Raw genomic sequence first — 144179 nt, forward strand, 5'->3', positions numbered from 1 at the left:
CAAATGGCTATGGAAGCTTAAACAGGACAAATGTAGCTCGATAGCAGGCGACATTTGGCCTTTGTACTTTCTGTAGCATGCAGAGATCAGCGAGCGGATGCTTTTCTTTTTCCTCTTGGAAATGTTGGTGGTGCAGCAGCGGTGGGGGCGGTGGAGGCTGTGCTAGAGGATGGGGCTCACAGGGAGCTCAGCCCTGCTTTATCGGATCCTGAGCAAAAGCTTTTTACTGCTGCTCACAGCCAGTGTGGTATCTTTACCTGAGGCCACAAGAGCAACCTTGGAGAAGGGCTTTGGGGGCATTCCAGGGAGCAGGGAGGGGAAGGGGCCAGCACCACCAAACATACTTCAACACGCTGAGCCTAAATAGCCAAAATTACCTGTCTAAGTGCTTGCAAAGCAAGAGGAAGGCAGAGGTGACCTTTGCCTCTGCATTTTATTTATTTATTTATTTATTAAAACATTTCTATGCCGCCCCTTGCCAAGGCCTCGGGGCGGCTTACAACATCGAATACAAAATACGTTAAAACAATGACAATTAAATTTCTCTTGTCCTTTATAGGAAGACCGTCATCCTCAGAGTATCCACATAGGATTGTGCCCATAAAAGTATAAAATGCAATCCAAACATTTACTAGAATAAAATATAATATGATGCAAAATAATGAAAGCTCCTTTTTCCCTGCATGATCTTCAAACCCACTCATGGGTTGAATGTATGTATGTATGTATGTATGTATTTATTTATTTATGTGTTTGTTTATTTTAATGCCACCCAATAGCCAAAGCTCCCTGGGCTGCTATTAAACATTAACAATAACAACAACAAAAACAACAACAACAACAGACATAAAACAATAAGACCACAGCCATTGCAACAGAATCAGCCCAGAGGTAGAGCAGCAGTGCAGGATAAAATACATTATTAAAAACTAAAGTTAAAAAGTTAACTATTAAAATACTGGGCAAATAAAAAAGTTTTCACCTGGCACCAGAAAGAATGGAGAAAAGCTGAAAAGCTTGCCAGAAAGATGATAATTGATTCTGAACTGAGCTGTGTGCAGTTTGTCCATCATTAGTCTTTCACTGAACATTCTCTATAGATTTGAGATTAAATAAAGATAACATGGGTTTTTTGAGGGAGGCTGGTGTAGTTGAGCAGGATTCACAGTGATGCAGCCGCAGGACCACTACTATAACCTGGCAGAGAACACTGCCTTCGAAAGCAGGCCAAGGTTGCACCACGCTGGAGGGGAAATTAGCCAGGTGGCTTGATGAAGGGGACTGTTCAGCCTCTCCGCCACCTTCCTCACATTCCCCTGGACACTCCGGGCTTAGCTGCAGCCCTTGCAGGAGCTGGCAGAGGGGTGGATTTTCTCAGCAACCATGTTTCATGGCCTGTTTTACTGTAAAGTATTTTGGGGTGGCTTGGTCACAACTGGGCAGTTAAGGCCCCAGAGCTTTCATCTGGTGAGGATGGAAACTCTGGTATACAGCCCCACAGCTACCTGCCTTTTTGGACTCTCCTTGGAGCTATAGGAATTATTCTGATGAGACTGCCCTTCCAAATGTACCACTATGTCACTGGACTTGGATCAGTTTTCTTTGTCAAATTTTATTGGAGAAATCCAGGTCTACGCTGCCTCATTTGAGTGCATTGTTACAGAGCAATCTGCCATGTGGTGATACGGCCATTGAAACTGCCCCAGCCATTTTCTCTCTGTGCCAGGAAAACTGCACCTGCCCAGTGCATGTGGGAGAGAGGCTGGTGTTAAAAGATGGTTAAAAAAAAGAAAAGACAAAAAGGCAACCGTGTTCAATGTCTGGAGCATGGTAACGGGAACACACTGGCTGCCCTTCAGGGCCAGCTGTAGAAATGGTTTCACCTAAACAAATAGAGAGCTGGAGGCAGAAAAGGAATTTGCTGCCAAAAGCAGCTGCTTCACCTTATGATGCGGTAGCAGCAGCCATGCCAGCTCTGACCAAGAGTCTCTCCCCTCTCAGGGTGGTTGTTCCGTTGACAAGTCGATGACTAACTGCCCCAGTCGAGCCACCCTATGCCAAGCGTGCCCACCTCCCTTCCTGGGACACAAAGCAGTGTTCCTGGCCTTGCCCGGAAAAGAAACGGAGGGCTTGCTCATTTGATGGTGTAACCTGACGCTAATTGTTAGCAGTTCCAAAGAGGATTATTGTGACTTAGAACAACAGACCTGAGCTACTGTCCTCAGCCATGATTGCTTGACTGAAAGAATCGTCAGCAAAGCATTTCTTTAATCATTTGAGCAGTATCCTGAGTTTGGAGTTAAAGAATTTCGATTGTTCATTCAAGAAAATGTATTTAAATGCTGCCAATGAGTTGCACATCACCCTCTTAGCCATTTCAACATTCATATTTAACAAAATGAATCTTGAAAGGGATGCAAAATAGGAATCTGAAATGAAATGGAAATGTTCATGATCGCTTCCACAAGAATAGGAGAAAGAAGCCTTTTGAACATGGCTGTTTCTGTTAGAACAGTCCCTCATTTCATCTTACTTTGTTCTTACTTACTCGGCTGAGAGCACCGCAGCATGATATGCTGTCTGGAGCATGCTGGGAGTTGTAGGACATTTTTCTATCCAGACTTTAAGAAGTGGATAAACTATGTGAATTTGTTGAGTTTAGTTCCCACCGAAATCATTACTAACTTGCCCCACTGATTTCAGTCAGACCCAAATTTAACTAGGAGAGCAATCCTATGCATGTTCCGTGACATTTATTCACTGGTAAGTAATCAGAATCTAACCCCATGTTAACCATCACTTTAAAATCTAATGTGTTTGGACCATTTTCTACCCTATGAATAGGGCAGGAATATCCTTCACTCTTGCTTTCTTTTTGTTGCCTCTGTGTAGCTCTTCCTGCTTGGTGATTTATTTTAAGAGCATAAAAAAGAAGAAAATGGCATCTTATCTCCTAAATTTTCCAACATGCTTTGCAAAGTCTATTTTATGCATCTGATGAATATGCACAGAAAATAGACATTGTCCCAGCTGCCTCAGCTCCAGACGGCCATGCAGCCTTCTGCTGGGTAGATATTACCCATGCGTCTATTTTATGCATGCAGACATTCCTTGTGCAAACAGAAAAATCCTGCAAAATATAGGCAGAAATGCTTTTCCATATTTTGGTTGACTGTATACAGTTCTGGAGGAGGAACAAGTCTTTGCAGTTTCCCACAAACACACTCACTGAAGGAGGTAAGAGTTTCAGTTGTCTTATAATGCAGAAATATGAACTAGAAACTGAGTTTCTTCCAAACCATCTCACTTCCCAGGTTTCTTGGTAGTCCTGTGGAATTTTAGATGTAAAGAGGTTCAAAGCTCTAAACATGGGAACGTGATTCCACTTGTTTTCCCTTGGTTAATGCTGGACTAAAACAGCGGATGCAAGCCGGTCCAAAGTTCTCTACAGCCATTTTGCATCATTCCTTCCTTTAGAAATGAGACAAACATCTTTCTGCCTGTCAACATGCATTGGCTGGGTTCACACAACACAATAAGTCAAAGTTATTAGTTGAGTATGGATTGAGTGAAAAGTTGTCATTGAATTGGGGGTGGGGGAACATTGAATTGGGGGCGGGGGAATATTGAATTGGGGGCTGCTCTAATATATGACCTTGTCACACTAACCAAGCAAAGGCGCTTTTTTTTTTATTTTGTTTTGTTTTTTTTAAGCGGGAGTTGTTTTGTTGTTTAACCATGAACAACCCGCAAAGATAATACACAACAATCCACACTCAACCCTATTTTTTGTGCTATGTTAACCAGGCCATACATTGCCAAAAAATGTGGGGAGGGGGAATGAGAATGAAAAGAATCTCCGTTTGCATTCTTCCAGGCTAGGGAGCCCTGCTGGGCTTGCTATGCCCAGGTCCCCCACCTCAGATTCTAGAACCTACAGTGGCTGAATGAACCCAAAGACTGCATTCCCAACCACCACACATGGGCCTGGAGCCGCTCAAATCAAGCATTGCCAACAGATTGTCCGTAAACCTCCAGACAGCGTGTGGCATGCAGAGCAGAGGGAAGGAGGGCTGTTCCAAGCCTGAGATGCTTGCAGGACAAGGAATGCCTTATGATCAATCCCATCCAAAGTGAAGCAGAGGTAGAGTTGCCAGGACTCCTTCCATGATTTCAACAGCTGCATGACCAGCAGAAAAGATGTCAGGAAAGCTGCAACTGCTGCTTTTTCCTCTGGTCATGCAACTGTTAGTGGTGCAGAACCATGCCTAAATAGTTGTTGCCATCCCTAGGAAGCCCTCGTTGAGGGTTTGTGTTCACTCAGCTAAATTATCCCAGAAATGTCCAAAGGAAATGCCATGCATAAAGGTATCTATCAATAGCACACCATCTGAGGAGGGTTGCTTTCCTCCAGCACCACAGTCCTGCCAAACCCACAGCCTTCCACAAGTTGCTGTTGGACCTGCCTGACCCGGGACAGGACATGCTGTGACCAGAGACAAAGGAAAAGGTGGTGCTGCATCCCCATCACATGGGAAAATGCTGTTGGGCCTGGCAGTGGAATCTTGCCTCACCAGTGATGCCGGGCTGGCATCTTCCTCTGCACCTGAAGGCAATGGACTGGGTGAGGGGACACAGGGCAGGATGCCTGGCACCAAGCCCTCTCCTCTGACAGCTTGCTGCCATCTGCGGGCATCTGGGAGCTACAGTGGCCAAGGCAAGAACAGGAGCAACAAGAGGATTTACATCCCATTTAGTAGAATGGCTACAGAACAAGCCTCTTGAAATTTGCTAACTAAATTCCTCTGAATCAAGATGGTGCTGGTGACAGGATCAGCATTTGGATGGCCAAAATTAGAAAAATGTTCTCATAGATTGCTTCAGACTTATGATAAGCATTCAGACAGTGGTACCAGATACTGCAATGCAATCCTACACCTGCTTGCTTGGGAGTGAGTCTCACTGAACACAGTTTTGAGTAGGTATGCATAAGATTGTGCTATCTGGGAGCATTTCAGTGGAGAAAGGAGTCCAAATTCTTCTTTGGATGCCAGAATTTTCCATTGCCCCGGGTTACTGGTTACATTCAATCCATGCTTAAAGAGTTATACATTAACACCTGCATACAAGAGTGAATGCCCCCTTAATGAAGCTTAAGGAAATATCATATTTCTGGGAAAACATCTTGATGGCAATGTTAGAAAGTAATAGAGCAGGAACTGAATATCACACAAGCATATGGCAGGCCAGAAGGACTGTGGCATCCTATACAAAAAAATAGCTGACTACATGTAGTAGAACAAAGAGCACCCCAACAGCTCTAATCCCAAAGGTAAATCCCAAGAGAGGGGAAATGAAGGCCTTGCAGCAATATCTGTGCTTGAGTTGTGGAAAATGGGTATGAGAGGTACCTAACCACAGCCGAAGACACATTTTTAATTGTCCTCTGATGTATATCATGAATTTACTCTGACAGGACTGGACTTCATGGGCAACTCTAGTTGCACACACATTCAGTTCAATGAGGTTTCCAAGGAGTAGACCCTGCTAAAATTTATAGGGTTTTATTTTGTGTGGACATGCATCAGATGGAGCTGCAAGACTGGAATCCTAAAAACATTTATTAGGAATACACTTATTAGGATTGGGATGTACTTCTCTGTAATTGTGCACAGAAGGCTAGTTCAAGCGTTCCTTCTCCTCCCCAAAAGGCTCAGAAAAGATAGCCTTTCTAAGCTATAGCATATATTGCAATTATATTTTCAAGCTTAAAACTAGAATTTTTTAAAAAAGAAAACTCATAATTATAAGCAAAACCTTGTATACCCAGCAGCTCTTTCCATAAACAATCACAATTCATATTACTTTAGTGGCTGTTACAAACCAGATGCACCAAATATTGCATTGATGGCAACTGTAAGGAAAGACTAATGGTTAGATTGTTGTGTGCTGAGCACCATCTTAATGAGATGCTCTCATATATGCATGATGGACAGCTTCTTATGGGCATTAGTTTCATTGCTTCTAAACAAGTTTATGTAAAGTGGGAGAGTGCAAAGAGAAGGGGTCTCCCCAACTCTAACCTAAGCTTTATAGCTCTGTAGAAGAGGGTCTACAAAGCTACACCTGCTAAAATTCTCCTAGCTACACAACTGTTAAAGGTGCAGAAGCCCTGCCTAATTCTGTATCAGTTCATCTTAGGTTTAGAATATACAGTCATAAAGGTGTAATTATTCATTCAGCTTTAAAACCCTCACTGCTCTTCATGTCTCACAGCAACACAGAATTGGCACCCTTGGAAATTTGGAAACCAGCACGTACTCCTAGGACTCATCCAAGGAGGAATAACGCACCAATGCAGAGACTGGCCCTTGCCCACACTTGACTGGCCCTGTGCCCAATCAAAAACAAATGAACCATTGTGCCCTGGGAAGATTGAAACCACAGGGTTTTGTATAATCATAGGGTTTTGCTGCTAATCCAGAGTAAATATCTCCAGGGAGGGTGGAGAGACATTTGAGGAATGCTCTTGAACAGCTGACAATTGGGCCATGCTGACCCTACTGGAGTCAAGAGCAGGGAACCCCCAAACGTTTTCTGGAATGCCTCTCCTCCTCTTTTATAACAAGGCAACTTCTCGAGGAGAGAAAAATAACTTTTTGTACCTCTCTTTTAGCAAAGCTGGAAAGAACATGCCTGGCCTTGCCAGCTTATGAGAGTGTTTGGCTTAGAAATGTTTGAACCTTGAACGGAGAGCTATGCTTCCCCAAAGATCATTAACATGACCTTTTTCTTCTGGCAGGATCTTTATTAGGCTATTCAGGCTCCTGCAAGCCTGCCTCTTTCCCACCACCACTAGCACCCCTTAGCAGAAGACTGAGCAGGTCACACTCTACCTGCAGGTAACCCAAAAGGTAAATCTTTATTGCACATGGAACAAAATGCTCCTGCCTGCAACTGGAGGTGTTGGTCTCCGACTTCTGTAATCTGTAGCCAACACAGGCACAGAAGGCACCAGGCCAAAGAAGGCTCTGCTTTACAAAGCCAGCCCTAACCCTCGTGCATTGAGGAGCTGCACGACACGATGAAATGCGGTTGTGGGGTTCCAATAATTGCATAGGAAAAGTTTCACCTCTGCAGTTTCCTCCAGGATATGGGAGAGCTTCTGGGGAAGAGAAAACCGGCCACCTGATTTGATCCCTTTTTCATCTTTTAGAGAAAGTGGCATGAAAGCCTGCTAGAAAATCACAACAGCATTGGAATGTGCTGTGTGGAGCATGCATTTCACGTTGCTTCGTGGTTAGGCCAGCCCTGGGTCACAGCACTGAAAAAGGCAGCTCTTAAATGCTAACTGCACCAGAGGTACAAAGAAGACTGTGGCTGCAGCTTCTCCTGCTTCGGCGCTTGTGGGGCTGTTGCAAAGCCAGGATGCTGCGTTCCTGGGCCTTCATAGAGCAGTCCTAATGTTACAGCTCTGTTGCAATTATCCAGAAAGCATTAGAACTGCTCTTCCTCTTCCTCTCTTCTCTCTCCGTCTTCCATCGAAGGGCTTCTATGGCACTAGCAACCACTGAACACTGAGAAACTCAGGAGACAAGACTTCCCCTTAGTTCCATCTCCATATTCCATTGGCCATGTTGGCTGGAGAGGATGGAAATTTCAGGCCAACACATCTGACCGGTGCCAGGTCAGGAAGGCTGGCTTAAAGGCATTGGTTGCTCCCTGTGCCCTCCGACCCCCTTTTTCCTCTGCCTGCAGCATTTGCTCTTCTACTAGGCAGAGAACACAATAGGACCAGTGGAAAACAAGGCAGAGAGCAACTGCACTGACTTGTTTTCCATTTGATTAAGAAACACCTAGGTGGTTATTCATCCGAACAGTATTTAGGAGGCTGAGATGACCAGGCCAGAAGGGCTGGTTATGACAGTGTTTCCAGCCAGCCAGAACTGTGCCCTGCCTAGTCAACATGAAGAAAGGGCCTTGCCAGGGCTAGCAGGGGTGGCACATTTCTGCCCAGCACTAGCTGGCGGAGGTGTTGTGGAGCAACTCTCTGGTTCAGTGAAACCGCCAGCATTTCAAGTCTTTTTGCGAAATCCCACAGCCAGCAGCCAGCAACTGGAGCTATAAGACTCTGGCAGCTTCTGACCACATGATTTCTACCTTGCCGCTTAACTCTTATCTAGCAGCATCAGTCTCATTTGCAACCCCATCGTTACAGCTCTAGGCTTGCTTTGATGATACTGTACCAGAGCTTCCAGGCTCCCAGATTGCTCAGCCATGAGGCAGAAGGGGCTGCTTGTAGCTGCTCATCCACAGAACACTGAGACAGCACCTTTCTTATTTTTTGGAACTCAAGAAGCACCTATTTGATACTCAGAACAGCGGGCCTCATCCAGGCATTGAACAGACCCAAGCCTGTATAGCTTCAGCAGTTGGCCACGTCATGTGGCCTCAGACCAAGTCCCAGGACTGTCTGTCCCTGCATCCTGTCCTTGGGTCACATCAGAGGAGGCATCTACTCTCTTGGAGTTTGGCAGACAGAGGCATCTTGGCCCACACTTGCCTGGGAGGGTTTTTCCAGTTGAGCAGAGCAAGGCTGTCAGAATTCAGTGGAAGAGAACTTTGCCCTGCACACGTTCTGTTTTCCCCACTTGTGCAGGTGAAGAGAAATCATGAAAAGGGCACAAACAAGCCAGGGAGAACGTGTAAATTGTGGCAGGGGGCAAGAGAGATGAGAAGAGGTGAATACAAGGGGTCTTCAAAATGTTTCCGCACTTTTATGTTATAAATTTTATAAATATATTTCATTTATTTTTTTCCTGATGGCATTAAAAAGCTGGTATGACGCTGGGGGAAATGCATCACAAAGGAAGGTGACTGTAGGAAAGTGAGGTGATTTGTTTTTGAAATTGTTAATAAATAGAGTTTTTACAAATGCAGAAACTTTTTAAAGATCCCTTGTATTAGTGAAAAAATATTGAATGGGAAGACGAAACACAATCCTCTGCAAATTAGACAGAATAAAAGGCATATAGCACTGCCTGGGAAGTGCTGGGTGTTGAAAGCCTTTGTTCTGTCCAAACGTGCATAAGCTTGTGTCTTTAAAAAGTATCATCATTATGCTATTCAATGGTGCCTCCACTAAGTCAGAAGGCACTGGGGTGCGATTCCATCTGTTCTTTCTTAACAGATTTTATGGATTAAAGAAAAAATGCAAGAGGGGTGGAAAAACACAGGAGTAATGAGCAACAATAGCTGGACCAGTGCAAACCTACCCCTCTTCTCCAGAAAGTCCCACGAATGAGTTAAGGCGAGGCCACAAGAAAAGCCTTGTCTGGAAGTACTCTGCTATCATCCTTGCTAGCTAGTTTTAGTTACGTGAAGTCATCATTTTAGATTTCATTTTTAAAAAATCAAACAACTGTAGGACATAAACCAGGAACACGGTGCTTATGTATAGACTGTATAAGAAAATTATACAGTAAAAAGTAAAAGAACAGTAAAACAAATCAAGTAAAAATCAGCTGGTGTAGATATCCCACTTGAAGGTTAATCAACAATTGGCTCAAGTAGTCAAATAAAATGCATTACCTTGGCAGCTCACCGGTTCCAAAGCAACCGCCAGGCACAGGGTAAGAGCAAGAAATGCTTTCATACTAGTGGTTGGAGGATGTGGCTCTTCAGATCCCCTCCCTGGATTCTTTGCTGTGAGCAGAAGGGCTCCTTCTCCAAAGAATGCAGGAAGGCCAAATGTGAAATCTGAAGACACAAGGTGCATTTGAGCACGCCTCCCTCCTAGGTAAGAAGCCTGGCAGAGTATAAAACATATTAATTGGAGGGTTGCCACTCAGAGTAGCTATGCAAATCAAGCAGTTCCTGCACAAGCTAAGTAGAGACAGAATTATTTTACCTGCTTCCTCTTTGCCCAGGCACTAGATGGTTATGCAGTTTGCACAACTGCAGTTTGACTTTTTGGCATTTTGTTAATGGTTTGGGGGAAATCCAGAAGGAAAGATGGTTATTTATGTTGCATGGACAAGCTGAGGAACTGAAACTAAATACTTCCTTGATGCTTTCAGCAAACAATGCAGAATTAGGAAGAAAATCCCAATAAATCTCTAAAGAAGACAATGGGCAGATTTGCACATCACATTGAGTGATGACCCCGGTTATAGGCGTATTGTGTGAACAGCCCATGGTGCACCCAACAGACAATAGAGTGCCCTGCGAGTTGGTCTTCTCCCCGCTCAGTTCTCCATCCCATATCCCAGGGGATCTGACAGCTCAAGCTGCCTTGTCTGCCCAGCTGCCATGACGGTGGGACTTGCTCCTTTGCATTCTCCTCTGGAATTATTCCATTTGCTTCCTTAAGCCTTACTCTAACTCCTATTTTGGGTGCTTCTGAATTACACTAATAGGTCTCTCCTTTCTCTTAGTATTATTTCTCCCTCACTCCTTCACAACTGAGCACAGCTTAGCCTATGCACAGTTTTGCCTGGTCAATGACTTTATATGTTATCTATAGGTAAAAATGTACTCCATGTGCACTTCTACAAAATGAAAAAAAGTTGGGGAGATTAAGTAATAATGCCAAATAATAACAGATGGATGCATTTCTGTATTCTCAGCTACTGGGAGCCAAGAGAGGTGGCAAACAGACAGGAGTAGCAATCAGAATGGGGAGGGTTTGGGGCAAGGAGACAGATGGATTCTGCTAGAAAGGCACTTGGAGATGTGACAGTGAGGTGGAAGGAGGGTTAGAACAAGCCACAGCAAGTCCAGTTGTCTCTCTGACATCCCTTGTGTATTCAGGGGAAAATCAACCTACTGTGCCCTCTTTGCAGGAGGGCTTACTATGGCATGCATACCCACCCAATGAAAGTTTTCACAATTGAAACTTGAAACTCAGAAGCTTGAACTGCTCTCCAACAGGTATTTTTCAGGTACATGTCTTGCTAAGGACAAACAGAACATGCAGAAAGTCTTCTCTAAAAGGCTGGCTGGGCAGAGGAAATCCCCTTGAATGTCAAGAGTGTGCTCCTCAGTGACACGGAGGGAAATGCCAAGGACCAACCCTGTTCAGGGTGTTTTCATTCCTTTGGCATGAGTATAGTGAATGCAGACTGACATCTGAAGATGAAACAAAAGGATTGCATGAGTGCCTTCAGACTAGAACTGGATATGCAGCACTTCAAAAAGCAGCAGCTCTGAGAGCTGGACTATAATTCATTAAACATCCAGGAAATGCAGATACAAAATATTAGGTATTTCCAAGAAGGGAAGGGTGATTGATTGATTGATTGATTGATTGATTGCACATATAACCACCTTTCCTCCAAGGAGTTCAAGGCAGGACACACAGTTGTCCTCCATTTTCTTTTCACAACAACCCCATGAAGCAGGTTAGTCCGAGAGCAAAGGAATGGGCCAAGGCATCCATGGCCTAGTGGAGATTTGAAACCCAATTCCACTCCATTATAAAACATCCTTCTGTGGTTCCTGTAAGTCAGACCTCCATCCCTGGATTGATGAAGACTCCTTTCCCACTGCATGATGCCACAGCTGGATGGCCAGGAAAAGGGAGTTCTGGTAGTGAGGCTGCCTTTGAGGCATGAGAACACGGGCAGCACTTTGCTTGTGACTGTTTGTCCCTCTAGCAGAGTTTGAGTCTTGCCCCATTTGCCAGTCTGACCTAGTTGCAGCAAGACAAATCCCACCAGGGACAGAGAAACTTTTCCTGAATAAATCTTCTTGTTATCATTATTATTTATTTTATTTCTATACCACCCAATAGCTGAAGCTTTGTGGTTGAAATACAACACACATAAGTTGGTATCATAAAGACTGTCCATTCCAGTTTATTCCATCACTCCAAACTGAAGCAGCTTCCACACACACACACACACACACACACACTATGGCCAAGAAAATAACTTTTTCTTTCCTACCCCAGTTTTTTGTGGGGGTGGGGGGACCTAAGGGTTAAGAGCTAAGCTGCATGAGAATTCTGGAAAACTAGAACCCCTCTTTCCAATTTTGTGGCCTTTTAGTCAGTCCTGATAAAGGTGTAGGCATTCAATTGCTTTCAAATCTTTTTATTTATTTATTTAAATTTTGGTATGTCATTTTGTGGCTCCAGTGTGATGATAACACCTTTTATTGATCAATGAGGAAAGGTGAAAAAAGATAGCTGGTTACATGTGTACTGTGGAGAAAAGATAAAGACAGAGAGTTGATAAGTGTCTTCAAAGGCTGCCAGAAAGAGTGTGTGTGTGTGGGGGGGGGGGGTTCTCTGCTTGGAACAGGAAATGATTAGCTCGAAAAACTTAGGGAAGGTAGATTTAAATTACACATTAGGAAAACATCTCTAATCACAAGAGCTGCTGGCCAACAATGCCTAACATTGCCATGGAACCATACTTACAGGGAACCCTTGAAAAGCCTACTCTGAAGTCAACCCTGGGAGGCAACGGTGCCACTGCTAGATATAGTGTTAAAGTTTGCTGTGTGTCCCAAAGGCACTAAAGGCAACTCTTCTGTGCCTCTCTGTTTCAGGCCATGCAAGATTATTTCTCCAGAATGGCTAACAGAGCAGTCCAATGCATGCCTCTCTACAGGTGAGACCCACTGAGGTCAACAGAGTTCCAGTCATGGTGGACCAAGGCGGTACAAGTGAAGCAACCGTCATGATATTTTCTTTCCCTGCAGCCTCCTGAAAGGTGCTCTGGGAAATGCTCTAAAGTGGCACAAGGAAGAGGGAACTGATCCTCGGGCCATTCCTGCTTCTAGGGGAGGCTCTCCATCAGATCCTAGTGGGTTCAGTGGACAGAAGGACCCTGTCTTTTCACACTAGCCAGCCGGAATCCAACCCATTGCTTCCACACCGTTAGTGGCTATTGCAGACAATTAAATGTGTCTGTGTAGTGGGCATATATGGCAACAGGACCATTGCCTTTGCTTAACACAAAATACAAAAGGCCATCTGACCTGTGCTGATGTCAAAGAGTTGCACGTTTTTCTTACCCAACCATTCTTTCGGTGAGGACGGGCTCTTGGGCTTCTCTCTGCTTCAGATGATGGGCTAAGCACATGGCTGCCCGGGATTCCTCCAGTGCTCGAGGCCCGGTGAGACTCTCCACACTGCCTGGTGGAGGCTTGTCCTTCTGATGCCAAGAAACCATGTTTGCATAATACTGTCCAAACCAGGTCCTTGCTTTCCTTCTCCAGGCTCTGCAAACACAGCACAATCCTTCCACATCATTAACAACTGTTAGCATAATCAGAAAGAGTGTGCTCAATAAATGGTCTGGTTAGGCTGTATATTGTTGCTATTACTCTTGTCTTACCGGGGATATTTTCATCCCCTGAAATGGTGCCTCTGCATTTGGGAGCCGTGCCAATCAATTATAAAATAAATGATCAGACATCACTACTTTGTTTGGTGCAATCCAGTTATCTCTCCCAAGGTTGCTGAGGTGTCATTTTTTTCCTGCCTCTCAAATGACAGTCTTCTGCAGGCAGGAAAAGTGAGCTGATCAGCAGTACTTGAGCTAGGAAATGTAACACTTAATAGTCTTATGAAAGGAGGCTGCTTTAGACAACGTTGCTTCAAAATGCAACAAGCCAGCCCAGCTGTGCTCAGAGCTCTTCCTGTTAGGCAGGCGCTTAACATCTGCACTAACATCCTGTCCTGTCACCAAACTGTCTGTGATGGCTAAAACACACAGGACACCAGAGATTCGTGACTGGGTTCCCTGATGAACCAGATGCGCTTTAAAGCAGCAGCAGGGGGTTCTGGTTTCTGTCAAAGTTGCGGTGGTGAAGCAGAGGTTATACTAAGCCACTCCTACAGCAGTGCTGCTCTTAGCCTCTCTGGGGAAATTGCGATGGATGATTGAGGTCATGATCCTGTACACAACTACTTGGGAGTAAGCATTACTGAATCTCAGCGGGGTTCACTTCCCAGTAGACACGCACAGGATTGTCCTGTGATGCACCTGCAAATCCTGTAGGAGTTTGAGGAGAGGGTTTTTACAGCAGAGAAACAGTTGCAGGGGGAAAGGTTGGGCCTCTTTCCCATAGTCACTGCTCTGATCAAAATCACCATCCAAGCAATACTCACTTTGGATGATGAAACACATTCAGAAGATCCAGTCATTCATTTTGGTCTGCTTGTAACTGAGGTCTTGTGGACACTGCTGCACACTCAGGTCATGGATCAGCTCATAGTGGAGTTCTTCCTCAAGTTCTCATGCTATGCCCATAGAAGGAGATATGGAAGTGGTCCCACCCCATAGGGCAAAATACACCAGTTGTTTCCCAACTAAAGAAGTGCACAGCCTGGAAGGAAAAGAGCTTTTGCCAGTTAAGTCAGTGTCACAGAGCAGAATGTGACCCTGCATATCCCTTTGGTTCTGGTCAGACCCTCTGGTAACTACTTTAGATGAATGTTAGCCCATTCATTCCTGGGCAGATGTTCTCAGAATACTACTGAATAAAAGTCTATAGCATTGCAGCCCGTGTGCCCTAGAATCATGGAGGTGGAACAGACCTTGGAAGTCATCATGGGTGTAGAACCTCAGACCCAGGGTGTAGAACCTCCAGACCTAGGGGCAATCTAGCATTCTGGCTTTCCTAGAAGTGTATGAGCTTCCCCAAGGCACCACCCCTTTTCCCCACCCACTGGGCATTTGGTGGTTTCCTGGCTTCTGTGCAGCTTCCCAGCACCTTCTGAAAAGACACAGGTTTAATTGCAGCAGTGAGAGTCTTAACCTAAATTATGCTGGTATTTTTGGCCTTATCCCTTTTTATTTGAGTCCCACCAGCATTGGAATGTGGCCCGGAGGAGTTTCTCTAAAATGGACTTCAGCCATTGGGCTGATAGAGGTTTAACATCTCTCCTCTGGTTCAGCTCCTGGCTCAGTGCAGGCTCCATAGTGCAAGATGCAGCAACGGCTGCCAAACCTCTGCTTAAATATGTCCTGAGAAAGAGATGCAGCTTCCGAGACAGTCTGCCCCACTGTGGTATGGTCCTCACAGTGTCTCCCGATATTCTCTGAAATCTGATTCCAGGTAGAGACAGAGAACAGTTCTGCTCCATCTTCTGCATGTCTGTCAGCCTTTCAGGTATTTAAAGTCAGAAATATCCTTAGCCTTCTCTTCTCTGGGTGAAATATGCCCAGCTGTGCATAGTTCAAAGAAGTTCAGATATGCAGGGGCATTTGCCATTTCAGCCTCCGCTCACCGCAAAAGACACATTTGCCATAAGAATGCGTCTGCAAAGGGCACAGCTGGGAAATTGCCAGTCCATGAACCTGTCCTCATTTGTGTGTCAAACACGGATTGTGTGTCACAGCTGAGCTTTTGCTTCTGCATGCTGCTGCCCCCTAAAGGGGAGAGAATAAACATTCAGTGGTAAGTTTGTTTGGTTTATTTAGGTGTAGGCTGTGTTGCTGTGCTGCAGAAAAGTAGGGCTTATTCCAAGGCTATTAGGCTTTGGCATGATGACTTTGGAAAGCCAAAGCTGACTGCTTTGCTCTGCTTGCTCTTGCAGCCAAACGAACAGCCCCCCTGAGCTGGGTGACCTCTCTCATCTTCACACAGGTCCGTCTAAATGCAAGGGGGTGCGGCACAGTCGCTCTCAAGAAGCCAAAACATGTTTGCAGTGGCTTCCAGGCCTCCTAAGGGCCAGAAAAAGCACGCAATGTTGTTGAAGGAGAAACATGCAGACACTGAAAGATATTTTTACATCAGGTTGATGTAACTCAGCATTATCTATGTATGGCTACATTGTCGCGGGGGGGGGGGGGAACGGGAGCTTGTGCATCAGGGGAAAAAAACCTAGAAATTCAGGAAAACCACAAGAAAGAGAGAAGAAAAAGAAAGATACAAGTTTGCTCACTTTCACATGTGCTAATATGTGTGCATTGGTGCACATTTAGAATTATTATAATTTAGGGTTAGGATGCTAACTGCTAATGTGCGACTTCAAGGTTTCCCTCTTTTGTTAGGATTTCTTACCTTTAAAACCAGACTTAGACTGGACAATTCTACAATTAGAGGAAGACTTCAAATAGGACTATGCTCTGACAGTCCTCTTTAGCAGAGGATCGATGGCCACTCTGCTCAACCATGACTGGCAACTTCCTCCAGGGTTTCAGAAATGAAGGGTCTTTTCCACCAGTGCACATCACCTCGGCCCCACCGATCAATTGAGGGGGAGATGGGTTTGAGCCTCAACCCTTCTGCCTGCACACATGGACTTGGCCTTTGGCCTGTGCCCCCAGGACGGCCAGTGAGGAGCGTGAAAGTCCTCCCTGCAGAGCAGCAGCAGCAGCGTTTGGTCCTCGTCATCTGAGCCACTTTATTACTGATCACCTTGGCAGATTCTCTGGAAGGAGAACAAGCTTGTGCAGTGGAGTCCGGAACAACATCAGAGGGAACTCCTGCAAGGCATCCCAAGGACTACTCGTAGAAGTTGCCTTCACAACCTGCAGCAGATGCCAAGGCACAGCGATTTCAACCTGCTCTGTGCTGGTCCTCACGAGCAGGATGGTCATGATTTTCGCTGCTTCTCGAATACATCTATCTATTTTGCGCTTATTCACTGCACGGGAAGTGACAAAGAGTCTCGTTTTCCAGCTGCAAAGCCCTCATTTCATTAAAGAGAGAGGCAGAGCAGAAACTGTACTTGCTATATAGGACTTCTCCACATGAGGAGTTAAACCCGTGCGGCGGGAAGGCGTCTTCTGCCTTTTTCGCGGCGTCTTTTACACCGGGCTTGGTATTTCACGGCTTTCTATATATTCTATTAACCAAACGCAAGGTGGCGCTGTGGTATAGCTACAGTACGTATAGCGGGTTTTCGTCTTTTCGCAAGGCTGTTCTGGGTTGTCATGATTTTCCTTGCTCTGAATAAATAAGTAAACAAATAAATAAAGGCCCCGAAAACACTCTTGAACTGGAGATCATGTACACACAGTCCAGAGAGGCCCTACAATGCGCAGAAATAATTTCACTTTCCCCCCTAAATTGCACTAAATGTCTCATATTTCTCAGACTTAACAATGCAATCCTACACATGTCTACTCAGAAGTAATTGAGTTCACAGCCTAGTATCTTAATTGTTTTAATGAGCAACTCAAATTAGTGAAGCTGAGCAGATAAACTTGAACTACCTGAAGCTAGTGGGGTTGATGTGGCTTAAATCCAAGAAAACTGCTACTTTCCCGGTTAAGCCTCTCATCCACTGGGCAGCTTATTTAGTATCTCTTAAAGAAGGGATGGGGAGCCTCAGGTCGAGTGTCCAACTCTGACCTTCTGGGCATCCCAGTCCAGGCTTCTGGGGCTCTTCCCCCAACCCCCCCCCCCCTTTCCTTTGTGCTTTCCCAGCACTTGGGCTGTTTCTTCCCCATTCTAGGAGGCAGAAATGCCTCTCCTGAATCTTGGTCACTGGGGGTCAGGACTTCAAACTAAAATATGGAGGGATTGTTTGATATGTTGGCTCCTCCCCTCTTGCCCTCATCACCACCAGCTACTGGAACTCAACCCTGGAGCTTCTCTAAAATCCCACCCCTGATTAAGACTCTGCTGCTATTTTGACTCCAAAGCAGCCCAGTTCTCTTGGATGTTCTGGTGCTTTTGGAATGAGGAGAAGGCTTGACCAGACAGCCGACACAGTCTCCCTTCATTCCAATAAAGCAGCTTTCTAACGAGCTGTCGCTGTTATTGTGTTTGGCTATTGTACACTTACTGGCGTGGGGGATATTAAATATTCCTTATTTTTCCATGTAATTTCATCTGGAGCTAAAAATAACTTGCAATTGCTTCTCTATTTGACAACAGATGGTGGTTTATTGCTCTGTTTCTTCCTGTTCTGTGGAAAAATAAGCTATATAGCAGCAGGATATACGGCAATTGCTGGCATACTAACTGCTCAGCTTAATTTCTGGTTAGCTATTTCATTTTAGTCTATACAGCTTGAAATTAATCTGATAGCAAGGGGTTTATCTTGGATAAAGAAATGGCACTTTGGCCTCTAAGGCAGCGATGCCAAATCTGCTGCCTCCCAAGGGCTGAATTTCATTTTGGAGACGCTTTCAGTGGTTGCCTTCCAATAGTGGGCAAGGCCAAAGGCAAAGTGGGAGGCCCAGAAATACTCCCCCAAGCCCCTCCCCAAGATTAGGAACGTCCTGGAGGCTGGCTCAGGCCAAGCAGCCACCTAGCCCATCATTTTCTTCACAACCAACTGCCCATAGGAAGCTCACAAGCAGGATGTGAGTGCAGAACACCTTGTGACACAGGCAGCTAGCGTGTGTAGCACTCTGCCTGTGATACTGGAGGAAGCATATAGCCATCCGGACTAATAGCCATGGAGAACCACCCTCTCCATGAAACGATTTCGCTTTAGCTGTTAAGCCTAAGCATATTTTAGCATGAAGCTCTTGTCGCACAGCCCTCTGGCAACCCTGGAAGGTCAGATTAAGCTTGGATCTGAGCTTCTGCTCCCCTGCTGTAACTGGCTGATCTCCTAATGCACTCGTATTTTTATCTCTCAAAAGCATCTCAGGATAAGCCCCATGTGGATATATCCATTGTTCATTTCTCCATGCAGTCACTAGAAGCCACCTTGCCTCATGTTCATTCCTCTTGTTTGTCAGCAGGTCTCCACTGTCAGTTTTGGCGGGAATAAGCTGCAGGGCCCCTTAGTCGGTGCACTAGGGCTTAATGGTGCAGTATGGCTGTGGGATGGAGGCAGGAAGAGGACCAAGGCTTCCTCAGGCAAGGCATATCAAGACCAGACAGGAAAGCAGAGGGAGGAGCAGGTAAGGGCCAAATACTGGCAAAGGTGTGCCAGGAGCAGAGGTGAATAAGAATCAGAAACTGGCAATGGGCGGATACCAACAAGGCATGGAAGGACCAGAGACAAAAGCAGAGACAGGAGCGTGCAAGAGTCAAGACATGAGTGGAGACTTTGCAGAAGCCACGTCTGAATGCAAAGCAACCACCACAAAGACTTGTGCAGTGCCAGAGCTGAACAGGACTGTGAAGTCTCCTGTAACTCCCGGATGGGTTGCATGATTGGAGCAGCAAGCACCTACAGGTCCCGTGCTGATCTGGGCATGGTACCCAGGCTGCCTTCTCTATCAGGCCACCAGAGGGAGCTGCATCCCTCAGCAGATCCTCCTGAGCAACCGTGATCAGGGTGGCCAGCAGAATCTTTCCTGACTGGGTTGGATCAGTGGCAAATAGCCATACTCCATGAGTGTGGATTTCTTCAAGCAGGTGTGATGTAGGTGACAGGCAACTTATGTACAGAATTACAACTGGTCTGTAGGTGATGTAGGTGACAGGCAACTTATATACAGAATTACAACTGGTCTGTCACCATGCGAGCCAGTACTTCAGTGTGAAGCTGCCTAAATGCAAGAATTCCAATTTACCCGGCTTGTGGTTTTGGCTGCCTGAGATGGCATAGGCACCCTTACCCTCTATTGGTTGTTACTTGCTATAATTCATATGAGTAACTGTGAACATAAAGCAACCTAAAAATGCATCATTCAGGTGCTGGGAAGCATCATCTGAATTGGTCTGTCAGCCTGTTCCAATTTCATGATCTGGTCATCATTGAAGAAGCAGTACTTCAAGGAAATGTTATCTATTGACAGTGACTGTCATAAACTAGTCTACTAAAACATGTGATTATCTCATATTCCCAATTCTGGAAAGGAAGTGGTGAGCAGTTATAATACCCTGAAGTGCTATCTCTGAAGATGAAATCTCACCCTTTTTCTGATATAACCATTGTTTCCATAATAATACTATGTGGCTCTGGGCCTCTCTAACTGAGGGCTTTAACCCACTTCTTTACTGAGGCTGCTGCTGCTGCTTCTGTTTTGCTGCAAAGGAAAAATGTGTCCTTATACAGAGTTTTGTATTTCTCTGCCTCTCTATATAATCTATTAACCAACCGCAAAGTGGTGCTGCCGTGACTGTACTTTGTGTTTTGCTTTTGTTGCTTTCTCACTTTTTCACAATGCTTTGATTTCAGTTTGTTGTGATTTGAAATTTAAGTCTAGATATTTTTTTGACTCTTAAAAAAACTGTAAAGAAAAGGCTAGAAAATGAGGAAGAGGCCCTAGAGGGTACTGTCAGGAAATCTCTAAATCGCAGAACCAGGAAAATGTATGTTAGGAATCACACGGAAGATGCTACATTCAGTTTCAGCAGTTTATTGTGGGTGGGGAGCAGGAATCCCTCTGCGACAGAGAAAAAACAACAGCGCTGCCAGGTAGCCAGTATTCTGAACTAGCTATCAGCTTCCAGAGCATAGACAGAGTTTTTTTATAAGTTGTGGGTCACATACACAGTTTCAAGGCAGTGATGAGATTCTGAATGAGTGAGAAGGTGAGGACAATGGGGAATAATATAGAAACACTGAGAAATCATTATAGACATCAGGAAAAACATAATGACCCACCCAAGCCTTGAGTAACAAATAACAACTAAAACAATCAGGAGTTACAGAAATCTAACAGGTTTAAAATGTGGGTTTTGCAATCAGAGGTACAACATTCCTTAAGACAAAGCATGAGCTGGCTAGGTATTTTTACATTGCAAAGGAAGTACAGCGGCCAGCTTGCAACATTGTTTCAACACAAGTTGAAAGCAGGTGCACTGGGGCTTGGGGCATAGCTTGGGGCTGTTCCCCCCCTCCCCACAACCCAGAAAAGGAACTAGGAAGGAAAAACAAGCCCTGCAGATGGGGAGGGAGAGAGGAAAGGCTCTCCATATTTTAAAGTGTAAAACTTGTAACTTTTATGAGGGCAACTCCAACAGTAACCATCCACAAACTTCTGTAAGTGAGGGATCACAACTGTATGATAAATGTCTTGTGAACAGAAGACAATAGAAACAAATCTCTAATTACAGTAAGTAAAGGTAAAGGTTTCCCCTGGACATTAAAGTCCAGTCATATCTGACTCCAGAGGGCGGTGCTCATCTCCGTTTCTAGCTGAGGGAGCCAGTGTTCATCCACAGACAGTCTCAGTGGTCATGTGGCCGGCATGACTAAACACCGAAGTGCATGGAATGCTGTTACCTGCCCACCGAAGTGGTACCTTTTTATCTACTTGCATTTGCATGCTTTCAAACTGCAAGGTTGACAGGAACTGGGACGGAGCAACGGGAACTCACCTCATTGTGCAGACTCAAACCGGCAACCTTTTGATCAACCAGCCCAGCAGCACAGCGGATTAAACCACTGCGCCACCTGCACCCATTCTAATTACAGTACAAATATAAGATGAGAAGACCCAGATGAATAGCAGAAGAAAGAAGATCCAGCTGAATGGCATAAGGAAGAAGATATCCATAGGGGGAAATGGTGGAAAAGATCCCTTTAAAATTAGAGGTTTGTACTAAGTTAGAGATTAGAGATTTCCACCATTGAATAAATTGAATAAATAAATTGAATAAATAAACTCCAATTCTGAACAAAGAAGGACTACCAAGAGGGGTTTAATGCTGTGTTCCTGATCTAATTCTCCCTTCTGAAAACTACCCCCAAAAGGCACAGTTTTCCTGTATTTCCCCCCACCAACCAGGGCTACAAGCAGCTTTGGAAGAGTCTGTTTAAATCAGGAAAAATGACTGGGGATAGGAGGGAAGTAAACATTCCCATCTGAGCACCACTGACTGTCTCAATCAAAATCAAATAGCAGCTTTTAAGTGTAGTGGCAAGAGTGCTACTGGAAGATCTAGTCACAGATCTGCCCCGTGGCCTCTGTTTGGCATGATGTTATTCTAGCCTGATCAAATGTACCAGGAATTTAGGAGTAATGAGACTTCTAGAATGCAGAGCCTGACTTCCAGGCAGGTTTGAGCTTTGGTTCCTGCCTCTGGAAGCCTGAAGCACTAGGATCAGCTCCATGTTCCTTTCAAATTTTAAGCCCACCAATGAAGCAAATAAAAAGCAGAGAAAAGTGTTCAGCTAGGTCTGGGGAGAGTCAGGTTCAAATCCCCATTCAGTTATGAAGTTCAGTGAGTAACCTGAAACTCAGCTTAGCCTACCCTGCAGGGCTGCTGTGAGGATAAAAGTGTGAATATGTGGCAGGAGGGTGGGGAGAGAAAGAAACATGTATCATGCCTTGAGTTCCTTGAAGTATTTATGAAATGGAGTGCTGTCTGGTGCTAAGGGCAGTGCATTTAATGAACAGTATCCTGAAATGGAGCATGTTCATAGGATCAGGATCTCGGGATCGCAAGGGGTCTGAAATGGATTTGACCTGAAAAAGAGAATATGAAGGAGAGAGACGGTAGTGGCATTCAACTATCCAAGTGGTTGTCACACACAGGATGGAGCCAACTTTTCTTGCACTGTTCCAAAAAGCAGGACTAGAGCAAAGGAGCCAATTTTAGCTATACATTCGGGAAAACTTCCCAATGGGAAGAGGTGTGCAGCAGCAGAGCTGAGTGCTTGGGGAGCAGGGGCTTTGCTCTCCGGGAGCTACTGAAGCAGAGCCTGGCCGGCCAGAGGAGCTGCAGCTGCACAGAGCTGGACGAAATGACCTCAGAATCCCTTCCAATTTTGGGATGGTTCCCCTCTATGAAAATGAACTAGTCATTATGCTTCTAAAATGTAACTCCACACAAATGCTCGTAAGCACATGATCATAGCGACACTGAAGCTGTGAACCTGGGAGGATGTCAATGGGCTTTCATGTTGTATGTTTGCCCACATGCTGGGGATTGAAGTCTTTAGGCTCAGATAACTCAATAAGAATCAAATTATAGTCACTCTAGGAGGTGACCTACAGTTAAAGTGTTTCCTCAGTGAGATTGGATTTAGCTGTTCCCTGGCAAACCTGCAAATACTTGGGATGAGTAGAAATGCCACGGCTGCTAGGGGTGGGGGTGGGTGGGAAATGCTACCAAGCATCTCCTTACAATTAAAGGGAGATCACCCATTCCATCTGGGGTCACCTTAGATAGTGGAAGGAGGGCAGAAAGCGTTCCCATGGCTAGGCTCCCATGACAGATTATCACTTTCATGTGACTTCCAGTGCTATCAGCCTTGTGACTTATCAGCAAATGCAGCTTGCAGTCGGAAATATGCCCCCATCTCACTGCCAATCCGATGCAGGGGGAAGATTAGGGACAATGAAATAGTCAATTATTCATTCTGTTTGGTGTCCACTGAGCAGCAGAGGTGACCACCAGCAATTAGCCTTTCCACCTTTCAAAACCAGCATGTGGGATGTCTCCCAGACAGAGTGGAGGGAGGAAAGAACTTTAAAATGGCCTTTCCAAAGAATAGCAGCATAAGGCTTCCCAGACTGGGACGGCAAGGCCAGGTCTAATACGGTGTGATTTACTCCCCAGATGCCAGCTTCCCACTACAGGCTGCTGCATGCATGGGGCTGCTTTTAAAGCAGTGTGGTCTGAACTGAACCTTGGGGCTGGTGCCTTTTAGCTCCAGCAAAAACAAAGGTGAAAGAAGCAGTGAGGAACACGGGAGGGTTATACACGGAAGGCAATGTCATTAGAATCTCCTGCAAATTCCATGAATGTGCAGAACAGGTGCATAAGCAAAGCGTCCTCTGGAAGCACCTGTGGTTGGCATGTGGGAAAGAGAAGCACACAGCAGTATCTCCCACTGGCCAGGGGATAGAGGGCCTCTGGGAGACCATGCCCCCTGCTTCCCAGGAATGGTGTGAAGACCCTGGGTAGGCCAAAGGGGCCGGAGAAGGAGCTCTGGCAGGAAGCTCTCTTCCCACCCTGCACCAGAAAGAAGGCTCAGCTCCAGCTGACAGTTGTGGGGAGGGAGTGCTCTGGCCCATGCAACAGCCAAAGGAGCAAGGGCAGGAGCACCAGCAAAGCAAGATCAGCTTGGCCTGAAGGACACTCAGATTCTCCTCCTAGTTCACCATCACGTTCTGGAAAAACTGGCTTGCCTCTACTTTTTTTCACCCTCAGAACCCCTTCTAGTGTCTTGTCATTTTAATTAGGCAGTCCTATGACAGGAGCTATGTCTCTCTTTTAATTGCTGTGAGCAGCACTGGGAGACAATCATTATTTCTAAATCATGCTCAACAATGTTGTAAATTGCGTAAGGAAACTTGGCAAACCCATCTGCACTCTGCATCCCGTACTGCTGCCCTCGTGTTAAGTTGTGCAAAAGTCGGTTCTCATGTCCACTTCGGGGACATCTTTCCAATGTGGTCGCTGTGATCCGGGATGTCTGCCCTATTGCCCATGCTGAAATTCCGCACACCCAAACCAGCCATTTGGATTCGGCTTGTGTGCCACACAGGTCGGTATTTCAGCCAGGTCATCGGATGAGCAGAATGCCCCTTCAGCATCTGCCAGCAGAGTGACCTGGAGTGACTTTGCATTTCTTCTCCACATGGATCCTTCTGAGCTGGAAGAAAAAGGGCAGGTCTCTGGAGCTGCAGAAGATACATATATGTTTAAAAGATAATAATCTTGGACACCTTCCCAATGAACTCCCATTCATGACACCCTGGTCTCCAGAATATTTAATTTACTTAGATAGCCTTTTTTAAAAAAACAATCATCCTACAAGTTCATCTATTAGTAATCATGACCCAGTTTTCATGGCGTTGACAGCAAATGGCTTTCAAGCAAAGAGCAAGCAAGCATGCAAGCTGCTGGTCATTGGCTGGCTCCCTGCAGCTGTTTCTTGTGACATCCAAGCCTGGAACTTTGGGTTGTTGGAAGACAAGCAACCCAGACTGTGAATCTATCGTTATCCATAGGTTCCGACTCTGGGTGAGCAACTCCATAAGCACCCGCAGTTCCATGCTCAGAGAGCACAGCACAAACTTGGGGATGGGGAGTCCCTGGGTTGTTGGGCTCTTCCTGAAAACCCACTTGCTCTCACAGTTACATCCTCAGACACCCATGGCTAGCAAACCTTGGTCATGATTGGACCAATGTGAACCTGGCCAATGTTAGTCATAAAAACCCTTTGCTTTACCCTCTTTCCGAAAATCTCTCTCCTCCCATCCTTCCCTCCCTCCCTGCCTCCCTCCCTCTCACACACACTTAGCATGGATATTGTGTATGTGAATGTGATCCAGAATGATGAAGTAGAAGTCAAAAGTTTGTTAATTCGTCACACATGTTAATATGCATGTCACTGGAATTACCAGAACAGGGGGAAACAGTATTTTGTGGAAAATAATTATCCAGAGGAGGCCTGAGCAAGGAAAATTAAATGTGTAAACTATAATCAAATATTACATTGCTTTTCTTCTGCTAACTGGAATTATCTTCCTTTACCCTTAGTAGGTTCACACACAAATTCTACTCTTTTCAAATGCTAATCCTGACCAGACACCAGACTTACAATTACAAATTCATAGGCATCTTTCCCAGGAGCAGGAATTGTTTTGCCCCATAAAACCTCTAAAATGAGGTCTTAATAGAAATTCACGAACAGTCACTGGTAAAGCTTCATTAGCCAAAGAGAAAAGACAAGGGCAAGCAGCACTGGTCCCTAGCCACTCTGGGGAAAAATTAATTCAAATTACTTTGTGAAGTAACAAGACCAGATAATGTGTTTCCTTTGCAGGATTACTGTTTTTGCACATTCTAATGTGCTTGTAGATTAGGTCGCCGCATTTAATCCTGCAGTGGTCCGCAGTGACAAGGCTGGGAACTACTAGAAGCCTTGCCCTCTCAGGAAACTTACTTTAGCATGACTCCTGTGGAAGTGAGGTGGCAGGCTCTTTTCCGCCAGTCTTTTCAGGAGCCCTGGCTGACCTCTGCTGAAGAAACTAGCCAGAAAGGAAGAAGGGCCTATGAAGCTCCTGGCCGCCGCTGCTTGGCGATAAGCAAGGCAGAGTCAGCCTTTGGAGGGAGAATGCTGCCAACCAGATAAAGGGCTGGGTTGGTTGGCTGGTTGGGGTTGGCGTCCTTTAGCGTGAACGAAGCTGCCTGAGCTAAGCCTCTAGACCTTGTGGGGAAGGACCAACGTATAGGCACCAATGTATGCAGAGGAACTAAAAGCCACCTGAAGCTCCTCATTGCCTGAGGAGTCATACTGTGGCTCCTCAGGCAATGGTGTAAGTGCCATGTGTCCCATTTTACAGAGGACGATCCTCTACTTGAACGGCTCTCGACAGACAGTCCTCTTTTTTGAAAGTGTCCTTAATTTCACAGAAGAGGAGCACGTCACCCTCCAGCTCTTCAAGTCCCACTCTATCTTCCCACTGCCCAGGCTGGCTGGGACTGAAAGAGGTTGCAGCCCAACCACACCTGGAGGGCCACATCTTCCCCAGCCAGGCGTTGTCAGAATGACACTGAAGCCCACTCTGCCTGCAGCTGTAGTACTTTTTCCTAATCGAAATACAAACAGGATTGTGCCCTAAGTCTGGTTCAAGGGTAAAGCATGGAGAGCAGGGACCTGGAAGTTGTTCATCAGCAGTTGGTCCTTAGGCTGCAGCCCGGTGGGTCTCCTGGGCACGGTCTTCCCTGCCATGGTGAAATGCACGGCATTTCTATTTCATTACCATATCGGCATTTCTAACTTTGTGTCTGTACGAAAAGGGCCAGTGTGGAGCAGTGGCTGGAGTATTGCACTAGGAGGTCTGGTTCTACTTTCTGCTGGGCCATAAAGCTGCCTGGGTGACTTTGTCCATACACTAGCTCTCAGTCCAGCCAGCCTGGAAAAGGGAATTGTGTAAGATGCCTGGATTCCTGGAAAAAGAGGGGGAAATGGGATACAAATAGAATAAATAATGTAATACATAAACAATTAATTTGCTTCTGTACTTGTTATACATGTATGTTCTTTCCTTCCTTTTGAAATGCATTTCCTGCTTTTTGACAAAGAATGGCTATGGCGTTGGGAATTACGGAGGTTGTTGTATTCCAGCACATAGAAAAAGTGTCAGTCTAGGAAAGATGGGTCTATATGCCAAATATTTATCAAAGTGTCTTTTGGGATGGGGCAGTAGATCAGTGGTGGATCACCTGTCCTAGGTTTAGCCTCTGGCCTCTCTAGGTAGGACCAGGATAGAATCCTGCCTGAGTCCCTGGAGAACTGCTGTTGCCAGTCAGTGTCAACAATACTAAACTGGATGGATCAATGTCCGATTTGGTATAAGGCTATGTTTCCCATGTTCTCATCCTTCTAAACCTTTATGACATGTTCATATCTGGCCACCCCAGTCCTTTGTACCTAGAAAGTTTATTTCTCAGTACTTGCCTTCCAAGATCTATATAACTTTAAAGCTATGCCACTCTCTTATTTTTGGTATTTATCTTTTGTGCCAATAGGCATCCTTCTTAGTGATCCCAATATTGATTCTCTTGCTATTTTTTTCAGTTGCTCTGGGACGGAGACAAGGAGTGGACTTTCTGGCCTTGTTCATCTCTTTTGCATCTGCTAAATTTCCTTCTGAGTATAAGGCACCAGGTCACCCCCATTGTCCAAAACACATTAGAAAGAGAAAACACTACTTGGTCTGTAGCTTGAAGCTGATGCAATGGACAGTTTAGAACCAAGGTTATCTTGTTTCTGGCTCAACAAACTTCATTTATTATTTGATCAACCTGCTGCTGCTCTTTGCAGTGTAAGAATCAGCAGTTCTTGAAATTATGGTGATCATTTGACGAATGTCGTTTTATTTGGTAGTGGGTAGAAGTGAGACTCCAGGGTTCTAATCCCTTCTTGGCCATGAAGCTCTCTGGGTGACTTCAGGCCAGACACTCACACATTCACCCTGACCTGTCTCACAGAGTTGTGCAGATAAAATGAAGAGGAGGAGAAATGTGTTTTCTTTGGGCTTCTTCCAGGAAAATGGTGGGATATAAAAATAATAAATAAATAAATAAATAAATAAGCCAGGATTTTACCCGCTTTAGAAAGCTCTTTCCACCTGATTATTTCTTCCTCAAGCCTTTTCATTTGAAAATGCTGCCTTGATCCTTTTGCAAGTTCTTCTTTACCAGAACTGCATGTGTTTCAATCCTATTAAAATTTATCTATTCTTATTCAAATAAATAAGGACTTAGCTCTGATTTGTTTGAGTTAGAGATAGAAAATAATTATGGAGGTTTAGGAAAGCCTTGCAAAACAATGTCATCATTTCAATGGGCAGATGTTACTGCTGGAGAGGATTGATGCTGATTAACCAGGATTTGTGATTGATTGATATTCCACCTTTTTCTTCCAAGGAGCCCAAAGTGGCTTACATGACCTTGCTCTCCACTTGATCCTCATGACAACCCTGTTGAGGCTGGTCAGGCTGAGAGGCACTGGCCCCAGGTCACCCAGGAAACTTCATCACCAAGTGCAGAATAGAAGCTAGACTTTGGAGGTCCTAGTCCAGTACTCTAAGCACTAGCTTAGCATTGTCAGAGGGTGCTGATGATTAACAGCATCAAAGCATCACTGACATCCACCCATAGATCTTATTCACCCTTATTCAACGAAATTTGTTCCATGTCTGCTGCTCAATGCAATGTCCCCTAATAATTCAGTTAATTGCCAGTGATACAGCTAATAGTTCTTTTAAACATATGTTTGCTCTATTAAATCGTTTACCTGATTCCACACAAATTAACAAATGGAAAGAGAAATGTATTCTCTGCAGTCTTTTAACAGCTAAAAGTCTGATATTATAAAATTGGAAGAATAAACTCTCTTCATAATGCAGTAAATTGAGGACCTAACAATGTTTTCATCATTTGAACAGGTAGCATAGAGAAAGCAACTTCAAATGGAGCCTTAATTGGATATTTGGTCTGCTTTTATGGAAGTCTATGTAGGACAGCATGTCACACAAATCCATGTATGGTATTAAAAACAAAATCGGTTAATAAATAAATTGAATTCCCAGAGGCACCAGACTGGGGACACCATCATGGGCATTGTTGAGGGTTGGGGAGCCCGGGCTTATTGCTTTTATGTCCTTTCTTGATTGACCCACCACTGATTTGACTGTTCATGTGGGTTCCTCATCATTCTTAGGACCAGAATTCCACAACATGGTACCCTCCAGATACTTTGGACTGAAACCCTCATCCACTGCAGCCAGCATAGCCACTGGGTGGTCCTGATGGAAGTTGTGGTCCAAAGCAAGCCTTTCCTAGACTGATGACAACCCAGCTTCCATCACCGGTTTCCAAACAGCATGTCTGTCTGGGAGCTCCCTGAAGTTCCAGGGTCATACTTAACTTTTAGTGGCATGAGCACAGCCCCTAATAAAACAATATGTCAAGCAAACTCTTCCAACTGTGTCCAGCCACTGATCATGCTTCCCTATCAAAAGATCTTCCTAGGATCCTCCAAAATGCATAGAGATGCATTTTAATTATGCCAGGAAGGAGAATTACCACACTTTGAAAAATGGGTGTGAGCTTATCCCATGATTGCCTGTTCATATTAAGTGCACAACTTGTTAGACTGCACATCTTTCTTCTTTAAAGCACTCTTCACACAGAGAGACCGACAATTGTGCAGACTGAAGTGTCTGAATCTGATCAAACACTGGAGGGCAGAATCTACTTTGTTTTGATGAAAACCCTTGTTTACCAACAGAGATGAGTGCAAAGTGCAAGACACTTTGAATTAAAGGATTCAAAGCCCAGAATATGTTTGCAGTGACAGAACCGAATGGAGTTCTAAGTCCTTCCACACAAAGGACTAACCTCAAGCTTTATTCATTTCAGCAGTTCAGGGTGGGGAGGGAGTCTTTTGTTGCTGGTATCGCTAACAAATTTGGACCCAGAAATATTTGCCAGTTGACTGCAAATCATCCAAAGGAATGCCTGTCACCATTTATCTCTACCAGATCACTCAAGTCGTCAATGGAGGCCCTCCTTCGTGAACCCTCCAAATGAGGTAAAGGGAGAGGTGGCAAGGAAAAGGCCTTCTTGGTTGTCCAGCTCACCTTTGGAATTCTCTTCCAAGGGAGGTGTGACTGGCCCCCACTTTAGCTTGCTTTCAGCACCAAGTAGGACTTTTTTTATTTAGTATCTGTTTTTAGATTGGATTATTGATAGCTGCTGGTTTTTGTTTTGTTTTATTGGTTGTCAGTATTGGTTATATTGTGCTCATTTTCTTCCTGTTCCTATTTATATGGTTGTCTTTATATTGCATTTTGCTTCTGTTATGTTCTATGGCTTGCTTGTTATTGTTATTTATTTTTATTCAACCCCCCCCCCCCCCCCACACACACACAGCTCTGTGAGCTGCCCAGAGAGCCTCTGGCTATGGCGTAGCATACAAATGTGATAGATAGATAGACCGACTGACCAATCAGTCCAGGGAGCTACCTGCAGATCCAGTGCTACCTTCTGACAGAGTCAAAAACTTGGCAGTTTAATTTCTGTTGCTCCAAAGTACCACCCTGTGGTGAAGGAAAGGAATGACTGGAAAACAATCGGGATATTTCTTACTGTTGGAGAAACCATGTCAAGGAGCCAGTGTGATTTTCTTTAGATCCCAGACAAGTAAGCAGGTGGGAAAATACCCAATTAATGCCGTCCTCTAGTCCATACTTTATTTTGTCCTGCATTTGTGTTGCTGGAAGGATGGAACTGAAAAGGAATTTTCAGAAACAAAAGCAGAGCACTTCAGCTCTTAGCTGTGTTTGTTCTTTTCCAGGAGAAAAACATTAAGCCTTCTCTACAGGTTCAATAGAAAACAAGAACAGGATGGCACAAAGGGAGGTCACAGCAGCCCAATTCCATTCCAGAACCTGGCAGTACAAACATTGCAGTGTTTCTGCCTGACTTGGGTCACCAGAGAGAGTCCTCCAAGTAGGTCTGCAAGAGATACTGTTGGGCAGTAGGGTGGGTGGGATGCCAGCAAATCCCTATTCTCTCCTGAGCTGGTAGATATCCGCACCATCAAGGCCTGACACCCGAGGTCCAGGCATCTTCGTCTTCTGAAAACTTTCCAACTCACCTTTCATTATTTCACATGCATTCTACTTCCCTGTTTTTCTATAGGACTCTTTAGGTTGACAAGTATTTAACAACCGTTGGAATCCTACCCCCATATGCTCCTCCACGGCCACAGGTAAGCAGCAGCAGCAGCAGCTTGTTGTGAGCATCTGTTCCACAATCCCCATGGCATCTCTGCGGCATGAAGCTGTTTTTCCTTCCATGTTTGCATTTTGAGGAGGTGTCTTTTTTTCTTCCCCTAAAATCTTCCCCCTCCCAGATTCAATCCAAACTTCCCTCGGAGGGGATCCTGAGGGCAGCTGGTGGGCCATTGTGTGAACAAAATGCTGGACTAAATGGATGCCTGATCTAATCCAACTGGGCTCTTATATTTCTAAGCTATACCTTCCCACACAGAGATGCAAACACACAAGCATAGTCATGAGAACTAGAAACTTGCTTTTGAAAAAGAAGGGGGAGGAAACATTGCAGCCAAGGAGCTTTTGAACTCTACTCCCATCCCTATGCATTGTAATCTCCTTGTATTGAAATCTGTTCCTTCAGCTTTTGAAATCTATTCCTGCCTTCACAAAGAGCTGATGGCATTTAGGGTTAACCACCATGTATTTCCACAGCAACTGTCTAAACCAATGTTTGAAAAGCAGTCTTAGATGTCACCCTCTTCTTCTTTTTAAGGCAAGGAACTGATTGTAAGGACTACAGCCAAGTGCTTCCATAATTCAGCTGGAGGAGGAGGGGAGGAGAACTCATCAGAAACAAGTGAAATGCATCTAATCACCTCCATTTCCATTCAACAAGTTCCAGTTACATGCTGTTATTTCCTCACAAGTGCACTCAAACTCCAGCAAGTGTCTAACAAAACATTTCCTCTCCTCTTTGGTGTCTGTTAAGCAAGCTCTTTATTTACCAACCTGCATCTGCTTAGAAGTGGCATCCAGCCCCCTGCATTACCATAACAGTGCGATGGGATTTGGCCCAACAATTCAGTGAGAAAGCACCTCCACAACTGTGCTGATTAGCTCCACTGTTTTAAAACAAAGAAGAAGAAAAGGAGATCAGGCACAGACAGGAGAACTTTTTTAGTAACTCTCCTGCTGGCCAAAGCCCAAAGGAGCAGCTGCGGGACTCGCCAACGCTGTGTGCAAGGGCATGCGGCAACACTTCAGAGTCACGGCGCAGCCAGAACTCTGTGTTGGGTTTTGCACCGATTCCTATGATTAGGGCTTGTTTGTTTTTAAGGACACCACCTGTTCTACCTCCTGTGTGAAAAAAAGGCCATTGTTCATTTCGGCCTGCTGGAAAGATTCATGGTATGTACTGAGAGTAAAAGAGGCAACAGATGAAGGCAAGGGAACAATTAGATCTGTTTGTGTTTTGTCAAGTGGGCCTGGGAGTTGAAAGAAGGCAGACCTCCAGGACTGACAAGGCCAACTAATTAGAAAGCCATAAGCCACGCCCACTCCAGGCTTCCACGCTGAGAAATCGTGTGCCAGTCCCTATTTAAGGATTCCCAGGACATGTTCAGCAACCTGATAATTAAAGCTCGTTTCGCAAATGACGGGACTGCCCCTGGGGAGCTGTGGAAATGTCAGCTCCTCCAGGATCCCACCAGCCACTGACAATATACTGGCGAGGGGCAGCAATGCAATGCAACATGTGCGTCTCCTCCGAAGTCATACAGAGCAGATGCGGTTCGGGATCAGGAAAGCTACACCCAGGTTCTGTCATTTGGGTTGGGGGTTGGGGTGGGTTGGCTGATCTTTGTGGTTAAAGTCAATGGGCTGTAAGCAATTCTTTTTCTACTAAAAGCAGATCCACTGAAACGTACAGGACTTCAGTCCAGCTAACACTGAATGCAACCCATCAGATACAGCTCAGCAAGTGAAGTTTGAAATATAACAGGTGCACTGAAAGCCAAAATGGACAGAGAAAATGAGACAGGTAAAGTGGACAGCTCAGCCTACTTCCATGCTTTGCTGCAAGTGCGTTTCCCTCTTAGTTTGCCATGAGAAGGTTGGAGGATACTTAAGACCAGGTCAGTTTATTTATCTCCCTAACCCAATTCCGGGGGGGGGGGGGCGGCGCTGGGGAGTCCAATGTTGGGATTGGTTCCTTACCTATTACGACAGGATTCTCAGCTTTGTGGGAGCTCTCCAGGGCGCTGAACTGCACCATCAGATAGTTTTTCCACCCCGAAGGACCATGGAGAGCTCCTGCATAGCTCAGAATAAAGCCTGCGATTGCTAAGGAGTCCCCCGGCCATTGGCATCACCAGCATTTCCTGTTGCTTTGGCTGGCACCATCTTTCCAGGGGTCTCAAGCAGGAGGTGGTCTTTTCCACTGGAGATGCCAGGGGTTACACCTGGCACCTTCTGCAGGCAAAGAAGAGGGCCCTTCCCTTGGAAAAGGAGGACCGGTGCTGCTTTCAGATTAGATCTGCACACTCACAGAGAATCTCTACCTTCCCAACAGCATCTTGGGTGACTCCTGGACATTGGCTTCAATCCATCCTACATGCCTGATGTGCGGAAAGCCCAAGCACACACGCACACACCTATGCACAAGGTCTCCTCCTCCCCATGTTGCAAAAACTTCCCATTGAGTTGCTCCCTCAATGTGGAGCTTACATCTATTGATGACAATTGGGTCCCAGTACCATTTTGTTCTTTGACTCCTGCCAAATTGGTTCTGCTTACCCAAACCCACAGCCTGAGACCACACTGATTTTCAGTATTTCAGTCCTGTGCTTTGGATGTCTTTTCCTCTCCCCTCTTGGAAGTTTGCACTAGAATACAGAGCAGCATGTCCACTGTGTAAATAACACATAGTAAGAAATAAATTTTATTGAGTCAAAGTGTTCTGAAAATCAGATCCTTTTTTTAATACTGTATGTCAGCAAGTTTTATCATCTGTTCATTAGGTATCCAAAGCCTCAGGAACAAAAGAAGGGCTTAATGCAGATTCTTTCAATTTCTAAACTCAGGCAAGAAATCACTGATCTTTTCTCCCTGGGGCTGGGAGTTCACTGCAGCTTTTGTACTTCTGTGTGAATTATCAGATTACAGGCAGGTCTCTGTCCAACATATGGCCAGAGGGTTGTGCTAAGCAGCTTCAGAAAGCAATAAATCGAACATTCCACCCATCTATTTTGCATCACTATAAGGAGTTGCTTTTATTTTATTCATTTATTAGATTTCTAGACAAATTTATGTGATCAAGCTCATTATTAAAAGACAGAACGCTTGGAATGTTCTGTGGCAAGAGAAAACCAGGTCGCCAAAGAGCAAAGTGGTTAGACTCCATCAAAGAGGATGTGGGTCAGAGCTGAAAGAGGTGGCACGGGATCAGAAAATGTGGTGAGATTTGGGCCATAGGATCACTTATAGTTGGACTGACTGAACAGCTGAACAACAGACACATTTATTTAAAAAGACTCAAATAAAGATACTGTCTTCTTCACCTTTAAATGCTTTGATTTTCTAACTGTCAGTGTTAAACCTGCTATACCTGGTTCAAGCACGAAGGACACGCAGAGCTGGTGTCAACAGTATATTGATGGCATCTCACTTCAAATCTTTGAATGGCCTCTCCTTGGCATGTCATGGAGTTATTTATGGAGGATGGAGCACCTTCAGGGCCCCACAAGGAAGTTTCAATAAGAAGACTCAATCTTTTTCAAAATTGGGTTGGCGGGGGTGAACCTTGGAAGGTGCTGCAAAGCATTCCGTCTTTTGATCAAGATCTTTTGTGCCATTTATTTATTATAAAGATGGGAGGCAAGAGACTTTCTGGGGCTTTCCTCCTCATCCTCCTCCTTCTTTGGTGCTCTTTGCTCATCATGAAATATTCCTCAAGAAACTTCTTCAGTGCGCTTTCTAATGCATGTGTCCTCACCCAGCTCTGATTGACAGCCTGCCTTTATATCCTACTTCCTTCCACGGAGCTCCCCATTTAACCCTCATAACAGCTGTTGCAGTAGTTTAGGCTGAGAGATCATGGCTGGCGTGGGCCTTCTAGGTGTGGGACCCAGATCTTTGGATCTGCCCCAATTGTTATCAACTGCAAATACAAGCTCCTGCTTATGCATTTAGCAGGTCTGCAGTTCCTAGGAGACCTTAAGATTGACTCCCCCAGCAGTGGCTCAGAGCTCAGGCCTTTCAAAGCAGAGAGGACACTGCTACCTTTCCTTCCATGGTCTGCTTATAAACTTCTATCTGTTCAGAGTCCAGAATCCCCTAACATCACCGCTGTCACCTGTCCTTCTTGCTGCAGACACTTGCCCAGCTAATTGCTATTTCACAATTGCACGTGTGCCTTGGTTCATTGTAGGCAGCATGGCCCTGGGAATAGGAAGATTAGGCACGTTGGCTGCTCACATATTAAATGGAGGGCCAGAGGCCTTCTTTATCTGCTACTTTCTCCCACATCTGCCTAGAAAAGGTGACTAGAAAGCTCCATGTGCTTTAATGTTCAAAAGACTCAGTGCCTTGTGGCACCTTTAAGACTTACCATGTGTGGTGGCTTAATAAATGACAATGAACAGGAGTCCAGTGTACAGAAAAGAAGTTGCTTCTCATTTAACTGAAGAAAATTGGCACTTGTGCAAATAAAGGTAAAAGGATTCTATTATTTTTGTTACCTCTGATTAGTTGGCTTTTTGGCCACATGTCCATCTTCTCTTACTGTTTTCTTTGAATCTCTGAAATCAAATGCTATTCTCTCCTCTATTCATACATCCTTTTTACAGAAATGCATGCCCTTAGTAAACAAGGTCCTTTAAACAACACGCACACGCACAGAGAGAGAGAGAGAGAGAGAGAGAGAGAGAGAGAGAGAGAGAGAGAGATTGGAGCAGGTGTCTCAGACAGATGATTTGGGAGTTGTGAAAATGCAGCAAAAACCAATTAATTAATTAATTAATAATGTTTTTCCTACAGGGGAGTAGGGAGGTGCTTCTTGGATTTCCATGTCAGGGCCCAAACAACTTGTCTATCTTTGACTATTTCTGTAAATTTTGACTGGGCTTGAGCTGGAGCTTCCTATTAATGAAATGATGGAAATGAAACCTGAACACAACCACATGATTCCCTAATTCATGTTTCCCCAGCATTATACCCTCCAAATGAACTGGCCACATGTCCTGCCATCTCCAGTCAGCAGTTTAAAGTACTTCTTGTAAGGGACAATCAAAATCTCAGGCCTTTCCTTAGCGAATTGATAGGTAATACAGGAGTGTTGCTTAGCAAGTCCAATTTGTTGCATTATTTTTCTTGTGAATTTCAAAATCAAAGCCAAAACCCAAATCCAAACCAACAAGGGGAATGAAAAAAACTGCATCAGATGTAAAAAACTTATCTATTGCATACATATATATTGCATACCCTATATTTCTATATTTAGCAAGATATACCTGCTATTACTGAAGGTATTCTTGCATAGACATAAACAAAGGCAGCTCAAATATCCATATACTTATCCATTCATAGATTACATCTAAAAACCATCTGACTGAAAATTAAAAGTTTTGTCAAGTCCTCCACCCATTATGTTACAGCAGATGGCTGTTTATTCTTCTGGTGTTTCCATATTAGTCTTTTAACTGCCAAACCCACCCCATTCCTTCCCCTTGTTCTTATAATTGTACTGTTGCGCTGTTTTCAAAATGTTGTTCGCTAGTTAGGGAGCCATGTTGGGCTATGCGGTGGCCTATAAATGTCAAAACTGTCAAAAGGTCATCAGGAGGTTTGGGCTGAGGTATCAGCAGTATGCTGACAACCCTCAGCTCCACCTCTTGTTTACATTGAATCCAGGTGAGGCGATCTCCATGCTGAACCTTTGTCTGAATAATGGAGGGGATGAGGACCAATAAACTGAAACTCAGTCCAGGCAAAACAGAGCACTTTTGGTCTGTTAGATTAGATGGCCTTTGTCCTGTCTTGGATGGGGCCACAGTTCCCCTCAAGGGCAAGGTCCACAACCTGGGAGGCTTCCTAGAGCCAAAACTTTCATTGGAGTCTCACTGATAGTGGATATTTATAAACAGGGAGAGGGGAGTGGGGAGAAAGATCAGATTAAGACAAAATAATGAAAAGAAAAATTTGTAAGACACCGAACTTTTATCTAGTCAGGTTATGCAAACTATGGCCAAATGCCCAGAGCTTTCCATCTAGCCTTAAAAACAAAGTTAAATAAGAACACTGGGAGCAGCCAGATCAGAAAGTGTCTTCTAGGGAGTACTTGGACCTTCATCAAAAACAACTCCACAGCTTCTGGAGATTCTCCTTGAAAATCAGCTGCAAAGGCGGCCGGGCACTTTATGCAAAAGGGAGCTGCCAATCGTGCTTTGCGCTATTCTTTGTGCTGTCATAAATGCTTATCTCTTATCAGAGGGTTCTTTTGAGTAACGTGAATAGAGCATCACTGTATTGCTGTCTGAGCCCCATCTGCCTGGCTACATGGAAAAGATACTGTTTAGCTAAAGTGCAAAGCTGAGAGCTCTGCCACCCACAAGGATCCAGTTCGCGCCCATTTAATGAAAGAGGCCACCCAACATTCTTGGTGTGTTGTCTCCTTGTTTCTGCATGTGGACCTGGGACGTACAGAACAGGTAGTCATCATATGTCCATCAAAATGCACTGGTTCTTCTGGAATGGTTAAGCAAAATCACTGGAAGATTTTATGGATGTGCTTCAAATCAAACTACCTGCAAAAGATAGGCTTTTTCATAGAAAACTCCAAATCAACATATTTACTAATGGAGTGGTTTTCGGAGCATTTGGAGGAACTAAAGCATCTGCCCTTTGTCTTCTCGTTGCTCTCATTTCTCTGTGCTTCTAGATGGGCAATGTAGTCTAATGATTACAGCAAGTGGGTGGAGGAAGAGAGAAGGTGAATAGAGGAGAGGCCTCTCAGTGAATCCCTGGGGACAAAATACCTTCTGCAATGAAAGCACATGCATGTTTACCTGGATATCCGTGTCAACAGTTCTGCAGGCAATTCATTGGCTAGATCTAGGAAGGATGGATGGACAGACAGACAGATGGACAGACAGATGGAGCTGATATAGATATAGATATGCTTCTTGTATGGAAGAGGGTATACAAAATTATGCATACTGAGATAAATGTCTAGGGGAAATACAAATTTTCTTCTGCGGACATTAAAACAGACATTCACAAGCTGATGAAGAAGCTGGATGAAGTAAGTTGGGAAAAGTGAGAAACTGGGTGAAACCAAAATTGATAGGTTCACACTTAACCCCATCCTGGGTAGAGATTACCCATTGTCATACATTGTAGCAACAAAACCAACCAACCCACCAACTAACCCAGCTCTTAATCAAATCCTTAGAAGATCTGCATGGTTTTTATTGGTACCTTATTACACATTGTATTCTTTGTATTACTGCATATACAGTAAGTCTCTCCAGAACTATTTTTTATTAACTGACAACATCTAGTATTAAAGATATAACACTGACTTCTAAATCTATAGTTTTTACCACTGAATCCCAATAAGAGTAACAGAGAATAGGTCCTGCCAAAATGAGAACAGGAAATAACTCCTCTATTTCATTTTCTTTTGGCATCAGACCCACAGTTATGGATTGGATGTTGACACGTCCATTGAGAATGCACATTGCTTCGAGGCTGGACATTCTGGGGTGAAATCTGAAACAACAAATGAGTCAAGTTCAAGTGCCTTGTGCAAATGGAGGGCACATGCAGTGCTTTCTGAGCATTCCTAGGGATCAGAATGATCAAGCTATGGATGGTTACTATTCATTAGGGCTATATATGATGTCCAGCATCAGGGACAAAATGCCTTTGTATACCAGTGGCTGGGGAACATGAGTGCAAGCGGCTTTCGCACTCATATCCTGCCCATTGCCTTCCAAGGGTGGGAACACTGATCTAGAGAGGCCTTTGATCTTATTCAGCATGGCCTTGCAATGTCCTTTTCTTCCCAGATGGTAGAGGAATTTGTTCAGTTCATGTTTCAGTCCAAATATACCTGAACTAGATGGCCAGAACCAATGAACAACCCACACTCCAACCTTACGTTGCTCTTCACATCTTTCTCAATTTTGCAGTGCAGTTCTCTGCTATAAAAGTATACACAAAAAAGGCATAGAAAATGCAAGCATTGGCAACACATAACTGCAAAACTGCACATGTTTTTTGTGGATCGGGTAGCAAAAAATCATTCTTTGGTAGCATGCACACACACAAGTAGATCAATAAAATGGTGATTCAGCAATGTGTAGAGGAGGAGAAGCTTGGTGAAGCAGATGATAGTTTGCATGCAGTTTTTAAAAATAACTTTGCAAGCTTCCTTGGTAAAAGGCTAAAGCAGAGGACAGGCTGAAGCCACGATTAAATGAATGAAACCAAAATGCTTCGGTTTCTTCATCAGTCCCAGTCTCTCTCTTGCCTTGGCCCCTCTCCAGCCCTCCTGGCTTCATTTTGTTTGGCCTCCGAATTGAAAGGGAAATTGTTTGTGAGCATCAATTTATCTGTATTGGCCCCTCTCTGCTCAAACCACCTTGAGCACCATTTTTTTCATAGGGTGATAGATATTTTTAAAGAAAATCAACCAATACCCCCTCCCCATAAGAACACTAAAGACACAAAGAAACAGGTAGTGAAATTGAAATCAGAGATGGCCTCTCTCCAGGAGAGCTCAGCGTGCACCAAGTTTATCAACTGTCTAGCCTGGGAAGGGGCTTTCACTTCTAGCTCTTTGGATAGGTTCAAGCTGTTGTCCTTCCTGTGCAGAATTGATGGATGTTAGAAGACAAATTTGGGCATAAGCAGTTCTAGTTCTTTTGAAGTTTGTACTCCCCTTGGTTGTGTAATGCAGTCTACAAATCCAGCCAATATACAAAGTTGGCTGTCAAAATGTATTACATTTCCAAAACAAAAGCCTGTTCTGAATAGGCCATATTTTTACAGAAGAAAATCCCAAGCAAATCTGCTCCAACCAAGACTCACTGACTTACCAACAGGAGATGAGACCAAGCAGGAGAAGATAAGGGAAAAGGGAGGTTCTGTTGGCAATGTGGAAATGGTGCCTGCTTTTATACTTCCTGTATAGAAGTTTTGTGCTTTGTGTCCTGTATTGTTCAGATTTCATTGCACTCCAAATTTTGAAATCCACCTTCTTTTGGAACGTTGAAAGGAGAACTTATATTGAAGTATGGATGGAAATAGAGCTATACTCTCCATGTAGCATGCAGCACATTACTACACAGTATGCCTAAGGTATGTCTCTGCCACTCAGTGTGAGATTTTCAAGGCAGACAAAGGTGTGAAGCAGCAGGGCAAAAGCTCAGGGCTGTGGGCTATTCCTTCCACTGGACTCATCCCAACCAAGCACCCCCACCCCCAATTCTCTAATGTTGAAATACCTGGCGCTTAGCTACTGGCAGTGAGAGCTTTAAGATGAAATAATTGGTTGTTTTGGTCTTCCAGCTTTTGCCTTCATCACCCAAGAAGGTCCTCAAAACTGAATCCAGCCCTCAGGCTAGGAGAGCTTCAATACCATGGCAATCTGAGTTTGAGATCTCAGCCTCTTGAGGGGCGCCGTCTCTGCTTGCAGAACTTTTGGGGGGGGGGGGCGGATGGATTTCCTATTCCATTATTCAACAAGATATCTTTGAAGAATTTTGCACAGAGGGACAATGCAGGTGTCTCGCTCTCTGGGGAGGCCATCCTTTGCCCCTTTGGGTGCAGCTCTACTGCCCCTGTTTGTGAGATCTAGAAAGAGAGTGCAATTTAAGGAAAACTGTTTCAACTGCATGAAGGTGCAGAGGGGCAGATCTGGCCCCTCTCGGTTTAAAGCTTGAAGGCCATGCAGTGCCACAAGCAAAGGCTGGTGCGTGTGGTGGGGAAGAACGAGGATGCGAGTTGTGCCTTATTTTGCATTGGGCTCCATTCCTGGTAATGCTGTGTGAATGCTGGGAAGGCTCACCAGGGACTTGGATTCTGGGCTGTGTCAAAGCAAGTGGAGTCCAGGAAGGTGATCCCAAGAAACCTAACAGGTTCCCACCTCAACACACAGGTAGTAATCATTCATAGCCCGATCCCCCATCACATCCATGGCAACGGATCTCCCTTATGTTCGCAAGCATAATCAGCAAGCAGTGTAATTGTCCTGCTTTGTCACAGGTTTCTTAACCTTTTCCCTGATGTACTTCCGGTTTCAGATCGCATCCCAGAAGGCCCAGCTTTGGAACATCCAATGGTCTTGCAGGGAAATGCAGCTTCCAATCGACAGACAGGAGAACCAAACTGCCAATAATTAACCCACCTCCCTTTGTTGTGACATTTCCAGGACCATTTCTCTCTTCCTTTCAGGAGGAAACATACACAACTACACAACTCTTCAGTCATGCCGCATTCTAGTTAACACAATGGGGAACTGTCCCTTGAAAGTTGAAAAGTCTCTGCAACAAAATATGAATCAGTCTGTTCATCTGAGAATCCCATACAAACCCTTAAAGGATTCTGCATCCATCTCACACCTGTGCCTAAAAATTGAATTGTAGTTTTTGTTCAATAAAGAAAAAAAGCTTCCCATTTTGTCGCACTGTTTTTCCTCACAATGTCCCATGAGAAGCAGGGTTGGTGCCAACTATGCAAACATATTATGTGAAGATAATAATTATTACTCTCTGCTTCTGATATGAAGTTGATCAAAATATTAATCAGTTTTCGTTGTCTTCAATGGCAATGGAGATGATGGATTGGAATGGGAAGAAGTATGATAGTTATGAAATATTATAATAAGTATAGTATAGTATGTCACCCTCTGAGATGCACAGCTTAACAGAAGTGCTCTGACAGTGTCAGAGAAGCTGAAAGCAAGGCTTGTGGGAGGTCAGACTTTCTCATTAGTCTGATCTACTAACAGGGTCATCCAAGGCGGAATGAACAAAGCGGAAACATCAGACTAAGATGCATCCACCCTCTTTGGGAGTAATGGTCACATCAGCAAAAGAGGATTGATCGCTCTAATGGTGAAGGGGTGGAGAAACTCCTGCTATTGCTACTGGATAGCAGTGTCCCTGAAGGCAACACTGGATGAGAATCTTTCACAAGCAACAGCATTGACACTCAAGCTAACTCTGGTTAATCCTGTGCAAAAGAAGGAAATGGCAAACCACTTCTGAATCACCTAACCTCAAAAATCTCATGATGCAACATACCTGTTGTTTTTTGTAAATGAAACAAGAGATAGTCCCAGAAGACGAGACCCTCCCGGTTGGAAGGCAGGTCCAAGGAATGTTGATCTCCATGCTTGTATGATTTTATGGGTAGGACTCCAGTGAGTGAGGCATACGCCACCATGGAGGGAGACCAGAGACTAGTGGCTTTGGGGTTCGTGGTGTGGTCCTGGTGTCCTTGAACTTAAAAGCTGTCCATGGTGCTGAATCTCACCCACACTGTGGAACTCTCCTTAACATTTTGGAGTAAACTCCTATGTGGATATGCCACTAAATTGACAGTAGAGCCATCAGCTTCTGTGGCTTTTAGGAGCAATTAGTTAAGCCAGAAAAGTTGATGGGAGTTGAATAAGCATTGCCCAACTAAAAGAAAACAACTTGCATGAGTAAGCTTCCATCCTTGATCCACGTTACACCTGTAGTCCCCGATCCAGTCTACCACCCTCTGTGAACAATTCTTCAGGTGGGGAAATTTCTTCAGGTGCACTGGGGCAACATATTGCAGTGGAAGAAGCAGCCTCATTCTTCTTTGGTGTGGCATTGGCAAAAATGTAGCATTGCAATGCTGAATCTTGGATTCAGGCTGCTGAGAGGCAGGCAGAATTTCAATAAGCCAAGTGAAAAATGTTCAGGGTTACTAACATTTCTCCCTTGGATGCTTCTTATTTAAACATCCCATTTCTCTGAGTTAATACCACTTCCACAGTGGGCCAGCCACTACTCTCTTGTAGAAGAATGATCAAAGCTTCCTTGCTATTCTTATCTTGAACTCACCTGTACATTATTGAATGTGTTCCTCTATTTTTTTAGAAAACCCTGACAAGTAGAAAGCTAGCACAGCAGCAGGTAAGTTTCCTCATTGCTTTGCTACTTTTCTAACCTCGAGGAGACTGGGATTTGTGTTATATGGCAGAGCATTCAATAGCACAGGATTATAGGCTTAGAAGAGACCTTGGATTCCTTGGAGGAAAGGTAGAATATACTAATACTAATAATGGGGCTTACTCTGAGCAATAGTTATTCAAGCACTGAAATATGATGACTGTAGCTCAGGAATAGCACTTCAAGATCCAATAGGATTTAAATAAAATAAATGAAGAAATGTAGGGTGCAGTCTTATGCATATTTATGCAGGGAAAAATCCTACAACTCCCAGCATACCCCAGTCAGCTTGTAAGATTCATTTTGGTTGAAACATGCATAGGACTGCACTCATAAATGTGTAACACTTGGCTCTATGCAGCCCCACCTGGTTGTAGTTATACAGGCTGTGCAACTTGCGAGCCCCCCAGCCAGAAGGCAAGCCCCCACCCCCATCAGACACAGCATTCTGCTAGAGGCTCCATAAACACCTTTGGCAGAGGAAGACTCAGTTGATTTGTAAACCTTTATTTAGAAATATCTTCAATATAGTCATTATATTTATTTATATATACATACACATTACAACAAATGTGTTTTCTAAAGAGCACATCACCTTGTGGGCTTTACAAAGGTAAGAAGAATAAAAAGAACCCAATTCCGATTACTTAACTTCAATCTGCTGTGAAATGCAGAAAACCAAAGGTGACGAAAATGAATCCATCACACGGCACAACACTGACCAGAAGTGTTGCTTCCTCAGAACCTAAATGCTTGAAGATGTCATCTACACAAAGACACAGAGCAGGCTAATGGGGCAGCAGGAAGGGAAAGTAGAGATTTAATATCCAAATCACAATTTAAAGTACACATCAACAGATGTGATGTGCTGAGAGACTACAAACAGACTGTGGCTGAAAAGGAATACGGAATGTACAATATCTCATATGGATTAAATAGCAGAAGAGTGTGTGTTGGTGCACAAACAAGCACATGGGCATGTGGGCAGGTTTGTAAGACAGGAGAGCCATGACGAAATCCCACCTGTGCTGTTGTCCAGAGTCCTGCATCTGTCCTCCAGTCTCTACTGCCCTCAGCTCCCCAGCGACAGATGCAACCTTGTTCGCTTTATTTCCATTGGTTATGAGATGTGTCTGTCCCCATTTACATTCGCAAACAGGGAGACAATGGAAATGGGGGGGGGGGTTGTAGCAAAACTGTTTATTTTTATTTAATAAAATCTCTGTCTGGTCTGGAGTGGCTGAGAAGCGCCACAAACATGCAGGTGCTCTCAAGAGTGGGAAAGAGGAACCGAGGGACCAGTCAGGGGACCAGGACTGCAGGGGGCCGGTCAGAGGAGGCTTCTGCTGCCACTCATAGGCAAGAATTAGAAAAGGATGGCAATCCAGCTTGCAAGGATGGCCAGGCTGCATGGTGGGGCTGGGAGGACAGAGCAAGAAGCAACTTAATGGCACTTGGGTAGCCAAACAATTGTTTGAGTGGTAAATGCCACCAAAAAACCACATGCCCTGGAAACAGTGCAAGGGCACGTGAACCCAGCCTCTGTGTGTACGTAGATTTTTAATGTTCTTCACCTCCCCACATCCCAGGCTGCACCAGCCATCAAGAGATGAATGCAAGACCACCTTACATCAGCCCATAAATCCTCCTTTCATCCCATACATTGAGCCAGCACTGCACAGACTAGCATGCTTAACCAGATGAAGCGAGGCATCTAGATGGGGGATTGCATGGCAGATTTGCACTTCCTTGTGGTCCACCTAACCCAGGGGTGAAATGCAGCAAGCCTTCCCCGACCCAGCATCCTCCAGATGTGTCGGACGATAACCACCATCACTACCAGGCTGGCTGCAAATGGTCGAAGTTGCTGACCATGCTGGCTGAGAATGATGGGATTTGCAGTCCACATTTCTGGACTGCAATGGGTTGCGGAAGGCTAACCTACACCCAAATCCTCTCATATCTGCAAAGGAGAAAAGGCAAAGCATGGGCTTCACATTCAGATTTGTGTGCCCAATGAATGAAAAGGTGCTTGCAGAGTTCCTTTCACAAGATGGTATGAAGGCACAAAGCACAGCCTCCTCCTTGGTGCCACTGGGCAGGACGCTGGGACAGACTTCCAGGACCCCTTCTCAGGGTGATGCACAAAAGAGCCACCAGACGCAGCAGGACTAGTTTGCCACAGTTCAACAGGAAGAAATAGTTGTTCCTTTCTAAAGAGCCCTCCTTCTCTCTAAGATTATTATGCTCAAATCCCAAGGTGGTGTTAGGGAGAAGTTCTGAAGGCTAGAGGGCCCCACATCTTTCATTTGGGGCCTTGAATTTCTGGGAGTCCGTCTGTCCCACCGCCCTGCCAACCATGGGCAGTTACTGAACTAAAGCCACAGAAACCCTGATGATCTCAGCTTCATCTGTCCTCCCACCCCCACCCCCAGATTAGCTGACTTTTCCCCAGACTGCCTTCCCTTGCTCATGCCTCCCACATGAATGCTTCTGCCTGACCTTTTTCTGAAATCACATGGCCTCCTTCCCTGTTCAGTGCATCCCCTTTTTAGGTCATCCGGAGCCCTAATCTTTTTGGTAGCTGTGTGTATAAAATACATCCCAGCACATCCCAGTAGTTAATGTTGCCTTGCTCAGAAAAGAGAATGGTGTATCTCTGAAGAGTTCCTCTTGCTTCCCTACCCTAGTTAGATTTTCACGGGACAATTAGAGTTGCAGTCCTAGGCATACAGAGGAGAGAGGGGCAGATTCTCTATGGCCCGCCAAATGCTTTGGCTGGCCGTTCCCACCAGGCCTAGTCAGCACAGCTGTGTGCTGCGGGCTAGTGTGAGTTGTGGGCCAAAACATCTGGTAGGACACAATTTGCCCTCCGCTGCCTCAGGAGCACTCCCCACTGTACCTACTGGAACGTTATTCTGAACCAGTGTACTTGACATGCTTCTTTTAAAATGGCTTTGTCAGCTTTGGAAAACCTCATATTTGGGTGGCCATGATTAAGGCAGTCATTCAAAAAATGCCTTGTTTCTACATTTCTGAGTCATGCTTAGCAAGGAAACTGGCTAATATGCTTTAGAAGAGTGGTTGAAGTGCCCTTCTGTGAGTAAATAAAGGACAGATTGGCATGAGTGGCCTGTAGTGCATGTAGGAAGAGAACTGGAAGTTGGCGATTATTCCCAGTTGACTGGGCTGGGATGTAAATGGAAACTTAAGAAAGCATAAACTGGAAAAAAAATCCCATACTTTGTGGTATCACTAGGCTGCTAATGAATTAAAGGAAAAGTAAGACTAAGACACAAATAATTGACTTCCCAGTACCAAAGTAAATCACATGAGTGAATTCATCTTGGTGGATGGTATAGATGAAATAGCTGGTGTGAATGCAGGGCAATTCAGATTTAGCTCTCAGATAAAATCTGCATCTAATTTCCACATCGGGACACTTTGGTCAGTGCCAGGGTGTGTTCTAGATGGGGTTTGAGTCATGCTATCACCCTGTGGCTGTTGGGAGGGTCCAAGCAACATTTGCAACTGTTAACTTTCTCTTTTCTCCCACCACTTCTTCCAGCTCCTCTCCCCACATGCACACACATACACACACACGCACGCACAAGACATGGGCAGATATCAGGCTTGGTTTTTGACTAGAACACCCAGTCCACCAACCAGAGACAGCTACATAACAGGGATTGGGGAGAGCCAGTGACATTTGGTCGCCTGTCAGCCATAGAGTGAAATGACCAGAATGGAAAAGCACAACTCTGTGTCTGTTAGCACAGATCAGAGATTCCAGAGGCCTAATTTACTTTATGGGGTGCAGGAAGCCATTTTGCTGTTGCCCTGTTAAACCACTGCTAGTTTTAAAAAGAAAGAAACATTACTGACCTACTGCAAATCAAATGATGATGTGCTTGTAGATCCTGATCGACTTTCTTTTGATCTCAGTTCTAGACATGTTATTATAATCATAATCATTAAGACTAAGGTAAAGTGTCAATCACTAAATGGAAAAGAGCAGCTGAAGCACCCATTTCCTCTGCAACAGGGATAAGGATTGGGTGGGCTTCCAGATCTGGTTGGATTGGATTGTACACCCCATCATCCCCAGCCAGCATAGCCTACTGAGATGATGGGAGCTGTAGTTCAATAACATCTGGAAACCCACACCTTACCCATCCCTGATCTACCTGGTGTGTGTTTGTTATAACATTCTCAGAGAGCCATTGGCTACGTTTGGAGTTCTTAGCTGGTTCTGATACCCAAAAAAGAGCAATAGCATTATTGCAGTCATTTTGCATAAACGCATTTCTCCTTTGTTGGTATATATTGCTGGCAGAAGCCCATCTTCATTTAGAAATGGGCCATCCTACACCGCAGCTTTCATTGGCTGAGGCATTCCATTTCCCATTTCCCCATCTAGAAGTGCCTGTAAGGACAGGAAAACAAAGAAAGTCCAGCTAGGGCTGGGCAAGACATGGACGAATGCAGGTGGTCGCACAGGACCTCAACAACAGGGTCGCCTTAACAGCATTATGGGCCCCGGGAAAAGCAGTGTACTGGGGCCCCTACGACAACGACAACTACTGTTAATTTTGGAAGTTTTCCAATTCTCCAAGGGTTAACATGCACAGATTAGAATGGGGCCCACAGGCTGGTGCCCGTCAGGCCCATGCGTTAAGACGGCCCTGCTCAACAAGTGTATTCAAGCTTTCTGCTTAAAAATCAGAACTGGATGCTTTACTTTTAATTCCCATCTGGCTTTCACATTCCATTTCTAGTCTATGGGTTTCTTTTTGTCATTGCTTCCTGTTAGTACAAAATGTTTGAAGGAAAACACTTAAAAGCAATAGAAAACAAACCATTAATCTCTCCAACAAATGTTGGGTTTGTAGTTTAAAAGACTGCTGGTTGGCAGGGGCAATCTCATCCACAGTCGCTCTCTCTCACACACACACATGCACACAATCATTTATTTCTTTTTCAAATCTTGCAAAAGGAAGTAGGGTAACTTAAACCAGCCCCCCCACACACACATCAGAAATACGTCAGCACTATTATTATCACTAATATGGATATGCTCTTGTACAACCTCCAGTCCTTCCTTCCACATTGCTCCCCAACATGTACACAGGAGCAAATCCAGACAGGTCAAAGTGCATTATTGAAACACTGCGTACTGTATATACCATTTTTCTGGATAAATACACACGTTCGCTTGCACACAAATACACACACACACACACAATTTCCCAGCATACTTGTTTCAGGAAAAAAAGTAGGGGGATCCCAAGATTTATGGTTTCAAGAAAACACTGTTGCTCACCCATGCCAGAAGAAAATATCACTCTGATGCGGTGTCAGAAACTAAGAGAAACCCCCACTTGAGTACCTTCTAGTTCAGTAGATACTGCATGTTGGAATTAAAAAAAGAAATTCCACATCATAAATACAAGACCTCAAGCAATCCAAAGTTGGGCTAGGTTTATATTAGATGAAGATGATGAAGACGAAGGAGATGGGGAAGAGGAGTGAGGGAAGGAGAAACAAGCAAACCTGCAACATCAAGTCAACTATTCCTTCGCAAGGGGTATTTTCTTTCTTCCTTATTAGAAAGGCAATGAGAGAAGGCAGACAAGTTGCGTACATTTCCTCAAAGTGAACTGGAGAAAAAAACCACTGCACAGCATGAAGGATTTTTAAAGGCTTCCATTGCCACGCATGTAAACACTTTATGGAAGATACTTGGGTCTGAATAGCTGAAAGGGAGGGGCACTTTAGCAATCTGCAGAAGGACTGAGTAGCAGTCCGATCCTTTGTAAACCTTGTAAGAGCTGCCTGTACACTGCACCCCTTCAGTGCTAAAGGGCACACGGACAGCAAGGCAACACTTCACGAGTGACCTAAGCAACAAAGATGCACTTGATTAAATCCAGTTAGTCTTTCTCATCCAGCTGTTCATTCCTCTCCATTTTCAGTTTCTTCAAGTTGCAATTTTGTGAAATATGCCTTCCTTCCTTCTTTCCTTCCTTCCTTCCTTTTTTGATAAGGAGGAGAAAGGGGAGGACATGCATAAGCTCCAAATGCCAGGTATTCACAGGCTTGCCTGCACCTCTTTGTAGGTTCATCATCGCTGTGCATTGTTTTCAATGGGAAGAACAGAATGGTGGAGAGCTCTTGTATGCTTAGCATCTAATGTCTCCGGCTCTTCTGTGAAACTGTCTGGGCTTCCTGCTCCATCTAATGAGCTTCCACAGCTTGAGTTTGGGGACAACATGTCCTGCAGAAGGTCTTCTTGCACTAGGCCAGTGTCTTTGCTGACTTTACCCCTTTGGTTCCCTTCTTCCTCCTGGTCACTCAGCAGTTTGGCCAAGAAATTGATGTATTTCATAGCGAGACGTAAGATTTCGTTCTTGCTGAGCTTTTTGTCAGGTGGGTGAGTCGGAATGAGCTTGCGGAGCTCAGCGAAAGCCCCATTGACATTCTGCTGCCTCCACCTCTCACGGCTGTTTGTAAATATTCGGCGGACCACCTTTGTATGGGGACCTAAAAATGAGAATAGATGCTCAGGAAATCATCCACATGCATACAGAGACACTGAGTCAAATGGCTCATTTAAGAAACTCAAATGTGGCATACACACAGTAGCTATCTGAGCAGCACATTCAGAGATGGGGCACATACAGTAGTGCAGTAAGGTCATTGTACACACTGGATTTTAGGCACCGTTACTGTGTGGGAACCACAACACCACCATAGTTGGCCAAGCCCGTTTTCGTTTTTTAAACGATGTCCTGAGCATGTGCAGTTTGCGTTTCCTATTCAGGTAAACCATAGAACCATCCTGACCACAGGGATAAAATGGCGTCTGCGCCTGCCATCTCATGGCTCGCCATCCTCTGATCCGGCTCTCACACTCACTGCTGCCAGCCAGGTCGCAACCAGGCACCAGGATGCTAATTCAAGCCCCTGCTGCAGATTCCAGTTACATGTGAGGCTAGCAAGGAGGCGTTGCTGAGGAGACCGAAAGGATGCTTGGAACCCATGGACTGTCTTACGGTTGTCAGTGGCTCTCCACCCTCCCCAACAACTCATCTTTGATGGGTTCATACATAATGTGCACCCACAGCACAACCCTTAATGTTCTAAATGACCACCATCAGAACAAAAATCCCCACTAGGAAATTCAATCAGTTTGAATTTTGGGGACTTTGGCCGTAAGACCCAGGCTTAGATACACACATACATCTTTCAGCACCAGAATGGGGTAGAAAAATTAGACTGATGCCCAGTTTTTTTTCCCCATCATATGTGGGAAAGTCTACAATCAGACCTAGGCTGCAGGGACTTTGCACATTCTATCCCATCCTTCTGGAAGAACAGCAAAATCTCCCACAATGCAATGTGGCTGGCTAGTAATCAGAGCATCTGCAACCAAAAGGAATATCTGTCTGGTACTTGGATGAGAGAAATGTGTAGCAACCAGGAAATCCAACTTCTCTATCATTATGTTGTGGAAAGGAAAGGAAAGAAGGAAAGGAAAGGAAAGGAAAGGAAAGGAAAGGAAAGGAAAGGAAAGGTTTTGCCCAAACACCCTTTTCCTATAATTCATGTCTACGTATACACACATATACACACAAAACAGTTCACACACTGCACTTATACTTTCCTTGTTTCTCTTCAAAACAGTACAAAATGTGTATCTTTTGGGAGGTGTGCTGTCTAGCAGAAAAGGATCTCACTGTCCATGCTTCCCCTCTAGAAAACTTCCTCCCAGGCCATGTAAGAGCTGTGATGTCATTCTTTAAATTGCTGGGCTGGGTCCAAAGCTGCCAGGTGTTCAGGAACACCCTCCTACTCATGCAAATCTCCCCTCCAATTCCTCCGACTCCCCCCTGCCAGCTCACCCATTTTCATGCCCGTGCAATATGGGAATAACATTCCTGCCCTACTTTTAAGGAGCTGACAGACACTTTCCTGAGCTTTACGAGAAATGCTTAGAGCAGGGGTCCTCCAACTTTTTCAGCAGGGGGCCAGTTGAAAGGGGCCGGTGCCAGCCACGGGCGGAAAGGTGGTGGTGGTGGTGCATGTGGGCTGGTGCGTGTGGGCGCTGAGGTGGGGATGAGGCGAGGCACGATCGATCCGATCCGCAGGCGCACGTGGGGAGGGGAGGGCAGGCAGGCGCATGAGGCAGCGGCTTGCTCACCTGGAGTTCATTTTCTCTGAGGAGCAAACCACTGCCTCCCCACACATGGGGCGAGGTGGGAGGCGGCGGGCGCATGCGTGGGCGTGGGCACAGCAGGTCCAAATGGGCATGGCAGGCCAGATCTGGCCCCCAGGTCTTAGTTTGAGGACCCATGGCTTAGAGCATTTAGGGAAAGCAGAACAGGAATATGAAGTATGCCCATTACATATGTACCTTTAAGGTCTTTCCTTGTGTTAAATTAAAACTCTGAAAATAAAAATGTATGGCCTATTGTTTGGACTGTGAATTATTCCATCTTCCTATATTCACTCCACCCAGTTCGATTGTCTGATATTCATTATATTACCCATATACTACGTGTATTTGGGTCCTTGAGATGAAAATACTCTTGTATTGAGGTCTGGGGCTGGAAAAAGAACAAAAGTTCAGCCGTCTGCAGACCATGGGATATAGCGAGTCGTACCTTAGTTCTGCTACAGCTTTCCCCAACCAGATGCCTTTTGGATGTATTGGACTCCAGATTGCGTTCCCGGACAGTACGGCCACCAGGCTGAAGATGATGGGAACTATAGTCCCAAATGTATAGAGGGCACCAGATAGAGGGATGCTTTTCTACCGAAAAGCATTTCCATTCCCATAACCCTGATTTTTGCTTACCCCTTCCATCTACTGCACCACCCAGTATCATATCCTAATCAAAGGATCCTCCATCCCATAGGAGTTACTCGACAGGAGGCATAAGAGGCTGCAGTGCCTGGGAGGGAGGCAGCATTCAAAACAGGGGGGCCGACCAACAGCAAGGAGAAGTACTAGATGAGTGATGACTTGCAGCAGTGACCCATGCTATGGTAACTTCCCAACTGGATTATTGTAATGCGTTCTATGTGGGGCTGCCCTTGAAGACAGTCCAGATACTTCAGTTGGTTCAGAACAGACCAGGATACTAACAGGGACCAGCAGGTATTCACATATAATGCCGGCCCTCTATCGTTTACACTGGCTACCAATTGAAGTCTGGGCCCAATTTAAGGTGCTGGTGATGACCTATAAAGCCCTAAACGGCTTGGCTCCTGGATACGTGAAGGAGCGCCTTCTCCCCTACGTGCCCTCCCACCCCTTGAGATCTGAGCCAGAGGCTCTCCTCTGGGAGCCGTCCTTGAAAGTGATCAGGATGGTGAGTTCCCGGAGGAGCGCCTTCCCTGCAGTGGTGCCCCGACTGTGGAACATGCTCCCCACAGAGGTTCGCCTGGCGCCAATGCTTCTTTCCTTTCGGGATCAGGTGAAAACCTTTTTATTCTCCTAATATTTTAATTGTTAACCTGTTTTAATTGGTGGTTTTATATTTAACATTGGATGCTGGGCAACCACTACTTTATTTCTATTTTTATTCTATTTTATTAATCTGTTGTAAACCATCCTGAGACATCTGTGAAGGGATGGTATAGTGACGTTATACATACATACATACAAACATACATACTGCTCATGAGCACAGGACTCCCACTGAACACCACCCCATCAATATAACTATGTGGAATAGTTTATTTTATGTGGGATTTGGGATAATGTTGTAAGCCATCCAGAGATGACAGTGAGGGGTGGCCTACACATTTTCTAAATAAATAAAATAAATAAATAAAGATGACTGGCAAAGCATTTCCAGGTACGTTGAATGTCATCAGCTTTCACAGAATGAAGAGGCATGATGCAGACTGAGTGAGATGCATCCACAAGCGTGCAAAGGCCTGAGACCCACCGGCAAGCCCATCCTTAACCCCAAGCAGGATCGTGTGGGATACGCCCACCTGATCCTAACAGACGATCCTGCTCAATGCTCCGGAGGAAGGTGAAAAAGCCCCGGCGTCTGCCAGTGTGCCGTGGAGGGAATTTCCTTCCCGATGCCAACCCAGGAGGCCAGTTCAACCCTGTGCATAAGAGCAAGAATCACTTATGTTAAAGAGGAAGGCAGCCGCGAATGTCATTCCCATTTCTTTCCTGCAAGCCACCTTGTCCCCGTGTCCTGTGTGGAATGGAGCATCACACAAACTAGGGGATTTGTATGTCATTAACTTCACTGGCGGCACTTTACCATCATATGAAACGGGTGCTTTTAAAGTCAAGAGCAGTGATGGCAAAAGACAAGTGGATAATTATGCGTCTAGAACTGGGGTGAACTACTGGTGGCCCTCCAAATGTTTCAACCTACGGCTCCCATCATTCCTCCCCATAGGCTTTGCTGGCTAGGGCTGATGGGAGTTGTAGGCCAAAGCCTCTGGAGGGATGCCAGCTGCCTCCCCCCCCCCCCCACTACAGGATCTCTCTGGGGGTGCAATGAATGATCTGGGACAGGAAATGCAGTTTGCACTTGTTGCAAAGAAAGAGTTAATCTGAAGTTGCTGGTAGTAAACAGGGACAAGAAAAGTAATGCCATGAACTCAGTATGGTTTGGTCCACAGCTTTGATTCTCAGCTTGCAAAATAAGAAGTACACAGGCATAAAATCACCACCTTCTAAGTTCTTAGAATCAAACAGTTAGAAGGGGGCTAGAAGGCCATTAGGTCCACCTCCCTGCTCATTGCAGGACTAAAGTCTCCCATCCAGCTTCTAACCAAGCCAGACCCTGCTTAGCTTTCAAGAGTAGGCAGGATCAGGCACTTCAGAATGGGATCAATGGTGGCAGGACTAGCTCTAGGCCTGAGGAGACCCTCAGTAATGTGTCCTCTGGTGGTTCCCCTTCTCCATCACTGAGCTTCTGGTCACAGAGTTATTTTAAAACTCACTTGCTGCCCTTGGCACAGCACCACTCTATGGCACCATGGACAGCTTAAAATAGTGGCCCTCAGGCCACATTGGGAGCATCCTGGGAAATCTAAAATGGCGCCTCATGAAACCAGGGCAGCTGGCAGTGCCAGTGGGCCCTGCTTGAACCCCAAGCCAAGACCAAGGGTAATCGAAGGCTTAAGAAAAAGAATTCTTGACATGCTCTCTCTGCTGCCCGGTCAAAGAAATGGTGAGCTTGCTTATGAAGATTTACACCTATATACACTGATCACTATTAGATTTACACCTATATACACTGATCAAAACCCAAGACTGGTTGTCTTACCACCATCACCAGGTATATGTTGGAAAGCTTCCTCAAAAATACGTTTCCCCATCCTTTAAAGAGTCTTCAGAAGCTGCAGAATTACATAGCTGAGTATGGAGCTATGTATACTCTGTATGCGGAGCAACGGTTTGAGTGTTGGAGTGGGACTTGTGGGACCCATGCTCTAGTCCTTGCTAGGGCATGAAGCACTTTGGGCCAGTCACAGACTCTCAGCCTGGGGTTACCTGATAATGTGGTGGTGAAGATAAAATGCAGAGATAATAGATTGGGTGGGTTGCCTTGGGTCCCTTGCAGGAAAAAAGTGGGATACAAAAATACGTTACACCTATACTCTGATTACAAAACTGAATCCACCCAAGCACAATTCAAAGTGTTGGCAATTGCCCTTAAAGCCCCAAATGGCTTGGATCACAACCCTTAAGAATTTCCTTTATCCATACCAATTTGCCTTCTGAAATGCAGAAGGAACGCACAATGCCCCCCTCCCCTGATGTTCTGTTGCAGCAGGACTGAGAAAGCTGCCTTATGTTAATTAAGGCCATGGGTCCATCTAATATTGCCAACACTGACTGGCAGTGGCTCTACAGGTTTCAGAAGGAATTTTCCAGTCCCACCTGGAGGTGCTGGGGATTGAAATGGGCAGACTCTGCCTGCACAGCAGATGCCCTTCCATTAACCCACAACCCCTCTTTTATGGCAACCACTCCATTTTGGCTGCTAAAAGCTTGTTCTGCTTGACATTCTGCGGTTTTCTCCTCGGTATTTTGTTGCCTTTTGCATCTGTGTTTTGCTTTTCATTTTATCTTTCACTGCAATTTTAGGTTGCTGTGAGCTACCTACAAAGGTATTCTCTAGAAGGGCAGTATTTTAGGGCTGCTGGGGTTATAGGGGTGCATTAGGACCTGGAATTTGTGTGAGGTGTCCATTTTAGCTTGTGGCACCTTTATGCATGCGTGTACAAAGTATGGATGTACAAATTATGAATTCCTCACTGGAATTGCAACCAAAGGAGCTCCATCCGCCTGACAGTTTTAATGAGAATGACAGTAACATTTGAAAATTGTGGCTGCTTTCTAGAGACATTTGCACACAGCTTAGAAATCTGGAGGGCTTATGTTGAGAATATGTCACAGCTGAGAAATCCACTATTACATCTGACTCCATTCAAATTCTCAAACTGAGAAGTTTCTGTGCACATGGAAACTAAAATTAAATGGGACCAGGGCATGCAATTGTAAAAAGCACCCTTGAAAGCACATTATGAATATGAGGGCAAACCCTTCCTTTTAAAAAAATCAAGCTTTATCCAAATAAATTGCTAATCTAAATTTTCTACCCTGCCTTTTAATGGCTAACCTGAGCCCTAAGCACTTAAGTACTTCAGTTGTAGGCATATTTTTTTCTCATGTTATAGGTGCATTGGCAAAATAATGATAGCACTGAGTTATTTCATAGGAATCTAATGCTGGAGGACACAAACAAGTGGTTTTTATCACTGTTGTGACAAGGCACGACTATCATTCCTCGTCCGGTCCCCATCCTGTCCCATATATTTTAGCAGGGGTAGGCAACTTTTGGAGTCATGGACCTATCTGGCAATTTGATAAACTTTCATGAGCACTCCTTCAAAATATCCTTCATGGGAGGTATGGCAGAGCAGGGGACCTGTCCAGAAGACTGAGTACAAGGCAGAGGTGGGGTCTGAACCCCAGAACAAGTCCTCTGAACTCACAATTTATATTGTAAGCCATCCAGAAATGACAGTGGTGGACACTGTCTATAAATGACCTGGATGGATGGATGGATGGATGGATGGATGGATGAATTTAAAGCAGAGATGTATTGCACAGGAAGGCCAGTTGCCAGTAAGAATTTTTATGTGTGTTGGTTATTTTTTTCCAAAGAGGGGATATTTATTTATTTCAAACATTTCTATGCCGCCCCATTCGCAAAAAGCCTCGGGGCGGCTTACAAAACAGATTGCACTTTGAAAGGGATAGCAAAGAGGGGATAGCATTTTGTGCCTTGGTCAGAGCAAGCGCACGAAAGGAAGGCCTTTGTTGAATTATTTATTTATTGTTACTGTTATTGTGCCAGAGAGGTCTCATCCTGTTTTACTTCTTGCAACTGCAGAATGCACAACTGTTAGTAATAAGAGAGCAGGGTGAATTTCCAGCTAGGCACCACTCAATTCAGTTCATCTCCCATGCTTTGGTACAGAATATGGTAAATGTACCTATGAAATGTCTTGACATGAATAGACTACCATTTATCAGGACGGTTTTGTAACATTCTTACTGTTTCTCGTACCCAACACGTAGTGAGAGCCCTCATTTTAGTACCACGAAAACTGATCCTTATTTTTGTACACTGACACTAGTCTAATCCAGCAAAATGTCCAACCAAGGGCAACATCTTAGTACTTTTCCCCATTTTTCCAATTAAAGCCTCATCAAGATGCCCTACTAATTCCAATACTCTGCAATCAGCTATGCTGTCATGAAGCAAGCCCTCTGGTTTGCTGTCTTTGTGGCTAGTCATGTGCAGAAGTGCCCTTCAAATGGGGATCCACCTTCAGTACATGAATGGCCACACCTGCAACTCTAGACCTCAATATCACACTGAATAATAAATGCACAGGCACCCTAAAGAGGCAGTGAAAATCCAAAGCAATGTGAATGAATAGGGGTGCAAAACCTCAGGCCCGGGAGTTAATCTGGTCTTCCTGGAGTTCCAGCCTAATGCTCTCACAGGTTCTACCTGCTGCTCCCTGACCAATTGTTCAGTGGTTCCCAGCTCTGTGCAGTTTTCCCCTATTGCAAAGGCTGAACTGTATCTCCTAAGACATAGTGGGTGCTTTCAATACAATCTGCTGGTATTTTAGGTATCTGTCCCCATTTACCTTTGGTCCTGGCCCTTTTGAATTTGTCTCCACCCCACCTCACCCCACCCCACCCCACCCCCTACTGGAATGCTGTGCCACAGCCCTTCTCCCAAACAGAATGCAGCCTTGGGGCAGAAGATGTGCAACACCCTTGAAGATTTCATTGTAAGGCAATTGATTTCTGCATGATCCTTAAACCTCTTAGATGGATATTTGCATCAAGAATAGGCAGAGCTTCAGAAAGTAGGTTGGGATCTATGGATAGGTCTCATTCTGTGGGTGATCTGCAGCAGATCGCTAAAGAAGTATCTTCTAATTGTTTAACAATGGCAAGTACAAAATGACTCTCCTTCTCCACACAAAAGCTAAATTACATTTTTTAAATGAGGAAAACTGAGTGGGATGGAGGAATGGATACTTGCTTGTTGGAATTTGAGTTCTGATACTCAAAATGGATTTCTTGGCTCAGTTCTTTAATTTTCAGGGCCAAACTAAACTTGGATTGTTGATGTTAGTGGTAAGCGACCCTAACCCTAACCACAGTCCTCCAGGAAGTGGGGATCTGAGCCATCCTCACTGCCACTGTTGCTCACAAATTACACACAAAAACTCATGAACTGTACAGGAATGGGACAGAAGTTAAAAAAGAAAAACTGTCTCCACTGGAAGTGATATTTTATTTTTGCTTGCTTGCTTGAACTCCTCTATGAAGGAGGAGGGGGAAGCTTAAATTTATTTATTTATTTATTAAAAAATTTCTATATATAAATGTCCCCTCCCAGAGTGTCTCAGTCCCAATCCAAATGAGGTCCATGTGAACATACATGGAAGTTTAAAAAGTAATTTGAAGAATACTTAATTTGGCCTTGATTTGTCTTGATTTGGCTCTGGCTGGTGAATCATGGGCTTCCAGTTACACACACACACACACACACACACACACACACACACACACAGAGAGAGAGAGAGAGAGAGAGAGAGAGAAAGAGAGAGAGAGAGAGAGAGAGAGAGAGAGAGAGAGAGAGATTCCACATCCCTGAGCTAAATGGCAGCTCCCCAGTATCTTAGTCTGATACTTGTGCACCAAATCAGAAATCAGGGAAGCTAATACTACAAATAGCTCAACATTACAATGAACATCCACCTATTCTGCCCAAGGCACTAACTACAGCTTCTGCTGGACAGGACTTCATGGTCTTTCCCCAGCATTTCAGTTGAGTTTACATGGCTGTCCTATTCCAAGGGATCCTTACAGGAGCTCTGCTGTACACATGGAGGTCTCAGCTCTGCTGTTCACAAGACCTCCTTGGTGGCTGGTGGGGTAACTTTCTAGGTTCAAAGAGATGGATATGTAGTGTTGCTTCCTTCCTGTATGCAAGTGGAGAAATTCCCTAGCACAGAAGTGCTGTGATCACATTAAAGAATACCTGGAGCTCTTGGTTGTATTTAAGGACAAGAGCCATTTCTAACATCAGAAGTCCATTTCTCAATTTATGTGACACCATTAATATGCTGGTGCTTGGAAGTTTTTATTGCCTTCAGCATGTAGAGTCATCCCCCATGCTGGTTTAACTTGTCCAACTAATTTCAGTGGCCCTATTCTAAATAGGACTAACATTCAAAAAAATCCATAACTTGCAAGGAAAAACATACAGTAGATGTGCAAGCAGAAAGACGGCGTGCTCCAGAGATCTGCAGCAGGTTGCAGAGCCCTGTGCCCATGTGTTTGGTCATACACACTTCCTGTTCATACTTTACATTTATATCTCAGCAAATGCTGATATGGAACCATCACACTGTGAATGTGCTCCATTTACACTAATACATTATGCCCTGCTACAGGATGAGATATTTACATACATGTTGACTGATAAGCTATTGGAGATGATGTTGCAGGACAAATTTTAATTGGAGGATATCCACAGTTTCAGATGAGTTCTGTTGCGTTGTCATACCAAAGCCTTAGCAAGGAGCCCATGTGCTATTTGGCTGCTATCCAATCTATATATAAATTAGAAACATTCCAATTGCTGAACATATGAGAAAAACAGCAATTAAAAAATATTTTTAAATAACATATTTCAATGTGGCACTCATTAACAGATGCTCCAGTGCCCATACAAAGCCATTGGAGGTGGGATTATTAAAGTTAATCAACTGTTAATAAAGCAGATAGCCCTCTCAGGCAGTCACACACCTTTGGACACTCTGTGGGTGATGCAAGAGTTGTTTAACCCTTGCATAAGCCCCTCTACTGGATTAATGCAACATAATAACTCCCACCATTATATGAATAGTAAAAAGGGTGGCTGTCACATGCCATAAGCCAGGCTTAATTTTTCCATAGTTGTTCTTGTGTAAATTGATATGAGTCACAGCATATTTCCCATTCATCTAACATTTTCCAGGGTTGTTACCAGAATTGCTAATCTGAGTTATTATTCAATAGCAGTAAAATCATTCCTCATTCTTGCTCCAGACAACTTGGGTCTCCCCAAAGCTGAAGTGGCAGAAAAACCATGTCCTGCAGTCTTCCAGGGGCTCAATTAATTTCCTGAGTTCTGCTGCAACTAGAGAAGAGCTGTCAAAAATCCGGAAGGTTGCAACACATGTGACTTATAGACTATGCTCATCTTAGTGAATCACATTAATACAGGCTGGATTTGTACAGCGCCCAGAAAGCTGTCACTTTCAGGTACAAAGTTAACTGCCTCCGTATGTGTAGACCAAGCTGGATACAAACACAGCCCACACACACACACACACACACACACACAATCTCTCTCACGGTGGTGAACTGGAACCAGGGCTCACAGGGATGCAGAGCTGGCACTTTTAAATGAGCAGCGACACTGACATCATCTGCCACCCTAGAGTTCCCTGTTCTCAGTAAGTTTAGCTGCCATTGTCACAAGATCTGAGGGGGAAAGAATTTTCCCAACAACAGTGTAATGTCTCCTGCTGTAATGCAAAGAATCTGGGGATGGTTCAGTCTTGAATGGGCAAGTAAACCAGACTAGCTTCACGGAAGACCTCCTGGTGGAGGTTCAAACTGCTCTGTTCGATAGACGGTTAGAACTGTTTTGCTGATAGCGAGGAACAAAGCAGCTTGCATGTTTGGACTCTTCTTGGGGACGTGGCAATGGGGGCCTCCCATGATGAGTGCCTGAACTTCAACATTTACCACTACAACAAAGTACACACATATGACATCCTGCATGGATGATGCGCAAGCAAATCCAACCAGCCGTTCATTCCAGAGAAGTCTTGAAATCACCCCATGAACTTCAGTGCAAGTATGAAGTGCAAATTACCCCATGAACTGAAGCGCAAGAACTTCAGTGTGTTTGTATGCATGATGTACTTCAGCTTATAGGCCATCCTTATCCTAAATGCCTGCAGGAAAATAAGGGCAGTGGCAGCAACAAAGAACACTAATAACACAAAATGAATTGTCTTCAAATTGAAACTTCATTGATCTTTCCCTCTCCCTCTCCCTCTCCCTCTCCCTCTCCCTCTCCCTCTCTCTCTCTCTCACACACACACACACCTCACAGCATTTAATTCCAAGGCCTAGCCTATGCAGACAGGTCCTTCAACATTCAGGTACTTATTTTATTTATTAATTAACTCCTACCAACCCAGATCAGGGAACTTACATATGTGAAATTTTAAAAATCACGTGTGAAAAACAATTAAATATTGGTGCTTGTGGTTCCAGAACTAGGAGCAGCTCAGAAGAAAAGTCTAGGTCAGAAAGATGGCTCTGAGCTGCAGGCATTTGCCCAATTACTGTTTGGAAGCCAGCACCACCACCATCACACTTGACCTCTAGCTTAACTATGTAGCTGAGAGGAGAGAAACCATAACATTTCCTTTCTATTTTATTTCCATCTGCAATTTCAGCATCCCATAGTAAGCTACCCTCAGACCTCTCTGGGTCTGCTTTCTAGGTATGAAATGGCAACCAGTCCAGAATGAACACCTCTTGCTTTGCCACAGCAGGGGCGCAGAATCTCAGATGGGGGTGGGGGGGGGGGAATCTAGCCTGCCAGGCTTCCAATGCAACCTCATGACCTCTGCCCCCTCCCCTTTCCTAACCACCCATCATTTGGTGGTTCACCAGCTCTTGTGCAGTTTTTCCCCATTCTGGAAGGTTGAGATGTCTTTCCTACATCTTAGTTACTGCCAGTAAGAGCATTAGGCTAACATATTCTAGCATGCTCTGAAATTGTAGTCCTGCCCCTTTTGCCGGTGGCGCTACCCATGACTGCATGTGGCCACAAGAGCACCCCCAAATGGAACTGTACTGAAAGAAATGCAGCATCACAGGTTTTCTGTAATCCATCTCTCTCGCCCATCTAAAGAGCAGGACACATGGAAGCTTGCTCACAGCATGCAAGAGAGGGGACATGTGACAGGCTGCTTGGGAAAATGGGTGGGAGAGACGGATGCTGTCTCATTTTCCAATTTAGCAGCAGATATGAAAGGAAAAGGGGAATCAGCAGGTCGGGACCTGGCAAATTCAGCTGAAGGTCCACAAGTTTTGCCTCCAGCAAATATTGTCCACTGTGTTCTTTTAGTTCAAAATCATTGCTTTAGCTCATGGACATTGTATACTGTACAAATAAAGTACAAATATCAAAGACAAATGTTGTTCCTTCCTCCTTTCTAATGCTTTGTATTTAATCCTAACCTGTCCATTACATCAGCATCCCACAGCTTGTCTTAGTCACCCTATGGAATAGCAAAGTGTAGCTAAAGCAGCACTATCCACACACAAAAGGGACTTGTCAGCAGACCTGAAAGAACTCCAAGATTTGTAAAAAAAAAAAAAAAAAAAGTGTGTGTGTGTATTAAAAGTAGAAAATTTGGGATGGGGGTGGTGGTTAAAAATAGTAAACTCTCAGGACAGCTCCATACAGACCAAGGATCCTCAGTGGCCATGGAATTTTGGATTAATGTTCCACTGGGAAGAATCTCCCGACATGACAGGCTGTGTGGAACTCATAACATTTTGCTTTTCAGTCATAATCTGCTCTAACTAATTTTCCCACCCCAGCTTTAGGAGGAAATGAAGTTGCAGATACCATTCTGGATGTTCCAGCCATCACCCCATCCAAGGTGGGTGCAGGAAAATAAAATCTCCTCACCATCAGAGAGTTCCACTTCATATGGGGATGGTCTTCTTTTCACTCGATTGTTGTTGTACATTGAGAAGTTGTCTGGCTCTCCAAAAAATCCACTGAAAAGCGAGAGGAAAAGAAAACAACCATGTGAGGCAAAACCCAGACCCTCTAGCTAAGTGGGCTTCTACAAAAACCAATGAGAAACCATTCAGTGCAGTTCCCCTCAGCTGAGGATTTAGATATCGGTATGTTTGCACATGTGAGTGCATAAATCTGTGTGTTCTTTGTGTGATAAGCATTTATAATCTGTGTACACACATTTATAAATGCTTATCACTCATGAAAACACCCACAGAGCTTGGGCTGTAAGTCTAAGGAAATTAATTTGGATGGAAGGTCTGTCAAAATCCATTTGTCTTCTTTGTAATTTGTATTTGTACTACATATTTTTCATAAACATTTTTACAGTGCTTCTAAGGAAGGAATTAAGTGTAATTGGTTGCCTTTAAAAAAAAAAGTCCAAGGGATGTTTATCTATTTAAGTATTTGGCTCCTAGAAATTATTGTCAAACCATCGAAGCCCAAAGCTCAATTGCTTTACAAAGATTTCGTTCACAACATTTATGTGAATTGCCATTCGACTGCATCGCATTCCTATGGATGAGGGCACTGCGAATCACCCTGGATAATTTCCCTGACTAATGGTCAGAGCACTCAATGGATCCCTCTTTTAAGCACGCAGCAATGTTTTCGCTCATTTCGGATACTTGGCCAGTGTCGACCACACTTCCATAAGAAAGCGAGAAAGTTCAGAATACCCACATCACGTTTGCCATGCCTATACTTTCCCCCATTACTACGCCCTCGCTAGTAACCATCCCATTATCTTTCAGCACACAGAGCGTTTTGCACTCCTTCCGTTCCCACGTGCACTTCTAAACAAGAATGGGCACCATCTTTGAAAGATCTTGTTATAAAGGGCCGCATAAGCAATACATTTTGGGAAATGTTTTATGCAGACATCAATGAGTCGCTCAGTTTGGGCACGTAATTTGCAGCGGTTGCATTCAGAAGAGAATTGCCTGTAGGTAAATCGTCTGTGCTGATAGACAGGTACGAAACATCTTTTGCTCAGAAGACTCAGGCTGCCTTCTGGTGACGCGTGGCCCACGAGCACGTTTAGACAAAACCTGTATTTAGCCCAGAACCCCAAAAGCACACCTGATCCATCGAAAGAGACAATGCAGTGGGGAAGGGATGCCGAAGAACGCGGGTTTAGCACAGAGAGGATACCAAAGCATCAGCCACATTTTTTTAAAGAAAGATGCTTGTTTTCAAAAGAGAAGCGAAGGAAAATGGGAAGAAAAGAGACAGGAAAACAGCTCAAGCGAAGGTTCAGAAGTTTTAAAAGGCAAACGAAAGCTCACAGAGGCTGGGGAAAGGAAGGGGCACGGGAGGATAGAAACTACTTTCGTGTAAAATATCCCAAACGCTTGCAAAAGAAGCCCGAGACGTTGGCAGGCAGAAGCAGCCAGCGGAAGCCGCGCCGCCCGCCCCCCCCCCGCCCGCCCGCCCGCCCGCCCCCAAACGAAGCCGCCCCGGCTGCGGACGCTGCGACGGACCTGCTGGCGGCGCTGAGCGGGGGTCCGAGGCCGTAGAGCATGGCTCGGGAGGGCGGCTGGAGCGGGAGCGCGGGCGCTGCGCTGGGGCTGAGCTGCACCATGCGGCCGTCGAGGCTGCCGCCGCCGCCGCCGCTGCCGCCGCCGCCTCCGCTGCCGCCGGCGGGGGGCGTGCCGGCGCCGGTGCCCGTGCCGGTGCCGGTGCCGGTGCCCGTGGCGCTGGCGAGGGCGAGGGCGAGGGCTGTGGGCGGCTCGGAGCGCGGCGCTCTGTTGCCGCCGCCGCCGCCGTCGCGCTGGCTTTGCATGGCCCCGGCCGGCGCGTCTCTGACTTTTATAGGGGGCCGGCCGCCGCGCACCAGCTCGATCACGGGCACCGGCGCGGCGGGGGGGCCTGCGCCGGGGGAGGGGGGCGGCCGGCCGGTCTCCTTGGCAACCCCATTGAGCAGCGCCGACTCCCCCGGGAGGGCCATCCCCCCGCGCCGCCGCTGGTCGCTGCCGCCGCCGCCGCCGCCGCTGCTGCTGCCGGAGCCCAAGCCCAGGTCCGGCTCTCCGACGCCCTCCGCTCCGGCTCCAGTTCCGTGCGCTGCATCCCGCGGCGGGTCACTGGGGGACCTCTCCATCAGCATCCTGGTGGGGAGAAAGACCAAGCGGAGAGCGGTGAAGGAGGGGCGCGCAGGCAGCGGGGGGAGGAGGAGGAGGAAGAGAAAATCGGTGGCGGCGGCGAGGGGTGGAGGGAACGGAGGAACGGGAGGAAAAGGAGAACGCGAAGGAGGACGAGGAGGAGGAGGAGGAGGAGGGGAGAACGAGAGAGGCGGGGAGAGAGAAAAGAATGCGGGAGGGAGAAAACTTGGGAAGGCGAAGAGAAAAGAGAGCGCGGGGAGGGGTAGAAAGAAGGAAGGGGGAAAGAGGAGGGAAGCTAAAGGGATAAATAAGCGGGGAGCAAGGACGTGGGAGGCATCTGAGAGAGCGAGAAAGGGAAAGTGCAGGCCAAAAGCGCTGGGGGCGGGAGCGGGGCCGGGCGGGAGGGAGGGAGGGAGAAGAAGGCGCCCAGGAACAGGGACCGCGGCGCCGCCTTCCGACGTTGCCCGCCTGCCCTGGGCAGCCGCGGGCGCTGCGTGTGGCCAGGCGCCCGTGCAGGGCTCGCCGCAGCGTTCCCGCGGGCGTTTGCCTGCCGTTCTTCTGCGCTTGGGCCCAGACGAGCTCGGGCCACCAAGAACTGGATGGCCTCAGGGACCCGGGTCTAGCCGCTCGGGGAGCTCCCTGCGGTGGGCGAGGAACGACGGGCTTGGGGAAGCCTGTCTTCGCCTCAGTCCCTGTCCTCAGGGAGAACCATCTTAGCCCTCCCTTGCCGTCCTCCTGTTCTGCCTTCTTTTGCCTTTGCGCCTTAAAATCCAGACGCGCGCGCGTACGCGCGCGCGCCCCGACCGAGCCATAGGCTGGAGACGCCTCACACGCAAAGTCTGGGACCTGTTATTAGGAATGCCTGTTTTTCATGGGATCCGAGGCCGCAGCTTCCCCAACCTGATGGCCTTCCAGATGTTTCGGACTTCAGCTCCCATCAGCCACAGGCAGCATGGCCTGAGGTCAGGCATGCCGGGAATCGCTACCCGAAACATCTGGGGGGAACCAGGTTCAGGAAAACCAGAGCCACCTTTGCGCGGCGAAATCGTCCGCCAAAGCCAGGGACGCGGGAGCTGTGTTGTGTTTGCGCGATTCGGATTAAACCCAGCGGCGCATCTTCCTAGGAGGAGCAGGGGGCCAGGTTCCCCGCAGCCAGCCTGCCAAAACCAAACTTTTCTTTCCATTTTCGTGCCCGTGATAAGAAGCAGGGTAGGGAACAATAAGACGTCCCGATTGCTACCTCAATTGTAGACCGAGCTGGCAAGAGCGGGAGAAGACAGGCTGATCTAGCACCCGCTGGCTGTGGCAACCAGTCAAAGCAGGGCTGTGACTGAATTCACATTTCCGTATTAATTTATTCCACCGATGGAAGAGGCGGAGGACGAGGAATATCCGCACAGATCTGCGCTCGGCGCTAAGAACAGCCTCCTGAGCCTGACCCTCGCCTCGTGACCACGGAGAACCCTGGTGCTCGGCCTTCAGCCGCGCTGTGCACAGAACTGCCGATGCGTTCAAATGAATCGCGGGCGCTGCAAGAGAAGCCAGAGCGGCCCTTGTCTCGCCCCGCTGCTTTCCGCACCGCAACACTCAAGAACGCACTTGCCAGAGCTCAGCTGCGCCCGGATCCGAGAACAGAGTCATATTTACCGGAGCCAACTCAGGTCACAAGCGGATGAGTATCTGGTCCCGAACCAGCTTGCGCTCCAAAGTCGCCCCTCGGTCTGCTCTATCCGAGGGCAGCCCATTAAATACGAGAATCTGGACGCTAGCCAGTGCACAGTCGAGTTCAACACAGCTCTGCCGTGGACGTAAAGGGGTCTTTCCCCAGCGAATGGATCGAGACGTGGTATGGAAATTAGCTGATCCAAATTAGCTGAAATTTAACCTCAAATACCCTTCCAGCAGCCCGTTCGGGCTGCAGTCCGAAACACAGTTCTGAGCGGGGAGTAAGTACCGCAGAAATCAGTGCCACGTACTTCCGAGTAAGTCTTGCTAGGACGACCGCGTTGCCCTTGTTCTGCGCCGCCCCATCACTTCGGGAGCCTGGGCACCCAGCGCTCAGTGGGACTGGTCTCGTCCGAAATGTTAGTGTTAGCGGCCGTGCTGGAGCTCCGACTTAAGATCCTGACTTACACTTAAAAACAAAACAAAACAAAAGACAAATTCAACAAGACAAAACCAAAATGGAACAGAGCACATGAAGAGATGGCAGGTGACTGGCGATGCGGCCTAAAGAAACACCTATTTTCAAATCGCTTAAGTGCATGCAACGTAATTATTTCCGTTTGGCTTTCTCCGCTGAGCTGCGGGTTGTTAATTTCACGCCTCAAGTCTAAATCCAGACAGCGCCTCGCTCCGCTGGGTGGAAAAATGACGCTAAAAGCTCGAGGCGCGATCCTCAAAATTCACCCGGAAGCCGTTTCCAGACATCCACGCGCGTAATGGGCATTTTCTAAAGTAAGAGGTTAGCAGCAATGCCTTCACAGGGCGCTCTTGTGCGTGTCTACCCGGCAGTGGCCTTTAATGCTACGGGTCTTACTCCCAGGTAAGTGGGTCTGAGATTGCAGCCTGACGCACTCTCCGTTTGATTTCAAGGGAGAAAGAGGTTTCCAGTTCGCACCGGCGGCTTGTAATCCATGCGGTTTCCCAGTGGTTTGCAAGAAGCCCGAGAAAGCTACGGATTGCGAAGTCATTAGCTCTGAAGGAAGCTGATCTGCGCCAATTTATTCCGCTCTGAGGTACGCGAAGGCTCCAGACGCGCAGCAAGTGCCGCCTACAACCATTTGGACTGGATTTCAATTTCGGTCAAGTTCAAGCTGCAATCCTATACCTATTTACCTGGGAGTAAGCCCCGTTGAACTCAGTGGTATTACGTTGCCCGAACACACGACTGGATTGCACTGTTCGTTGCAATCCTATACTCAGAAGTAAGTTCCATTGCGTCCAGTGGGACTCACTCCCAGTAAGAAGAGATAATGGGTCGCCGTCCGTCTAAATCTCTCTCCTGTCCTCTCGCCCTGCCACGCCGCTTCCTTGATCCGGCATGGAAGCGGATTTCTCCTGCCCCGACATTTTCCGCGCGGCAGCCCCTACGGGATGCAGGCCCCTTTGCTTCCGTCGGATAGTCTCCTTCAACAGCATCTTATAGGGGTGGGAGGGGAAGGGGCGGCTTTGACAATGAGAAGTGCTTTGTTGAACCGGGAGACGAGAAGTTGTTGCTACTGAAATCTGACAGATGTGGATTATATTTCCCTGTACGATATCATAAGGTCCAATTAAAAGGGGAGGGAGGCAGCGCTGCGGGGGGGGGGGGGTGCGCGTGGAGGAAACTCGACTGAGCTGGCCTATCTTTTCATGAAGCCTTTCTTATTCTCTGGCTTCTCCACCCACCACCCACCCCCATCGCCACCCGAACATCCACCTCCAATGCACACTCGCGGAGAGACCCAGAGAAATTAAGATGAACGTCTGGCGCCCTTCAAAACGGAGATCTACCAGGAGGAAAATACCCTTCGTGGCATCCACAGAATTTTCGTGAAAGTTGCAGTTGGTTTGTTGGAATTTAACTGCACAGGACAAAGACAGCAACGTGGCTCGACAAGCCGGTTCAGGCTGAAATCCTACAGCTTCTTCCCGGGAGTAAACTCCGCTGGACTCAGTGGGACTTTCTTCGGAGCAGACCTGTGTAGCATTTCAGCAAAACAGTACAATCCAAGGTGCGCCCACTCGGATGCAAGTCTCCCTGCTTCCAAAGGGGCTTACTCCCAAGTACACAGGCGTAGGAGAGCAGCTTAAACTTGACCGAATTCGAAGTCACGTGGAAATGAATTTGGGTGGAAGCAGAAACGTTGACAAGAGGGGGAAATACACGAATGCCCCGAGGATACTCGATTCCTAACGGTACATTGCGCATTAATGCCCCTGCCCTTCATCTGAAGCGCGTCCCTTTGATTTTGAGGGAGTCCGCTTGCCAGTAAACATGTTTACTACTGCAACCTAATTTTAGTTTGAGTCAAGTCTGTTTCGCATGCCAAAAGCGCTTCCCCCTCAAGTAACTGCAGGGGTCCAGCATGTGGGGAGCAAAGCTACTTGTTAGTGGGACCGTCTGTCCGAACCCGAAGCCCACCTCGCCCCCTCCCCGGACATCCTCTCATGCTGCCTATGCTGGACAGTTACACTCCCATGGAAGCCAGCCTCACCCGGGAGAGCCACAGGGCAATTCCATTTCACTGTATGCACCCCTAACGCAGCTCCACTTAAAAACTGGAAAAGCATGTAGGTATATTATGACCACTTTTTCTTGCAAAAAAGCGCCCTCCTTGAATTTTAGGACAGGTTTTTTGCCATGGGGGGGGGGGGGGCGTTTTGTCTTCCTTTTTAACTTTCAGTCTGAGGATGACTCCTGTGTGACCCCCTAGGTTTGGTTTTTGCACCCTGCTTTGCTTAGGGAAAATAAAACGATATTTTCTTTAGCTCAATGCTTCCTTCCTGTTCTGTGGTGCAGGGAAAGGAATGTGGCTCTTTATTTTCCTCAGGAATTCATGATCCGCGATCCTGGAGGCAACAGAGCCTTGCTCCTGAGACAGTTGTTGTAAGCTTAGGCAGTGGGGCTGCTAGGGAAGTAACTGGTCTGCATTTTACAAGAGAGATGCAGAGAAATTCTGATGTCTTTGTGGAAATCTGGAGGGCTTCGTTGCAAGTGGGGTTTTTAGTGCACAAACTACTCTCAGAAGTGGCCAGCAGGTTTATTCTGCCGGCCTTGCTCCTATTATGGCTATTTTCCATTCGACTGAGGAAATGCACAAGTGAAAACGGGCACAGAAAGTGGGCCTTTGCATATAACACCTAATCCAGAATTTGCAGTGAGTACAACAAAATGTGGTGATGATGAACGGGTAAACAAATTTATGGAGACAGATGTTTCTGTCATGGAGCCTCCATTAGCAGGAACAGTATAGCTTTGGTAATTAGATGCTGTGAAAAATGGCAGAAGGTTCTCATTGTTCACTTGCCTTATTTTGTATTTTCATTTTAAAATATTTAAAAGGCTATTAAATATAAAGATAATTAAAACCTTATTATAATAACCTTGGCAAGCCCCCTCCATTTAACATTTAAATTACAGCACATGCATAAACTAAAGCATTAATTTGGTGACATGGGGAGGAGAATAAAGAGTCAGATAATATCTAAATAAAACGGATTGGTTGTGCAGGGAGCAGAATGGTGTATGTGTGTGAGAGAGACTGGGAATATATTCTGGCTCATGTGACTACCCACGAAGGGACAACTGAACCAGATTCTGTAGTTCTTCTCTTCTCATCGAGGGCTTAGCACTGACATGCGTCGCAAACATTATCGTGTGTTTCCACACAATTTAAATTTCACTCCCACCAGGCCTGAAGACCTGATCCAGATGGAGCTGTGGTTACTTTCCCTTAAGTCACATTTATTTCTGTGGATCTGCTGTACATAGAACTGAGCCTGGCACCCTCTCTAAACTCCCAGAAAAACATGCATCTGTGCAGTATCTTAAAAATAGGTACAATTTATCATTTGTTTCAGTCCAAGCACACAAACACCTACCTAATTTCCTTCAGGTATGTCATTGAGGCATGCAAGCTGGATGCTAAAATAAATGATCATTGTACTCTCTGTTAGTAGAGAGAAAGCAGATTGACTTAGCTTTCGTTTTTGTCATAACGAAGAAGTTAGCAGGCTGCTGGGCACAAACATGCTGACCGAATGAATGGTTGTTGTTGTTAACAAGAATATGTACATATTCCTCCAATATGGAATACTATTCCATGGCTCTTAGGCTCTGGATCGCTCTACAGAGAAACGATTAAACTGGGAATTCGATGGAAACAAAAGCCTGCCTGCAGAAATGGAAAGCCGCGTTATGCAAAATGTGCCGAAGCGCAGCTCCTCGTGGAGGGGACTGGGCGCCCAGCGACACAAATTTCAGTTCCAAATATTACAATCGATCCGCGGCGTTTGACGTCAGCTTCCATCCTTCTTGCCCTACGATGGGTAGGAGCCCTTGCAAAATGGGCACAGGGTTTGTAGACCTTGGCCGGGCTGGTCAATGTTTCTAATTCCCCCGCTGCAGCAATAGTACCCAACTGCAAACGTGCTCCTTTGAAGATCGCGAATTAATGAATATGTGCAGCTGGAGCAGGAGTATTTTATTTATTAGGCGAGAAGGCCGGGCGCCCCACCGCCCACCCTGGCCTTGCAAGTCAGAAAGCGAGCCGCCGGAGCCCGCTCTTTGGGGCCTCCATCACGGACCGGCGCATCTGCCGAGCCCGAGCGAGCCTTCTCAGGCGCGGCTTTTCCCTCCCCCCTCGCCTGAATATCTCGCAGCGCACGGCTGAAAACCGTATTCCATCTCCGGCCCTGCAAGCCGAATTATCTCGGGGGCGGGGGAGAGAAAAGCCCCGCGGATCCCGGCACCTGGGAGCGCCTTGGCGCATCGGCCGCTCGCTCCCGCAGCCCTGCCTGCGCCCTGCCCTCAGCGGGCAGCCTGGCTGCGCTCGGTCCGGCCTCCGGGCGGACCCCACTCTTCGCTCCCCGTCAGCCCTCCCCGAGCGCGCCCCGGGCCGCGTTCCTGTTCACGCGTCTGCTCGGAAGTCGATCCCATTGCAAGCCTCCAAGGCAGCGCGTTTAGGATCCCAGCCCGAGGACGCAGCCTCCGCGGATTTCACAAAGCGCGATCCAGACTCCAAGCAAGCGGGGCGCGCCGGCCGAGTCGCGCAAGCCGCCTCGTCCCCCGAGCTGCTCTCAACCTGGCCGGGTTTGGAGGCGCAGCTGCTTTGCAAAGGCAGCCCAAAACCGTGGCAGACAAATCGACGGATCGATACGTTAATTAACAGTGGGCACGTTCTGAGGGTCTCCTTGTCCACGTCCCTCCCTCACTTGTGTGCGCGTGCATGTGCAGATCTGCGCGGTGTGTGTAAAGACAAAACAGCCCGGAGCGCTTACATTTTGGGAACGGTGCTGTGTGAGGTATGATAAACAGAGACAGCCCATTTCATCGTGCCTTCCCTTCTTTAGGCGGTGTAATTCCCCCCAAGTCGAGACTAGCGGCTGAGGAGCGAGATCCGGGAGAAAAACCCCGAGAAAACAAGAGCAAGTTCGTTTAAAAAGCGGAGGAGGGGGTGACCCTCCCTTCTCTTTACTCACCATTTGCTTTTCATTGGTGAAAATGACTGGAGCCATTTTGTGGCCTGTTCATGGCGGGTGGATATATTTTTTTCCCGCCTCCCTTTACTGTAAAAAAAAGAAGAAGAAAGTGTTGGTGGCTTCGTAGCGCCGGGATCTCATTCCCACATCACGTCTAGTTTCCTATTTAGTATGGAGAGCGGAACACTGGAGCAATGTGGCCGAGAGAGATAAGGCTCTGGCAGTGGCCCGCCTGCCCTGATAAGCCCCTAAACCCATTATTTATGAAATGATTCATTATTATTTGGCAATTTTATCGAAGGAAAGCAGAAAATTATTGCAGGGATATGCAGAGAGAGGAACCTTGGAATGCATGCCTTATAGCTTTTCAGACTTGTGTGTGCGCGCACTCAGATGCGCTTTAAAAAGAGAGAGGAGAGACTGCGAAGGGGGGCGGTAATCAAATATTCACTGGGACTGCCCACATTTGAATAACGATTCTTTATTTTAGCTTTCTTGGAGGTTATTATGCTCCTCTGCGTGTTCCAGCTACCCCCTCCTTTAAATATGGAACACCTACTCGGCTCTTAATTAAATTTAATGAGCCAACTTAAAATGGATCGAGATATGGAAAGGGGGGGTACGGGTGGGGGAGTTGTGTGGGCAAAACTCAAAGGCTGGGGTGGGGGCCATCTGGTACAATTTGGTAAACAAAGGAAATTGATATTGAAAATCCTTCCGGCTCACCGCCACCAACAAAAATTATTCATCATAGGCATACATCGTTAACATTTGCTGCTTTAATTTGATCTCCGGGAACAAGACTGGGGAAAGAGAGGGTATTTAGGAACAAAACCTTATCAGGGAGTAGAATTACCGTTTTAAATCATGGAGAATGCATGTTAACCTTTGCACGAGACGGAGATAGCCTAAACGTGCATGTGGGAACTGTCAAGCAGCTTTACTGGGGAAGGATTTTCCATCAAGAAGCAAGGTGCCACGCAGAGCTTACTGGCTTCGTGGTTCCAAGATCATGCGGAGTAGGGAAGGATAGTGTCTTTCTATCCCCACCGGTCCTCCCAGATCCTGTACGTCCAGCATCCACCTGAACAGAAGCATATTACTTGGCAGGAAAGGTTATGTTTCCCAAAAACAGTTTTCTGGATTGTTTCGAGACAGTCTTGAAGGAGGCCAGGATTCTACTGGGCATCGAGGTAGTTACTGTAGCTCAACTGACTACGCAGAGTCCAAGTGGAGTAAGCGCATTTAGACCTACGGAAGTGAGTGGAAGAATCCATGCACACAAGGGAATTTCGGTGCCTTCCGGGTTAGCTCCCTTTCTCTTGTTCGATGCGTTAAGCACAGAGCTACAAAAGCTTCCTCGAAGGGTCTTCAGCAGTAATTCTAATGCTTTGAAGTGGAGGGAAACATTCCATTCAGCTCTTGTCCGCTGACGAGCCTCCTTTCTCGAAGTAAATATTCTTGTAATCAGTTCAGATACTGGGAATCGGAACACTGTCAGGAAAATAATTAGATTGCATTCCACTTGTGAGTTAATCTCTATTTGGACTGCACAACCCATTGATCTGGTCCGGAAATGAGTGCTAGAAAGATTTTTCCATGATGTGTCTTTGAGATCATGGTACATGTTTATTACATTTTCATTTCGCCTGTCTTTCTTGAGAGAATTCAGTGTGGTGTGCATTGTTCTTTCTTCTCCCCACATTTGCACCCCACAACAGCCCTGGGAGGCAGACTAAGCTGAGAGATCCTGATTGACCCACATTCTACCCAGTGAGCTTTGAACGAACTCTTCCTGGTCCTCCAGCTGCCAGCTGTGCTGTAATCCAACGTATTTGGAGGGCAGCACCGTCCAAAGACAAATCTAATGCAAATATGAATGCATTTAATGTAAATGCAAATCTAACCAGATTTATGTGTGCTTTGCATGGCCTGTGTAAGGCAGGCACATTAAACCCAAGCACAGCACCTATTATGAAATAACATGTTGATGAAATTATAAACACCCTTCTTATGATGTGCCCTGTAATACGGATGTATTCTTTTGGTCTCACAACAACCCTGAACAAGGAAAATATAGGCCACTGCTACAGAAGAGGAGCTAGGATTAGATCAGTGGTATGACTGAATGGTTGCAGGTACATATGGAGAACTGCAGGGTTTTTCTGTCTAAACTTGCTGTTCCTTCTTAAAACATATTTGAGAGTTATTGGTCTACATGAAGCGATTATGGATGTGCAGCCAGAAGGAAGTTGTACCAAGACAGATGGGCTGCTGTTATATCTTTTGTGGTACTTGCTGAAGAATGCAACTTTTCATAATTCCAATAATCTTCCCGTTGTTCAAATAGGCAGAATATTCACTAACCATTGTTAAAGAGGTCTGTGCCATACATCCTGGTTCTGCCCTCACAATCAATAGCCATCCTGTGATGTTTTCTGGGTGACTTTATGCTAGTCATTCACTCTCAGCCTAACCTATTCCACAGGGTTGTTGTTGCTGTGAAAATGGAGTGGAGTGGAGGACTATGTCAGGCAACCTGGGTTCCTCACAAGTGGAAAAGGGGTGGGCTATAAATGCAATGCAATAATAATTTTAATTAAGTAGCCCAAATTAAAATCCCTACCTTACTAGTACCTTAACCACTAATTAATAGGAACATTCACCACCACCATTTGACCTTTAACAATAAATTTCTCCTTTCTATATAGTGCAAGTCAGTGTGTTGTAATCCTTTAAATGATAGCTATATGCTAAGCTTGGATCCTTTGTTTGCTGCTAAATGTGCCAGTGATCCTAGAACTAAGGTCCCCAAATTGTTTCTACAGCTAATACTTCTCAGCCAGAATTATAGAAGTGCTTGGATTGACAACAGAATTTCTCTCTCACCGCCCCACTCATTCTCATGATCCATAGCAGTTAATACCTAGTAGTTGTCTCTAGGACCTTTCCAAAGTTGTAATCCAAAACTTGCTTACTGCCCTGTTAAATGAATAATTGAAATCAAGGGGATTTTCTTCAAAATATGAAGATTGGGATTACTATTATTATTCCACTCCATGTTATCTTCATACCACCACTGGTAATTAGGTTAGGATGAAAGTGAGCAACTGGCCAGGTCTCCTGGGTTCCTGGTTGACCACACCGGCTCTCAGTGACAGAGTCCAATCCTAAACACATTTGCTACAGTAGTAAATTGAAGTAGGAATTCAGTCCAAATGCAAGTAAAAAGGATTTAGAAAGTGTCCAGAGTAGTTCTGGAGCAACACGTGGTTTCTACTCGTTGACTGGAGAGAGACAAAAAGAGCATTAAACGTGGAAATCAGTCGATCAAAACAAACATTGCAGAAAACTGCATTGCATCATGACTCATGCAAAAGCAGATGGCCGGATCGATCAGCAGATTAAGCTCAGTTCCTTTTAACAGAGCTTAGCTGAGCAGAGGATTTCCTTATGGCTTGACCACCTGACATTTCTAAACACATCTGTCTTTGTCCAGGTATGATCTGAGGAAAGGAGCAGTGCCTTTCGATGCAGATACAGCGTTCCACCAGGAGCATGTCACGAAGCTCCTGGAAACTAGATATGTGAGCTCAAGAGCAGTCACGACTGTCCACCCAGGAGTCAAGTTAAATCCAGGAAACACGAACACCACTTCCTTTAGCCAGAACAGGCAGGAAATGGGAAAGACAGAGCCAGTCTGCCTGGGAGGCGCCTGACTAAAATGCACACATCCCCCTTTGATACAGTTTTAAAACTGAGCTGCACTGCGGGGCAGGATTCACATTTGGGAAGGAGCTAGTGCTCAGAGCATGTGCTGAGTGCTCCCTGAAGCACCTACAGTGAACTCACACATCTGGAGTTAAGACTTTTAGTATGACATGATTAACTCAAGCCCATTATTTGCAGTTATATAGAATACACACGCAGATCACCAATGATTTATGACTGGCCCTGTATGAAAAATACCACAGCTCCAAGCACCAACTATTAGACTGTGTGGTCATCAGCATATCTTTCCAAAATGCAAGGGGAAAAAGAAAACAGATTGATCAGCATAATTCTAAGGTTAATTGGTGGTTAAACACTGGATGTCTTTTATGCTAATCAAGGTTGTTAGCTTAACAGGAGCTTCAGTTCTGATAGCATTGTTCAAAAAATTAGAGATTGCTTTGATATTAAGTGTGGGATGGGAGAGAAGAGTGGGCAACAGAAGAGAGCAGGATGTAAAGGAACCGGGAGTATTTTGTGGTACAACTTCCATAAGAGTATACCACGTCCCTCAGCCATAGTCAGCTATTGATACCATTACTTCTATTCTACAAGTTGTTGAATGCACAGCATTCCAATAGCAGTTCCAGAAAATGAGGGGTGGCTTTCAGCTGTCTACTGGCTACCCATTTTTCACTGTAAAGAAACTGGTTTTCGAGTTCTTCAAGGTGCACTCACACAGAATACTATGAATTCAACCCTGCACTTTCTAGGTTTGCTAAACAAAACATGCCCAGATCAGGAAGCTTTAGAACTTGCTATACTATAGTCACATAGCTGAGAAGTCCCATTGAGTTCAACTGGGATTAATTCTGAATAGACACATATAGGATTGATTGCACTTTTACAGATTAATTTGCTGATGACACCAAATTAAGGGTGTGCAAATCAAAAAGGGATTGCAAATAAAACAGCATCACTAAGTTCGACCATTTGCTAGCCCTCTATAACATATACATCCCAAAGCGATCATACTCCTTACTCTAATTGCAACTTTTTGCAAGGTAATAAATGATTAAAATTACTGTATATCAGTCATAAGCAATGCTGTTAGTATTTTATGTCCCTGCTACAAATATTATAAAACAAGTCTGCATTTCCCTGACTTTGCAAGTACATTTTTTTCTGTTTTTTTCTTCCCCACAAATCTGAATGTTTGCAGGAATGGATTGTTGCAGGCCATTGCTCCCATTCAGTAACTTTACTGAAAGTATTGCATCTACATTCATGTATGCTTAAATTCAGCAAATATCAAGTTTCAAAACTTGCTTAACTTTATCTTAAACTGTGAATAATGTATTTTACAACACTTAACTATCTTTGCTACCTGAATCTCTACGTTTTTCTAGTTATTTACCTCAACAAAAATAATTACAACTAATTCAGTATCAGTCTTTATAAGATTAAAACTCATTAAGTAGTTTGCTTATGATGAATTTCTCAAATTAACATCTAACTTAGGAATTTCTACCCTAATTAATCAGAGATTTGTATATACAAATTCATATAAAGATATCCAGTTATTTATAATATTGGCATTACTCATTATATAGTAAAAGATTAAGTCATACAGGATGAATATGCCTGTTTTCTGTGTTTTCCTTTCTCTCTTTAGAAAATTATTTGCTAGGTTTGTATAGTTCAGGAATTGTATAGTTCGCTTTCAGTGAGGAAGGGGAGAGATGCTGGCAGAACACCCATTATAGCTACTGTATTGCTGTAGCCATGGTGAGAAGTATGTGGAGATAGATTCTTCTTCTTCCTCCCATTGACTACAATAAGAGGAAATTATGCCAACATCAGAGCTGGTATTGTGTTGGGTTGCTCCTGTCAAGAAATGAATGCTACTCCAACAAACCCTGTTTCATCTTACTCTCCTAGAATTTTCCACCTGTGAAGAACAGCATTTATCATGCTACCAGCATAGCTTGCTTGCTGCTGGCACAGCAACACTTTCACTGTAGGTGCTTCCAATAATTGCTGGCCTTCCAATAATTCTAGTATCACTTCCCAATGGGCAAAATGTTATATAGTAAAAATTGCAATATATGCCAGCATGTGACAATCAGCCATGCTGACAGAAAAATGCTGGAAGCTGCAGGTCTTTATTGCAAACATGTACAAGATTGCCCACTGAAAGAACTTGATCTTCTTCATGATGATCTAATGAACACGATGAACTTAAACCATTTTGATATCACACAGTTTACACAAATAACTGAAATACAAATTAAATCAGGTTTAATTGCATTCTTAGAAACCCTGAGTTTATGAGTTTGCATATTAAAAGAACAGTAGCACATATTGTTTAGACACTCACAGTGTTAAAACAGTCCAGCAATTTATGGAATATTTGTTCCTTATATTTTTGACAAAAGTCAGAAACACATGATAACAGCGACATTTGTCATCCTTGTTTTGTTTCATAATCATATTTGTTGCAAGGAACCGGGCAAAATATCATTTCAGATTATAAGACTTAGGAATGAAGTGCAATGCCCAAAAAAGGACACAGTTATAGGTTCAGTAACAAAATCAGCCTTTTCTTAAGCTGCCATCTGCTTCTGCACTGATGGAGTTTATCCCACTCCCCACATGTACTTTATTAAATCGAAGAGACAACATCCATTAAAAAGAAATACAGTGTACATTATAATCACTGACCTTCTGGAAAGTAGAGACACTTGAAGTGTGTGAAAGGTGCAAACATTATATGCCAGGCCATCACACTAGGCAATGAACCTCCCCCACCCATTTACTACCAAACAGTTTTTAAGGACAGTAGTTTCTTTCAGTCCTATTGAACTATGAAAAGATGGGTTCAATTGGCACTAAGAAGTCCTCCAAAGAGCTGGCTGCCAAACTGACACAGGTTAGAGTAACTTTGGTAACTGTCTGAGTTGCTGTACATCAAGGAAAGTACCCACTGAATTCATGTTGTTTCCTTGGTTTAAATGGTCAGCGATGGGATGTTGCACAGTTTCATGTATCATTTGAACATCCAGATTCTCTTTGTCAGGATGCTGTGTGAACTCTGCTTTTCCATATAGAAGTTTCATTTTTGGGTTTAAAGAGAGATGTGAACTTTCAGTTGACTGATGCAGGATTCTTGGTGGAAGGACTGTATTTGTAACATTTCTTAATATAGGGCTCTCTGAATGTGGCAAACAGCCATTAGATAGTTCATTTTCACTCTGTACAGTATTATATGGAAACTGCCTCTCACCATCCATTTCAGAAGGTCCTTTCCAGCAAGTAAAGCCCTCTAAAACAGGGCTTAAATCCAGCTGTAGAACAGGTTCTACATCTTCTTCTCCCTTGCAGACATCAGTTTGCTGTTCATCATCGTTACTACCATCACTGCTTTGTAAGAGCCCGTACCTCCTCATGTACTTCTTGGTAGCAAAAGACATATTGCTTGGGGAAATTAAACCAAAGCCTACCAAAGTCTTGTCTGTGTTGGTTTGCAGAAGAGTCTGTACAGATGAAGCCATGGAATTCTTTTGGCTTGAATGACTCAGAGACAGCTGTGATAGTTGGCTTTCACTTAGATATTTGAGGGCAATAGCATTTGCTTCCATACTCAGATCTACTCCATTGGGAGTTAAGCCACTCATTCCAACATTAGCAAAAGAAATGTAGTTTAGCCCTGGGACAACTGCTTCAGGATTAATACATGCCATTATACTAAAAGAAATAGAAAAAAAATCATTATTTTAACTGTATGGAAATAGAAACACAGACTGCAATTCATTTCACCTACCTGTCAGGTCATAAAAGGGCAAGAACCACCCCCATAACATGTTGCCTGTTAGGCTGCTCAGAGCTTTTGATGGCAAGTTCCATCCTAAGGGCCTGAACATGTGCCTTTGAGGGAAGAAACAGGGCTATGTGGGGAAATCTGTGCCCCCACACCAATTAGTACAGTGGTGGGTAGAGGAAGATATGGAGTTGGGTGGAAAGCTAGTCAGGTAAAGGGAACACATTCCAGGCAGTTAACAGCTGTACTGTGTTCTGATTCTCCTCACATCCAAATGTGTGATGGTTGCCCTATCAGTTGCAGGTCTCTGGAATATGGTTTTGAATGCCAGATCAGTCCAAAAAAAGACCTTCTTTATCCATGATTTAATAGTGGATGAAGCAGATGATCTGACAAACATCAGCAATAGCTAGGTGGGCAATAGGGAGGAGTTATGCCCAATGGGGCACTTGGCTCAAGGAAGACCTGAGGGCCAGGGAGGGAGCACTGTTGTGGCATATAGGAATTCTCTGTCTCCGGGCTCCCTGTCCATCTACTACTAGTCTGGAGTAGTTTGCATCAGGTAAGTGGGGCAGGTTAGTGATTCTATTAGTATACCACCCACCCCAATTCTCAAAAGACTTTATCTAAGCTAATAGAGGTGGCATTGGTTGTAATGTTGAAACTTCCAGTGTCAAGAACACCTTAACTAGGGTAGCCCAGGATTTCATGGACACCCATGACAACCATGGCAGTGTCCAACATGTTATCAGCCCAATACAAGTAGCAGGACACTGTCTGGATTTGTTTTATTCAGTTAGGCATGGTGATAAGCAATTTGAAAGTAGGAGACTTCAAATCAGACTATTTGTCATGGTCTGATCACAGCCTGTTGAGATTTAGTCTTACAGCAACTTTTCCCCTTTGCAAGAATGCAGAGCTTATTAAAATCATGCAGCCCTGAAGGCCAATCAAGCTGGATAGTTTCCAGAGGGCAACTGGGGATTTTCCAACTAGATTTTTTTTGGAAAAAAAACCCAAATCCCTGCTTGATCCCTGGAATATAAAAATGCCTTAGGCAGCTGACACGATCACTCTTGAGCTCATAGTATAGCTTGTGTGACCCCATGGTTTATGCTGGCGCTAAAAGCAATGAAGCAATATAGGAAATGGCTTGACTACAGATGGAGAAAAACTCCTAAACTGAGCCCTGCTAAATGCTTAGGTTAAGCTTTATCTAGGGCCACTGAGGGGAGTGAAGAAACAACATTGCCTCTGTCCAATCCTGTGCCACCCAGTGGAATTCTTCAGGGTTACCCATGGCCTATTACATGCTGGAGTCAAAGATATCTTAGACCTGTCTCTAATATATTTGTGACACACATTCAGGATAAAATCTCTTGCATCTGCCAGAACTTCAATTTTGCAGCAGCTGAATCTGGCAAGGTTCCCAGAGCACCAATTTTCTTGAATGAGTTTCAATTGGTATAGCTTGAGGATGCTAACAAGGTGTTTGGAATGGTTCATGTAGCCACATTCATACTGGATCCTTGCCCCTCTTGGATTGTGAAAGCTAGCTGGGGGAATCTTGTATCTCTTTATGAGAGAACAGTCTCACACTGTCTTAAAGATGCAGTGGTGAGGTCGCTCCTGAAGAAGCCCTCTCTGGAACCAGAGGACCCAAATAACTTTTGGCTGGTGGCAAATGTTCCCTTCCTGCGCAAGGTCCTTCAACAGATGGTATATAACCAGCATCAAGCATTCTTGAAGAAGACTGATAATCTAGATCCATTTTAGTTTGGGCTTAAGCCAAATTTTCATTCAATAATAGCTTTGGTAAGTTTGTACTAAATCCTGTACTAATTCTAAGCAGCTTCGGATATCAGTATGATGGTATTCTTCTGGAGTGACTGTCTGGATTGGGAGTGGGGTATACTGTATTGCAGGGGTTCCATTCCAACTTGGATGGCTGACTCCACAAGGTTGTGCTTAGCAAATACTTCTCAGACTCATATACTCTACAGTATGGGGTTTCTCAGTTTGTCAATTTTGTCCTCAATGCTATTCAACATGTCATATATTCAGGAAGAATATATGGTATGACTATACACTATACTTTTCTTAACAGCAAACCTTTCTGTCAGAGCTTGGGGAAGAGAATTTTGTTTGGATGACAAGGAAACCTATCTGTAAGAATATGTGAAAGATATATACCTCTTTAATGATGTGAGTCATTTTCACTGGGAATAAGTGAGACAGATATAACAACAATCCATAAAAGAGAATCAAAGGGCAGGAAAAGGTAGCATTATGTTTGTCTCATTTGTATTTTACCCTACTCTCCAAAGGATCTTAGGGAGATTTAAAGTTGTCAAATAAGGCACCGGAAACCTTAAGTTCTATCCTATAGTAGTTTATAACAAGCTTGTGAACACCACCATTCCGGTGACATGCATGCATCACTATGAGAACTGTGGGCTATTTGAAAGTGGTCTGCTCCTTGGTTTGATCTACCAGTTTATCTACTAATGTCTTATTAGTACATGTGCAGATGAATGGATAGGAGTGTTTTTTTCCATGCATCTTTAACAGTTCATTTTACAAGAAAACTGTCAAGTCATGTGCAGCAGAACATGAATTGCCCTTGTGACAATTGTAGGAGTACTCTCTGTTCATTCTACACTACATAATCTTTTTTTATGAAACTTGACTAGGTTACCCCAACTCACTAATTCCTTTCCCCTAAAGCTGTAAAGTTGAACCTCCAATCAACCATTTTAGATGCCCTTTTGTAGTTTTCTTCAGTTATGATGAAACTATCTTTAGGAAAGAAAGGCTGAAGTGTACACAGCTCAGAATAAATGAATAACAGCCAATTAGAGAGTATTCTAGCTTCTGTGACATTTTTCTTCTTAGATTGTTAGAGCAAGGCTATTTTTCCCAGTTACCTGGCATTCTCTACTTTGTGTGTACTATTCATCTTGTCTGTAGAGTCAAGATTAATTCCAAGTTTTCTTAATTGCTTCAACGTTGCAGTCAGAACACTATCATTATCTCTCAGAACTGGATCAGGCACTAAACATCTCTCTGTCTTGCAGGTTTTTGAAGATGCAGGACATTCACTGTTGATCAGCTCCTTTTTTATTGGGAAACTGTGTTCTTCAGAAGATTCTTTTAGGAAGTGGTTTACTTGGCCCTGCAGAAACGTAGAAAGGAAGATACAGAAAACAGCAAGTGAAAAGCTAATTTTAGTAAAGTTACACATTGTTGTATTTACATTTATAGTCTGCCTTTTTTCCCTCTTGAATAGAACCCAAGGCGGCTTACATAACTCCATTTTATCCTTACAGCAGCAACCCTGTGAGGTAGGTTGTGTTGAGATTCTGTGACTGGCACAAAGTCACCCAGTGAGCTTCATGCCAAATGGGGACTAGAACCCAAATCTTCCAGGTCCCCATAACCACCACACCAACTCTCTACACACATATAATAGACCAGTGCATATTGACAATATATTAAATGTTCTCAGATCCTGAATTTAGAGGTACATTAAGTGCACTATTTACACTTGATAGTAACATAAATTTAACTTCTTCTATTCAGTGGTTAAGATGGCTTTATTAAATGGTTAACAGTTGGCTATTAACTTTGTTAATGGCTTTGCTTGCTTTGAATAATAAATCTTATTATTGAATCTACAAACTTTCCTTGATTCAGAGAAAAAAACATTACACCAGGAACTCATAGGGATAAAGTCTGGAAGCTTTTAATTTGCAATTTTAGATATTCAATGCAATCCAGAATCACTTACTGTGCCACATACTTTATTAAAAGGACACACCTAACATATGCCACACCAACCCCTGACCCCCCTCCCCCCAATTCTGGAAAATCAAGTCAGCAATGCTTCTTCATGATTTAAATGAAAAATATGGAGACTGATACAAGAATAAGTTGGACAACACACACTTGACACAGATCAAGCAATTGCCTCAGAAAAGAAGGTGGTTTCTCCACTAATCCTGTTAGAGTTGATTTGAGTGATAATATTAAAGTGAAAAGTCAGCTACAAGAACTTACCAATATATCCTTGTAAAATTTCTGATCATCTGTTGGGACATTTGGCAGGGAAGGAATGACATGTTCTACATTTTGTTCATTAATTGCTACCACATGATGGCCAGTTTCCCCTGACAGCCTGGTTTGTAAGCACATGCTAACACTTTCACTCAGCGGTGAAGGCTGAGGCATCTCTTTGGTAACTGGTGCACTGCAAGAAAGAAAGAACAGCAAATGATAGACAATTCTAATGACCATGTTCAGTGATCAGTGATTTCTGACTTTGGGTCAGAAGATGCTACATATTAAGTTAGGCATCTTGTGTTTAATTTTGAACCATGATTAACATGAAAAACTTGCTCATTATGAAAGCAAATCTTGGTTTCAAGATTTGTTTACCTGATATTTTCTTTTTACCTTCATTTCCACAGAGATAAAAGCTCTCTGTAAAACTGCATGATTCACCCACACAACCTATTATATCTAAATAGGTTTATAAATTCTTCTAGCATAGAATTAGAATTAGGACTTATTTAGATAATCATTACGGGAGAAACTTGTATCTGATTATTTTGGAAGATTTGAAAAATTTGATTCAAAGTTCATACAATTATTTGTTCTACATAAAAGGGCTTGAGGAGATACAGACTTGTTTTTGTTCACTGTCTCCTTCCATCTTAACTAGTACACAAAATGGACTGTTTGATTGGAAGTGGGAAGTGACATCAAAGCAAAACTGGCAAACTTTTTGCCAACTAGTTGTAGTAGGAGTAGTTGCAGCCCACTATTTGTTAAACTTTCTGTTGTTATAAATTAAGTGAAAGGGAGTGAGCATGTTGGCTTCTAGCTGCTCACCCTTGACAAGCTAAATATCCCAGGGATACACTGTTTCTGAACTGCTGTCTATTACATCCACACCCAAAATGTGCATGCTCCTCCTACAAGGACACATAATTCTAAATTCTTACATGATGAACAGGAATGCAAGAGTGGCACACTTCTAGGTTGTTTAGCTCAGTAGAAGCAGGTAGGCAGGAATTAATGTAGTCACTTGCTCCTGCTTGTTCATGGCTACCCAGGGTTTAAACCCTGGGTAATTATGACTTACGAAATTGGTCAAAGTCTGATAAGTTACTATTGAAAAGAACATAAAATAGTTTTCCAGCAATAAAACTTTAGACTATCTAGTACTGGCTACCTTGCAAATTTCCCTCTTCACAGTTTTTTTGCTGGTGTTAAGGTTAGAAAATAGAACAGTTGACAACAATTGCATGCAAAAGGAATCTGTAATGAATGTTCAGCCATATTGTACACCCAAAGTTGTACTGACCTCACTAGAGGGAAACAACAACAGCAATATATTGTTGTTAAGTGCTGAAAAGACTTTAACTTTACCAAAATACAAGCACACAAATAATCCATGCAATAAAATGTGCTAGAACTGAACATTTACCATGCACTAACCTGACTGTGTCAACCTATTCTTATTTAAATAACAATTAACACATATTCACAGACATATTCACAAACATGCACAGTTTAATAACCGAGGCTAGAAATATAGTGAATTCCAAACTGTTGCATAAGTCATAAAGTGACTCCTAGAACAATAGAGGTAATAAATACTGGCACTCAAACCAATCAATCGTATGGTGAAGGAGATAAGATTTAGATCATGTACTATGCCAGTCAATCAATATAGGTTATCAATTGCTGTAGAATGGTGATTTTTCATTATCCTCAGCAAAACAACAAACTAAATATTTTAAAAGTTACTTTGACTGTTGGAACGCAGGTTACCAAGAGATGGTTTGTTTAAAACAATTAAGTTAGAAAAACTTATGTATAAGCTTTTTAAAGCTTAAGGTCCCAGAACTAGACAGAACTTTACAGTGCTGTAATAAAGCACATTCCTTTTTACAGTTCACAGAATAAACAATCCAGTCACATGGATGGGAATTGGTTATTGGAGAAATAACCAATTTAATTCAGCCAATTCATGGGGTTGATTGTGCCACAACTACCACTTAAATTTGTCAGTCAGTAACTACAGCTACTTCCATAGTCGATTGTTTATATTAATTATTTACATTGCAAGGGAAACTTATTTCTTCTGTATACATGAATTTGATTTAAAAAATGACTACATTTTTCCAATGTGTAATGGGGATGCTATCAAGTACCATCTTTCTAAACGATTTGGTTATCATGCAATGTGTTTCAAGCCAACCACCATGATAGAATCAATGATCTAGGCTCCTTACTTTGACCTTTTAAGGAAAAGTGAAAATGGGTTTTTGAAACTAAATCCCACCTATTTTTTATATTAAAAATTGAGCTCTCCAATAAAAAATGAATATTGACACAAAATCTAGGTGCATACTAAAACAATCATCCTCAAGGGTCACTGTATCCAGCAAGCACTTAAATGAATAAAACATTTATGTCGGCCTAAACTAACGGGACTGCCAATGATGATCAATTTCTTCTAGTTCAAATATATTACATTATTGACAGCACAGGATGAGAGCTGTGGAACCACAGAGCAACAGTCAAATCAAATACCAGGTTATATCTTGCAAAAGCAAGCAGCTTCCATATGATAAAAGGTATAAAAAATTGAATATTTACCAGAATCCAGCAGAGGTCGGACAAAGTGCTTCTTCAGCAACATGAAGACTATCTACAAAGCTGGGTATATCAACAGCTTTTAATGAAGAGGCAATGCTTGTTTGACTCTTGTTCTTTTCAGTGTTCATAGAAATCTCAGAAATTTCTTCATTGGAAGTTTCTGCATCATCTTCTTTCATATAGTCTTTGTTCTTTTCCAAAGGGGAATTCCAGAACAAGCTAGCACCTAAGTAGTTCAAACAGGAAGAAAGTGTTGGCTGAACTCCATTAGACTGGTGTCAGTGCATCCTGTACAAGCATAGGCCGTTCTTGTCACGGCTGTCCCTCATGTCGAAGATTACAGCAAAGCAATGGCACAGACTGCTACAATTACTAGCCAATTATTACCGTATGTTTATTGTTAAGCAGTGGGAGGGACTATGGATAGTCCTACATATTAGCTTGTGCATGCTGCACAGGGTTTTTGCTTTGTTGCAACCACTGGGCTCTAGCAGGAGCCATAAAAAACGGAGATGCCGCTATATACTGCAGCATGGTCTAAAGTTCTTCCAATTCCATTAAACATCTCTATCTAGAAACAAAAGGTTCACACTAACATGAGAAGCTGATACTGTGGCCTCCTGAAGAAAGTAATGTTAACATTAATATATTCTGCACTTTTCTGAATAAGTGTATTAGCTCCTCTACAAAATTTGCATTTTCAAACAATTAACACTCAATCCGCAGGGACACAATGATTGTACAACATGAAAATATGCCTTGATACTGTTCAGTGTGGGCACAGGACCCAAGTATGATAGCAGAATGGTCTGCCAGGATATACAAGAGAAACAAAACAGCAGGCTAGAAACAATTTTCCTTTCTCTTGCATTACTGTTGCTTCAGGGTAGGGCTTAAAATCATTACCTGTGCTTACTGCAATGCTGACACTTTTCTTCATGTGTAACCCAGGAGAAGATTGTGTTTCCATAGCAACAAATTCTAGTTGCTTCTCAGACTGTACACTACTGTTTGCTATGGTCTTAGTGGAACAGGGTTGAAGAGTCTGTGCTTCTAAAAGCCGCTGGATCTATAACCATGTAAGATCAGTGTTAATTGTACAGCCAAGATAACAAAACTGAGAAAATAGTACAGTAAATATCACTTGTCAATTCATCTCTTATGCATGTACAGCTATTCTTTCCTTAAAGCAACATTTTAAAGCACCTTAAGATAACAATTTAATACAGGAAATTGTACAACAGCAAAAAAATGTTGCTACTGAAACTGTAAATCTCATTTTTTAAAATCCGGTTGGTTTTTGGCTTCTGGACTGATCTTAATTCCAAACAAGTTAATAGATCATTAAATTGACTAGTAAACATACCAGTATTAGCCATTCTAAAATCATATAATTATTACATTAAGTATTTGTAAAGGATGGTCCTACTAATTCAGTACTTGCCTCTGAGGAAACCAAACTTAAGCAGAGGAACAATGTTCTGTTATAGTAATATCATATTGGCTGGCATATTATTTTCCAGTAATTAAGCTAAATATAAAGTATATTGAGTGATAGAATTAACCCAACAAACCTGAGCTTGCAGCAGCTTGATCTGTCTGTCTTGTTCAGAAAGAATTCTATAAACATCTGATGATAATCCCATAACTTCATTATCTGATACCATTTTTTGTGCAGTAGTATGCATGCATCCTGAATACACTGCATGGGACTGTGTACTACCAGAGTCAACAGTGGAAGGATTCTTTACTATAGCTGATACGTTATCACCAAAGGGAGAATTTCCCATTATTCCATGATGGCCTAAGTTTGTGTGGCAATTTTTGGCACATACTGGATTGCAGCCAGTATTTGTACATTCTATACTTTGACAGATTAATTGTGTACTCTCTTGGGCACTGCCTGACTGGATTTCAGGTCTATGACTAGAACTTGTTTTATGCAGCCCTTGCCAAATATTTGTTGGACTGTACTGCATGTGGCCACATAGCTGACAGTTGCAGACACAGGAAGGACAGCAAAGTGGACCTTGAACTGGTATCCGAAAATCCACTGGTGGCCTTATATGTTGAGGTGACAACGCACAGCTATGCCAGAGATGCTGTGAAGCTATTGGAGTATTAGATGATGAGGTTGCAGCGATAGGAAATTTTCCATTCCTTTCCATAGCATCATCACTTGCCAAGTGTCTTTCAGAAGGTATTCCAAGTTGATGAGATGAAGTGTTGGGTGAGGAACCACTACAAGGTGTTGAAGAAGAGGAAGAAGAGGAAGATCCAAAACTCTTTCTTTGAGACTCAACTCCACCAGCCTGCTCTTGAGGTGGTGACTGCATTCCTTTGTAAGATTTTAAAACTGGATTTTTCTGCTTTAATTGGCCAGGCAATTGCCTTGGAGAAGGTTTCTTGGAACATGAACCAAAAATTTGCTTCCCATTATCAGAACTCTGAAGTTGGCACGGTGGATGCTCTGTGGGACTTGTTATATTACCAGGTTGATGTCCAAATGAAAGCTGCTTTTTTGTTTGCATGATCATTCCATGTTTGGACCTTGGTATAGATTCTGCAGTTACACCATCAAATACAACTGACAATTCAGGGACTGAAGGCTGGATCTTAGTCATCTGGAAACCAGGACAATACAAGCTTACAATATTGTGATTACTGAAGATAAAAACATTCATGTAAACAATTTAATCTGAAAGGTTCTCACCCTTTTCACCTCAGTAATTTTTGTCTAACAGATTTCCCTACACTAAAAATACAAATGAGTGGAAAACAAACCATAAAGCAAAGCATAAGCCACAACCCACTCTTAAAGGAGACCTCAAATAGCCTTTCCAAAATCCTCAATAAAGTATCCTTCTGCTGTACTACTGCAGAATACACTATCGCCAGTGTACATATGTCTCACAGCAAAATTTAATGAGCAGAGCTGCTGTCTACATTCAGAAACTTGTCATTTGTTTTTTCTTTAGCTTAGTAAGTAGGAAAACTGAAGATAAAAATATTCAACATGATCTCAATTCCTACTAAACAAAATCAAATATTTGGGCTATGGGTCAGCAGAGTCAATTATTCTTCCATGTTCAAAGAATACAGCTTCTTTTAAAAGTTAATCTGATATATTTGTGGCAATAAAGGGTTAAATAGCACTGTAGTACAACCTAGTGGCAAGACTATGGCATAGCACTAGCTTGATACTAATGCTGAATCTGGGCCAAAAACACAGCAAGAAAATTTTCTTGACCCTTGAAGGTAATCAAAGAAGAGATCTAGAAGTTACCTGTTGACTCACTGGAAGAGGATGGGGAAATGGCCGCGGGGATGCATCATCTTCCACACCAGAATCATGATCACTGACAGATAGTTTACTTGGAGAAGAACCTTGAGTTGGGCTAAAAATATTTCAATATTTGTATTTCTTGTAAAATATAACTCACCAGAAAATGCCCTGAAATATTAAGTTTCGCACTCCAGCTACATTTAGAAGAATAAATACTACAAATACCCAGAGAATCTATAGGATTTCAGTCCTATGTACAATACTGCATTTTACAACATAACTGGTTTTCAATACAGTCTTGGAACAAGTAATGTTTTATGGAAATATGCACCCTTTACAGAAATACGAGTAGCTACTGGAAGGCAGCCTATATAATTTGGTTCTGAACTACAATTATTTGTAAGCAAACTAAACAAAATGCAATGGCCTTATTATATATAAATAAAAGAATTAAGGTTTCTGGTGGCTGCTTTTAATGTGTGCATTTTTGTTTGACTAGTGCAACTAAGAGAAATGTCAAATGGAAAAGCATTTTCCCCTAATGCAGTATTTGGCAGTCTTCATATTTCAATATGGTAAACTAAGCTGTTTAGCTAATTTCACTAGGAAGCAATATTTACAGGATGTCCACATCCACACATATCACATGAGTTTCTTGTTTGGTTAAGTTCAGGCTGCCTATTGTGTGTCAGGCAAGAACAATTACAGAAATCCTACTTGTTTACCTCCTGCTATGTTCTATGTACTTACGTTTATACTAGGAAGGTTAACTATTAACAATTCTTACTGAAAATCTGTACATCCTTTCTGTAGAAAGTGCAGAATTGCATACTGGCAGACATATAGGACAGATTATATGCATAAGTGTTTGAAATATGCCTCACCTGCTAAATGAAATCTTTTTTAAAATTTGGCTGAAGAACTCCATTTCTGAATTTTTATTGTCTGAATTCAGCTCAAACTGAACAGCATATCTATCTGAAGGCTCCACATTCTGAAATGAGGTAGATGCAGTTAGTAATCTCTATTTTAACCATTTTCACACAATTTTCTTTCCTTCTCACCCCAAACACTTCATAAGAAACCCTAAACAAGCCAAAATAGTGTCAAAATATTTTTACATCTTAGGAGCCTTTTCTGATGTAGAAGATTCATGACTGCTACATTGTGAATATACCTAACAACTGAAGATTGCCACATTATTTGTTTTAAATTAATTAAGAACCTGAATGAAAAGCATGGACAGTGGCCTACATGCATACCTTTGTTTGTGTTCTTGTCCTGTAAGGCTGTTATTAAGTTATTGTATAATTAGTTTGGCACTCACTTTTATGCCATTATCCTAGTAAAGTAGCCACATATCTGTCATTTTTGCTGCAGTTAAATGCAACGGGCCTTAATTTGCCCCCTTACCAATAGCACACCTTCCACAAACCCAGTGAGGTTTTGCTCAGCAGGAACAGTAAATATTCATGTTATTTATAACGCTTAGCTGCTATGTGATGACAGATCATAAAGGTGCTAAACCAAAATTTTAAGGATAACTTTCCAATTACTCCATTTTTAGCTCACCTTCCCCTCCCTTTCAAGAAGGGTAGAGTGGCTTATGGAGTTTCTTCATCCTCACAATCACTGTGTGAGGTAGGTTAGGTTAGAAAGCATAAGATGGTCAGGACACTCAAGGGTTGCAAGGCTAAACAGGGGATTCAAACTTGCCTTTCATTGGTTTTAATCCAGTATTCAAACCACTATACCACACTGGCCCATACAGCTGCATTAACTGCTTTTACAAAATAACTGATAGCTTTGGAAAAATTCACTCAAGTATTGCATGTACAGAGCTACAGAAGAAATGCATAATACTGTATACATATGCATCCAAATCCCTTAAGTATTTAACTGACAAGAAACAACTGACCATGGCTACATTGCAATCATATATCTAACTTGATAAAGACCAGAAATAAAGCAACTTACTTTGAACCGATGTAAAGTTTCTTTGTTTGTAAGTAACTGGAAACATAATTCAGTATGTCCACCACAGGGGAGGCATTCATAAAACTCTGGATCTTTATGCTTTGATGAATAAAGGACTATAAGAAAACTGCCTGATTCTGAAAGTACCCTAAATAGGGGGAGGGGAGAATCAAAACAAAAAGAGATTCACCTGCTAATGTGATGCACTGAGTTGGAATAATAGGCTTTAAAATAGCAAATGCAGCTCAGTATAAGCTACTGTTAAGTAAGGCACATTAGGGTAAAATAAATAAATACATCCTACACCGATAGGACCTTAGCTAGCGGTGACTAATCAAGATAAATACAGAAGTTCTGGTAAATAGCTTGATGATAATGTCAGTGACTGGCTTTGCACAGCATTGCAAGCTATCATGAGTAACTAGCCAGAATGGGTCCTCATGTCATGCAGCCTGGTCTAACTCCTGTCTACAGGACAGCTCGTTTGTGGGCAGCAAGCCATCCTACAAACCCATGACTAGTTGTAGGGATTTCTGGAACCACAATTTCTGTCCTACTTTTTTCTGGCAACAACCTCAGCATGGCTTACATCATTCTCTTTCTCCTGGTCTCAGTCTTATCCCCACAACAACAACCCTATGTCATACTTTGGGCTGAGAGTTTGTAGCTGGCCCAAAGCCACCCAGTGAGCTCCATGGTTGAGCAAGGACCAAAACCCAGATTGCTTGTATCCCACTTCTGTGCTTCGGACCACTACACCACACTGGTTCTCATCAATGAGTGGTCATGTCATCTGAATTCAGGAAACTGACCCTGTCGTGATTCCAGGGGAACCCACTTGCCAACAGCAGCAGAAACTTTTGCTGTTCTTGCCTGAGTCACCACCAGCTACTCCCAACAAGTATCCAAATGGTACTTTAGAATGATTATAAATGGCTCACTCTCACCAGCTGCAATCAGAAGATATTTTGTACTTGCCATGGTTATCCCAACACAGAGACTACTTTTTATGAATTCTGAAGAGACAGATACTGACAGCACCTCCAAAGTCCCCAAGCTGCACATTGCAGGGGCTGCCAGTGATTCACCATCTTCTGAAAAATAATTTTGGTGCAAATGAATGCACGGAAATGTACCATTTTTCTGAGGTTGCACAAAAGTGCACCTCTGAATAGCTTAAATGTAAAGGCTTGCCCAAGCAATGCCCTAGTAGGTAACTCCTGTGGAAGTGCAGCAGGTTCCAGCCACAGCCACCAAACAAGAATGCCTTCAAATTGGTTATTTTTTAAATTTGTACAGCTGTCAGAGCTGTCAAGAGATAGCAAGGGATTTTCCCCTACAAAATGGGGTGGTGCCTCACCTCCCCAACTTTGTACTGATCTCCTCAGAGTTTTTAGTTTATGCCACAGGTGCCAATGTCCCCACCTTTCCCCTCACTTTTCTGCATCTCCAGCTACTCAGGAAAGCAACATTCATGAGGCTACTGGTTTCTCATTAGTACTTTTGACCCTTAAAAGATCTAAGAAGAGTTTTTGTTCTTAAAACTCTGGCAACTGTCAGCCATTCTTTGACGGGGATTTTTTTTTGGCTCCTTCTTAGATGGTAGACTAGCATTGTTTGAAAACGTGGCTTTTCTAGCTGACATTTTGCCTGACAGTGGATAAAAAGGATAACTATCTCAATAAATAAAAATCCTGATGATTGAATAGTAAGAAGGACATTTTTCTTGTAACCCTCACTGTTTGAGAAAAATTCATTTTATTTATAATCACCTCTCTTGAATTGAAGAGCTGAATAAGAAGCGTAGACAACAGGTCCAGACCTGTGGATTGTAGATATGAGATATTCCACTCAACCAGCTACAGGAAAGAAAAATTAGATTTCTGAGTACTTTCATTGGCATTGATACTACAACAGGTATATCCTTATGTAGCTCAAGCATTAATACAATAACTTTTCCAGTTAATCTGAAGATGCACTATAATATATGTCTATGCTTATATTTCTTACATTTCTATATTGCCCAACAGCCAAATGCCAAGCAAATTCAAATATTGGAAGACTAGGAAATGTTCACATTAAAATACTTACATGCCAATCAGTGGCAAACTATAAGCCTTGGGGTCTGTTTCCAGAACTAGAAGTAACTTCCTGGTCTGGTCCATTGTAAGGTATCTGCAGGAAAGTAAACATTTTCTCCCTGAAGAAAAGTTGCTTGTCAACTCCAATTTGTTTGCTTTATTAATACAACAAAGCTCACCTAAGTACCTCACCCCTTAGTCTCCATCAGAGTTGGCACTTGAAGAAAGGCCCCATAAGTTGAATGCAGCGATAGGGTAGATTGTGATCAGGAGCTGCACTCCTACAGGTATTGTTCCAACTTAGAACACCGGACGTTCATTGGGGATGCTATATAAATCTTTGTAAGCATTCTTCTTACATGTACCACAGAGAAACCAATTCCCAGTACATTAGTGGGGACAAAAATGCAGCCTTTGATTTACACATCAATCCAAAGTGATTCAACTTGCCTGCATGCAAGCCATTTTTATTTCCAAAACTAATAGGACTATACATCTGAAACATGTGGGAAGAATGCCATACAAAGATTTTTGCATTATTAGTGATATGCAGATTATAGCTACTTGAAAAGCTGCTATGTAGTAGTTATAAATGTGAAAGCTGCTTCCTAAGTGGACCGCCCCATCATTTGGGGGATTTTTTAAATAAGCTACCTCTATACAATACATAGCACTAGTACAGAAAATATTCAGAGAATGGGGGCAAACCACACAGGTAGGCAGTTTCTGCACATTGCAGCCACTGCCTCAAAATTGCCACTATATGAAAGTAATTCCAGTGGCTTCCACTTGGTCTTATTCCCAAAAGTCCAACTATTTTAATTTGTCTATATAGTTTCCAGTAAACCAGTCACTGGATACAGACAGTATAATGTATAAAAACCAGAAATGGCCATTATTATATCCTGTTCTGTCTTCTTTATCACCAGAACTTCTAACAGAATTAAGAACTGCCTTTCAGTAGCCTGCAAGATCTTTGATGTATCTGAATGTCAGACCCACTGAACAAAGCATACATATCAACAATGAACCTTTAGGGTTAGCATTAACTTACCCACATTTGTAAGTTCTCTGCACCTGTGAAATGTTTATGTGACTGCTTAGGTTTCTTGCAAGGGCTGTCGGAATTATTGGAACAGGCTTCACAGGAGAGTATTTTAAAGCATTGCCTATTGTAACAGCTGCCCAATGAAAGTCAAAGTTTAGGTTATCCATATTCTCTGTTGAAGAGATATGAACTCTTAAGGTCAACATATTGGAAGGCTCCAAAGAATCTTGGCTGTTCAGATTCTGTTGCAGTTTCTAAAGAAAGAAAAGGTTACCAAAATTAGTTTAAGAGACAGATATAACATTAGCAGAGTTTGTTAAAAATAGGAGAGGCTGCTATGACTGCATTCTTTCCACGCCAGGCTTCTGTACTTCTAGCAAGTACATAAACTCAGCTGGAAAGAGCACCAAAGGCAGCAGCAGTGATAGGGCACACATTTATCCCTTCCACAATGAGTGCAGTGAAGGACAGTGGGTAGAAAAGATTAGGGGAGGGGTGGAGGAAGAAGCTGGCCTGAGGGCAAGTTTTAGGAAAAACCATTTCCAAGTCCATATTAAAAATAGAAGTAAACGCTGATATTGGTTCTTAAGGCACATACGTATAACTATTATTGTTCTGAGGCAGACTAATAAGTAGCTGCTAGACGTTAGCAGAGCAACACAATATGGAATCATTGCAGAAACTGAATAATCGTTCCAAGCTTTTTACCTTAAAAGCCAAGCTGAAATCTTCAGACCTGTGCACTATGACATCATCTGATGAAGATCCCCAGGCATTAAATGTACATGGAATCAAAAAGTCTCCAGGAAGAGGTGCCGAGGGGATTTTCCCCAAGCTACCAGTTACTTCACGACCCGGATCAAAACGGTCTATTGTTAGTGATACACCCTCATTATCTGTGCCAGAAAAAATTAAACAATTAAAGAGAATTCTGTGTTCACTAATCGAAAAGACAGTAATCTGTAACATGTATTAGTCTAAGGCTATGATTCTCACTTGAAAGGTCCCAGGTTCAAGGTCTAAAGAAACCCAGTCCAAAGGAATTTGATGAGTGTAAACTTGGGAAAAGTCATTGCTTAATGATACAACCATGTGCTCTGCATGCAGCAGTAATTTGCTGATTCAGTACACAATTCAGTTAAAAGAATCTTGGAAGAACACAACAAACGTCTCCACCTGAGGTCTTGTAGCGTACTGTCTACAGCAGTGAGGACTGTCCAACTGGGGAAATTATTGAAGCTGAATTCAGACACAAGTATCCCCACATTAAATAGTAACTTATGTACATTCCTCTGCATAGTTGTATATATGAATGCATGATGAACTGGAGAAGCCTTGAGCTAGAGTAATTTCAGTCAGTGGTATTCCATCTGATTTCCTTCCTCTTTGGCTTTGATGTATGCCACTATCCCTGCCCTCAGCAAATTTTTGCGTTGAATAGTTTTACTAGAATGGATGGGAGAAAGACTTACAATGAGGCTGTTTTCCTTGATTTGTGCCAGTGAATAATCTTTGTAAAAGTCCTTTTCCCCTTAGGAAGTACAGGACATTGCACACACCAAGTAAAACATACAAAACCGGGCTGTTTAAAATCCCCAATTTTATATTTATGAACCCTAGTTTCTTTGCATAATTCTAGATTTACTATTGAGTCGAGAGGAGTGAAGCAGTTTTTTTGCACACATTGGGTTTTGGGTTCAAACACAAGTTTGCACTTTCAAGCACAAGTTGAAAAGGAACTCAGGTAGGAGGGCTGGCAAAGTTCCATTAGACCATGAAGAGCTATTGTCAGTCAGGAGAGACAATATTGGCCTAGGTAGGCTAGCAGCCTGTCAATAAAGGCAGTTTTATATGTTCACTATCCTTTAGTATTACTTCTATCGCATTATTACTTTGAGTAAGACCATGAGGCTTACTCAGTCAGTTAGTCAAAATCAGAAGAGCTGGTCAGTGGCTTATCTGACATTCTAAGTACCTTCATCTATGGCAAGAGTTGCAACTAGAAAGCAGGAGAATGGTTTTCTTCGACTTTGCTTAGCATGACGATGGGCAAGTCTCAGTGTCTTCTCAGCCATGATCAACTTTGGGTTTCTGAAGAGACACATAATTAAAATATTAATACCTGAATTTACAGTTTCTAAATAGTATTAGATTGGGACTTTCAGTTATCTCCAAAAATAACTTATTACCACAAAAAATACATAACAGAAAATAATTACTGGTTAAGACAACACAATAACCCACACTCCAGGGTTGAGTATTACTTGATGAACCATCTAGTATCTTATTGCAACTATAGCAACAAGCTGTAGCTTGTCAACCAAAACAGCTATGAAGAGAACCCATGGTTTATTGTTGTGTTATGAACCATGGTTTGGTTCATCATGGTTTGTCAGTACATAGTTATCATGTTGTCTGAATCCAGTGAATAAGTTCATGTCTCAAAGTAAGAAAACAAGGAAGCAGCAAGACAGAAAAACAAATGAGGAAGCAACATATAATTTTTTTAGGTTTGAAATTGTTGTTATATGAACAACTGTGTAATATGTGAAAAGGTGGAAGCTTCTCAAGTGACCCATACTTAGATATTTGGATCCATACAGGTTTCCAGCCTTGTTTCATAAACAAACATCCTTTAGTAACCTATGTGGGTGATTTGCATGGGATTATGGACAGGGGAAGGGCAAGATTCTGCTTGTGTGTGGAGGGTGGGTACACTGGAAGACTGTCAGAAAAAATACAACTTCTTTAACCCAAAAGATAACAAGTCATACCTATGAGAACTCAGGTGAGAGATGGTGCTTTCTCCAGTAGGAGATGGATTCCAAAGTGCACATTTAGATGGAGGAAAACTGAAGGGGAGCATCTTCCCTCTGAAAGATAAACAATTACTCCTTTTGATTTAGTTAATTAGAAAAGTGTGGGTGATTTGTCGGTCAAGTCATTTAAAAGGCTACAACTCCCACCAAATTTTACTACTGGCTAGGGACAATGTAAGTTGTAGGTCAAAGCATCTGAAGCTCCTCAAGATTCCACCCTGAGTTGAAGACAAACATAGCCTTCTTCAACCTGGTGCTCCAAATGCATTAGACTAAAGCTCCTCTCATGCCCAGATGGAAATTGTAGTTCAACACATCTAGGGGAGCAAAAGGTTGGGAAGCCGATGTTCTATTTTTATATGTATCAAATTCTCTCAAAATTGCAAGACAGAAATGGTGCCCTTTAGTATATAAATATGTTCATCTCTCTAATTTTAATAAAAACAGCAGTTTCTTCACATCTTCCCTGAATAAATGAATACCAAATCATTCATTAGGTTCAACTGATTCCATTACAATGTAGAATGAAATAACCCATAATTTGTGATCGCCACAAATTCTCCTCCAACTCCGAAGTCTTCTGTGCATGCAAAAAGTGATATAAGAGTCAACACTTCTCTCTCCATAGTTAAGGCGAACCACTCTGAAGCAGAACTGGGGATACTCAAGGCAGACCAAGGGGATATGGGAATGCAATCTGCCAATAATGTCTATTCCATGGGTGAGGGAACACTGTTGGATCCAGGCCACTGTTTCCGTGACAGAGTTAACTTGTAACGATCAACAAGGTTTTGCGAGTTAGAGTGTCCATGTGGCTACTGACATACAAATAAAACTTTTAAAAGAACATATAAACTCAAAACATTCAGGGGAAACACTTAGTTCTGTTTGCTGGCTACTGATTCACCAAACCTCTGCAAAGAAACATAAATGCATCTTAAGGCAAAGCTGCTAAGGTATAACTTGTAGTCCAATTCTAGCTCAGCCATACATGTATCTAAGCCTCTTTCTTTCAATGAGTATTGAAACAAATTCTCCATGTATTTGTTTCCAATAGTGAAACAATGTTGTAATTACTGAAACAAATACTTATGTAACTGGAATTTAAATCATACATACTGAAGCTGAACAAAATTTTTATGATACCTTTGATTCTGAAGTACAGAGGAAATAAATTCCATGGGACTGAAAATATAAAATCTTAATGATTCACCCTGCTGAAAATTATAGGAGCAGAAATGGCATAAAAGAAAAAAAATTAAATGCCTCAAACATATCTTGATACTTTAGCATTCTAACATATTAGAGTAAGATATTAAGTATATACCCCTTTAAACCCTAAAATCATTTTAACACTAGTAATTCCTAAACACAACTTTTTAGGTATAGCAAGAATTGCATCATGGCTTACAAATTTAACATAGTGGCAATACTAATCCCTGGAAGTAATTAAAATGCATGCACCAGGAATTAAAGACTAGAATGAATGTTTTTCAAAGGTATGTGTGGAAATTAAACAGCTACCTCTCTGCCCAGAGGGCATATTGCTGCTGTATTCTATCCTTTCTCCCAGATACTCAGAATTACATTTTACTACCATATCAGTATTAAAGTAGATCAGTCTGATGGTCAATGACATCAACAGTGTCACCCATTTAAAGTCAAGTCTTTTAAGTTATGAAACAGTATTCACCAAGAGTCCATTTTTACCACAGAAGAATTTCTACATAAAAAATCAGTAATTGTACATACTCCAAGCAATAGGGGGGCAAATTCCACACACTTGACATTCCCAGTTCTCCTACTCAATGACTACTCATATTTCAATGGCTCAGGATGGGGTTATTGCTGCTTTTATCACCATCACAGATCTGTTACGCTCTGAATTAGTATCAATAAAAGTTATAGCCCATTGGAAGAAAGTCCAAGTGCCCGCAGCCATTACTGCTGCACCTTCATGCATGGCACAAGAACACACACAGGAGACCTCTCCGTTATCCTCAGTCAATAGCAAATGCCCGCTGGGTGACAGATGATGCCTCATGCACTCATTATATTGATACACCACTTCCGACATTATCAACAACCTGCATGAATGTGCCTGGCAAGTCTCAGAGCACAACAGCAACATGCTGTCTTTTGTCTCACTTCCTTCACAGCAGGTTGGCAGAGTCACTTAAAAGGGGATCAGGTCTACATGCTAGCTGGCCATCAGTGACAAGTGGACAACTTGTGGACCTCAAGATACTTTGGTTTACAGCTTTTAGCATTAGCTATGCTACCTAGAAATGATGGAAACAGTGTGAAAACACATCTTGAGAGCCACAGGTTGTCACCTCCAAGCCTTTAAAGAAAGAACCCTACCCGCAACAATAATTTAAAGGTACCCTTAACAATTATTGCAAACTCAGTGTGCATGAGACTAGGATGCTATCTTTTCTGAGTTCATTCACGAGTGATCACCGAGAGCTGCGCATACGATTAGACGGATAATCGTTTCAGCTTTGAGGGGCACAAGAATTTCGGTTGGATACACAGTACTATTTGACCTTTAATTTCCCCGAGCGTTCACCCAGAAATAGAGCAGCTCCCCTTGGCGGGGAAGGCAGGCCATGACGCTTCAAAGGGGCGTGCGGATGGGAACCTCGCTTGTCCAAACCCAGTCTCGGCATCGTAGCCAGTATGACACCACAGCAGCAGGCAGATGCAATGAAAAGGGAAACATCACCAGTTGAACAACTGCCTGTCACACAGTTGTCAAAGGGACGCACAAGGCCTAACAGAAAGAGCTGAGAACTTTAACTCTGTATTTTTAAAGCAAGAAAGCCATTAGACGAGCTTGTGGTAGGAAAAGAAATAAGCGTATATGAACGAACGAGACAGTGGGGACTGAAGAGAACCCCCAGCTCTCCGTGGGGGAAAATTCCCGTCAAAGGCAGCAGCTGCTCACTTACCTCCCCACTCCCTTTTCCATACGTGGGAAAATCCCTCCCGGCGCTCAAAAGCCTGACCGGGCTACAAACAGAATAACCGAATCCTCATTCCCTCCCTGTTGTGGCGGCTCCAATGGCGGCACGATCAGCCAATAAGCAGCCGTTTAGTCGGCAGCGTCATCCAGCCAATCAAAGATCATTCCAAGAATTTTCCCCGCCCACCGCTTCGTTTTAATCGTTTTCATCACGCCAATCAAAGCTGTCTCACCACCCAGCTGTTCGCTGTAACCAATCACATAGCCCCTGGTGAAACAGAGGCCAGCTACGCGCGCGCGGAACTCTTGTGGGAGGGATATTTAAAAACTCGGCTTTGTTTTCAACGGTTGAAGGTAGAGAGTTATTGCGCAGGCGCAGAGGCAAATTGGGGAACGTGCGGAATAGGTGTGGTTTCCTCTGTTGCCACAGTGATACTAATGCTTAGTCTCTAGGGGTGGTCTGAGGTTGTAGACGTGAATGCACTTGGATAGATATATTTAGAATAAGTCTACTACTGTCATGTAGTCAAATTTATAGGCCATCCCTATTTTATGTTTTCTCAGAAATAAGGTCCATTAGGTTCAAGGGGAGCTTCCGATGAGGTATTTCCAAGGGGTTGGTGGCCTTACTATTTAGTATTTAAATGTCTACCCCACCCATTAGCCAGGATGACTTTCTGGACAGCTAATTACTTGGCGGCAAATTATTAGTACTTTCTTTATAGCCACATCTGCCAAGTGTCGATAAAAGCAGCAGTGGTTCATAGTCTATTCTGGAAAAATACATTGTGTTTTAGTGCCAGGATTAAAGCCTCAGTCTATCCTAGGCAAGTCTTACTGAATTCTAGTAGGCTTCCAGCGTTAGCACCCATTTAATTTCGAGAGGCTTTTTTATTACCATGTAAAGGATTGTGCTGCTTTATCTTTTCCCCAGCGAATAACGAACTGGCACCTTTGCATTTTGATTTCAGGTGAGTCCAAATTTCAAGGTTTGACAACCAATTGCAAAAGAACAGAGACCTATAATCCTTCGATGTTTCTTAATTTAAGTATAAAGTGATTCGAGGGTATTGCTGCAAGTACTCTCCCTTATTTCCATGGCACTGCTCCGAGCAAAAACAACCTCCCCACCCTTTTAGTCACGCTTGACTAAAACCAACCCCGCTGCAGACCCTGTTATTCTGGACTGGCTTTCCCATGCGCCCCAGTGAGCACAGCCAATGAGCAGGGCTTATGGGAGTTGTCGTTCGGCCCTCTTAGAGGGCACCGGGCAGCCACGTTTCCAGCGCCAGCGCCGGGCGGGCCGGCCTTGGCGCATAGCTCCGCCCCTTCCCCGCCGCGGCGCCCTCGCCGTCCCTTTTCCCCACCCCCACGAGTGAGAGTGACCGCGGGCGGGAACCCGGAAGCGATTTCCCTTCCAGGTGACACTTCGGCAGCACCTCGACCGGGGCAGTGAGCTGGCACCGGCGGTGAAGCAGCCCGGGGTTTTCCTTTCTTCCTCCTCCTGCCATCTTTTTCCCGGCGTATGTTCTGTCGTTGCCTCTTGGCTACCGCGGTTCGTGTTAGTTCCCTATCTCTTCGGCTCAGCACTGTTGTTGCCGCTCCTTCCTCCTCCTCTTCGCGCCGGCTGATCTTCATGAAGCCGGTGGTTGTATTTGTTCTTGGCGGGCCCGGAGCCGGAAAGGGGACCCAGTGTTCCCTTATAGTGGAGGTAAGGAACAAAAAGGGCATCTCGTCTCTTTTTCCCTTCTCCCCAGCCGCTCAGTAGAACTACGGTTTCTAGCAAGCAGGGAGCTGATGGAAGCACTGGAAGCTTGCTTTAATGAGCACACAAAGAATGCTGGGGGCTGTAGTTTGTCCTGATGTGTTTATGGTTCTTAAACGGTGCAGACAGACTTGGTGTGTGCTAACAGTAGGCGCTTCAGAGGTCAGAACGAACTGCTGTATGGTGAGCAGCAAGCCAATCTCCCAAAGGTACGAGAAAGCCTTGATTTTTCAGCTAAAACAAACAAATAAATAAAAGTGTTAACATTTTAAGGATGCTCCTGGCCAGGGGAGCTATTTCATAGGCAGGAACCCTAACAGAAACAGACCTGTTGAACATCTACATGAAACCGCTGGGAGAGGTCATCAGGAGGTGTGGGCTGCGGAACCATCAGTACGCTGATGATACCCAGCTCTACCTCTCGTTTTCCACCAATCCAGGTGAGGCAGTGGCTGTACTGAACCGGTGCCTGGCCGAGGTAATGGGCTGGATGAGGGCCAAGGGACAAGGTCCGCAGCTTGGGAGTGCTCCTCGACCTGGAGCTTTCACTCAAAGCTCAGGTGACAACAGCGGCGAGGAGCGCTTTCCTCCAGCTTTGGCTGATTCATCAGCTGCGTCCCTACCTGGAGTACGACTGCCTTGCAACAGTGACTCATGCGCTGGTGACTTCCTGTCTTGACTTCTGTAACGCGCTCTACGTGGGGCTACCCCTGAAGACGGTCCGGATATTTCAATTGGTGCAGAATAGAGCTGCAAGGCTGCTGACGGGGACTGGACGTTATGTTCACATGACTCCAGTTCTCCGTCAGCTTCACTGGCTCCCCATTGAAGTCCGGGCCCAATTCAAGGTGTTGGTAATGACCTATAAGGCCCTAAACGGCTTGGGTCCTGGTTACCTGAATGAGCGCTTACATCCATATATGCCCAGTCGCCCCCTGAGATCGGCGGGAGAGGCCCTTCTCCGGGAGCCCCCCGTGAGAGAAATTAGGAGGGGGGCTTTCTCAGCGGGGGTGCCTAAGTTATGGAATGCGCTCCCCAGAGAGGTCCGCCTGGCGCCGTCGTTGTTTGTTTTTCGGCGCCAGGCGAAGACCTTTTTATTTAAGCAACATTTTAAATGTTAATACCACTGAATTTTATCTGGCGCCCCATTCTCCGAAGCCTCGGGGCGGCTCACAACATAGTGGGGATTGACCCCACTATTAGTTTCAGCTGAATTTCTTTCAGTTAGGGCTACATTTCTTTGCACTGAGGGGTCTGGATATAAAAAAAGTGAACTTGAAAAAGTTGATGTTACTTAAATGCATTGAGCAGGGGTTGGACTTGATGGTCTTACAGGCTCCTTCCAACTCTAATATGATTCTATGATATATGCCTCAGTCATTTTAGATTTTCAGATAAAGGCATGCTTGGTTTCAAGACTACAAATGTGTGTTATGGTACGCACACTGTTGTAAATTAAAAATGGTTCTGGTATTGAGAATGTACGCAGCATTTAGTGCGTTTAAAAGGGAGTGGGTAAAATTACATCTATACATCTAATTAGTTTTAATGAAATACTGAACATACCTTTAATCAGTTTAGTTTTGAGTTAACAAAAAAGCTGTTCAGCTGGATCAACAGAAATGCTCCAAAATAGTGTAAGCAAAGCGCACTGTAATGTTAAAAGATGACATAGATGGAATTTACACGACACAGCAAGGTTACTAGCTTGTCAGGCAAAATTTCCATAGCTTGTAAGCAATCACAGCAGAGGATGGCTTGTTGTAGGGTTCAGTAGCCCCTTCCGTACTAGCCATATTATTTGAATGCTACTGCAGCTGAGTGCTCCAGGTGAACACCAATAACTACTATGCGAAAGCTGTTGGAAATACCTGCAGGGTGGATGCCCCAAGCTTCTAACTGATGCCAGCAAAGTGGGTTTACTGCAAGAGGACCAAGTGGGGAAGAAGTTGATCAGGATCTTTGCAAGACCCAGTTAGGGCCATTGGGATCCCAGGCTGAATAGCTGCACCAGATGGGATACAAGCCATCAAGGACTTGCAGTGTCGTAAACCTGTCCATTCAGTCATGAGCAGAGGATATTGCAATAAAATATGGGGAATAAATAATTAACTAACAAGCTGCATTGTATCACTAGCACATATTATTTGTACTAGCACAACATTATGATGAATAGGGTATGTATGAAGAGAGGAAGTGCCTTATAAGGACTTGGGAGGGGTGCTAAAAATACTGTACACATTTACTCCTGCACTGAAAGGTAATAAAATACTTAACCATTTGGTTTTTCATCCTGGAGAGAACAAACGATACACAAAGTAAATTCTGCATTTATTTGAACATGAGGCTTTTCTTGACTTAAAACTTTAGGTTTATAATGACTTTCCCTCCGAGTAGAATGAATTCTGGTAGTGAAGTGTGTATCATGTGGAAAGGCAACAGGGCTTATTGATTTCAGTGGAACACTTTGAACTAATTGGACTGATTGTCTTGGTATAACAAACTAAGTATGAGTTGCTACTGAATTATGACTTGTTAATTTGTGAGTTAACTATGCGCTATGCAGCACAAGCAACACAGAAAGGGAATCCTGTAATTCCAGTTTATGAGTTGTCAGCAAGGACAACCAATACTCAACCTCTACTCTGGGCTGTTGCTAACACATGAACCAAGTCAGGATGCAAGGAACTCTATCTTAAGATTGTTTAAAGGTATAATGTACAAACCAATTAACCTGAGTTATGGGACAGGCTACGTATTTGTATTTCTCCTCATCTCTAAAAGAGAGTGCTTGATGAAGGACTGAGGTTACTGAATCTTCAGTACAGATTTTTTTTAAACTTCAGTTGCAGAAATAAGGACTGTGTGCTTCTGTAGGTAATATTTAGAACGTAAGACTTATCTAAATGCAACATTCCCTACCACTTTGAATTAAACAGGCACCAACCTTTCTGGGTTTTTGGAGCTTACTGAAAACATAGTTTTCAAAAAACCATTTAAAGATAATAATATTTTCTGTATAGAATCCTATTATACCATTTTAATGTCCTACAGTATATACTGTACTGTTTTGTACAATACCTAGAAATTTCTATTAATGTAAGCATGAATATTGTTAAATTTCTTTTAAAGTCTATTGCACGTTTGTGATACACACTCCTAGATTTTTTTGTGAGTAATCTAAGCTGCAAAATTTTAACCTGGATTTAAAAAACAAAAAGCAAGCTGTGCCTATTTTAGGACAATATGTAATATTTTGCTATTATTCTAGCAGAACCTTGTTTTCATTTTTCTGCAAGTGAAACAGAAAAATGTTAAATTGTTTGCATTTTGTTATCTCTTGGCCTAACATCTGTTTTTTGCACTAGCCAAATTTAAACCTCAGAGCAAAAAGGATAATTATACAAATAAGTAGGACACACATGGCATAATCCTCTGCATGTTTACATGGAAGTAAGTCTACTGTGTTCAGTGCAGCCAGTTACAGATAAATGTATACACTTCAACCTAACACTTCTTCCTTGGTTTTTTCCCCATTTGCTGTTGATATAACTGCAACAAGAAGCTAGGTTTGTCTTGGAACAGTTTAGTTCTTTGGAAGCTCAGTGAAGCATTCCTGATTTAGATAATTATTTTAGTCTGATGTCTTTGACTATTTATGGATTTCCTGCTACATGAATCTCTGATGTAATTTCTAATGTAACACAGACCCATTCCCCACATACATATATAATAGTGATAAGATACCTGTGCGCAACAAGTTCCTAGCTTGGTTAGTTTCCATTAGCATCTAGATTGGATTGGACATTTTATGTTCATGTGCTCTTGCTAGGAGGGAAATCTTGTGTGCTTCAAATCCTTTCTGTTCTGTGAAATTATTGAGGACAATGGAAGAGGTTTGGGCTCATAGGATGCTGCAAATTTCCATGAAGGAAAGTTGGAAATGTTTAAGCACTAAGAGATCTTCAGTGAAAAAGTGTATTCAGATAGTAACTCTGAGAGGAAAATGCATTTGAAGATAATTCAATATTATTAAAAGCTTAGTGTATTAAAATAAAAGAAAATATATTATCTAATTGCCTATACAGTATTGATTAAACTTAAGATCTATAAAATTGTGTTTTTCCTTTAGAAATATGGTTACACCCACCTCTCTGCAGGTGACCTCCTTCGGGATGAGAGAAAGAGACCAGGTTCCCAATATGGAGAGCTTATTGAAAATTATATTAAAGATGGGAAGATTGTACCTGTTGAGATAACTATCAGCTTGTTAAAGAGGGTAAGATTAAAATAAATTAAGTGTTTGATTTCATCTTGGAGCATTAGGTTCTTGAATCTTCAAACTTTTTTGATTTATTCTTCTGGTAGAATTCTATTCAGTTTATTTTTTCCCAAATGGCCTAATAACTACAATCCTGCTAAGGCGATATTAAATTATATTTTACATTTCTACCAATAATGTGTTTTTACAGCAGTGACAGATCAAATGATTTTTTAAAATACTGGCAATATTTGAGTATTGCTACAATGACTCAAAAATTGTATGATACATGCATGATTGCCTGCTTGCATATTATTACAAGTAATAATTTCTTAATCTGAGCTTTCTGTTGCCCGTCAGGCTATGGCTGAAACTATGGCAGCCAATGCACAGAAGAATAAATTCTTAATTGATGGATTTCCCAGAAATGAAGACAACCTTCAGGGCTGGAACAAAACAATGGATGGAAAAGCAGATGTGTCCTTTGTTCTCTTTTTTGATTGTGATAATGAGGTAATCTCAATGCCAATTCACATAGAATGTTCACATGTAAGGTGTAAAGAGAGGCAATGAATAATATTTCATTGTTGAGCTTCTGTATTACTGCTGCATATTTGCATACCAGTTGAATGATAATAAGATGAACTGGATATTGTCATCTAGAAAGCATGGGTAATTTTGTCATCTGGTGTTTGCAGCTATCTGTCCAGTTGGAAAAATTTGCCCAAAAGTAAACAGAGGTGTTGATTGTCAGAAGATAGAACTGTACATCAACTAGTATCTAAAACTAATCTGCACTGTTTGAATTTCTATACTGTTCGGGTAAAAATTGTGCTCATAGCAGCCCGATTACACTCCACCCCAGTTCTGTTTTCTCAGACATTCTTTCATTCTCTGCATTTAGAACTGGAGTGGACAACCCCTGGCTTGCAATCCTAATCTGGCTCATGGGATTGTCCAGTCCAGCATGCAGAAGAAAGGGCATTTTCCCTAGGCTCTGCCCCTTGCCCTGAGGAGAGGAATCCACATGTTATTTAGAACCTACCCTTGGGATCCCACTTTAGATAGTGAATCACTTTGTCCCCAAACTTCTGTTGGCATGGCCTGGGTTATCTTAGTCCCAAAGTGGAGCTTTGCTTTGGAGAATTCAAACTTCTTATGCTCTCATGGAACACAAGTGCAGCCAAATGTACAAACAAATGGCTATAATGGTTTGACTTGTGGATAGAATTGGGTACTACTTATAGGCACAGTTAACCCTTCTTATGGAACGAGGTCTGTCTACTGGTGAGCAGAGTTTTTGCTCTGAAAATACCAGAATATCAGGAAAATTTTTGCCCTTCTTGGAGAAGTGCAGGCACAATGGATGATCTTATGCTTACTTCAGAAGCACAGGAGAACAACAAAGGCTCTCCCTGAGGTTGCACTGATCGTCAGAGATGTTTTCTGAGTGTCTTGTGGCTAGCCTGCCCATGTGGTTCTATCCCTTTTCTAAGCTGTGGATAGAACCAGGCACTTAACCTCAACACTTGTGCTGCTTCCTGAGCTCAGTGTTAAATCAAAATATCTTTCCCCTTTCTCTTAAAAAGGGCAGGGTCATGGGAAAAACAAATTTTGGCTAGCTGTTAAAGTCAGCAAGAACTGAAATTAAGTACAGGGAATTGTGTGCAATGTGGTCTTTAAATTTGGGAGGGGGGTTAAAAGTGATTCACTCCCCTCTCCACTGTTTTGTGGGCATATATATATGTCATATACCATAGTGCTGTCTGTATGCAATAACCCTTTTAACTTTGTTTGAAGGTATGTATTAACCGCTGCCTTGAGAGGGGAAAGAGCAGTGGAAGAAGTGATGACAACAGAGAGAGTTTGGAGAAGAGGTATTTACTGGCTGTATGCAAAACTTAACTGTTAGGCTTTCTGATACTTTTCAGTTATGTTACTTTCTTTTATTATTTTTCCCTCTAGAATTCATACGTACCTAGAGTCTACTAAGCCCATAGTAGATCTCTATGAGAAGACAGGCAAAGTTAGGAAAGTAGATGCCTCCAAATCTGTTGATGAGGTAAGTTGCAAAGAGAGGAGGTTTGAATTTTAATTTTCTTTCAAGTTCCATCAACTATGCAAAGACTGCAGGGGCAGGAGACTAATATAGCCTCTCTTCAATTTACTCTCAGTTAAAATGTGCTATTGTTCTCCCTGTATTTCAGGGAAATGCCATTTATTTAAGTTTGTATCCCTTATTAAACAGGAAGCTCTTGACCATCAAGCAACGTATTCCTCTTTGCAGATGAGTAAATCAAAACAATTTAGCAGACTTAAGAGGCCAGTCCTGTAACAAGTTGCACACTTGAGTTTTTAATGCTGCTGCAACTGCTACTGTTTGCATTACTGTAATGTGCTCTCCATGGGGGCTGTCTTTGAAACTTAGCTGACCCAGAATGCTGTAGCCACACTGTTGACCAGGGCCAGTTACACTGAATACAACACCTTTTACCAGCTACCAGTCTGTTTCCAGGCAGAATTGGAAGTGTTGGCTATTGCCTATGAAGCCTTATACAGCTTGGGTCCAAGCCATCTGAAAGACTACCCTCTCCTCGCCTGCCTGGGTCTTAAATCTTTGGGAGAGGCACTTCTTGTCATTCCCACATCTGTGTTTGGTGGCAATGTAAAAAAGAGGGCCTTCTATAGCACTCATTAGAAAAGAGGCTAGCTTTGTCCCCTCTCTGTTGCCCTTCCATTTATTCAAGCAGGCCTTTCATGTGTTAGCAGGACTTTTGGTTTTGATGCTTTCTATACTGTCAATGTTGTGTTTTGAAATTTTTATGTGTATTAGTTCTATTGTTTAAATGAAGTCTATTGAATGCCACCTTGAATGCCACTTTTTTGGTGGAAAGGCCAGAATACAAAATGAATAAATTTAAAGGCATCCAGTGTCCTTAGTGAGAGGTAATCATTTCTCTGCAGCAGATCTCAGCACTGATTATAAAGTGTGGGAGTCATGACAGGGAGTCTACAAGAAAGGCAGAGATATTAGCGCCTGTCCCTCTATTGAATGAAATACGACAATTGCTTATGTAACAGAAATCTCTGCTTGGATTTCAGTAAAGTTCAGGAGAGAACTCACACTAAATCTGATTCCAATGATGGGAACTCTTTGTGGTCCTCATTATAAATTCTGACTCCATACTTCAAACAACAGCGAAATTTACAGCAAAATGACAGCGAAATATCAGAGTTACAATTGATAGGATGAAGGCAAAGGCTTTAGCTTATCTTGGGTGGCGTATATGTGTGTGTATGCAAGAGAATCGCATGCTAATTCACTCTTGTCTTTCTCTCCTCTCCTTCATGGGATGTGTGCCTTTAAAAAAATGTTTAAAGCACCACACGGACATCTATCTGTATCTATGTGTATCTTTTACCTTGCAAATTTTTAAGTCACTTAATTGCTCTGGAAATTGGGCAAGAGTTGTTTTGAGGGCATAGCTGCCAGCAGGCACATAATCCACATGCAACTTCTGTTCCTGATTTGAAAGCAGATGGGCAGAGCTTCCAAAGTTGCAACACCCTTACCTCTAAAAATTTTACTTCTGTCTTCAGCCCTAGTTGGCTTAGGGTGGGCATTGTGCCAGTGTGCCTCTGCATGGTAGAAACTTTGTGCCTTAAGTCCAGTGAAATAGAAGTTTGAAGAAACTACCAGTTGCATCTCTGGTTGACACTCAACTCTATGAGAGTGGGTTTTTTTATTTTAAAGACTGTGTATTATTGATTTTATGTACAAATACTATTCTGTAATGCTTTCTTTGTTCTCCTCTCTATTTCAGGTTTTTGGTGAAGTTGTGACCATCTTTGATAAAGAAGGCTAGTTCCTTACTTGAAGTGTCTTTTCAAACATGCTTGAATCTTGTTTAGGAACTGCTACTGTAGACCATTTTTATAATGGTGATAAAATATGCCTTTAAAATACTTCTGTGTTAAGAACAATTTAAAATGGTTAATTAATTGAAAACATGGTTTAAATTGGTTTAAATATGACTTTTAAGTGACTTGTCAATAAGGTAGATATCTTGAAATTGACTTGAAGCTGGTGAAGAACCCAAATCACAAAATAAAACTAGTAATGACATACTAAACATACCTATTTCCAGAAAACATCTGGCTATATTTTCATTCTTTTTCTTACTGCCAAAAGCCATGATCTTCCTCCTCCTCCTTTTCAAAGAATCCCAAACAGTGAAATTGTAAATATGAATGAGAGGGCTTATTGACTTAAAAAAAATTGGACCAAAAATGGGGAAATTGCATAGGTGGTTTTATTTTTAAAAAATACTGTTTTGAATGAGAGGCAGTTTCAGTAAACAAAGCTTTAAACAGACCATATCTTTTTGCTTTCTCACTTCCTATCTGGTTGCTATAAAGCAGTGACTCTTCTGAGACATGCTAATTATGTTACTTAGAAAAGTTAAAGTTGATTTAACATTTGGATATCCTCCTCACACCTTCTCCACACATTTTTGAGGCCTGTGACAAAGGGGCCATTCAGTATATTGCCTGTAAAATGCCTGTGAATGGGGAGAGGGTCTGTTTCTCCTTTCTAAAAGAAAATGGGCAGCTTCAGTATCTGAGGGTCACATAGATTATAGTTTATGACTAGGGGATTGCATCCAACCTAGGTTAGTAGGACTTAGGTTTAATAGAAATCAGTGTGAAAAGTAAGTCATAGCTAATTTAAGTTGTGTTGATCTCAGTGGGATCCAAGTGCAATAAACCTTCGGTGAATCCAAACTGGTGTGTTTAGGGCTGATGTTTCTGATTACAGAGGTGCCATTTATTTGCATGTGCCTATCTCTTTACAAGTCATATGGGCATTGAAAATTTGTGGCACATAAAAGGTTAAGATGGTTGAATTTTGGAATCTGATGTTTAAGAGCAGCTGGGACATCAACATACTATTGTTACATATCTCTAGCTGCATTTTAAAATATTCTATTAGATGTTTTGTAACAACATTGCTTATTTATTCAGTGACTTAAAGTGTATTTGTTCTAGATAGTATGATTGTTTCGTCTCCTAAAACTGTGCAGCTTGAACAACACTTTGACACAATTATACTTTTGATATGATTTGACCAATATAAAAGGAACTTTCTTTATATCTCAGTTAAGCATGCTGTTTTAATTGTCTAAACTGAATGTTGTGCTGCTGGTGGAAAAAAGTTCTCCAAAAATGGGTAGTCAGAAGGCAAAATAAAGCAAAATGTTTGCATGGTTGTGCAGCCAAAATGCAACACTGGTTAGGGTTATGGGTTGCATCCTCAGTGCTCATAAGCCTCTAAACTTGGAGGCTTAGAAGTATCCTGTGCAGAGTGAGAGAAGTGGCGGAGGCAAACTTCACCTCCCCAATACTCCCGCTCTGTGAGCCAGCCAGTTTCTGCCATCTAGCTGTGGCACTTCAGACAGGGAAGGAGACTAGCCCCAGTCTCCTTTCAGAATGCTTCTCTTTAGCCCTTCCCTGAAATTAGAGAAGCAGCTAGTGAAGTTCTTTCCACCCTGGTTGCAAAGTTGGGAAGGGAGATCTGTGCATGGATCCCCAGCTCCAGTGCTGGAGTCTTGGATCTGGGAATCTGAAGAATCCTGTGGCCCTCCAGACACTGTCTAGGGGCCATAGCACTGCTCTGTTAATTAGATATGTGTCCTATTACTATCTTTTCTGTTTAAAATGTTCCCTTTCAGTATCTGGAAAAAACGGTTATTTTTCAGTATCAGCTGCCATTTGAACTGACTTTTGTTTACAATTGTGGGTTATTTTTCTTGGTCATGTATATCTTGCACAGCATAATAGCATTTAGTGATTCATTTTGTCTTTTAATTAAAATACAATGAAGGGTCTATAATTGATTTCAAACAGCTACATCTTTGTTTTCTGTGCTTTGATTTTTCTAGAAGTAGAAAGACCGTGTGGAAATGTGATATGAGGAATGAGAACTTTATGCATAAAAGTGTTACTGAGAACGTCATAGAATTTGAAAATAAATAAATTTTAATCAACTTTCCTCTGAGTGTACACATGCCACCAAATAGTCTTATTTTTCAGAAATGTGTCTTACTTTTTTAAGGCTTCAGGGAAACCTTGATCTGTTAGTCTGTCATGGCAACTCATACATCTCCCATAGCACAGGATTCCATGGAACATTCTTCTGTGTGCACTTAACTCATGGGGGATTGGGAAGGTCTGTTTTTGTGTAGCTGTTGCTCCATGCAAAAGGGGTACACTCCATCATACACACTGCAGACATGCAAGCTCTCCTTGTTCAGCATTGGACCCATAGTAAGTATCCATGGAACTCCAGGTGTTTTCATGTTAAAACTAGTGTTTTAAATGAATGACATACTTGAAAAACCACCGTTCTCCCTTCTTGCTGTGTTGGCCAGTCTTTGCATTATGTTTATGCTTTAAGACTTTGTTATGGTTTGAAATAGTTTATTTGGGAGACGGGCTCCTTTCTGGACTTGCTGAGGGTTTATGAGCATTGCGTAGAAAGGGATGAACTTAGTACCTATAATTATCCCATTTCCTTACGCTTCGTTGACTCAGTGGTCTTTACCAAATATACTCTTCTTTTCCCTGGTGGAGAAGTGGCTCAGCTATTCTGGGAAGATGATTTCTCACTATCAACTATTGTTGAAGATTGTTTTTTTTTCTATTGTTTTTTCATAGAGAATGGCACTCAGATTTTCACAGGGTCTAGATCACAAACACCTCACATACAGTCTCAGTTGGCTGAGAAAACTACAAAACCTTAGCTTTTTTCTGAAACCTTTTGTTTCCCGCCCACTTTGATAGGAATAGCAAAAGCATCTACCTTTTACTAAGAAGTGCATGTGTAAAATGTTTATTAGTACATTTATTTATATAGTATATTTGTATATTGCTACAAGTCAGTTATTTTCTGTCTCACCATGAGTTTCACTTCAAAACTGACAAGAGATTAAGATCATGGTGTTGAGAGGAAAACATGGCTAGAATCAGGGGGAAAAGATGTTCAAGGATATTGAGGGGAAACAAGAAAACCAGACTTCTTGCTGTGGAAAGGCAACCCTTGCTTGTTTATCTAAGGCGAGAATGCAGTTTTTACATTAAACATGTAATGAAATCTAATGCCCTTTCTTGGATGTTAAGGCTATTAGCCTAATTGTATATCTTTTTGCTATGTACCTGACTTGAAAAAACTAAAAGAAGGCAGACCAATTATATTAAAAATAACATGCTGTCAGTGTGGAATCTGGGTTAATTGTGTTGTTTGAACAACTGGGATCAAATATTTTTGTCAGTCTCTTTATTGATGCCATTGACACCATATTTTTCCCAAGCTGGCTTTTTAATTTCATTCCATTTTTAGCAGGCAGTAGTCCAGTGTATAACTCCAGACAGCATTCAATTATCAAATGGTTTCTCAAAACTTTCTAAAATGTTCACAAATAAATTTCATGCCACAAGAACTTGCTGGTGTATTTTTTCCCCTTAAGCTTTGCCATGTAAAATGATGTTGCAAGGATATTGTTCATGAGTGTATGAATCAAACAGTTCTAAACTAAAAAGGTAATTTGTCTTCATTTGTATGCAGAAGTGGGAAGTGACAAACTCCTAGTCATGAAATAGTGAGGACAGACATCTTGTAGCCATCACTGTCAGGTTTGGCTGGAATCCAGTTAGTATTGCTTCACCAACAGAAGATTTCCATGAGCAGAACAGAACGTGGGCAATTCCTTCTCCCCCTTGGCATTGCTGTAACCCTTCTGAGCATATTGGAGAAGAATTACTCTTTCCCTTTCTGCTGACAGAAGCCTTCCATTAGCAGGGGGAGGATAGTCAGAATTCCCCCTTTGTCTTTGAGTGCTACATTATAGTATGATACTCTTGTTTCAAAACACAGTTTAAAACTACAAACTGTTATTCTAGTGAAGCTTGTATGAAATTCTCATTTTAGCTTGCTGCACTTAGTAAGATATATGCAGTATAACTTTTCTAATAAAACAAGGTTCCCTAATACAGTTTCACTTGCCTGAAGTGTTTCCGTAAACCTGTAAACTCAGTTCTTGTCAGTCCCTGGAGATGGAATTTGCAATAATGTTCAATTTTAAAATGCTGCATTATTTGTTCCTACGAAAGTGGTGAAACTGTCAAGGCTTCAGACTGCAGGTGAAGGTGCCATATAAACACCCTTCTGCTTTTAATTCTTTATATAGCAAATAAGCACATCAGTGAATAGTTAGATTACACCTCTTCTGTGTGATAAGAAACCTTTTGTTCTGGTCTGTTTGGCTTGCTGTTTTTTAAATATGGAGGAGGATTCAATCACATGGAGCTTCCATTAGCTGTCTCAAGTGGTATAACCCAGACACAAGTTCATTGCTTCAGTGAGCACAAGGGCTTGGAGTACCAGATGTAAGTGACAATTTCTTAAGTAAATAATAGATCCCTACAGTGGGTGCTCTTTCCTTGGCTTTAATCTAGAAGTAAGATCTGATTAAAAACGATTCAGTAGTGTGTGAGTAATCTCTACCAATTCTAGTTTAAAACAGTAATTTAAACTCATTTTAAAAATCTTGCATAAGGAGAGCAGAAGAACAATTGTTCTATCTGGACTTGATAGGAATCTGTATATCCAGAGTCATTCCTACTTGACTACAGATAAGATAAAAATACTTTACTGCAAATCAGCGCTGCTTGCCGGCTTGCTGTGGGCTCTCTAGAGAGATCCTCTGAAGCCGCTTATCCTTTCTGCAATTGCTCCAGTATACCACATGAGGGAGTGCTTGGCTTGTATAAAATGGCAAGAGTTTGCAAGTGAGATGGTAGTTTTATTTTTGCTTTTACTGTTCTGCCCTTTACTGGTAAAAATGCTTTAGTGTTCTTTATCCTAAAGAAATAATATGTTGTAAATCTGGTGAATTTCCTGAGTCTGGAGCAGTCTTTATAGTTTGGCGATCTTTTCAAAAAGCCTGTGGGCATTGCAGGATGATTCTAGGTAAGAACCAGAAAACCTATGTGACAGAAGGTGATACTTTAAGTGTCTAGAACTTATAGACACTTCAGACTGCAGCTTGAAAAAAATTGATAATATTTGGGGTTGTATGTGGCAGCAGGCAAGGGCAAATACAGTGCTACATAGCCTTCTAATGGTCTGATTAATCATAAGAGAGCTGGCATAGAACAGTGTCAAAGATACTGGGCCTCAAAGTTAGGTCCCTTGCTTGAACTGGGCCTCTGCTATGAACCTACATTATTCTGAAGGAAGCTAGTGCAGCCCATCAGCAGTACAGAAGCAATATTGGCCTGCCTTGCAAAGTCGTTGCAAAAATACAATAAGGCAGTACAATAAGATACTCCGAAGTCTCTGCTAAACACTTATTATTATAACAATGGAAACAGCTTAGCATGCACTAGCCATCTTTAACCTGCCACCTGTCAGAGGTGTTGGGCTGCAGCTCCCATCCGTCCGAGCCAACATTGCCAAGTGGGGAAAGACTCCAGTGAGCTGGTGAGCACTGAGACTCATCTACACTACAGATTTAAACTAGTTGAATATTACCTTCGTTTTTCTGGGGAGTTTTGGGGAGTGTAGTTTTGTGAGGGATCAAAAAACAATTCTCAGCATGCTCATCGACTCAGGCTTCTAAGCAGTAAGAGTTGAACTGGTATAAAACAATAGCATCATTTTGTTTTTGTGGGCCACAAACCAGGGAATCAGTTCTTGGGTTGCCTGAACAGGGAAAAGGGTACAGAAGCAGAATTTGTCTGATATGCAGTAGAATACTAAAGAGCTCCGTGGGCAGACAAAAATAAGGGGTTGACGAGAGTTGTCCAATGGCACGCTGAGCTGCCTAACTTGGTGGTGGTGGGGGAGAATTCCAGAACTGCATCCTGAGAGAATGATGATGCCCTGCAAGATGCTTGCACAAACAGAACTTGTTACGGCAGTGGATATTCAATATACTTGGAAAGGGCAATATTTGTAGCTCATTAGAACATGAAGTAATGATGGAACTGGAAAGAGCCCTGAGGACAAGCCTCCCACAATAGTGAGATTCTCCGATTTGTTCAGTCTGTTTAACGTGTTTGAACAGAAGTCCCAGTGCTACCCCTGCTCCCTGCCTCCATACAAATGCACAATTCATTCATCCACATAAAGCCTTTCCAGATACTTGCTTTGGGCCATTATTGTTAACAGCATTATAACTTGGAAATAACTTTATAAAGGGATGGATAGAATTCCAGTCTGAGTTACTGAGCTGTTGCCTTTCCCAAATGCTTCCCTCCATTCCCAACCATTAATAATGCTTTGCATCACTTTGAGAATATGCTTAGACTTGTTTAGAGAGTATCTGAAGGAAAAAGCAATTCCACATCTCTGGGGGAGTCACATACATGGCAAGGGTGTGAGAAGATAGCAGATGTTCATTAAATGAGACAAAGGCTTGTCAATACATACATACATACATATATATATATAACCAGCAGCTGACCTTTCATCCTCTGGACTATAATAATTACTCTATTACCATTTTTGTGATGTCTGTAATGGCAATAACTTATTCAGAATTCACTTCTTACATTGAAGATAATTTTGCTTGGTTACCAGTGCAGCTGTATATGGAAACCCATACAACTGTTCTTTACTTCTCAGATTAGAGGTGAGCAACTTGTGTCTCCCTCTACTGCTTATGACTAGCTATATGTTGGCTAGGCTAGGCTAGGCTAGGCTAATGAGAGTAGTAGGTTGCAACATTTGGAATCTACAATTTGTCCACTCTTGTCTAGATGCATTCCTAATTAGACAGCTAATGCAGCCAGCATCGATCTGGCAGGTGTTTCTTCACCGCAGAAGAAACTTGTTTTGCCAGAGGAAAGGTAGTATCCTGTTAAAGCACTCACTTTAGTATTCCTCACAACAAATGGGTGTTACAAAGTCAAGAGAAAAGCACTCTGATCACTGCTTAAGGACCAAGGACTGCTAGGTAGTTGCACCACTCTGGGGCCTACAAGAATACCAGCCACAGCTGGACATAAACACGTGTTTTTACCTCAACCCTGTTCAGTTTCCCTTCCCTGTTTCACCTTTTTGTCCTATTCCCCATCATGTACTATCATCTCAAATTGTGCTGCTCAAATGAATAAAGTTTGCAGTGACAGGAACAGATGTGGATATCAATGGGCTGTGAAGTTTATTAATTTCTAGTATTCAAAACAAATTCCTGGACTCTTTTTTAAAACTGTAAGTGCTTCCCTTTTATGCTAGGCCTCAGACAATAGATCTCAAGGTTTTAAATGAAAAGCAAAGTAGACCCTGCAAGTATGCCACCTCTGCCTTTATTATGATGCAGCACAGATGGACTATTTCTCTGGTGTTTCTTGCACAGAAGGGTCATTTGCTTATTATTGCCTTCACAATGTGTGAACTCTCCTTTGCCACTGTTTTTAGAAAATCACTAGATATTTTACAGCCACAGTTTTCAGACTTATGCAGCACAACCCTACTCAGAAGAAAGCTCCACTGAGTTCATGGGACTTGTTTCCAGGTAAATGCCTACTGGACTGTGGCTATAAAAATCCAGATTTATTATTGGGTGTTGAAGTGGTTTTCTCAATTGCTTTAGATAAAGCAAAAGCCTAAGCTCTCTGCTTTCTTGCTCATAAAGAAATGCCAGGGCTGGAAGTACTTGGGTTTGGCTTTTCTAGTAATTGCTTTATCTACAAATAAACAGGCATAGCTGGAATCAAGCTGTATAAGCACTTCTTATATGAATCTGACCTACCAACTCAAGAGAGAGAACTGCACATAAAGTACTGTGAGCTCAAAACTAGCTCTTAACATGCTCACTTTCTGTATGTCTGTTACTGTCTGAAACTATGGCCAGGTTCACACACCAGGATAAGTAACCCTCTGTGGTTTCCATAATGTGCTTTTTTTTTCCTGAGAGACAATTTAGTGCTTTCTGTGCTAACCTTCCTTGCTTAATCAGCCTGAAATTCACTCCTGCATTGGACGGCTGGAGCAGCTCCACTCTTTTCAGGAGACTTCATGGTCATTGCATATGAGGACCGTGGAAACCAGGATGCTGGGTTTGGATGATCAGAAAAACCATGGTGAAGTGTGGAAAACATAGAGCAAGCCATCGTTTCTTATGGTTTTTAAAAACCAAATGTGTTATGCTGAAATTCCATGATAGATTTCAGATGACATGGCCCACCATCCTGCTCAAGAGCCGCCATGGCCTGTGTCATGCAAACATGCCCTGTTTTTATGTTCTTGTTAGGAGTTACTGCATCTGTGCATAGCTGCCAGATGTGAGCTACTGAGCAACAGGTATCAACTTCTCAGTGCAGTACTATCAAGCCTAGACCAAGGCCATCTACCTGGGCTAGCTATTGGATAATCCTGGACAGGAAAGGTATAAGAGGATTTCCTTTTCAAGTTGAGTTTTGCTTGAGCAACAAGATCTTCCTGAACTCTAGTATGTTTTTGCATCCTATTGTTCTTTGTACTAAGTTCTGATTTGCTCTTTGATTTTTTTTTCTTCTGAACTCTGGTTTGCCCCTCAGACCTGACTTCTGACTTGTCTCACAGTTCCTGTCACACCTCATGGCTCAGGCACTGTATAAACAGAACAAGCACGGGCAAACCTTCACTGACCCTTCCCATTTGTGTGTTTCCATGTACATGCATGTGTCTGTCTGCAAATGTCCATGTGTCCTTGTCCTTACCAAGCATGATGACTAATGTTTGACAGAGTTCTGTCAACCATTATCTTCCACAAAGAAAACATAAAGTGCTCATCTTGGTCTAGCAATTTGCTTAACAAATTATTCTAAGCAAATTGTTTGGTAAGCAAATAAATAGTTATTCCACTTAATGAAGAAAATCATGAGCAGTATTAATTTCAATAAACTTGGGCTCAAGCTTATATTTATTTCACAATGCTTTTGAAATATCCTTTTTATAGGCTGTGCTTTATACTTGAAATTTCAGTCTTACCGAAAAGACAATAACACTTTTGTTACTGGCTGTGTTTCCTACTTTCAATCTGGAGAAAGATGCTGGCCCGGGGGGGGGGGGGGGGGGGGGGGGGGGGGTGGGAGACCTTTCCTAATATAGAACTTTTACTGAGCTTTGAATGAAAATGAATGATTTGATTATTACCATTTGGATGACTTGGTTGTTTGCAGTTAATTAAAGGGCAACCTGAATTGAAGTGATACAGCACAGGTGACCTTAACAAAATGTGCCTTCAGTATTGGGGTAAAAGACCTCATTTTAAGGAAGTGTCTGACCTTCTGCTGAAGACCCTTTATGGCACTACTGAATCTGTGTGAGCTTTGGACTTTTATTTTTGCAGAGAAGGTTGATTTCTCCTCTGCCTGCTATGTGCGCAATGGCTTTAAACAATAACAGTCAAAAGAATTGTTAACCGGACCAATTTACTAGCCTGTCATTTTCCCATCACTAAATACTGTATCCTGGCTGTTGTCCTATTGTGAAGTGTTACAGAATGGAATGATGCCATGGCAGTGATTTTGTGTCTTTTCCACTTCTAGGCTACACTCACCAGAGCTTTCCTGGTCTTGCAATCCAGGTGGGCCTCATGATTTTAGATGCCAGTGCAAGCTGAGTGTATGCCAGATACAGTTCCAGTAAGTACTCCAGCCTCTGTAAGGAAATGTCTCCGTATGCAGGGCGCTCACTATTGGAGGCTCACTAACAGGGAGGTGAGCTCAAGGAAGTGTTTGGCTCAGAGTCTCACAATTTATTTTCTGGAATAACAAGTCTCAGTCCAAAAAAAAAAAGATTGACACATTGGATTTGGAGCTGAGCCTTTTTGTTCCACTTAGACAGTCTTGTAAACTATGACTATCTACTCCAAAGGACTGTATTAGGCGGACAAAGGACATCCGTTGGAAAGACCTGTGGGCATGAAATTCTTCGGTGGAATAGCAGAGACCTGCCTAATGCCTCAGCCATTTCATGAGTTCTGCTCTGATTACAGTGACCAAAAAGTGACAGAAGACTTTTGCTGGTCTCCGTGATCTCCAGGCACACAGTATGGTCTGTAGACACATCTTAAGAATAGTTTTGTGGTCGCTAAGCAAGTCTAGGACTGGTCAGTGCCTGGATAAGGGTTTGTATATTAAACTTGATTGCATGCTAAACTTGAGCTTCGTTCTAGAAGAAAGGTGGAATATAAATATAATAATTAATAAATCATATGCCCATAGCATACACACAGCAACAGAGCGTTTTGCTGGGTTGAGAGATTGTCCGGCAGGCACGAATGGCCACATTTCTGGAAACGTAATGCCATGGGAAAGTTTTGCATGACTTTTGCCTACTTATTTCTACAAAGTGTCTATTTTTAAATTTTCATAAAAATGCATAGATGGTTTAAATTTCACTCAAAATGAAACACTGGAAGAATGTGCAGTGTTTTGTGAATTTGTCTTATGGAGGGTTTATAAAAAGAAGTATAGCGATAAATTAATAAATAAATGGCCTACAATACTGAAAGAGAGAGAGAGAGAGAGAGAGAGCATCCTTCAGATGTTACAACAAATATGTGGGACCTGTGGTATTTATGCTTGAGAGCAGTAGCTACCAAACTTTCAGTCATGGAACCTTGCTGAAGACAGTTTTCCCTTTCATCTGCTCCTATTACCTGAGTGCTTTGCATAACATAGTAAGTTTGGAAATAAGAGAAAATATTTTAAATATACTGAATGAATAAAGTGATTATATGGTAATATCCCAATTTTTTTTTATTATCCCCATCACTCTGCAATACGATCCTAGGAACCAAATGACATGATGCATTTCCTTGTTTGCTGCTTGGATGCCAACCAATTAGTTGACCTTGTGTGGTTTCATTTTAAAATCCTTTAAAGTTTGATTTCTGAGATTTTTCATGGAACCTTAGCATTTTGCTCTAGAGCAACATGCTGCTTAGCACGTACTTGAAGCTGCTGGGAAGAATTGTTCAAGAAGTTGGAATGAAGTGGTATCTATACATTGATGACACTCAGCTCCATTTCTTCTTTTCAGTCATGCACTGGGGAAGAACTAATAAATCACAGCTCAATTCAGGCAAGTCTGGAATACTGTTGGTAGGTAATATAGTTAGCCATGAGTATGTCATTAAGTTTACTCTTGATGGGGCTGCCTGCTTCTTAAGGATCAGATTTGTATGCTGAGAATGTTGTATATCCACGCTTGCTTATGGATCCTCAAGCAGCATTTATTGTTCAGAGCACCAACTGCCAGCGTTAATCCTGCCTGGTATCTATTCTTCTCTAGCATCAAGGTTAAGATAACTGTAGTGCGTTATACATGAAGATGCAGATGGCAGCTATTTGGAAACATCAGCCGGTTCAGGGACTCAGTTTCCAACTTACTTAATGAGACTTGCCGCATTGGACATATGCTGCCTTATGCTTGTTACCTTCTAGCTGGACTTTATTTTATGCATTTTATTCGGGTCAGCTTAGATGTAATGAACATGCATAAACACATTTGCATGCTGTGGCTTTAGATTTAGTAGCAGCACATACCCACAGGGCTCCCAAAAGGGAGAATTCTGACTGGGAAAATGGTACAGAAAACATTTACCATCTCCCCACACTCAGAAACGATGGCCCTGTTCCACATTTGCCCCCTTGATGGTTTCAATTGCTTTATTTTAAACTTGTGGGAGAGCCTGCATTCCATTTTGGCCCTTCGTGTTTATGTAGGCCATCTTGGAAACGTCTGATGGAAAGGCAGGGTATAAATCCAGTAAATTTTGCATTTGGAAGTTACTTTGGTATAGGATGCTTAGGGATGGGAATGGCCACAAGGCTGTTTTATTACACATGAGAGCATTTTTACTTCTTGCCTTTTGTGATCAAAAAGTCTACATATGTGTGCTGTGTGTGCCAGCTGTCAGGTACAGAACTGAAAATGTGTCCCTAGTGCAAAATCACAAGCAGGGAGCCACATGCTTCTGTAATCCAAATACCACCGAAGAAAATCAAAGCTTTCTAGTTGTGTCTTTGGGAAGAAAAATGCCATAAAGTCCTAATAAAGTCAAAAGCTTTTTATTATTCTAAAACAAGCTGTTCTGTGCTCTGACCTTTCGGTACATATTGAAGACTTACCTGCCATAAAGATTTAGTCTGGGCCCAAATCCCATCACCTCACTCCTTTCTTCTCCAGAATGAGAGCTGTCATCACATCTCTGAATCTTTTAAGTCTGCCTCAATACTTGTTGTCTCTCTTGCTTAATAAAAAAAGTGGGGGGAGACACCATGCATTAGGTCATTCTTCTCTTTTATGGTGGGTTCCTTATTCTTTTTCTGTCATCCCTGAACTCCCGCTCATAGTGATTCTGTCAAACAAAATTTCTGATGCGAGGCTTATTTTAACAGAAACTAAATGAAACAAAGAAGGACATCCCACAGGTCTCTGAGTGTGATAGCTGGTTATGCTGTGAAGTCTCTATGCATGTCTGTCTGATACGGAAAGTGAAAGTATCTTTGGCAGGTTTTTGCTGCTGTGCTTTTCCAGCTGGTTCTCCATTTTATTACTTTAAGCATTTGCAACTTTTTCTGATATTATAACATTGTATTGAAAGGTGTTTGCATGTTGAAAGGTGGTCAAATACTGTGAATCAGTATTGTGTGGTACAGAATAGAAAAATTACTGAAAGCTCTGTGGTCTCTCTTTTGTTTCTCCATTTCATGATGCTTGGGTGTGACCTTGAAAAGCATGGACTTGGTTGTTGGATGGTTGCTGTGAGTATAAGGAAAGTGGGGGGGGGGGGGAGTTAAGGACCCCTAGCCCAGTGCTCTTCAACATCTGTATTAATTATTAGGAAAAGGAAGTACAAGGAAAGATAATCAGATTTGCAGATGATACAAAACTGGGTGGAATAGCAAACACACTAGAAGACAGAATGAAGATTCAGGTCAATCCTGATAAACTTGAACACTGGGCTCAAGCAACAGAGTGAGATTCAATAAGGGCAAATGCCAAGTCCTTCACCTAAGAAACCAAATGCAGTGATACAAGATGGGGAATACGTGACTCAAAAGAACTGAAAAAGAAAAAGCCCTTGGAGTAATTGTGGGCAATAGGCTAAATATGAGCTGACAATGCAATTCAGCTGCCAAAAGAGTAAATGCTATTTTGGGATGCGTTAACAGAAGTATTACTTTCAAATCACAAGAAGTAGTAGTTCCTCTATACTCCTCATTAGTCAGACCTCATCTGGAATACTGTGTCCAGTTCTGGACATGAAGATTTAAGAAATATACAGGAAAATTAGAAAGGGTCCAGAGGAGGGCAACAAAAATGATCCAGCGTTTCCAGAGAATCCATGATTCTCTCCTCAAATGCCCTTTGAGGAGAGAACTGGGCATGTTTAGCCTTGAGAAGAGAAGACTGAGGGAGGACATGATATCCTTCTATAAGTACCTCAATGGCTGTCACAAGAGGAAGGTCAAGTTCTCTTCTTGCTGGTGCCTGAACGTAGGACACAGAATAATCAGTTCAGGTTCTGACAACACAGATTCAGACTGGACATCAGGAAAGGTTTCCTGACTGTGAGAGCAATACAACAGTGGAACCAGCTGCCTGGAGAGGTGGTGGGCTCTCCTAGACTAGAGACATTCAAAAAGAAACTGGACAGCCATCTGAGTGGGACGTTTTCCAGGAACTGCTGTGGAAACTGCCATCTGGTCAACATTCTTACCATTCTTTAAGTTCATTCTAATGAGGATGATTGTGGTCAGGTGTCCAGCACACTTGCTCAGTCTGTGACCCGTCTGTCAGTTACTCTTGGTTGACTTAAAGATCTAACAACTACTCTTAGAATCACTGCAAGACTGGAAATTGGTTATTGACAGAGAACATTGGAAGATGAATGGTTAAAATTACTATGGAATATAAGTATTGCAATTATATTTGCCCACCAATAGGTAGGGAAGAAAAGAAAGGAGTCAAGTGTATTACAATAGTAAGCCTATATATACTTAACTAGGAGTATTTATCATAGAGTGTATCAGCACTTGCTTCTGAGTAGACTTTCCAAGGATTGTGCTGTAGGCATTTGCTTGTAACTAGAACCTATTTATACATTATTGGAATAAAAGAAAGCTTTTCTCTATAACAAATAGTACTTAGGGCAAATTACATGACTTCATTTTATTTGTTTATTTTATTTTACTTTATCATAAGCTGTAAAATAATAATGTATTATGGTATCTGACAAGTAATCCTAAATGTTAGATCTTTGACTGACATGAGAAACCAAGGCTTTTTTACATGTTGGGAGATTGACATGTCAAGCTCAGCCTTGAAAGCCTTTAGAACGCCGTTGACCCTGTAACAAGACCTCCTTGGATGACTGACAACTTTTAACTTCAGAAATCGAGATTAGCTGACTTTGTTTATTTAAGAGCCACCTGAGAGACAGCAGACATGCCCATGTCTATTAAGTCTTATGCTGAAAATGTTTGCTCAGGTATCAGAGACCAAGTCGAGATGAAGGATAATAATATCCATTTGGTCTCAGGTATGGGTCCTTGAGAACAATGCTTAGAGGGGCTCATCTCAGTCTCAACCTAATAGGACAATTAATGGTAGGGCCACGTATTAAAATAGAAAACATCAACACATATTTTGGAACTTATTTCTCTGCCGAAGCTGACAATGATGGTCTCTGATTGTGCGTTGAGGACTCCTGGATGTTAGTCCTGGAGACCTCAACCTTCATTCCAAGCTTGCTTTGGCAAGCATGGTTGAGAACTTCATGGTCACCAGAGCAACTATGGGGCAACATGTCATAAGCTCAATTTATACAGCAGGAAGCACCCTTGACTTAGTTTTTTCAACTAGACTTGTGGATGGTGACCTAGGAATTTAGCTGAACTCCCCTATCATGACTGGATCACTTTCTGCTGTCCTTTAGACTCACAGCAGCTATTCTCCTCTGTAGGGCTGGGGAACCAATTAGGACAGCCCAGCCCAGAACATTTATGGAACTTGTGGGGTCTGGGGAAGCCTTGGGCAGCCTTTGGTTGGAATGGCTGGTGCAAACATGACATAGACTGTGGGTCATCAATGCAGTGCCCTGAGAGGGTCTTCTCCCAGATGGTGCCCCTGTTGTAGAACATGCTTATGGTATCTACCATATTGTCCTTTGGGCACCAGGCAAAGATCTTTTTGCTTCTCTGAGCTCCTTTTTTGGATACAATTTTAACCCTCTGAACTGTTTTATGCAGCTGTATGATTTTGTAACTTTTTGCATGCATGTACGCACGTGCACACACACACACACACACACACACACACATTATAATTGTTTGATTCTTTTTGTAAGCTGCCAAGGAAAACAGGTAATTCCCCCTGAGCCTCTAAACTTGTATTTTTGGCCTGTGCAACTTCAGAATGGAAGTGGTAATTCACAAGTCTGAAAGTTTCTCCATGCTGATATATATATTTGTGTGTGTTTGGGTGTGTGTGTATTTATTTGCTTAAGGAAAAACTGAGAGATTTTCTAGATTACCTTTCATGGTAAATGATGATCCAGATAATGGTGATTTAAAAGAGGATTCAGTTCTGTGAACCCATATTTTCAGAGCAGTTTGAGGGACCTTTTTGTGAGGGCAGCACCGCTTTGGGTGCCATCTGTTGGGAGCTGCATGCCTGTGCCTCCTCTCTCTCCATGACCAGGTTCTCCCTTTCATCAGGAAGAGAAGTCACTGTGACTCCTTCCCTGCTCCTGAGGGTGCCTGGCATGCCCTGTGCGATTTGCCTTTGCGCCCTTCCAGCACACAGCTTGCCATGTTGTCTGAACACAGAGGGCTATGCAGAGCAAGCCACCGCCACCACACACCTCCCCGCACTCAGATGGCATGGCAAGCCGCCTGCTGCCAGGCAGGTAATCATGTGGGTGCGATTGCCCCATGTGGGGCGGGGGGGGGGGGGAAGAAGCCCTGTGGCCAGGTAAGCTGGGCTCTTTTTGTGCTAACCCCTTTTGCCACTTTTTCTGCCTCTCCTTGGCATTCTTTCTACCACCACTTTTCTCTTGCCTTCCTTCCCCTCCCCCAGCCAAATGCTGAACTGATCACCTGAGTCTCCGGGGTTTTTTAAATTATATAGAAAGTTGCATAAAAGTAGGCCTGGGGTTGCAGGATTCTCTCCCCTGTTTTAGGCTGATAGCACAATGATACAGTACCAATTACTCAAACTGGCCTGAGTTATGAAAGGGGGGCGGGGAGTTTGGATGGATGGATGGAAATATGATGACATCTGTCCAAAGCAGGGTTGTTTGCTCATATACTACCAAAAAGAGCAGTATAGTTTAGTCTCTGAATAGCACAGCTCACTCATTCCAACTGCTTAACATCCATTATCTTTATAGCAAAGATGGAAAGTCAGATGTTCTTGGATTCCAATTTTCATCAGTTGCAGCTTGCATAACCAATGGTCAGGGGTGATGGGAGATGTAGTCCAACATCAGGCAGGATACAGGTTTTCTACAAAAGCCTGGCAAGAGCTCAAGATTATGATTCCCATGTTGCAGGATGGATTTAGGGCTACTCGTAGGAGGCAGTGGTTCGCCTAACATCCAGCAAATTCAAGTTGAATTAAGGGTGGAAACATTTGCATTGTGGGAAATATGTGGTCAGGCTGCCTTACATTGTGTTGTGTTGCTCTGTGCTATGTTGCGATGTGTTGTATTTTTGGTGCTTTAAATCAGCTTGGGAGTAGAGGGAGGACTTTGATTCTGAACCGAAGTGCTAGAGGAAGAGATGTAAGACACTTCTTCCATGGTGGCATTTTCCATTTCTACAGTTTCCTCCAGCCAAATCTGCTGTTGCCTCTGCTAAGGAAAAATGCAGGCATGATGATAGAGACACCTTCCCATTTTTGTGCCAGCAGAATTAATAGCAGCCGACTATGAGCAATTTAAATTGCGAAGACAGCAGAAGGGGGAAAAGTTTTACTTGGTGCCTTTACCTCTATCAACCTGTGGCTGCTTTAAAATGAAAGAGGAGGTAGAGGAGGAGGAAAGAAAAATGTCAGAGGCTAAGCATAGATCTTATGTGTCTCATTTGCTTTTGGCCCTCGTAAACCAAGGACTTCTAGCTCACAAAAACCATTGCGCTATCTTATCACTTGTGAGGTCTTGTGCTTCTCATTTCAGAATCAAGACCTTCCTTAAAGTGCAGCCTTCCTGTCTGTCAGTTTAGGCTTGATGCATGAGGAGCATCTGTGAATCCATTTCTGAGATCTATCCATCAGTTAAAGCTTGAATGCCTAGATTTAAGCTCAAAATGTTCCAGTGGAATATAGCTGGCTTAAATCACAGTAATTGCCAAATGCTATAAAATAATGTAAACTTTATTAAGTCATGATGTCACGTATTTGTGGCAGTGATGATAATTCAAACTGCAAAAATGCATTTTTCTTTCAGAGGAAGCAGCTGTTGTTTAATATTACAACTGGCAGCTCCATCACTTACAGAGTGACAAATCAGTTTTATGGAGATTTATTGATTTTGCAAACTGCTCACCCCCTCGCTACACATTTAGGTCACAAATGTTGGATTGTGGCCTTGTATGCCTCAACTTTCTAACTCTTCTGCACAAATATATTCCTGAGCCATCTGATGCCACTAGGCACAATGACTGATGGCTCATCGCAGTACAAGGTGGGTTTGCAAACACAATAAACACGTGTTTACTGGTGTAATTTATAGTTATACCCAGTGCTTTTTTTGTCATAGAACGCACCGGAACAGAGTTCCGGCACCATTTTTCAACAGATTTTCCAAGTTTTAAAAGTAACTTTTGAAAATTTGATGTTTGGTCCACGTGGATTTGAATCACCCTGTCGAGCGTAGCAGGTTGGTGGCAAAACCATTAAAATGGTGCATGCGGACTGCTTGTGTGTCGAGTCTGATGCATGCGTACTTCATCCGCGCCGGTTGTGATGGCACTGCTCGGCTTGTGGCACTGCTCGGCTTGTGATTGCTCGTGTGGTCGCGTGCTGAGTGCTTACTGCGGGCGGAGACCTTTATGTTTCATTACACAACTGACGTGTGTGGGTGTGTGTACAGTGATTGACTACGTGCGAAAGGTAAATAATTTCATGAGTTCCAGCACCTTTTTTCTTACAAAAAAAGCACTGGTTATACCCTAGTGGCTAGAGGGCTGTGTTCATAATATACTCTAGCCATCTGTTGGATTGTGGCTGATTATTAATTTTCCTTTGCCATCATAGGGATTTATTATAATGTATTTTAATCCAAAGCTTGCTCAGCTATTGTAAACAGTGGCTGGGGCTCCCACATTTTTTAAAGGTGGCCTCAGACTTCTGTATCTCAGTCCTTCATGTTTCCCCTGTGGCAATTGCTTTTTTATGTAAAAAAATGGCTTTGTGTTGGGTTGATCCCACAGTATATGAACATGGGTGTGCAAACTTTCTGTCACAATGACAAATACTTCATGTTCTAGAAAAGAAAAGAATAGGAAACAGGCTAAGCTCAAGTCTTCCCTTCTGACTCTGGATGACCTTTGTGGAGCCTACAAGCCCACCAGTTGGATATTTATTTAAGAAAATAAATATTATGATTTCAGGCGTTGGCAGCCTTGGGGGATACACCACCGTGTAAAAAGTGTGTGTTTAATGCAACTCCCTCCACTTGGATGTTATTTTCCTTCATAGTCAGGCAATTGAATTTAAGAAAACTCTGGTTCCCTTGAGCAAACAATAATGGTTACTAATGCTACTGATGGCTCTACACCGGGAACTGCAACTTTAGAGCACCAGGCTGGATGAGTGGCTGACTTGCTTACCTCCTAGGTCTCTCCTATCTCCCTCAAACCTGTGGAAGCCAGGAACTTTGCAAGGATCCTATTTCCTTTCAGCCCTAGGGCTGGGAAGCTATCTCAAAGAAGTTGGGGGAATGGGAAATGGGAGAGAGTACTGCACACAAGATGAGGTTGAGATCACCAAGGTGCCTTTCCACTGCCCTTTGATTTGATACATTTCTGTCTTTTTTAAAATCCCTGCTCTGTCTTTCTACACAGTATTTGAGGTGGTTTACAGCAATGAAAAGTAGCAACAGCGAGATAGCAATTAAATGACACAAAAATACATTAGCAGTGCAATCTTATCCTTGTCTTCACAGAAATAAGCCTTGCTGAGATTAATGGGATTTGCTCTCTGGTAAGTGTGCATAGGATTGCAGTCTAACAGCCTAATCTGAATCCAGAACAACAGAAGTGTGTGATCCTATGCAAGTTTATGTACCAACAGTTCTTCAGTCCCTGTATTTTAGTACGGCTGGCTGGAGAACGCTAGGAGATGAAGGCCTTGCATACATACGTTTATGACCTAAATGGACTAAGTAAAAACTGGCGAAAACAGGAAGCAGAAGCAAAAGGACTGTTAAACAGCTGTCTAAAAATGGCAGCTGAAAAAAATCTAAAGTATTTAGAGAGCAATGAGGTTAGGCAACACCATTGTGATGGAGCCCATAAAAGGGCCTGAGAAGCTTTTAAAACTGGCTGTAAGTTTTGAAATGAAAAATTCATAGATTAGATGGCAGAAAGTAAGGATCTATAATCTAAGTAAATATTTTGGCCCAAGTCACTTTTTACAAAAAACAGTTTAAAGCTCCAATCCTATACCACTTATGTGGGGACAATCCTGGTGATACAAAGAAACTTCCTTCTGAGTAGATGTGTTTTCCTGCCCTTGCAGGAGAAACGGGAAACCTGTGACTCACTGATGTTTGACTATAACTCCTATCAGTCCCAGGGATGCCCAGCCAGCAATGGCCAGTGGTCAGGGGTGATGGGAACTGTAGTCCAACAATTTGGAGGACCACAGTTTCCACATGCTGCTTGTTTTAGTATCTCTTGCTTTGTACCGAAGTTACATTTCACTAGAAGCATGGGTCCAAATACAAGCATTCTGTCAGGCCATTTGTCTCACCATAAAGGTTCTGCTCTAGCAATTTCATAATATGAACATTTATCCTTTCTGGATAGAGACAATTTGGCCACTGTGTTCCATGACTTGGTAACATCTTGGTTGGATTCGCCAGCTGCATTGTACCCATGAGGCTGCCCCTGAAGATGGTTTAGAAACTTCAGCTCTGCAGGACTCAGCTGCTAGAATTCTGTGGGGTTTATCTGGATTGGGACGGCAAATCTCTTTCAATCCAAGGGTGCCACAATTAGTTCTGGGCAGTGGTGGTTCAAAGGCAGAGGAATAGGGCCAAAATGCCAGCATATTTTATCTTGAAGTTCTGGTCATAAACTAAGCTTTAGGAAAGGTACTGCGTAATTGTAGGATGGAGAAAAATGTGTGGAATCCAGGAAACCACATAATACTCCATGGACTGTGGTGCAGGAAGGTGCAGGGCAAGCTGGGCTGGATTTGCCTCCTGGGCCAGATGTTCTGCACACCAATCTAGATGCAACTGCAGTGGCTGCATTTTCTACTTGAGCCCAGTTCAACGTGATGGTGCGATGTTTGAAGCCCTAAATGGCCTGGACATCAAATACCTGAAGGAGTATTCCTTCTGGATCAACCAGACCATGCACTGATATTATTGCAAGATCATTTTCTCAGCATTCCAACAAGAAGAGAAGTGTGTGTCCTGCAGGGCTTTTTCTGTGGCAGCACTCCAACTTTGGAATGCCCTTCAAGGGAGGTATACCTAGCGCTGACAAGGTATTACTTTTTGGTGCCAGATTAAAACATTTTCATTTGCTGAACCATTTTAAACTACTGCTTGCTGCATGGCTTTTATTCCTTTCTACCTTGTGCTGGTGTTAAGGGTTATTTTATCGGGTACTGATTTTTTCAGTTTTTATGAAAATGCAGTTCATAGATGCTTGAAACAAATGAAAAAGTAAGAAAGATGTAATGTGTTTTGGACCACTTGGGAATCAGAGAAGAACTTGACTAGAAAATCAGACTTGATCCTTTGAAGATGCTATGTCATCAGTGTTTATGACTGAAAACCTCTTCTTACACAAGATAGATGCAAGGACAGCAAGCCCAACCAGGGAGCCTGAGAGGGACTTGACAGTCCTGTAAACAATCAGAGAGACAGAGAGAGAGCTTCCTGCACATTTCCAAGTTACTTGGCACGAGCAAAGAACTCTTTTGATCCCAGCCATATGGTTTAAATGGAGATGAGCACTAGTCATTTAAGGACCTAACTGCCCATGACACACACATGTACTAATGCTGAGTGTTACTGTTCCAAAAAAGCAGTTCCAGGAACAACCATGAGAAGAGTGCTTAGCCTGATTTCAGTCTGCCACACTTGCTCAGATTCTGTGCTGCCTCCCATCCTTTTGGGCATAACTGCAGGACCATCAACAGGGAAATAAAACATCTTTTCAAATGGACTGCCACTCTGGATGTGTGTCCTCATCATGTATTGGGCTCATATATTAGGGAGTAAATATTAGGAGAGTTTACCTTGGCAGGAGCCAAGTTCAAATTCTGCCTCTCCCATGGACTCCCTAATGGTCTTGGCAATTCTGTCTGTCAGTTTCACAAAGGGGAAATGACAGCAGTTTCCAACTCTTCTTGTGAAGGCAAAACAATGAAACACAGTAAGCACCCACAAAATACACTGGCATCCAAGAAATTTTGCTCTTTCAATGGTGTTTTCCAAAACACTTGCTAGACTGAATGGGGGCAGCTTCATAGCCAAAAGTGGGGTTGGGGACATGCATGGGAAGGGGAGACCCTTTCCCACTAGATAAAGGCCAGCTGTGAGGTTGCAGGGACGATTCCCGTGTTCTCCAAATGTCTCTGCCATCACCACATGCACACACAAACACATACCAGCCCTCCTGCTCCTGCTCTTCCCTTTTTTTTTTCTTTTTTTTGTAATTGCGTGTCAGACCAAGTGCACTCCAAATATAAGCACCATTGGCTACAAGGAGAATGCAATGAGATAATCCATGTTTTCATCATTCATAGGCCACTCTTTTCACAGGCCATGGGCCGTACTTTATTAGGTTGAGCAGCTCTGGGTCTGCAAGAAAGACCCAGGCCTTTCTCATCAGTATGAGAACGGCCCAATGAATGGTTTCCAAGAGTTTACTCAGCATTTGTCTCGTGGCTCATCAGAGGAATGGGGAGGGGGGTGCCGACAGATCTTTTGTCTGACTGAACTGCCTGATGTGTTATGACAATGTTCCATGAATATGCAGAATGGCAGAAGGGATTAGGACCAGTACAATTCCCCCCAGGCCCCTTTCTCTCACTCTCTCTATTTTTTGGGGCCTAGGATGTTCGGAGCTTTAAGGATGACCTGTTCACAATCAGGGCACTAAACAGGAGATTTTCCTGTAGATAGGGTTGCAAAAATCCCACACTTGTCCAAAGCTGTTAACATCTGACTTGAAGGTCAGCTAGTCTTATTCATTGCCCCCTCTGCATCATTTTCCCAATGGGCAGAGGTAGCCTAATCAAGGGCATTGTTTCACCGGAGGTATGGAAATGTTGGCAGGCAGTGAATGGCTGAGTCAGTCTGTGATACACGAAGTCCAAGGCAAAGATGGAAATGCCTGCTGCTCCGAGCAGAGGCGATTCTTCTTGCTTTCTGCTCTGCTACTTCCTGCTGTCTGATCATGAAGACTGTGCAGAAGGGAGAGCACCAATCAAATTATGGTGCCTTACATAAAATCATAATAGCATGATATTTCATTTAAAATACAATCGTTTCTAGCCCTCATGGCTCCTTAGAAAATATGGAAAATGGAAATGTGCAGCACTGGCTGTAGGTAGCTTGATATCTGAGATTTAAAAATGCTCATTAATTTTTGCTGTGAATGTTGATATCTCAAAACAAAAGAAAAAACATTAAAAAGGTATTATATTTTTCTAGCATAAGATTTGAAAGTATCTATTACAATAGTTACATATGCAACATGTACCCTTATATTCTACATATGGCAAAATATACCACTGTTCTTAGCATAATGATACATGGACCTTAACATGGTCCATGTATCAAATAGGACCTTAATCCTATTTGAAGATTATTCCTGAAGAGCACCTGTTCAAAAGTTGGATGCATCAATGAATTGCTCAAACCACTGAATTAGTGAAGGTGACCATTTGTCCCCCCAATTGTGTAATATCAGTCTTTTAGCTGACAAAAGGCCATAGAAAATGTGTTTGCATTGACTTGGCATTAATTTATAAGAAGCAGATAGCTAATTGAGAAAAACATGGATATATGTAAATACTGAAGTGCTTTCTATCACAAATTTTATTTGTGTACTGTTACCCCCTCCCTGAAAGAGTTAGCCTTTGGGCATGACCAAAACATAAGACAAGCCTGAGTTGTGTTATACTTCCAACAACTGCCTGATTTAGATAAACCCTTATTTAAAAGATGTGGTTTCCAATATATCTGAAACATCCATTTTTGCTGAATTAGACCTAACCTAAGATCCATCATCCTTACTGGATAAATGCCAATAGTGCAATCCAATGAGTGGACAAAATACGACAATCAAATTAATTATTCTACTCTTGCTTAAGACACTGGGTTTCACATTTTTCCACTGATAATAAGCATTTAGAAATAAAATATGGGTTGATAATATCAATCAGTATGTACAAGAACAGAAGGGAGTCTACAGCTATAAACACATGAGGGCAAGACTCAAGCAAACACAAGTTTTACATATTGTCATTCAGCTATAGCTGAAAAATCATATTTAACATGCTAAGCAGAGAATGACAAAAAATTACTGCTATGACATACTAGCTAAGAATAGAAATCAACCTATCCTTCCAAGTAGACAAATATTTCCTGGCCAATTTTAAAATGTTCCCATGTAGCTAATGTTGCATGCAGTAGTGGGTTAGGCTGCTAATTGACATAATATTGTATGTAACCACCATAACTATGGAAGGTACACTATCCATTTTAGTAAATTGGGAGCCCAACACAGTCCATATGGGGAAAGGACCCAAATAAGAAGATTCTAAAATTGATGGTGAGGGCCAGTCTAAAAGATACTAGTCACCAAAAAATCCTTATGATATAAAACAAGATCATGAAAGCTAAATTTGCCCTCTTTCATTGGGAGTTGCTTCTTTTAAAAATATGTTTGTGGATGAGTGGAACTCTATAAAATTTCTGAAGCAAATTATTGTTTCTGAAAATAGTTGCCAAGTAGAGGAATCCCATGTACAATGTAAATAATTTGAGGTGTTATATTTATCTTAAGTATATTTAGCCAATACAATAAGTTCAGCTTTATAGATGCCCATATATTGATATCCCATGAATTTTAATTTGTTCGCTTATTCAAACTTAGCTTAGCATTCAAGGTACATGTCTGGAGATGGATATTCCCATATGAGTAATGAAATCTGGGCAGTCCAAATTGTCAGTTAGTACATTATCGGATATTGCAACTCCAATCTGATATTGACCAGTAAATTGAATAGCCAGACAGATAACCAAAAGTATTATCTACATCAAACCTGGAACAGATGATTGGAATTTTGAAAGAAACAATAAAAGATCATCAGCATAAGAAATACATGTAAATGATGCTGAAGTCTAGCTGTCAAAATTTTGGGTCCCCTTTAAAAGGGGCTTTGGCAGCCAATGGTGGGGGCTGGGGGGCTGGACTGGGACATATGACTGTAAATTGCCCTGTCAATACACCTTTTAAGGAGATGCAGAGACATGATAGCAAGTTGTCGGAACTCCTTTTCCCCAGAAAAGGAGGGAGGATGGAAAACACGTTTGCACTTTCCTGAATCTTGGGAAAAGTACTAATTTGCTGTACCCTGAGGACTATGGGGGAGAGAGAGAGAGAAAGAGAGAGAGAGGAAGATTTTGCCATGAAGAGGCTGTGAAAACCCTCTCCTACTTTTCATGAGCAAATATCACTTATGCCTTTGATTTCTCTTGACAGCTCACTTTTTGACAGCTGTCAGGAGAAGCCAAAGTGAAACAAAGTATTTGGAGCTATGCCCAGTTGGGACCTATGAGGACCAGTTCTTTGCCTCAGGTGAGGCTTAATTTTTGATCAAACACTACATTTTAAATATTTCGCAAAAGTTTCTGCTAGCCACTAAGAGCTCTTCCGGGGTATTGCTTAGGCTGTTTGCAGGGACTGTCAAAATGAAAATCACAGAAACTGGCTGTCGGGGTGGTGATGGTGGAGGGAAAATTCAGCCTTGCTTCAGTGTCCTCTGGGGCACCCATGTATTAGCAAGACAATTTGTCACATATTTTTGGAAATGTTTGAGGAATTCATTTGCTATTATATATCCATACTTGCGTCTCATTTTTTGTTTTCTTTGTTGTTGAGGGTTTTATTTCCTTCTGCATGTTCCTTTCAGACTATGCCGTTTCGACATCCCCCTTTGTCAAAGAGGGAGACTACATCAAGAATATTGTAGGAAATTTTACATGGTGCTTCTTTGACACAAGTGTTTGGTGATATTGCCTGGCAAGCTAGAGGACATCCTGCAGTGTAGAAGACGCTCCACAAGAGGGCACTTTTCCCAGGACCTTGTTAAAGCTGGAGCCCGCCCTCTAGTCATTTCTTCTCTAGAGAACATCTTTCTCTAGTCCTGAGGTATTCTTATTATGGCGGTTTTGAGGTTTTGTCCACTATTATGTTGTTTGGGCTTCTCTTCATCTTCTTTGTCACCTTGATGGACTAACCCTCTTGGCTTTCAGTGATGTGGTGTGGCGAGGAAGTCCCCACTTTGGATGGGTATAACTTTCCTTTGTCCCTTGTAATGAAGCATAAGCAAGATTCCTGTTCTTTCTGTCTCAAGTTTGCTAAGCTAGTGCAAATGAATTGCACTGTTTGCTTTGGGGTTTTACCTTGGGATCAGGTGCTGGAGGACCCTTTCCTTTATTTCACTTTTTAATGCCTTCCTTATTGAGCTTGTAGCCCATTTCATAACTTCACTGTGATTTTCCAGTCATCTATGATAATAAAAGTGGATGTGCCTATCCTTCTCTCTGCCAGTACAATGGCATCAAAAGTATAAAACTTGAAACTTGGCATGCATACTACTGGGGCCCTAGGGATCCGCACCTCAGGATATTTTTTTATTTGAAAATGAAGGAATGAATTGTAATTAAATCAAAGGTGTCCATCTGGTTGAAGCCTGCAGGGACATTTTCATCCAGTAGGGGCAGCCTGCCCTAACCAGCACATAGCTTTGCAGCCCATATACAATTTGAAGGTGGGAGAGAAGAATAGGACAAAGGACAAAGTTATATTCTCGATGCCTGCCAGTGGTTTGTAGGGCAGGCTCCACTCAGGAGACTGAAGAACCCTCCTTTAGAGGTACAGAGTATAGGGTACTTTTGGGTACAGAGTCAGTGACTGGCCCAAAGTGACTCAGTGAAACTTCACAATCAAGTAGTGACTAGAACCGGATCTCCTGCATTCCAGTCCCACACTCTGACCGACAAACCACCCTGGCTCCATGGCAGCTCCTCCAAACCCACCTGCCACAATCCCAGTGCCTCATGGGGTCAGCGGGGCCACCTGCTAACACCAGACCTGGTAGTCACAAGTTTTTGAAGTTCTGAAAAGGTTTAATGGACAACTGTTAAACCAGGTTCTAAGGAGCCCCTGTCACATGGTCCTCTCTTCACTTGATTCCTTATCATCTGCCCATGTTCCAGGGCATGTGAAGGCACGTGAGAGAGCCCTGCGGCTGAATCTAAGCATGCCTAGGCCTGGTCAGTGCTTGGAGAGGACACCACTTGGGAAACCCATGAAGGAAAAAGAAAGGTGGCATATCAATGTAATAAATTAAAGCACGTGATGACTCTCAGCCACATTTGCAAATTTTATCCACTGGCCAGTATTTGCTTTTGTCCGGACTTTGCATTTGAATTCAGATGATGGAACATCTTCAGATGGCCTCAGAATGTGTGCATAGAGTATTCAGTAGACATTTCCTGTCCCGCTTCCCCAGGGGCACACGAAGATTTTGCAGACGGAGAGTCTATCACAACTGGCATTCAGTAGCATCAGTTTCTAAACTGGCACATAGAAGTTCTCCTTTGTCAGTAGAGGTAGGATTCAAGCAGCACACACCCGTGCACACATGTTTTTCCTGAAGGCGAGTGTGATCTTACACATAGACTGCAGTGTTGCTGGAAGTGTGGAGGCACTCGGGCCACTTCCATACATGTAGAAACCTTGGCCAATCAGGACCACTTCCTTTTTCTTGCTGAGTACATGATTGGTGGGGCACCGTGTTGGCACCAGGAGGCATGACTTTCCAACATGGTGATGCTAGCCCCTTACATGTTTACCAAATGCTTGTAGGAGATTGTGTGGACACCTGCACACTTCCCATAGGTAGAGGAAATAGTATTTAACAGTGTTGTACATGTAACAGCCCATCCGACAGCAGAAAAGAATTAGCAGTGAGGTTTTGACAATGTCTCACAAGTAACCATGAGTATTTGGCCAGATTTAATACCTAACATGCAATAGCACTTAAGCTCTGACACTTAGACTGACTAATGACATCCACCAGCAGTAAATCTATCTATCTATCTATCTATCTATCTATCTATCTATCTATCTATCTATCCATCTATTTTTTGATTTATATCCTGCCTTTTTCCTACAAAGGGCTCAAGGCAGCTTATATCATTCTCCTCCTCCATCTTATCCCCACAACAACAACCCTGTGAGGTAGGTTGGGCTGAGAGTCTGTGACTGGCCCAAAGTCATCCAGTTGGCTCTATGACTGAGCGGGGACTAGAACCCAGGTCGTTTGAGTCCCAGCCCCATGCTCTTAACCACTACACCACACTGGCTTTATCCATTTAACAAGCCAAAATAGCAAATTTCACAGTTTGACAGCGAATGCAAATTCTAAAATTTGAATAAGTTTTGCAATCAGTTTTGCATTGATTATTGTATTGAATCTGAATATTGGAATTTTATCTGATTTTGAATTTTTATGAATATGCATTCCAGCATTAGGATTAGTTTCATTTCACTTGGCCCAGCTGACAGATAAATGCAGAAAATTGATTCACTAGGCAGATGAATGAATGTCATCATTATTTAGGCAACTTTGAATTTTAAGTCCTTCATGTCAAGGGTGAGTGAGGACCACAATTACTGCCTCTCTGAAATGACTCTGAGCTTCCAGAAATGGGGAGGTGAAACCTCTGAAATTGGAAGGGTGCAACCCACTGTCACTGCCTGGGACTGCACAGCTGCATCAGAGGGCCCACTTGCTAATCACTGTTTCATGGAACGGTAATTGAATTCGGAGGTATTCCATCTCCCCTTCACTATTATTTTAACAGATCCATCCGACTTTCATGCAGGAAAGCGAGTCTAGTCTTCTTTCAAGGATTTTGTTTAACGCAGATGAACTTTCCCATGCAGTTTCTGTTTGTCCACAATTGGAAACAGAGCAATGGAGACACCTAGCCAGATAGGTGGGCTGAAGGATCTTGGTTTCTAAACCATTAAACAATTTCAGCAAGAGCCTCAAAATGCTAGCTGCAGGCTTACCACATTTAAGATTTCAGACAGGGAAGGAAATGCACCCTGACACACAGATTTTCGGAGCCTGGGGCCAGGAAGAGCCCATCTTGTTACAAATGAACTATATTGCTACTGTCAAGAAAATTAGACAGAGAAAAAAGACAAGTGGCAGCAAGACTACAATGGAGGATATCTTAATTGAAAGCCTAACTGTCCAGAAATTTTAGTACTGGCATCAGTAGGCCAGACCCAGTCATAGCAGCTCCAGTTGGTCCAGTACCTAAATGGAGGTCACCCAGGATGAGACTGAAGTTTCATTTCTTAGTATTGGCACACTATAACAAATATAACAAATTTTGGCCCGTCTAGCTTCACTGGGTGGCAACAGCTCTCCAGGGGTTTGGAAAGTACTCTTGCAGAGTCTTCTTTGGAGATTCCAGGAACTGAACCTAAGAAGATGTGCACAAGAAGCATGACCTTTGCCATGGACCTAAGCCCTTCCTCCAACAACAGTCATCACAGCAATGAAGAACCTTCTTCAGAAGGTTATCTTTGTACTGTGGGCATTTCCTTCCACTGGTAGTCCTATATTCTAGAAGTGATTCCCTTCTTACACAGCACATTGGGAAGAAGATATGGTGGGAGTTTGGACTCACACATTTCTAAACCTCAAAGCATAGCATATGGAGACCCCACTCAAGTTCTAGATGGGGGACCACTTTTTCTAGTACAGACCACTCTAGTCTCTACATTCAGAAGGTGTAGGCTTGATGACCATACATGCCACGCCCTACTGAAGCTCATCTGGCCATGCTTTGGAGAATGGCCTTCTCAGCTGGTGCAGCTACCATTTGGAATGGATCCTGACTGAGAGCAGGCAGGCTGTAACGCTTCCACTGACACTGTGTGAAGACACACTTTGCTTCCTCAGCTGCTGGCACGGGCAGCTACACCCCGTTGTTCTGATTCTGTTTTATTGCACCGCATTATTCATCGGTTTGTTGTTTCAGGATTGGGTTGATTGTGTTTTATCATGCATGTATGTTGCAAATTGCTTTAGGATTTTTGTAATGAAAAGTATAGAAATTTTTCATAATATAGAGAAGAGGGCTCTGTATTGGGGCATTAAAATACTGAGGAAGAAGTGGGAAAGTTATTTTGAAAAATTCCATCTTACTCTATGATTTCATCATACCATCCCCAAATCTCCAGAGCTAATCACATCTGCTTGTTCCCTCTTCCTGCAGCATTTTAGTCCAATCAACCACAATCCAGACCTAACCAAAATGTTCATGTTTAGAGCAAAAATAATATTGTGAAGACTTCCAGGTCGTATGCTGAAGAGGTCTGTGTCTGAACAGCCCCTGGAAGGGAGACTGGCCAGGGATGCTATTCATGCTACCTTGCGTTTCATCATGGGAGAAATTTGGGCTATGATTGTAATCAGTACAAAATAAACATTTCAAAGTGATCTTCTGTCCATCCCTGTGAATAAAAACACAAAGCATGATCCAGACAGAATTGAGCACATTTGGAGAGCAAATGTGATCCCTAGACTGTGTCCAGGGAAGCATAGGATGATTTGGATTCTCAGATCTGAGGCTGGAGACCACACCGGTTTTGGAGCTGGGGATCCGTGCTCCAGTCCGCCTCCCTTGGTCTTACAGCTAGTGAGGAAAAAACCATGCTGACTGGTCTCCTTCTTCAGAGGAAGAAGTAAAGGGGAAATGAAACAGACTGGAACTGCCAGGGTAGAAGGTATCGGAACATTGCTCCAGCCTCCTTCCCTCTCCCTTTGAAATGTCCCTTTTGAAACCATCTATCCAACTAAAATGCAGAATGGGCGGTATATGGGGATGGAGGCTGCCTCTGTCTCTCTTCCAAGTCTGCACTGGATGCTTGCAAATGTCCAGGTTTGGGGGCCTTACAAACTTACAAGCATCAAGGTTGCAATGCCAGTCAAAGGCATTTTTTCTGCCTGGGGTGCATAATAGAATGGCTTCACTCTCTTGTCCTGTACAAAAGCCCATTGGGCTGGCAGGCAATTGAACCTTATTTCAACACGGCTGATGGGTCAGTGTCCTCCAGCACACCTGAGGGCCAGCTTAGGAGGCCCAGGACAGGCTGCAGGACACACGCGCTCTTCTCCTGTGCCTTGCTGCCATGTTTCATGCCTCTGCGCTGGACAATTTGCCTAATGGTAAGGCGAGCCTTGCTGAATTCCAATGGGAAAGTTAAATGCATAGCTCACTCTTCTCATACCACAATCAACAGGACTTAGACTCTCTTAGCGTAAGCTTCAACCTGCCCATAGCAGGAGTTGACAGATTACAAACTGTGAGATAGCAACTAAAGAAATCTAAGCTAAATTAACAGCACATGCAGCCTTTTAGGTTGCTAGTGAGCTGGGGCAGGCAATGAAGGGAATGGATGGTGGAGGGAAAATGATCACGAATCCAATCAAATGCAAAACAAGAGCTTACTACTGCGCAGATTCTGAGATCTGGCAGTATGGGGAAGACAGCAGTAATTCTCTGCAACCATTCAGTTCACTCAGTGCTGTCCAACAGAATTTTTCTGAGTGGATTGGGACTTTCTTAACTGGGCCTGCAGATATATGTAATGAATGGAGTCTTCAACAACCTTTTCTCTGACTTACTTGCTAGGCATAATGGATGATGTCGCTTGCATCCACCTTGAGGTGGGTGCAACAGTCCTACATGTCTGTCTATGGATGTGTCCAAAGCAGCATCTTGTCCTGTTTTGTTAGATGGCTTTCAGTTGTTATGAACTGAGGATATGAAACAACTTTGTAGAGTGATGCTGGGGAAAGATCAGGGGAATGGATCCCTGCTTGGGTTGTGATTCATCTTAAAGCTGCAAAGGAAGATAAACAAAGCCAAAAGATCAAAGGAAAGTGTAGGACCAGGTTGGGGAACCTGTTCTCCAAATATTACTTGGCTCCAACTCCCATTAATCTCAGTCAGTATGTCCATTATTATGGGTGTTAGGAGTCTTGAATTGATATCATGCACCTCCAGTTTTGTTTCTGTCTACAGAAAACTTTTTATTGTTGTTGTTATTATTATTATTTAGTGCAGGCGAAATGCAGTGTTTATTAATGAATGTGAAAGAAAATGCTTTTTCCACTTGTGTAATTGTCCTATTCTGCTAGCACCATCTTGCCAATGCCACACTTCCCTTCCTTCTAGCTTTTATTTTAACATGGCAATCCCAAACCGGCTGACTCAAAATCAAATCCCATGGAGTTCAGTGGAGCTTTCTCCCCAGTAAATGTGCAAAAACAAATCTCAGTGTATACCCATTTCATTTCCACACTTGTTCACCCGTGGAAACTATACCATTGGACTGCAGTATATAATCTGTAATCTACATCACTGATTAGCGGGGAAGGAATGCCTGATTGTCTGGATCAATCCCCAGAGTTCATGTTATGAAGAAATGGCATTTTTAACTTGGTGAAAATATTAAAATGTAGATTTGATGTGGAGGAAAACCCTCAGACTCTAAAGAAGGTAAGGACGGGGATTTAGGGTACAGAACCCAGTAATCACACTTCATAATTGCATTTCTCCTGTTTTCTCTGAATTGTCTCATCCCTCTCCAAGCGATGGATGTTCACACTCCAGAGTGAAGCAAGCGAATGTCTATGTCTGCAGATCTACTCTGCATAATTTATTCTATAATAAGGGTGTTCCATTTCTAGGATTCCTAAAGGGTAAGACTTGTACCTGTATCTGGACACACAGATCCTGAACTACCTCATCTCTGCTCCCCCCGCCTCCCGCATCTTTTACACAGAGAAGACTGATGTTTGGAAGAATGCCAGATTCCTCAGAAGCACTTCACTTCACCTTTCCTCCCACAGCTTGAAAACAAACCTGTAGCACTGCACCATTCGCTGTCTGCTGCAGCCCAGCTTCAAACCATGTTTACCCAGAAAGGAGCTCTGCAGAATTCAGTGGCGGCTTACTCACAGGAGAGCATGCATGTGGCTCTAATTGTAGGCTTGACACTTAGGCCATTTATTTATCACATCAAAAACTTCCCCAGTGTGGTATAATCAGTTATCAATAATCCTGCTAATAATTGCAAGGACATGTATTCTGTATCAGCAACTTTAGAGAACATGTTAAGCTGGGAACTGTTCTAGTTTCCTAACTTTACATCAGAAATCCTAAACATGCCTACTCAGAAATAAGTCCCACCAAGTTTAATATGCCTTATTCCTATGCAAGGGGATATAAAATCGCAGTCTTAGGTTGTACCAATCTGCCTGGAAGTAAGCCCCATTGCACTCAATGGAGCATGCTTCTGATAGACATTCAGTTTATAGGATCACAGTTAATCTAATATTGGTGATCCAAAGAAGCATACTTCCTTGCAAGTCACTCCAGGGGAAAAATCAGTTTAAATCCCTGGCATTCACTTCTAAAAGTCAAATATGTTTAGCACAAAATATGTTTAGTATGCGGTGCCAGGTCACCTGATGGTGGTGGTGGTGGCAGTTGGTGGCAGCAGCTTGCCCTTCAAAAGGCTACAATTTCATGTGCATGTTCAGACAGAAAAATATTCTGCAGCTTCCTGCATGCGCCTTCCAGAAACAAATAAAACCTAGGCAAGGGGAACAAGGAGACAATTTGCTCTCACTGTCAACAGATCAAGTGCAGAAAACCAAGGGGAACTGGAACTGAATGAAGTATCTTGGAAAGGCATATGGCTGACCAGCCAGTGGGACTTACTTCCATGTAAACATAGAAAGGATTAGGAAGAACGTAGTGCAATGAAAGAGCATGTGCTGCCCATGCAAACGGTCTCAGGTTCAGTCCATGATCTTGATAATCAGACAGGGACGGAAAGGGCCACCCCTTAAAGCCCTGGAAAGCTGCTGGTGGTCATTGTGTAGACCAACCTTCGCCACTCTGTTGTCCTCTAGATGTCCTGGAGTACAAGTTCGATCATCCCAAACCAGAATGCCAACTAGCCAGGCTGCCCGATGATGGACCCTTAATCCAATACCTCCACAGGGTATCCGGTGTAGATGTTACTGCAGTAGGTGGAACAAGGATGATCCGACTTGGGATAAGGCAGATTCTAGGAACTATGAATGGAGAGAAGGCTCGCCCAATTTAGCAATCCACTAAAATCCATAGAATTACTCAGCTCAGGTTTTCCTAACTCGCTGTACTTAGGTTCAGTAGCACATGCCTCTATTTTATTTTGTTATATGTTATTTTTAAATACTACTTTGCACACTGGAATCACTCTTGGTGATGAAGGACTGGATGTATTTAAAGAAATAAACATTTGGAAGGCATTAGATTCTGCCTGACCTTGATAGTTCTGAGCATCTGGACATA

At 43.2% G+C, this 144179-nt stretch overlaps 4 protein-coding genes across 10 annotated transcripts in view; 1 reads left to right on the plus strand and 3 right to left on the minus strand.

The window, feature by feature from the left end:
* Positions 1 to 2229, minus strand: part of PDZK1IP1 (PDZK1 interacting protein 1) — a 6691-nt gene extending 4462 nt beyond the window's left edge. Inside the window, exon 1 of the mRNA XM_044430329.1 lies at positions 2208 to 2229. Within this exon, the coding sequence (XP_044286264.1) occupies positions 2208 to 2229 (22 nt within the window). The remainder of the gene's footprint in view (positions 1 to 2207) is intronic.
* A 46288-nt stretch (positions 2230 to 48517) lies between these two features.
* TAL1 (TAL bHLH transcription factor 1, erythroid differentiation factor) lies at positions 48518 to 71934 on the minus strand. 5 transcript variants are annotated; one of them, XM_044430268.1, is made up of 5 exons: positions 71802 to 71934; positions 66593 to 66750; positions 62401 to 62492; positions 53060 to 53179; positions 48518 to 49594 (listed from the first exon to the last, which is right to left on the minus strand). In XM_044430268.1, exons 3-5 carry the CDS (start codon positions 62459 to 62461, stop codon positions 49176 to 49178), a joined length of 600 nt encoding a protein of 199 aa, XP_044286203.1. In that variant the 5' UTR covers positions 62462 to 62492; positions 66593 to 66750; positions 71802 to 71934; the 3' UTR covers positions 48518 to 49175. The 5 variants fall into 5 exon arrangements, with proteins under 5 accessions (XP_044286203.1, XP_044286199.1, XP_044286202.1 ...); XM_044430264.1 differs by having other exon boundaries at positions 66264 to 66750; XM_044430267.1 differs by lacking the exon at positions 66593 to 66750.
* A 5857-nt stretch (positions 71935 to 77791) lies between these two features.
* STIL (STIL centriolar assembly protein) lies at positions 77792 to 100279 on the minus strand. 2 transcript variants are annotated; one of them, XM_044430332.1, is made up of 16 exons: positions 100167 to 100279; positions 97168 to 97266; positions 96369 to 96484; positions 95102 to 95289; positions 94400 to 94647; positions 93356 to 93439; positions 93037 to 93123; positions 91265 to 91412; positions 90172 to 90281; positions 89288 to 89399; positions 87576 to 88625; positions 86908 to 87070; positions 86002 to 86227; positions 83392 to 83581; positions 82260 to 82507; positions 77792 to 79259 (listed from the first exon to the last, which is right to left on the minus strand). In XM_044430332.1, exons 1-16 carry the CDS (start codon positions 100184 to 100186, stop codon positions 78446 to 78448), a joined length of 3903 nt encoding a protein of 1300 aa, XP_044286267.1. In that variant the 5' UTR covers positions 100187 to 100279; the 3' UTR covers positions 77792 to 78445. The 2 variants fall into 2 exon arrangements, with proteins under 2 accessions (XP_044286267.1, XP_044286268.1); XM_044430333.1 differs by lacking the exon at positions 77792 to 79259 and having other exon boundaries at positions 79296 to 82507.
* A 1297-nt stretch (positions 100280 to 101576) lies between these two features.
* CMPK1 (cytidine/uridine monophosphate kinase 1) lies at positions 101577 to 112253 on the plus strand. 2 transcript variants are annotated; one of them, XM_044430413.1, is made up of 7 exons: positions 101577 to 101891; positions 106078 to 106224; positions 106567 to 106719; positions 108007 to 108083; positions 108172 to 108268; positions 110031 to 110067; positions 112149 to 112253. In XM_044430413.1, exons 1-7 carry the CDS (start codon positions 101706 to 101708, stop codon positions 112178 to 112180), a joined length of 729 nt encoding a protein of 242 aa, XP_044286348.1. In that variant the 5' UTR covers positions 101577 to 101705; the 3' UTR covers positions 112181 to 112253. The 2 variants fall into 2 exon arrangements, with proteins under 2 accessions (XP_044286348.1, XP_044286349.1); XM_044430414.1 differs by having other exon boundaries at positions 101578 to 101891; positions 110031 to 112253.
* The last annotated feature ends 31926 nt before the right edge of the window (positions 112254 to 144179 follow it).

This window comes from Varanus komodoensis, unplaced genomic scaffold, assembly GCF_004798865.1.
Source record: "Varanus komodoensis strain SLA01 unplaced genomic scaffold, ASM479886v1 scaffold20_1, whole genome shotgun sequence".
In the NCBI taxonomy this organism is placed as follows: Eukaryota; Metazoa; Chordata; class Lepidosauria; order Squamata; family Varanidae; genus Varanus; species Varanus komodoensis.

What these genes read in the sequence shown, in the direction of transcription:
- TAL1 (XM_044430264.1), bottom strand. Translation starts at nt 66,361, where the DNA reads ATGGGCTGCCCTCGGATAGAGCAGACCGAGGGGCGACTTTGGAGCGCA. An exon ending in TGTGACCTGAGTTGGCTCCG is followed by an intron (nt 62,493 to 66,263) that starts GTAAATATGACT and finishes CTCGCTTTTCAG; the next exon opens with TGGATTTTTTGGAGAGCCAG. An exon ending in TGAAGTGGAACTCTCTGATG is followed by an intron (nt 53,180 to 62,400) that starts GTGAGGAGATTT and finishes TCTTATGCACAG; the next exon opens with GGTTGAACTGGCCTCCTGGG.
- STIL (XM_044430332.1), bottom strand. Translation starts at nt 100,186, where the DNA reads ATGGAAAAGGGAGTGGGGAG. An exon ending in AACTCTTGCCATAGATGAAG is followed by an intron (nt 95,290 to 96,368) that starts GTACTTAGAATG and finishes TTTCTGGCACAG; the next exon opens with ATAATGAGGGTGTATCACTA. An exon ending in ATTTCAGCTTGGCTTTTAAG is followed by an intron (nt 94,648 to 95,101) that starts GTAAAAAGCTTG and finishes TTCTTTCTTTAG; the next exon opens with AAACTGCAACAGAATCTGAA.
- CMPK1 (XM_044430413.1), top strand. Translation starts at nt 101,706, where the DNA reads ATGTTCTGTCGTTGCCTCTTGGCTACCGCGGTTCGTGTTAGTTCCCTA. An exon ending in AGTGTTCCCTTATAGTGGAG is followed by an intron (nt 101,892 to 106,077) that starts GTAAGGAACAAA and finishes TTTTTCCTTTAG; the next exon opens with AAATATGGTTACACCCACCT. An exon ending in TTTTTGATTGTGATAATGAG is followed by an intron (nt 106,720 to 108,006) that starts GTAATCTCAATG and finishes CTTTGTTTGAAG; the next exon opens with GTATGTATTAACCGCTGCCT.